At 39.2% G+C, this 144,179-nt stretch overlaps 3 protein-coding genes and 1 long non-coding RNA gene across 6 annotated transcripts in view; 2 read left to right on the top strand and 2 right to left on the bottom strand.

Moving 5' to 3' along the window:
• LOC122884341 (ankyrin repeat domain-containing protein 1-like) overlaps positions 1–1,046 on the top strand; it is an 11,218-nt gene extending 10,172 nt beyond the window's left edge. Inside the window, exon 9 of the mRNA XM_044214141.1 lies at positions 1–1,046. This exon is cut by the window's left edge and continues 1,237 nt beyond it. The gene's annotated coding sequence lies outside the window, so the exon portion shown is untranslated.
• A 3,363-nt stretch (positions 1,047–4,409) lies between these two features.
• Positions 4,410–10,662, bottom strand: LOC122884340 (mas-related G-protein coupled receptor member A8-like). Its single transcript, XM_044214140.1, has 5 exons — positions 9,959–10,662; positions 9,121–9,177; positions 8,092–8,307; positions 6,135–6,322; positions 4,410–6,039 (listed from the first exon to the last, which is right to left on the bottom strand). The coding sequence occupies exons 3-5, from the start codon at positions 8,290–8,292 to the stop codon at positions 5,583–5,585; spliced, it is 846 nt and encodes a 281-aa protein (XP_044070075.1). The 5' UTR covers positions 8,293–8,307; positions 9,121–9,177; positions 9,959–10,662; the 3' UTR covers positions 4,410–5,582.
• A 12,895-nt stretch (positions 10,663–23,557) lies between these two features.
• On the top strand, positions 23,558–78,137 carry LOC122884337 (kinesin-like protein KIF20B). 2 transcript variants are annotated; one of them, XM_044214138.1, is made up of 35 exons: positions 23,558–23,710; positions 24,867–24,975; positions 26,992–27,081; positions 27,261–27,383; positions 27,677–27,815; positions 28,625–28,809; positions 30,504–30,558; positions 30,834–31,040; positions 31,637–31,748; positions 32,542–32,613; positions 32,841–32,987; positions 33,654–33,816; positions 34,129–34,284; positions 34,435–34,560; positions 35,267–35,406; positions 35,497–35,617; positions 36,213–36,411; positions 37,241–37,425; positions 38,160–38,636; positions 38,952–40,159; positions 41,627–41,765; positions 42,551–42,673; positions 43,055–43,115; positions 43,727–43,852; positions 44,628–44,755; positions 45,264–45,419; positions 45,833–46,009; positions 49,486–49,611; positions 50,680–50,787; positions 52,046–52,255; positions 64,560–64,598; positions 70,580–70,654; positions 71,269–71,386; positions 74,968–75,113; positions 76,519–78,137. In XM_044214138.1, the coding sequence occupies exons 2-35, from the start codon at positions 24,868–24,870 to the stop codon at positions 76,597–76,599; spliced, it is 5,826 nt and encodes a 1,941-aa protein (XP_044070073.1). In that variant the 5' UTR covers positions 23,558–23,710; position 24,867; the 3' UTR covers positions 76,600–78,137. The 2 variants fall into 2 exon arrangements, with proteins under 2 accessions (XP_044070073.1, XP_044070074.1); XM_044214139.1 differs by lacking the exon at positions 64,560–64,598.
• On the bottom strand, positions 74,806–120,239 carry LOC122884338. 2 transcript variants are annotated; one of them, XR_006379866.1, is made up of 7 exons: positions 120,097–120,239; positions 119,790–119,893; positions 88,489–88,558; positions 86,949–87,074; positions 80,144–80,297; positions 75,591–75,695; positions 74,806–75,038 (listed from the first exon to the last, which is right to left on the bottom strand). It is a non-coding gene; the product is annotated as an uncharacterized LOC122884338 (long non-coding RNA). The 2 variants fall into 2 exon arrangements; XR_006379867.1 differs by lacking the exon at positions 75,591–75,695.
• Between the last annotated feature and the right edge of the window lie 23,940 nt (positions 120,240–144,179).

The following is a 144,179-nucleotide window of genomic DNA, read 5'->3' as shown; positions in this document are numbered from 1 at the left end:
TAATTTTTTTACTGTCAGATTTTAACCAATTATATAAACTTAGAATTTACTGATTTTAATTGACTAATTAATGGAAACAACTGGGAGATACTGCTTTAGGTTTTCCAGATGTACATCATGTGGTTCACACTTTCCTCGCAGTCCCATTGGCTCAACAGTCTGTCGATCAGTCAAGTTATTTATTTGTATACATATTCTCCAGCTCAGTGTGAAAAGTTAGAAGGGAGGAAGTAGGCCTCCTCTTGCTGGTAGATGATGTGTGTTGTTGTACTTAAACATTCAGATGAGTTTAACCAAGTTCTTTGGTCTTGTGCATTTTAAGATTGAGAGATGAGAGATGAGACAGGATGAATTAAGTTTTTGGATCAGAAAGAAAAATTTCTCCACTTACACTTCTTCTATTGATGTTGGTGATCTGCAGATTTACACTTCTACTATGTGCAAATACCTAGCCTGCAAAATGGACAACTACGTTAGACCTTGTCTCCTGCAGCGCCATGCATTTAAGTCGCATAATAAAATGTCTTTTACTAAATTTTTCAAATCCGTACTGCATTAATGTATACAGGGAAACTTACAGATGAGCAAGTCTTCTTGATATTCACACTTTTCCACATCAAGTCCCATCTCATTTATTTTGGCTCGTCTTGCTCTCGGTTGCAATACAACTTTTTCCTTTAAATTCAGAACATCATTTATCATTTTGAAAACTTGCTTCAGTTCATTATTTCCGCTGCCAAAAACAAGTCCAAAACCCTGCAACCCTGTGCATCTAATTTTCCTCAAACCCCAAGCATTGCTTAGGTATTTGTTAGTAGGTTTAGTCTAGACAACCTTTAGACCAAGTTCATCTTCATCAAGAGTGGGAGACAGAAGAAGCTGAAAAGTCACTGTTGGTTCAGAGGATGTTTGACATTGTGTTTGTGTGGATAAAACATGTCTTGCTATATGAATGGTAATCAGATTTATTTAGATTAGTCAAGATGTATGTACATTTTACCTTGTATTTATGGATTAATTGAATAAAACAGATTTTGAATTTTGAATCTGAAGCTGTGTTCTCACTGTGATCTGCAATAGTGATGGGAATTACGGCTCTTTGAAGGGAGTCGGATCTTATGCCTCGGTTCCTTTCCCAACTCTATAGAGACACATTACAGTATATTTCAGTTTAGAGAAAGATTGTGGTCTTGGTTTAATACAAAAAACATCTGCAGTGCACAAGACACCAAGTACTAGTCAGGACGCAAACCCTGGACTCCAGGATCAAGGCCCTGTGCTTTGTACATCCATCCCATCTCCCCCCCCCTGCTTAAGAGGAGTACGCTCAGGTAATCTAAACAACAGTTTTTGTTTCTCTTTGTTGGTTTGTGTTTTTAATTTTGGCTATATGTAGAAAAAAAATGACAAATGAATGAATGTTGTTGTTACTTTACTTTTGTGAGCAAGAAAGTTGGGATTAAGATAAGTAACCAGTAAGACAGGAAACATGATTGCTCCCTGACTTTTCAACAAAGCACAAAAAGATCACATCAGCAATGGCATGATCTCCTACTGAAGTTAAACATTTCCATTTAGTTCACTTGAGACAGCAAGTCTTCTTTAGAGCCCACCTCACTGTTACCACCGTGACCACATCTGGTGGTCTGGCTCAAATTCAGATTGAAATCAAATCTCAGTCAGATGTAAATGACATCTGCACAGTGGGCCTATAGATGTATTAAGAGAACTGAACACTGTGAACCAAGATGGTGCCCCATTCATTCCAATGAAAGTTGCTCACAGGGCGTCACACCAAAAGACTTCCTCTTGACTTCCCACACACATGAATAGCATATAATAATTTACTGATACGGCACTTCCAGACTTTTCAAATTTTATTAGACCTCATGGATCAGATTCTGATAATACAGTAATTTTGGGGTGTTTTTTTTTGTTTTTTTGAGCCAGTGTGCATCATGTGATCCAGCAATACCAACTGTGGCCACTATGCCAAAATCACCTGGCAGCCAGTGTTGTTCCTGTGGACTTGGTTTGGCCCATGGATGTATTAAGAAAGCTGGATACTGCGCCTCCATTCAGCCTTGTTGCCAATTCGCCTCAGTGGCCGCTCACTATGCTGTAACAGAAAAAAACATTTTCCCCATTGACCATCATTATAAAAGAGACATCAGTCAGACTTTTGACACCTCCAACTGCAATCAAGGGCCATTATCACTGTTTGTATTATGAATCTGCCTAGATTCATACCTTTGTAACCATACCTTTGCACACACATTAAATAATCTATATTTGTTACCTGTTACAAGCACATTTTGCAGATTACTAGACCTTGGTTACCTAGTGAAATCGTTATTTTAAATTGCTCCTTCACAAAAAGGAGACAAAACTTCCTTTTCCTTTTGCAAAGATTTGAAAAACTTGAAAGAGAAACTGAAAACAGGTGGAAGGGACTGCGGGAGAGTATAAATAATTAAAAATAAAGGGGCATGATGGGGAAAAAGGCAGTAGGAAAAGTAGAAGAGTAGAATGAGAAAGGATTAAGAGAATGTGAAACCTTAGCTTCACACAACTTATTTTTTCTTGCTGTTATTTTTATTTAGGCATCTCAGAGAGAAATCCAGTGGGTGATCTGTGCTTCTGTGATTGTGGGGGGCTTGATGGGTACATCACTCACCAACCTGAAAAATAGTATCATAATGACGGTGTTCCTTCACTGCCAACTTTTGTTCTCCTACCTGGCTTCTGTGCTCTTCCTCAAAGGCTTGCTTTCTAAGGAGTGGGGTGTGTTTATAAGGTGAAAGCCCAGCACTCACCACATCCACTGGTGGCACCAAATGATAGAATGAGCAGAAGGAAAAGTATGATAAAAAAAAAAAATCTCAAGATACCTTAGAGCCAATGATTAGCACTACATATTAAATGTTCTGCCTGCAGTTATCATGTTAATAATAAAATAACACAAAATCATTCATACTGTTGATATGCTTCTTCTTTACATATGACAGTTGTGGAATTGTTCTCATATTTATATATACATAACCTTAAATGACATTGGACCATTTAGCATGGCGTGGTGGATTTTTATGTTATGGTAATTGACAAATTTTTGCTTCCTGAAATTTTAAATGGCAGTGTACTGAAGAAAAATGAGAAAGTATGGATAGGGACCAAGGGGTGAGGTGTTGGGATTTTAGTTACTAATTAATACTTTTTTGTTATAATAATTGATACATTATTATATTATATATTTCTATTTCAGCCTCATACCTCATTTCACCTTGTTCTGCTTTGATCAAGTGGTAGACCTGGTACACAAAACACATTTGCAGACTTTGTTTTGCATGTATAAATACCAAGTATGATTGTTATGTTACCTTGTGTAAAATGTGAAATGTCACATTCTTTACATGTAACATTTCACCAGATCAAAATTACCACCTGCTCACCTGTTTCCAAGTTCCCAGCGCTGCAGTAAATATACTGGCCCATTTCAACTCATTTATCTTTTGTGTACAGATTGTGCACTCTTCCTTGCTGATGTTGATTCTAACATTATTTTGGAATAAATCAACATTTTAGCATGAAAATGTTCCAGGGACCTTAGTTACATGTTATCCCTATCTCTGTCTGTCCTCATGTCCTGTCTGTCTCTACTGTCTCCTGTCAATAAAGACTAAATCGGCCCCCAAAACACTAATGCAGGCTTAACTACATACAACTTCAACATAGAAGTTATTATGTTACGTTTAAAACTGACTGAAAAACAATGATTCATGTTCTCATTTTACTGAAACATCAGAAACTGAATCTTTAACTGGCTGTCACCTGTCTTGGGTTACATAACTCTGCCCTGCTGGGAGACGTTTCATCAACAATAAACACACAAAACTCTCTTTCATATATCAGCTGTCATCATTTCCTGGAAAAATGCAAACATCACTACAAACACCTCTCAGTGGATTAATGTCGAGTCAGAACAATATAGACAGAATAATAATAATAATAAGAAGAAGAAGAAGAAGAAGAAGAAGAAGAAGAATTTGTTAAAAAAAAAAAAATTCTATGTCAGCATGTTCTAGATAAATGGACTCCATTCCTGAAATGTCTAAACAGGGGTACTACTCTATTATTTATTGATTCTATACTTAATTTTGCATGCTCTATCATGTTTTCTTCTTTCATTCTTTCTTAACCTTATTTTAATACATTTTAAATACTCTTTTCTTTGCATGCTTTTTTATTTTTCATCTATTTTCTCAATGTTTTTTGTTGCTGTCAGAAATATCAGATATGACACACTGGCCAATCACTGCAGTACACAATTTTTCAATTGTCAGTTTGTAGAAACATGATGTAAATAATGCGCACAAACTAACAGAAAAACAGAAATAAGGCTTGTTTTTTGGTTTTCTTGTTTATTACATTTCCCATTTCAAGATGAAACTAACAAAACAGGGTTTTCATTTTCCTTTGGTAAAGATTACAAAAAATGAAAAATCTAAATTCTGACCCCTCATTTAGTTTTTCGTTTGCCAGATTGAATGGATTAATTGATGATCGGATGATACACGGACCGTGGTGCGAAAGGAAAAGTCAGGAGATAAACAACATCAGTAAGTTGCATCCTCTGGGGACCATTCATGGCAACGTTTCTTGATTACTTTTAAATAAAATTCCCAAATAATGTTGTACAAATTGCTGTGACAAACTTGATGACTACTTTGTTTTTCTTCGAGTTGTAACTAAATGGTGCCATTAACCTCAAGAGAAGGCTGGAATGGAAACATGTAAACTGTATGTTTATAGAGTCCAGTCAGCTTCATTGAAATTTTAATTATGGAATAAATTATTCCTGTAAATGTATTGGTCATTACAACACTTCGTCCCAGCCCCCTCACACCTCGCCCCCAATCCAGATCAAGATCCTTTACGGTTAGACAGACTGTACGACAGACACAGGACACAGTCTCAGTTATAATGTACATACCAGAGTATTAGTATGTCATACAAGGAAAAGTAAAGGAAATTATTATTTACAAGGAAAAGTAAATAACTAAATTCAAATGTATATGAGAGACCAAAATTGAAACAAGTCTTAAAGACTTGTTAAGATGCTCTCCCTGTGTTAAACATACAAAAAACAGTCAAAATTAAGATTTAGGAATATGACAGCAAGGCGGCTATAATGAGCTCAGTTAATCAAAAAATAATATCTGGTTTGCTTCTGTGATTAAAGGATAATAATGATAGACACCGACTTACAGCTAACACACTAATAAAATCATATTTTGTTTACATTTGTTGAAGCCGTCACAGTGAACCAGAACAAGTTTACCAAAACATTTCCCAGCAACCAGTTCTCCCACAGCAGAGTCAAACCAAAGCTTCCTTTTATCTACAGCTAGGTGTCTTACTGGAAATCATATCAGTAGATGGCAGAATCCGTCTGTCTCCATCCTTTCTATTTTCCCACATTTCTCCTCCTGTTTTCTCCCCTTCCTCTCTCTCCCTCTTTCTCTGCCTGCATGAAGCTGACTGTAAATGTTGTCATCATTCATGCTGTTGATATGCTGACATCATTACTGTCCATTCTGGTCTATGGTCCCTTTCCTCATGAAAACATACAGAACTAAGTCTGCAAGAGGACTCAACTTATCAAACATGACAAACAGGTTACTGAAGTTATCGTTATCTCTTGCTCCCTTTGACAGGAACCCAATGATGGTGGGCAGGAACAGCAGCGTGTAAGTAAGCAGCACCAGGACCAAAGTTCTCACAATTCGTCGTTTTTCGTCAGAGGGGACACGGCTGGGAGACAGGGCTTTGAGGGTCCCACCCAGGAAGAATATGAACAGTGGGAAGGGAAGGAGGAGGAGGACGGAGGAGGAGATTTCTAAGACTCTATCAGTATTATCCAAGAAAAAGACAATGAGGAGAAAGACAAGAGGAAGGACCCAGACCACCACACAGACCACCACAGAGGTCTTGATGCTTCGTCTGCAGCGGTACCACAGTGGGCAGGCGATGACCAAATACCTGTAATACAAGACAGACACATAGTCTTTGAGAAGCTTCAGAGTTATATAGTAATACAATGGGCAGACACACAGACTGGATGGACAGATAGTTACCTTTCCAAGGCGACACACGCCATGAAGTAAACACTGGTATTCAGACAATGGATGTGAATATAAGAGAAGATATTTGGTGTCTTCCAATCCTCAGGTTCTGCCATCTCACCGATCATGCAGCAGAACTTAATGATGTCAGAAACGTGAAGGTTGATGGCGTAGATCGGAACAACATGATCGTTTCGCACCTGCAGGAAAACATTGGTCAAAGTAAACCAGCAGTTGTAAACGGTCTGAACTCCACCTCCTCCCAAACCCAAACCTGTCATCTGGCTCTGCCAGTGGACCAAGGGTTTTGGTTTGTGTTCACTAAACCTGAATGTGAACTTGACCAATGGGGCTTTATAGGCATTGGAAACACACGCTAACAATGCCAAAGCAAGTGTGAAATAAAAACATGTACATAAACAGAAGAAATGTGCTATTAAAATATATACAGATAAGTAAGATAAGATAATAATAATAATAATAAAAATTGTAGACTTGCAGTTAAAAAATACAAATACAAATAAGTGAAAACTATATGAACACCATGACAGTTTTTTTAAAGAATGTGTGTGTTTGTGTTTGTGCGTGTGTGTGTTTCATGTTCTTACAACCCGGTGGGGACTTAAACCTGAATGCACACTAACCCATGGAGACTTGTGTCATCGTGGGGACAAAAACTGAGGTCCCCATGGATGGAGACTGCTTCTTGAGGGTTAAGACTTGGTTTTAGGGTTCAGGTTACAATTAGGTTAGGGTTAGGGTTAGGCATTTAGTTGTGATGGTTAAGGTTAGGGTTAGGGGCTAGGGAAAGCATTATGTCAACAACTGTCCCCCACAGGGATAATGAAACAAACGCGTGTGTGTGTGTGTGTCTGGCACCTTAAGACATACTGAGCAGCAGGTAGTTAGTCTCAGGACCAGCTGACATAGGGGCTCAGCTCTTGGGTTTGGAGGGCTTTGCAATGGAGGGGGTCTCGGGGGCTGGATTTAAGGTGATCAAAAATGGGAGCGCTCTCTTTTGAATGTTAATTATCATTATCTGCCTAATTCTGCTCTACATGCATTTGTTGGAGTTTTTCTGTGCACGTGTAAAATGTATCTGCAGAATTCTGCATGTAAAGATTCTGTTGGATGTTTGTCCCAACGGGTACAGCTATGATGACTGAGGGGACCCCATACTACACTACCATACAGCGCAATGGGCTGGATGACACTGTCAAATATTATAAGCCAAATTTTAATTGGAATTTGGAAATTATAACATTTTCTCTTAATTGCATTTAGAGCTCTTCCAGTTCTTACGTTTCCACTATGTCCAGCTGTTGCTGCAGTCCTTGTTCAGTAGGAGACAGTAGAACAAGGTCATCAGCATAAAACAGAGACTTCCCCTCTCTATCTAGGAGGGAGAGGCCAGGAGCAGCACACTGATCCCACTATACAACAAGTTCACTATATACACATTAAATAAAGTCGGACTTAAATTGCAGCCCTGATGAACACCTCTTCTCTGGCTGAAGGATTCAGGTTCAGGTCTCCAATTTTTACCTCTCTCTCTCTCTCCACCGATTTCAGAGTCTTGTGTATTATTATATCACTTTATCTCTTTTTCTTTTACAAAGAACATGTTACTTCCTAATGTATTAATAATTATGCTTATTGTAAAATTATAGTATCATCATTTTATCAGTGATATTTTGAATAATAGCCTTCCAGTTTTTCTCATGTGGAGTTGGTCCATGAGGAAAGTAAATATTTTATAATCAAGATCACTCCTTTTTTTCTGACCTTGGTGATGACAAAATTTCACACATTTTTGCCGTTAACCATTTAAGAGAAGGCTGGAATGGAGGCACACATGTAAACTGCAAGTGTTTAGGTTCCAGTCAGCTTCATTTCAATTTTAATTATGGAATAAATGATTCCTGTAAATGTATTGGTCATTACAACCTCTCAGTCATAATGTACATACCAGAGAATAAAGAGCATGGATGGCCACGAAGATCAAAGGAAGACCGATACTAATGATTATGCATATCGCCACATGCATGATGAAGTAAACTTTTTTGTTAGAATCATCATTCTTGGGCTCATCATGATCATAGTGGGAGGTGATGTTGCTGTGATGATAGCTTTTGTACTGTGAGGTGATGTTAATGTAGAAATCCTCCATTCTTCAGAGTGAAACCTGTTGTTGGAGAGATCAGGTTATTAAAAGGGAGCAGGTTTTTTAAAATCTACCTAACATTGTTCAGTGGTATCACTAAAGTTGTGAGGTGCAAGTTCACACAAATGCAGTAAAACTATTGTAAACCCCCAATCAGATCAGATCAGAAAATGTTCTGTTCAGCTTCTATTGTCGATCCTCAACATTTGTTACATTACCTGCCAATAATATGTAATCAAATAATTGAGTTTCAGATAGTACAAGTTCTGCTGACGTATGACGTCTTCAAATGTTAATTTGAATATTGTCCACTGGTAACAGTAATCAGCGAGGTTCGGCCCCCAGGAACACTCCACTCTGGCGGGGCCTGTCATTTTTCAAACCTAATTCTTGTCTCATTTGTGGTCTGATAAACAGTAAATTCATCAAATTCAATTCAGTCATTACACTTAAGTTGTTTTTTGTACAGTAATCAGTGAGGCCCTGCTGCCTTCTCGCCTTCCTGAATATTGTCCACTGTACAGCAGGGTACGACTTTGAAAATTATATGTCAGACAGCTTTTCCATTTTCATTTTAATATAGTCATAGAATGCCCATACAAGTATGTAAAAATGAAAATGTAAATTGGATTATTTCATTTTCATTTTAATTCAAACAACACATACATATATGGAAAATTATAATGCTATTGTGGAATTACATTTTCCTTTTCACATTTACATAATCATTTTAATATGAGCCATAGTTTGCAGTTATTTTATCTTTTTAATAATCTCTACATATAAGAAAAAATAATATGACAAAATGTACCTTTGAAAGCTGCAAGACCTTACCTGAACGAGTTGCCTACACTTGTCTGATGGTTTGTCCTCTGCATCCACACAGCCTACCTTGGGACAGAGGGGAGAGGGTAATGGAGGGTAGAGCGGTGTCTCCTGAAGTGAGTGACTGACACTGTGTGCCAGAAACAAAGTCTATGCCAGGGCGGGGTAATGAAGAGAGTCACAATCACCTCAACCCAAGAATGTCAGGTGCAATTCACAGGTAAAGAAGCTTGTAATGACATGAAAAGTGGTCAGGAAACGGCATGTTGAACAGAAATATGACTTGGGTGTAGAATCTGTGTGTGATCAGACCAGAGACAAGCTGCTGCATGCCGTGTGTTACTCTCAAAAACACATTGTGTGTATCCTTGAATTCTAACAAATGTATTAAGTGCATTTCCTTCCTTGTAAAGCATTTGCAAAGCCAATTTTCCAAGTATTCTAAGCATCTTTACATCCATGTTTAGTAGCAAGCAGTCTTCTTCTGCCTTTGCTGGCACATTGCAGCATGTCTTGGTGTGTTGCCACCACTTGATTAGTGACATAGTGTGTCACCATTGGCAGAATTCTTTAATTTATGTCACTATAAACTGCATTTAATGCTCAGAAAAAAAAATCTTTGTTTTACTGCTGCAAACATACATTTACTGCAAGAGGCAAGATCTGTGTTGTTTCCTTTAATGTGGAACCGTTTTGTATTTTTCACATTTGCCTTTCCCTAATCTTTATAATTACTGTACATGTGCACAACCAGTCATTCATTCAGTGACAGCTAGAGAGAAAGCCACTCAACTAGTCCATCATGGTTGTTAACATCCCAGGAGTGATAGCGATGGTGTTTTTCCACCTGCTAGTCCATGGGACCGGTATCTGGGCTTCCTTTAAGTCCAAAAGGGAACAGAAGAAAAGTGCAGCCAACAGAATAGAGATGGCCCTGCTGGCAAACAGAAGGTACACTAAGGGTTGAAACTTGAACAAAACAGTGCAACTCTGATTTGTTTGTGGATTTTAAGTTAAAAAAATTCTAAACTGAGATGTAAATTGTAGCTTCGAGATGGCACTGCACAGAGTTCTCAGTGACACAAAATTCCTGGCATGTCAATGCACTGATATGATGTGTTTGATAGGTGCAACTATGAGTGTGAACAAAAGATTTTTGGCCACTTGGACAAATTGGAAGCAAGGCTGACTCTGCCACAACATATGTAGCTCTATTAATACATCCATGGGGGAGGATGGGATTTAAAAAACTTGAAGCTGAAGAGATGTGTTTGTGATATGTATGCCCCTTATCTGTGCAGTGGATCTGTTCATCATGATGAACTCATACTCCTTGGAAATCACTCTTCCATGCTCCCTGGATCGGTAAACTGGAAGAAAACATGGCCTGGAGGGCAATAGATTATTTCTTATTTTGGTAAGGTGAAGAAACAACGTGGTATTTGTCAAGTGCATACTTCTCTATATGTTATTTGTCCTTTTTAGTAATGCTATTTTATATTTTATCATCTTAACATGAAATTAAACCTCATCATTTTGCCCAGAGTGCACACACACACTTGTTATTTTTCTCTATCCAATTCTACCCTTACATGTGTGAATAGATTATACATTCCATGTGGGATTTATATGGTCAAAATTCCCGATTGAGCTGTTCTAACATATACGTTTGTTTATGGAGGCACTGTGGAACCTGGGATTTCAAGCCTACCACCAGAGGACTTTGTCTGCTTCTTCCTCATCCACAGCTCAGCTCACATGCTTTGTCGCTGCTTTTTGTATCTTCGTATTCGAGATACCTTCCATATTGATTAGGGCAGTGGCAGCATCCACAGGTATCAGGACTTTATACATATTATACGCATTAACTGACTTTTGGCTGTGCTGTCTTTAAGCTTGATATTTTGACTGCCTCCAAGTGGTCATAAATTAATTAATACACTGAGTTAAATCAGACACAACCGCAGCAAAATAGTAGATTATATTGTTTACTTTACCATTATTTGAAGAGGTGCACGCAACGGCCTTTCGTTCGTTCAGGAAGAGAACTGAAGTCCTGCTTTCTATCAGTGGCTCATTTCATAAGCTGCTTGGCTCCCGACTGGCTAGTTGAAAAGGAAACTGCGCGGTACACCATATAGGTGTACAAAAGTCTGTAGTCTGCAGGTCTTGAGGAGTTCTAGTGCATATGTGCTGGGCTCAAGACTACAGGGCTGAAGACTACAAGTTTGGAAATGAAAGAAATCAGGGGTGTGAAGTTAGAAAGAAGTGAGCTTACCAGACCTCTGTAGCCCACTCCTCATCTGTGCTTGAGGCTAGAGGCTTGAGGCTACATTATCAAATCAAATCAACTTTATTTATAAAGCACATTTCCAAACAACCAGAGTTGACCAAAGTACTGTACAATAATTTAACATAGAAAGAATAAAATCACATAACGTGGTAGCATAAAGACTCTATCACCTACACAAAATAAATTGGTAAAGGAGAATTTTTGCCGCATTCTGCACCAGCTGCAATCAGGACAAGGATTCCCAAATATAGAGCGTACAATACTTCAGAAGAAATTAACACACCCCAGTCTCTGACTCGTCTGTCCACCATGGAGTTGCATTGTGGGTAATGGAGGTACCAGGTTTAGACAAGAAAGAACAATGCATCTCTGGTTGATTTTTGATCATTTGTCTTTTAACACTGTCCATCAAACATCAAAACTCCAACACCTCACGAGTTAACCAACACTGTTCTGTGGTATGTAAAGCCACTCACATTAAATTCCATACCGTGACACGTGTATAACTGGCAAAGTAGCATAGTTTCACAACAGTTCCCTGGTTTTTACAAATTTGGAACCAGTTCTTATTTAAAAGATTTCAATACCCACTCCCATAATATTGGACTGATACTGAACATCAAATCACTGTATGCCTACTTTTTACTAATATTTTTCATGATAACTGTACCATTGAAAACTGTCCACAACGAGTTCTGTGGATTATCCTGAGTAACCGGGATATTGTTTCTTTAAAAATCAGTTTTGAGGCAGCATTTTCCTAATGTAATGTTTTTGAACCACAAACCAAATTACATTCACCTCCACAAGTCACAAGTGTCAGAGGCAGATATCTAAAAAAAGAAACCTCTGTGTGTTGGACACATTGTGTCTGGTTTAACAGATCTGTTTCAGAACACACCCCTGTTAGCAAACTGGCAAATACTGTATTATTACTACTTTAATTTTCCCTTACTGAATTTAAGATCCTGCAGTCATTTAAAATATGTCCATGACTGTCGTAGTCAGCCACCATGCCCGTCCGACCCCTGCGTTCTCCTGTGTGCTCTTCTCTCCTTGTGTTTCTTGTGTGTCCTTTGTTCGTTTCAAAGGTGTGTGTGTGTGTGTGTGTGTGTGTGTGTGTGTGTGTGTGTGTGTCTTCTGGTCTGGCTCCCTGGTCTCCTGCCTGCTACTCATCAGTCTCCACAGCATAAATACCTGGCTCTACCACACTACCAGTGCCAGATTGTCTCCGTACACTTGTACGACGTAATGGCGCCACTCTTGACCAAGCTAAGTATTGTTGTAGTTATTTCTAGTTGCCTCGTTTTGTGACACTTTGGTTTGCTTCTGTCTCAGAACAACCCTCGCTGGTGATCGCAGTCACGGTCTCCTCCTGGATCTATACCAACCCGTTTGCCTGTCTCATCTGCCATGCTACCCCTGCCAGCTGTCTCCCCAGCTCCGCTAGCTACACCTCACGAGCAACTGCCTCTCGGATCCGGTCTACTCCACTCTACGGATCCGCTGCCTGTCCGGGTCTACACATCGCCCTACACAAGCCGGGCACACCTCCCCAGTTTCCGTTCCTGGATCTTTGCAGTCCGCCCAGGACTGGGCTTACCGCTTCCTCTGAGGTTACAGAAGACGGCGCCGGGTCTACCACTCTGGAGAAGTGCTATCTCCAGTTATCTCTTACTATTAAAATAAATCCTGACTTTACCACTAAACAATCTCGTTGTGTTCTGCATTCTTGGGTTCTCGGATCGTGCACTACGACAATGACATGGCTTAGGTGGGCCTTTTACCATAGAAAGAGGTGATGCAGACTGAAATAACTTGTAGCACTATAAGAATGGTGCAGTAGTAGTGCATACCGACCAAATAACTAGTTATCAGCAATGCCAAACAGTCTACAACAGTCACCCCTCTGTTAGTAGACAACACGTTGAAGTTGATGACAACATTAAATATCTAAACATACATACATGAGTGAAGATTTGGACCAAAATTTGAGTTTTGCTGAAAAAGTTTAATTTTTGCCATCTAGCAGCATGGCTCTAGGGATTGCAATGTTGGTCTGTTGGTCCACCACTTTGCTCCAGACTGAAATATCTCAACAACTTTTGGATGGATTTTAGACATTCATGGTCCCGAGAGGATGAATCCTACTGACTTTGCTGATCCCCTGACTTTTCATCTAGCGCCACCATGAGGTTGATATTTGTGGTTCAGGTTGAATTGTGTTGACGACTATTTGTATTGCCATGAAATTTGCTACACACATTCAAAGTATAAATTCTAATTACTTTGTTGATCTAACTTTTCCTCTAGCTCCACCAGCAGGTCAAAATGCAAGGATTGGTGGGATGTGGGATCTACAGTTGGTTTTGGTTAACAGCCTAGCTGCAGCGTTTTGCATATAAAGCCGTTATAGTTTAACCTAACCAGATACAATGTAGGTATAAAGCCTGATTTAGAGCTGAGTGATTGATCTTAGAGGGTTAGAGAATGGTGGCCTAAAAACATCATTTAACATTCATTTTGGCATAGGAATTCTCACCAAACTTTTAGCACATTTCAACTTTTATAAGTTACTTATTCTTATCTTATTTTCTAATATAATGGACAATTATGTTGTATTGTATTGTTAATCCAAGATTATCTGTAAAAATACAATTTTTGTCTTTTGGATGACTGGCCCTTTAAATACTTTCTATTTTGTGCTCATTTAGGCGTCACAAAGAGGTTGCTGTTTACCTGTTCTTCTTCCTCTTTACTTTCTTATTCAGGCATCAGACAAAGAGATTCAGTGGGTGATTTGTGCTTCTGTGGTGGTAGTTGCTTGGCTGCTACATCACTCACCAACCAGAAAAACAGCATCCTAATGTTGTGGTATCTTGGCACCAAAGTGGCCTACATCTTAATCTTCCCTTATCTCGTCTGCGTCCTCTTCTTCAATATCTCCAATGGCTGTTATGGGCTGGCTGGTGGGATTGGTGTTAAGACTGTTGGGTGAGAGTCCTCCACTTCCCAGGATGCACTCTTGAGGATGGTGTTTATGTCCACTACTCTCCGGTTAAGACCATCTCCATGCTGACTGCCTTTGCTGCCATCTTGCTGTTCTCCCACCTGGTTTCTGTGCTTTTCAGCAAAGACCTGCTTCCTGAGAAGTGGGATGTGTTCAAAGTGAAAGCCCAGTATTAACCACAACCACTGGCAACAACAGATGGTGCAAAAGAAGATAAGAATGTGAACCTTTTTAAAATGACTAAACAAGAGGCCTCAAATCCAGCTAGAGGGTGAACAGTTTAGAAATGTAGCCTTCCCCCATCTATTACTGTATCTAGGTTTCTGCCCTGTGAGTAACTGGAATGCTTGTGGGGGGGTTGAAATGTTAGTGTCATGACTTTATTTTTCAGACTCATCACTAATGCAAGTAGGAAAATTTCAAAGAGACTATTCAAGGAAGTCCCTCCTTTACTCTGTATTAGGTGTATGGGGATTGAAATTATACTTATCATATTCTTTTGTCTTTGCTGTCACAGATTATGAAGAGTGTGTGAAGAATGTGTTTAAAACAAAAAATGTGTCACTGTCCTCATTTTTTTACACTGTATTTTGTATGACCTTGCACCAACACTTTATATGAGCTACAGTACATGCTATTTGCATTGAGTGATAAATTAAAAGGCAAGATGCCATGTTTTATGGCTGTGCAACTAATATTATTTGTATTATAGGGATATAATCAATGTATATTTAAACAATGAGGCAAAATTATTTCTAGATTTAAGGCATGTTGCCACTCAAAATATCCCTGCAGTCAAGGTCATTTTTTAATATATACAGTATTTTGGCCACTAGATGGACGCCCAAGACTACTAATTTATCCATTGATGCCAGATCAACAATATGTTGCTATGTAACTCCTGTTTAATTATTTGTATGGTTACTACTTTCTCATAATTATCATTTGCAAGTGTGTGTTGTGTAATTGGATATGACATAACAATGATATTGATATTAACACCTCATTTAATTTTGTGGATAATGGGACACTTTAACTTGCCTTTTTATTATCCTTCTAAAAATTAATCCCAGTAATCATCCCAGAACTCCATCATGTGACAACAAACAACCCTGGAGTGAAATGTTATGTAACCGCCAAACCCCAATTCAAAGTCTAAACTCGGTCACTTTACAAGAAGGATATGGGAAGTGAGGACACAAGGCATCCCATAGGAAGCAGAAGCACTCAACTGAAGCCACAGAGTACTTTTCTGCCTCGGATTAACATTGTGTTTTTGTTGTTACTGTAATTTTCACATTTTCCTAAACATTTATAAGCTAGGACTTGTAAAACATGTCATAATTTGGAGCTCCAGTCTTATCTCAGTTTAAGGTACAGTGTGTTGCCTTTGCTTGACAAGTTACACATTTCTTTTACCTCTGTAACTTTCCATCTGCCAGGCTCCAAAGAGAACCAAGAGCATATTGAATAGTGAAGAGACCTATCCAGAAAGTTTTATTTGCATTGTATATACAAGCCTAATTCATCTTTCACAACTATCACACAGAACAGCAACCGACATATGAATGCAGAAAATATGATGAAGTGAGAAGAGAAACAATGTCCTCATTGTGGCAGTTGAGATGGTAACTTGGTTAGTCCTGGAGTGTCTACTGCTCCAAAAGCTACTCCGTTAAAAGGTCAGAAGCTATATGTGATCAAATGAGATCACATTGTTGTATCTGCGAGATGTAGTGATTAGCACCCAAGGATCATTTTTGATCCACCCCTCTGTAACTTTCCACTCACGCCTTGGATAGCAAAGTAAAAGATGAGAGAAGAAGAAGAGGCAGCAAGTACAGGGAAGACAAGGAAGAAATAGAGGAGAAACTTTCCATTGTTTTTATATTCTGTTACTCTCATGCTAAATGTTGCCTCAAGGTCTGCAAAAAGTGCTCTTTATTTTAGAAATCCTGCTTTATTTTCAATAACTATGTTCTCAGTAGAGACAGAAACCATGTCATAACATATCACAGCAAACAGCTGCCTGGATGAACAGGCTAATAAAGAATATCTATTTCAAAATGGTTAAAATAGTAAATTAGCATTAAAGTCTGCCCTAAACTAAGAGGTTTATCTTGGTTGATAAGGACAACACTGGGGATGATTGGTCATTATATAAGCTTTTGCCATTTTTCCCCACTTGTGTATGTTATGTGTTTATATATATATATATAAAATATTATTCTTGTACAGTGTTAGAGGAGGAATTGGAAGGACTAGAGGGGAAGAAAGACTATGGCCAATAAAGCTGATAAAACATAACATTGCCCTCATTAAAATAGAAGTGATTGCAGAATTTGAAGCCTGAAAAGACAAACAAAAAGCACATAGCTTAAAAGCACAGATGAACAGAACAAAACAGAATAGAATCAAAAAATATATCGATAAAACCGAGAAAATACAAACAACAAAGATAAAGTTGCCCTATAAAATCATAAATGCAAAGGCCTGAAAGCCTCAGGATGTTCTTGTATATGTTGGCTATGAAGACAGAAGCTACAGAAAGCAAAGTAGAGTCAGCGTAACTAGCGTGGCTGTAGACTTTTGGCCTTTTTTAAAGATTATCCTAAAGAGGGATGCCTGTAACTAGTTTAAGAGCTGTTTTAATAGACATAAATCAACATATCAGGGTAGGGACATACACTCATACTTATTACTTACTAAGGGTGTGTGTCGCAGGGATCCATTTTGGGCACTCTCCAATTTACTATTAACGTCAAATTCATATTTATGCAGATGACACTGTTTTATATTGTGTTGCTGATTCTGTCTATTTAGCCATTTAGAAATTACAATTGTATTATGATTTTGCAAATACAACAGGTTTAATATTGAGGGGATCACAGAACACAAATATTGTGGCATCTGTGATGTGAAGTAACTAGCACTTCACCTGTGTGAGGCGCTGTTAGGTAAGCTACCTGCTGAATGACCTATAATAATGAGATATAATAAGCATTCAGACAACAGTCGAGTCGAAACACACAGTGCTCTCTGTCTGAATTCATGTGCACTCATTATTATTGTTCCATAACAATATATGACAGCAACTGGCTTAAATAATGAAGAGGATTGTTGAAGCAGTTTTCCTCAATGTTGTGGACTATGAGGATTCTTTTGTAGACTGTTATCTCCACTCTCACCATTCCACTTTTATGTCAATTTCAGGAGATGTTTACAACACTCAGCACTTCATTTTATATGGTAATTACACAACCTGGTTTTTAAAACCCACTGTTTACCATGTAAATCAAAAAAGGCCACCTTGGTCTATGCCTGAAACACTCTGAGCAAGTCATGCAAAGTGAAGATGTGGGTGTTTCTTAGTTTCTGTTACTCAATGCTTTGGTATTTACAGGTCTTGTTCTTTCATGAACACTGGTGCATAAAATACTGAGAATTTACCGTGTTTTCTGCATGTTCAGCTGAACTTAGATGTGTTGGAAATGTTTTCGGTAATGCTGTTTCAGATAACTATTAATCTAGTTAGCTTCTTACTGCAGCTTTGAATTTGAGATTTTCCATATTAAAATGTACTAAATGTACACCGATGATTGCTTGATTTGTTGATTACTGGTTTAAAGGTACCTGAGGGGAAATTCTTGCCCCTCCACAACAAGATCAGAGACCAACCAACATGGTCCAGTGCCTTAAAATTGAAAGTTAGTTGGTCAATTTAGTGTGGCATCCCCATAGAGTAAATGTGACAACATTTCTGCCTGCTATTAGCGCTGAAGCATCCATTCAAATGAAAGTGAAAATACCTTAAACTACAGACATACTGTTTCAGATAATAGCCTCTGCCTACAACCTGTCTGATTCCTTAGTACCAATGAGAAACAATCCACTATTTAAATATTTATTTTGTTCATCATCATTCTGAAGATATCTTTCAAGACTGGAGTGAATTGCATTTGATATAGGCCGTATTGTTGCTTCCTTATGAAGAAAAAGAAATCATCAATCATTATCCAGGTCTTGTTGTTTTGCACTGTACTGAGAGGTATTTCTAATATTTTGTCCACCCCAGTTATATCAGTGAGATTTGACTAGTGTACCTGTCATTCCTTCCACACTCATTGCATTGTGCATGTGCGTTTAAGTACCCGTCAAGTCAGCTGGAAGACTACCTGCGCCTGGTTTGTGGTGTTGATTTAACACTAATTTATTTGAGAATATGCACAATGTACACATAATATCAACTGAAAATAATTAAGGTATTAAAACTAGATTTTATCCAGTCAGTTATACAGCCTTGATTATGAGACAGAATTTTAGAACTCTGGAGTTATCCTGACAGCAACATTGTGCTTGCTGTCGTGGGGATCCTGAGGGAAACAGTAGGATTCCCTTGTTGTTTACCCTGTTAGAGTCAGGTGCCTCTGCTGGCAGCATCATGTTGTATAGAGTGATGGCTTGTTCTTACCACATGTTGAAGAAGCTGAGCAGCTGTTACATGATTTATCAACTCACTTGAGAAGTTAAAGACCCTCACGTGACAATAACGTGTGAACCACCCAAAAGAGATCAAAATACCTCCAGCTCCACCAGTCAGAAGAACGGAAAAAGCTTCTCGATGAGTGGCAATGAGCGTTCATCAGCAAATATTGTCGAGTTCCCACCCCTTATGACTAAAGGCTGGCAGTTCTTAGCTCCTGTGTGCAGAATTCCACGAGTGCCAAAATCAACCAATACATTGTGAAATAATTTGTCCCCAAAGAGCAATTGATTGTGCAGCACTGAAACAAAAGTACAAGATAAAAAGATAAGGCACATAAACACAACATATAAGTCAAAAGTAAAAACAAGTTTAAACACATAGTTCATATGTTAAAACAGTTTAGTAACTCCATCATTAAAACTTCTAGGTCCGGCAGCTTTTAGAATGAAAGAGACCCAACTCTTAAAAAAGGCTTGTTATACAGTATATACTCTACAAAAATTACAGAGTTAGTTATGTTGTCTTTTAACCTAGGTGAAAGTCTGCTAGCAAATGCCACTTCAAACACTAACTGTATATGCTGTTTAACTCAAGTTGGTCTCAAGAGTCTTAGTGCAGTTTTTCACAGTTTTCAGCAACATATTTATAAAAATGTAAAAATTTCAGTAATAATTTGGGTTTGGTATTTTTAGTGAGAAATAGAATGTATAATGATTTTTTATCTTAATTGTGCAAGAAAACTCAATTAATTATTGTTTGTGAAAACCCTCATGCTTCTGTCTTTCTATGGTTTTTAAACTCTGGTTTAGAACACTAAACAACCTCAAGTGTAACCTTGTTTTCACATTTCTCATTCCTACTAATAACCTACAACCATTTATTAAGAACTCTGTGCAGTGCTTTCATCCTAATGCTACAGCTTAGTGCATCAAGCACGCCTTAAGGACATAAAAGCCTGGATGACCTGCAAATTTCTGATCTTAAACTCAGACAAAACCAAAGTTAGTGTACTTGTCCCCAAACACCTCCGAGACACGTTATCTAAAGATATAGTTACTCTAGATGGCATTGCCCTGGCCTCCAGCACCACCGTAAGGAATCTCAAAGTTATCTTTGATCAGGATTTAACTCCCACTTAAAACAAACTTCAAGGGCTGCCTTTTTTCACTTACATAACATTGCAAAAATCAGGCACATCCTGTCTCAAAAAGATGCAGAAAAACTAGTCCATGCATTTGTTACTTCTAGGCTGGACTATTGCAATTCCTTATTATCAGGTTGCCTGAATAAGTCACTTAAGACTCTCTGGTTGATCCAGAATGCACATGTACTGACAAGAACTAGGAAAAGAGATCATATTTCTCCAATATTAGCTTCTCTGCACTGGCTCCCTGTAAAATCCAGAATAGAATTTAAAATCCTTCTCCTCACCTACAAATCTCTTAATGGTCAGGCACCATCGTATCTTAAAGAGCTCATAATACCTTATTACCTGACTAGAACACTGCGCTCCCAGAATGCAGGGTTACTTGTGGTTCCTAGAGTCTCCCAAAGTAGAATGGGAGCCAGAGCCTTCAGTTATCAAACTCCTCTCCTGTGGAATCAGGTCCCAGTTTGGGTTCGGGAGGCAGACACCATCTCCACATTTAAGAGTAAGCTTAAGACTTGACTCTTTGATAAAGCTTATAGTTAGGGCTGGCTCAGGTCAGCCCTGGTACTTCTGCCTCCGGAGCTGCAGAATCTGGATCTATGATTGCGGGCCATGTACTGTCCCTATGTTCCTGCTCAACACCCGCTGCTACAATTATTATTATTAGTCTTATTATTAGGGGTTCAAGCACCCTTCTATGTTTGTGTCGGTTTATTATTATTATATTATTTGTTGTCTGCCACTTTGGCTCAAATTCCTGTGAGCTGGAATGAGCTAGAAACACGAAACTTGGCCCAATAACTGGAAATGATGTGCATGTGCTTCCACAGAAATATGAGCCCAATCGGCCACATGGTGGCGCTGTAATAAAGGCCCAAAAATGCAATTTTGAACAGGCCACGCCCCTCACATCATAAGTCTGAAGTCTGCTCTACAAAAACGTCTCTTCAGGACCACTAAAGTCCTCCTGACTAGATTTTCCACAATTTTGAATTTTTTGAAAAACACATTTTTGACATCTCCTTCTAAACCGTAGGTACATTTTCGGTGGATCATCATTGGACGAACCTTATCAAAAGTTGTATAAAGCTTGTTGATATCTTATTTAGTTTTCAAGATATTGACCAATTAACTTCAAAAGGGGAGTGGCTCAGTATATAAATAGACCAAAGTCAACAACCGTTGGGCCAATCATCACAAAACTTACAGGATATGTCCATATAAAGTACCTGAAACATACCCTGACAGTTTCATTCAAATCGACTACAAGGGCAAAAAATATGCGTGGTATAATACGAATCAGACTATGAATCAGAAATTGTTTGTTTTCTTCATTCTATTTGTGAAAATGCAAAAAAGGGAGATTTCACTGTTTTTTTCTCATCTAGGCCACATTTGACCAGGTCCAGATCAAAACCTTTAAACTTCTAACGGTCTGTGTTGGCTTGAACCCCGAACCCAACACGGTCGCGGCAGATGGCCGCCCACCCAGAGCCTGGTGGTATTTTGGAAAAGATGGATAACATTCCTGAAGAGAAACAGGAGAAACAAAAACCTCCTCCACATTAAAGATACATTGATGCCCTCTGGTGAAAATAGCTGGTTTCAGGTTTAGCTGGTTTCAAGCCTGCCCGAGATGTCGTGCATGCATTTCATCATGCATCTTGAGCATCTTGAACGTTGAACAAGACTTACTGCTTGCTGCTGTTAGTTCTATTACACTTAAATATATATTTATCTTTGGCAATTTTTATATGATTTGAATGTAGAAAACTAACATACAACACTTTGTTTTATGTTGTCTGATGTTTTGTCGGTTTTTAAACCCAGGTCCTTGGAGAAACAATACCATTTCATCTTTAGTTTTTCATAGCTGGAATGGTAAATAAGCTTAAACTTAAAATTAAAATGACAAGACATTTGTTGCATTCCCTCAGTGGCTTTTATTACATTAGAGCAATGAATTATCTGCAATAACATCTTCTCAATGTCCATAACACAAAATTGCAATTTGTCCAATAGGCCTACAAAATTCTACACAGAGTTCATCTCACCCAATATGAACTACACAAAATGGGACTCACTGACAACGAAACATGTGCACATGAAACACTCTCGATGACTACGTTGACTGTAAGTCGCAGCATTCCAGTCTACCCGTCTGTGAAATCAGTTGAACCACCACTGAAATATGAACAACCCATACAGGTCGCCATAACAATCACTAAAAAAACCAATCTATTCAGTTGGAAAGATAGATGTAACCTCTCAACATCCCAGTGGCACTTTCAGATGTTGAGCCCTGTTTATCAAACCACTTGCCGACACACAGAAACACATCCCCACCACGTTAATAACCTCCCCCTGCTGCCGGTGAGTGCACACCCCCCCACAGACTTCAGCTGTGGAATAGACAGCCCTCAAGCCCCACCAGGACCCACATACTGCAGTAGCTGCCATTTCTAAACAACTCTTCTTGCCTGTACGTACCCTGGAGATGGCCCTTCCAGACACTCCAGTGTTTAGGAAAATTAGGAAAAAGTAGGAATAATGTTTTGTTATTGTCTATCACATCATCATTGCTAGGCCTATATTATACTTTGCTCTCCCCCCCCCCCCCTCCCATACAAATAGGCTACAATCATACACATAAACACGTGTGTCATATTTAACAGATTTTCCCTGAAATATTCGGTTATTACACCAATTTAAATCATGGTAACTGCATGATGTTATTATTATTATAACTATTTTGACTATACTTTCATCTTTGTTTGTTTTGTTTTATATATGCATTATGTGAAGTTCTGTACGTCACCCTGTTTTTCTTTCTCTGTCTTTGTGTATCTGTATCTGTAAAGTCTGTCCAGCACCTGTTGTGTAGATTTTTTTTTTGAATAATGCATTAGAATTTTTTCAATTAAAATAAACAATAGGCCTAAGCATTTATGTGCCTGTCCTCCTTTTTAATTAAGTCATGTAAATGTAAATGGATTGTACTTGTATAGCCTTTCTACTAGTCTATTACTCAAACTACTTCATCAAACAGGTCTGTTAAATTCAAACTTTTTACAGTTAGACCATTAACAGTAATTCTTTAGATTTTGAGTAGCCTAATTATTTAATTCAAACTAAATTATTCAAGTAATCAAGAAGTAGGTGAGGGAAGCGTTTTGGAGGGGTGGGTGTGAATCACAATATTAGCAGCTGAAGCTGAAACGAGGGTGTTCCTTGCATGCCTTGAGGCATCCTAGAACATGTAACGTTAGTGGTCTATCGTACTGCCTGCTCAGGGCCGAATTTGAGCCGTAAAGTCCGCCCATAATTAATCCTATCGGTTTAGTCATGCCTAAAATCTGCCTATTAGCTGGTTGTTGCTTAATCTTATCATTATAGTTTTATCTCACCCTCATGCTAAACAAAATCAGTTACCGTAAACACACCATTGCCACTGGACCTTTTGTAGGAGATCATCTGATTTCCAACCAACAAAGGAACTACTGAACGCAGCACAGAAAGTACACATGCGCAGTTTCTGCTTGAATCCGATTGGTCCGTTTCAAACTCAGACCGCGGCTGTGTTGTTTTGTTTAGCGTTAGTTAGCACACAAAAGAATATTCTTCGGTCACTGTACTTAATGTTCCAAATATAACTATCAGGTAAGTATTTTTGTTGAGTATACCAGTTGGAGTGTCATCGTTGAGTTCTTTTCAGAAAACTAAACGGACATTTGCTAAACTATGTTACAATTATCAGTTGACAGGTGCGGCTGCTAGTCAGCTGAAAATGTTCAGCTAGATGGTTAGCTAGCTTGACCAAGAGACGCGTAGTGAACATAATTTGAAACGATTCAAATTTACAACTGCTTTATATATCGACTGAAACAGATAACGTTAACAAAACGTCAGTAAAAGGAACACTTGGCTTTCGCTGAATAACAACACCCACACCACCTTGCGACACTTGTGAACCAACTGTTGGTTAACAAAGCTGAGTTTAAGAGTTGCTTGGTGCATAACGGTAAGCTCCTGACGATTTGTATAATGGTCGATCTTCTTCTTTTCCTTTCGGCTGTTCCCTTTCAGGGGTCGCCACAGCGAATCATGTGCCTCCATCTAACCCTGTCCTCTGCATCCTCTTCACTCACACCCAAAAGCTTCATGTCCTCTCTCACTACATACATAAATCTCCTCTCTGGTCTTCCTCTAGACCTCCTGCCTGGCAGCTCCAACCTCAGCATCCTTCTACCAATATATTCACAGTCTCTCCTCTGAACATGTCCAAACCACCTCAATCTGGCCTCTCTGACTTTATCTCCGAAACATCTAACACGAGCTGTCCCTCTGATGTCCTCGTTCCTGATCCTGTCCGTCCTCGTCACTCCCAAAGAGAACCTCAGCATCTTAAGCTCTGCTGCCTCCAGCTCTGCCTCTTGTCTTTTCTTCAGCGCCGCTGTCTCTAAGCTGTACAACATCGCTGGTCTCACCTCCGTCTCGAACACCTTTCCTTTCATTCTTGCTGATACTCTTTTGTCACACAACACACCTGACACTTTTCTCCACCCGTTCCAACCTGCTTGCACTCGCCTCTTCACCTCTTTTCCACGGTCTCCATTGCTCTGAACCGTTGAGCCAGTGCAATACAAAATGCCAGCTTTTTGAAGGGCGTGGCGTAATTTACTGTCCATATGAAGCTAAACCTACCTATTTTTTTGTCTTTGGTGTAAGGCAAAGTTAGTTCAAGTGAGGTGACTTGACCTTTAGCCTTTTTGATACTGTTTTGGTTTACTCTTTTGTCCTTGTTTATTTGTTGCAGGATGATGGAATCATGCCTGAACAACAAGGCTGACAGATGGGAACAGGTAGAGGTCCACGATTTGAAGAGAGATCTCTCATCAGAATTTAGCACCTTACCAGACTCACAGGTAAACCTGGTATACCATCAATACTTTTGTCCACAATAGTTATAATGCTATCACCATACACGTGACTATGGGCAGAATATACCTATCATATGCTGAAATATCTTAATAAAGCATAAACACTCTATTTACTGCATTATAAAGTTTTACAGCACATGTAATATAATAATAATAATAAAACTTTATTTATAGAGCACTTATCAAAACAAAGTACAAAGTGCTTCACAACAAGAAAAATAAAATAACACAGTGAATGACGAAATATAAAGAAATAAAACACATGAAATACAGAAAAGCAATAAAATAAACAGTAAAATAAACAGCCAGTTCACGTAAAATCAGGATATGCTTTCAGATAAAAATGTGTTTTGAGACGAGATTTAAACGAAGACACTGACTCAGACAACCTAATTTCTTCGGGCAAGTTGTTCCAGATCCTCGGGGCCCTGATAGCAAAAGCTCTGTCCCCTTTAGTTTTCATCCTGGACTCAGGAACAGACAGGAGACCCCTGCCCGAAGATCTCAAACTACGTGAAGGTTCATAAGGGATTACAAGGTCTAAAATATAATCTGGGGCCAGGCCATGAAGAGCCTTAAAAGTAATCAACAAGATCTTAAAATCAATCCTAAAACCAACAGGGAGCCAGTGTAAAGAGGCTAAAACAGGTGTTATGTGGTCATACTTCACACCTGTATCATCATTTAAGTATAACGCAGCTGTAAACGGGCAAATATCTTTACTCCAGGATTCAGAAATCAACTCCCGAGTTCAAATGACTGCAATGAAGCAAGAAAACACCTCTGCTCCAGTATTGCAACAGGCTATTGTGATATTGGTGTCAGTGTCTTGATAATATATTTTTCAAGTGACCGTTTCACAACATATAGCAACTTATTTTGTCCCACTTCCCACTTGCAGTTTTTGCCTGACTAACAGTGAAGAACACTATACTAAATTAACTATCAAAGTCAGTTTTACTTTTGTGTTGCTTTTCCAACAATCAGATGGTTTTGAGAGGATAACTACATAAAACTAGTGAAATAACAATTTGCCCTACAGCCATGCAGTTTCCCCCATATGTATATATTATTTTGCTTCTCACAGACTTCTGTGTTAGTACAGTGTTTTTGTGGTGATTAATATAGTCAGGTGCCCATATGTACATTGAAAAGTTTCAAAGACATAAAAAGTTTCCCTTCTTAATGCACTTCCAATGAAAGTGATGGGGGACAAAATCCACAGTCCTTGTTCTGTATAAAGATACATTCCAAAGTTTATCTAGAGCTAATATGAGTCATCATCAGTCTGATTTAATCAAATCAAGTGAATGTCTTCCAAAGTTAGTCTTTTTAGTACAAAATCCCACTTTGTGTTTCACGGACAGTGCTGAGCTGCAGTGGAGGAAAGTAGAAAGAAAATAGAATTTTGTACTAAAAAGACTTTGGAAGATCTGCACCCAGACTGCCGACGCCTCATTAACTTCAGATACACTTTGGAATATATTTTTGTAGAGTATGAGGACTAAGTATTTTGTCCCCCATCACTTACTTTGAAAGTGCATTACAGGAGGGACGATTACAGCAAGGAATACCTGTTCCTATGTTCATATGGGCACCTGACATGGACTGAAAAAATTGTGAACCTTTTCTTTAAATTATAGGCCACAGTGGCCTCAAGCGTCTTCCAACATGCACAAGGTGTAAGGCAATGAAAGCTAGTCCACAATTTGGATGAGCCAAATTGACAATCGTTTGCTTTCAGTCGAGAACTGGAAAGCCAGGCCACATCCACACAATTTTGAAATCACTGCTTTTTTGTAATATGGGATTTTCAGATCATTTTCTAACTTTTGAACACCCAACTGATGGTTGCTTGTTATGTTTTCTAGAAATTGATATCATATCTTACTAAACTGTTTTTCACATCTAATCCAGATGTGAGGTTCAACCTAATGCCAAAAAATGTTGTCTTTCACCATCCTCTTGACGTTTTTGATCAAACCCTGATTTGTTTTGCAGCATTCCAGCATCGAGGAGAGAGAACACCTTCAGGTCTACCTTCGTATCCGACCCTTCACCTCAGCAGAGAGCGAGAATGGAGAGTCGCAGGTGAAATAAAGAAAAATAAAATACATTAATATGCAGGGAGTTGATGAGAAATTAATACCAGTGTGCTTGGTAGCTGCTTGGTTTTCTGGTTGTCAAATCTATGTTTATTGTATTTACTCAGTAAATAGAAAGAGAAATAATTTTTGTCTTGTCTGTCTCCCTTTTTTTGTTTTTAACAGGACTGTGTTACCATCGAGCCCCCCGACACAGTTCTGCTGAAGCCTCCCAGTTTGTCACTCTCCGCAAGGCTTAGCACTGACAAATCCCTTCCACAGACTGGGCAGCGCTTCCAGTTCTCTCAGGTTGGTGTTTCCCAAGCGGCAGGCTGGCTCCAAAAGCGAGTCAATCCCCATAAGCCCCTATGTAAAAATTTCCATCTTCATGGCAGAAATAAACAGCCTGTTTATTCTATTATATTCTATTATTCTATTATTTATTCTAAGACTTATGTATTGTTATATATTGTTCTGAATATATCGTCACCTGTATACGATCCATTTGGCTCTCCCTCCATTCATTGTTGAACCTAATAACAGCATCACGGGCTAGAGAGTTTCTACACTTTATTGATAAGCTTTTTTCCTTCCTTCAATAGGTGTATGGTCCTGAGAAAACACAGAGAGAGCTGTTTGAAGGCACAGTAAAGGATTTGGTGAAAGATGTTCTCGAAGGGGGGAACTCTGTGGTTTTCACTTACGGAGTCACCAACGCTGGGAAGACCTTCACATTCTTAGGTCTGTTCCACTCTCTCATACATTTAAATGAAATTAAAAATGTATTTAAAAATAAATAAAATAAATGGATACAGTTTGGAATGTAGTCCTTCGCGGGAGGAAGTGCTTTTTAGATCAGATACAGGACAACTCTTTTTCAGCAGTTCTCTGCAGCTTTTTGCCACCACACCCTATATGACAGATCTCATGTTTGTGTCTGATCAGTGTAAGAGCCACATGGAGTTACCTTCAGTATTAATACATTCAGTTCAGCTCAAGTAAGGTGTAGTAAAAGCATCATTTAACTTAGGTTCTGTTCGTGCCACATACCTAGCTCGACCTGGCTAGCTGTCAGGAGGTCTCTGCCTGATGTCTAAATAATACACAGTAGGAGCAGATGAAATAGTGAGTGGACTCAGAATTTCTTCCCTGCCTGTGCTGAAACTGATTATTAAAGTTGATCTGTGTGCTCTACTTAGTTGAAGCATCTGGTAGCGACAGTGCATAGCTTTTAAAAAAAAAAAAATTCATAATGATGACAGACTTGCAAGTGGTGATGTTCTTTTTCTATTTTTGCACAGTAGTTATTCATTTTTAAATTGTGTTGTTCTTGTGCAACTGTAGGCCTTAATCTTAAAAAACAAAGTACATGTCTAACAGTGAGCCCGTACCAGCTGCTGACTGCCCCTGCGTTATCATTGCTCTGATCATAATGCATGCATGCACTTGTGTCTAAGGAAGAAATTACTCTATTGTATTTCAGACATATTTCTGTCTTGAGATTTTAATGACAGTATAAGTGCCCTAACGATATGCTCTTGTCACTCCAGGTCCAGATGCTGATGCTGGTATCCTGCCCAGGTCTTTCGATGTAATTTTCAGCAGTATTGATGGACACGTTTTCCCTGGGATGAGCATCAAACCTCACCGCAGCCGAGAGTTCACAAGGCTCACCAGGGAGCAGCAGGCTGAAGAAGCGGTGTTCAAGAGAAACCTCTTCAGACAACTTAAAGAGGTAACCTGTCTGTCTGTCTGTGGTGCTTTATTCTCCCCCTACAGCTGTGATTTGCTAGTACTATTGAAAGGAAAAATATCTTTGGGTGGAGGCAAATCTATTTTAAATTAACATTGGCTCCCCATCAAATTTAGCCTTTCTTTGATAATTCCTAAAAATGGTCACCTTTCACATTAACACTTAAAGTTTAGAGGGTTCAGTATTTTATAAAATCACAAATGTTATTTTTGAAACTTTTAATTTTAAATAATCTCAGAACAGATCGCTTTCACTGTCATTGGCCCATCGACAAAATAGGCGAGATGCTAAAGCGACTGCATTTAGTCTCTGGGGGCAACAGCCAATGTTTCAGGGCTTCCAGTGTAGCCTGCGGATATTCGGATAACGTACAGTGGTGTGCAAAAGTGTTTGCCCCCTTCCTGATTTCTTATTTTTTTTGCATGTTTGTCACACTTAAATGTTTCAGATCATCAAACAAATTTAAATATTAGTCAAAGATAACACAAGTAAACACAAAATGCAGTTTTTAAATGAAGGTTGTTATTAAGGGAAAACAGAATCCAAACCTACATGGCCCTGTGTGAAAAAGTGATTGCCCCCTAAACCTGAAAACTGGTTGGGCCACCCTTAGCAGCAACAACTGCAATGAAGCATTTGCGATAACTTGCAATGAGTCTTTTACAGCGCTGTGGAGATATTTGGCCCACTCATCTTTGCAGAATTGTTGTAATTCAGCCACATCGGAGGGTTTTCGAGCATGAACTGCCTTTTTAAGGTCATGCCACAGCATCTCAATAGGATTCAGGTCAGGACAACAAACGGAAATCAGAACACTTCTGATACCAAAATCTTGTTCCTTGCCTACAGATTCTGCATTCGTATGCAGATATCTGTTTATAGAGATTAGCTTGAAACAAACTAGTTTGTACAATGTGTGTTACCACATCTAAAGGTAAAAGGGTTTCAACCTGTTCTGAATGGCCACGCTCAAAGGCGGGTCAAAAAGCCTGCTATCATGACCTCCCCCTGGCTGCATCTCACCTCCTCCCTGATCTTTTTCCAAGAACTCTGTCTTTTGCACATCTTTGTCACCTCGAAGTGATGAATCTCATAAATGGGGATAAGGGTGCTCCTTGGTGTTCATGGTGTTGCAACATGAAAATTGACAGAAGTAGTTGTGTAAAGAATGGGGGTGTAAAGAAGAGAGCTTGAGAAGAAAGTTCAAATCCTGCCTTACTTTTACACCTCCACACACCTGACTGATTTATTGGCATGACTGTCAGATTATTTGTTTTGGAAAGTCACAAAATGTTTCGAATGCAGCCCCCTCATTTCAGTGAAGGTGTGGGAGTAGGGGGATTCAGGCACTGTTAGAAAATCTGACAAACACCTTTAGAGCTCTAAAAGGTCAGGTAGCTACCTACACTTATTATTTACTACATAATTTATGTCATGTCATAGTAGGCCTGTAATTTTTTGTCATCCTTTGTCTAAGGCTAGTGGAGGAAAAGTGGACCCCCCTCCCCAACATAAACTATTAATGCCTTAGTCATTTTTAGTAATTACTTTTGTGAAGCACTTTGTGACATTGCTCTAAAAAAGTGTAATATAAATCAACTTGTATATAAATAAGTTGGAATACAAGTATCATTGATGCATTTTTAACATTTTCATCTTTACTCTTTGTCTTTTAGTGTGAGAAAAGCAATGCCAGCCTGTTGAACTCGACCAATAAGACTCTCCTTGAAGGCAAGATTTACATTTGTCTTTTAATCTATTGTCTGATAATTAGTTAATGGTAGTTATTTTTATTTTTTTGCACTGTAGCTGGAAGTATGACACTGAAACCACCTGTGCACTGTGATAATGTTTTACTAATTCTGATTGACAGCACTGTCTGTCCTTGTTTATATTTCCAAAATGTACTGTTTAACCCCAGGGAAGGAATGCATTTTTAAAATTTACATCCCGTGTTACTGCATTTACTACAGGGCAATGATTTTAAAAGTTTGTCTCTGTTGCAGGCTCCTCCATGCTGCAGACGACTGTAGCAGCAGAGGACAAAATCAGCCTGGAGGTGGAAACGCTCACTAAGTTCTCTGTTTGGGTTTCTTTCTGTGAAATCTACAATGAAAACATTCACGACCTCCTGGAGGTGGTACCCAGCGGGGCCTTGAGGAGGACTGCACTACGCCTGTCACAGGACGTCAAGGGCAACACCTTTGTCAAAGGTATTGGGGGGGGGGGGGCACATACCATAATAGAAAGGGTTGTTTTATATTAAAATAGTGCAAAGATTTAGGCAAATATTTGAACTGTGGCAAAATAACTCTGTTGCACCTTTTCCTCCTGAATTTCGGGCGTTTTCCATTTGAGCTTTTCTTTTATAAGCAAATTTACAGCTTTCCTTGGGTCAGATATTTGTAAGTGTGTTAAAATAAGTTTTTATCCTGCCAAATCTTCATTAAAGCACTATGAAGCTAGATTTTGGTTCTACCTATTTCCAAAAGTTAAACCTCAAAGATTTGTGTGTGTGTTTGTGTTTGTATTTAGACATCCTTGAAGTGCTTTGCTTTGAAAATGAGTGACATTCTTTGCAGCTCTTGTTTAAAATGAGTGAAATGTCTCCAGACTCTATATTTATGGGTATACTTCTTATCCTAATGAACCCTCTACATTTTCTTAAAAGAAATTAATTTGGGCCCTTTCCTACGGAATGTTTATGAATGAGCAGCCATGTTGCTCAACATGTTGGGGCGAACGTCCAAACTAATATTTCAGAAATTCTTTAACTCTTCCTATTGTGCCGTTGTGCTTTTGTATTTAGATCTGCGTTGGGTTCAGGTAAATAGTGCGGAAGAGGCTTACAAGGTGATGAAGCTGGGCAAGAAGAACCAGAGCTTCTCCTCCACCCGGCTCAACCAGCTGTCCAGCAGGAGGTGAGTACGATAGCCAGCAGCATTTACAGATATTCAGTTTGTTATTTCAAACAGCAACTTAACACTGAGTGCAAAAGTCAAATAAGCATTCATTCCTAGATCACCAACTTTACCTGCAACTATAAGGAATCATTGGTATGTTATGTGGAGTACAATTGTTAAAGATATTGTAACTTGACAATATTCCTCTTGCACAGGCCTCATGCAAGAACATTTTATATTCTTATCCCAAATCTCATACTTTTTTCTGAGGTTTGCTCGTATGAAAGTGTTCAACAAACTCTCTTAACTGCACAAATTTTACTACAAATTCAAAAAGCATTATAATCCTTAAATCAAACATGTTTTCCCCCCCTGCTGGAAAGGCAGACTAGCCTGTGCTGCTGCTCTTCTCTTCTTTTTTTTTAAACTGCCCCTCCTTTGCCAATCTCATCTCACCTCTTATTCTATCACTTTTCTCTGCACTTGCTCAATTCATTTCAGTTAAATTTTATTTATATTGCGCCAATTCCTAACAGAAGTTATCTCAATGCACTTGTCCTGTAGAGCAGGTCTAGACCGTACTGTTTTTAATATTATTTACAGAGACCCAACAATTCCAATTGTGGTTGTAGTCTCACATAAAAAGTTAAGCTGAATAAGTCTGAGCTGAGTCTCAGAAGCATTTCTTTGGCCACTTTACAACTGTGTTGTATGCATTTTATTTCTCTATGTTTTTGTTCTTATTTCTGTTTATTCCATTTTAATACATAGTTACTGAAATGTATGTTCGTTTTTCTTTCTCTTTCTGTAGTCACAGTATTTTCTCCATTCGCATATTGAGGATTGAGGATATCGGGACTCTGAGGGTCCATGCAGTCAGCGAGTGAGTAAAACTTTAGATTTCACTGGCATATACTGTATAGACATGGTTTTGGGTGTGTAACTGTATGGTTGGGAAACAAGGCAGCATTGGAAAAAGTGCGCATGTGTGCAAAATAAAATCTTCGAAAAGTTTAGTGAAGCATGAAGTGTTGAACGTGTGTGTACAGAATCTGCCGTTTGTATAAGACTTCTCATGCCCTTTATGTGGATAAATGTGTTTGTGATCAGGTTGTGTCTGTGTGACCTGGCTGGCTCGGAGCGATGCGCCAAGACCCAGAATCAAGGAGAGCGTCTGAAAGAAGCTGGAAACATCAACACTTCACTGCTCATCCTGGGAAAATGCATCAACGCCCTACGACACAATCAGCAAGCCAAGTGAGATCATTACTTGTCCGTCATTCTCTTTATATCTTCAGTTGATTTTGAATCAAAAGACTTTACATAATATGAAACAGTCACTCATAGTGTTGAAATCGCAGAGAGTTAACACCCAACTCTGAAACTCTGTAGAGCTTTTTTATCCTCCTTTTTAGCACACTGTTTTGGTTTGCTGTATGGTTGTATTATGGCTCTCCTCAACCGCCATAGGCAGCTGTTTTCAGCAACAAAACACAGATAAACCCACTGTACACAACCTATCGAGCAACAAAACAGCTGACAGATGAAGTTTGCAACTAGCTGGGGAAGAAAGTTGAAATGTAGCAGCTAAAAAGCCAGATATTTTTCTTAGTAGTTGGTGGAGTTGATGAATGTAAGTCCAATATTCACTGTCTGCTGGATCTATAAATAGGAAACGCTTTGCTAATACGTTTGCCATAACAACTTAATAATCTGGTGATATGTGGTGGCTGTGTGTCTGTCAGTTTCTTTTGTTGTTTTTCTACCACCTAGTGGCCAAAATGTATTAATGCAGCTTTAAATCGTTGAGAGAAAATTTGCCACAAGTTATGTTTCATTTCAACTTCAAGAGTGTAGCAGCACAAACAGTTGAAAGCACATATATCAATGCCAACTAAGCTGTTTGTCTGTTCCCTCCCTCAGGCTGCTACAGCATGTTCCCTTCAGGGAAAGCAAGCTGACCCACTACCTGCAGGGCTTTTTCTGTGGTCGAGGTAAAGCCTGTATGATCGTCAACATCAACCAGTGTGCCTCCATGTACGATGAGACTCTCAACGTCCTCAAATTCTCTGCTGTTGCACAGAAGGTGCATGCACATTTTCATTTTGCTTTGCTCTCTGAGCTGCAATTTACTTAAAGTCCTCCATCTTTATTTTTTGCTAGACTGTGCAATACGACCAAAGTTACATTAGTCCAGTACATTTGTACATATATCACTATTATCCATATACAGTATGTCATGGGAATTACCAAACTGCAACATCCATATCAGATTTAGAAACTGACCAAAATTCATAAATGCTCTAAAATAAATATTTTGAAAAATCAAGACACTGCAGTATTAATGGTTATATTATTAATTTGTTGGTTTTTTTTTTTTGCTTTTGTCTGTTTCCAGGTTGTGGTTCTGTCCACCAGGCCCCTTCCAATCATGTCCCAGAGGTCCGCCGCCAGTGAGATATCTTTCATCATCAACAATGCTGAGAGGAAGGCTCTTCGGGGCAGCGGGAGGAGCACCCTGGCTGGCTGGGATAGTAGCCTGGAGGATGTACAGGTGGGGTGACTTCAGGAGGTTTCTGCTCATGCTTTCCTTTATTACAGTTTATACAATATTTTACTGCTGCAATCAATATGAATCTTACTTTACTTGGCTTGAATTATCACTAGATAAATCTTCATCATGTTATTAAAATCTTTTGTCCAGGAGGATGAGGATGATGAGTATGAGGAAGAAAAGAGCCTGATGGAGGACACAATGGATCAGACCGGCAATGAAGAGGACGGCGATGAAAATGATGATAAAATTCTTATTGGTAAAAGGACGCACCAGGTAAGTACCTTACCATTTTAATTTCATAAAGTGCTATTAATAAAGATGTTGCCACTAATTGCTTAAAATCTCATTAAAGAAGATAAGCAGATATTAAAAACTAGCACAGAGAGTAAGATCATTGGTGAAACATCAGGGAGGTAAGAATGAATTTAGGGAAAATAAATAAATGGAAACTATTGACGGGTCTTAAGAGTGGTAAGGCAGATTGATTTGTAACCCAAAGTAATTAAATGACTTTTCATTCAGGACTTTAGGAGAAGCCATACTGTTTTTACTAAACTTTATTTTATACTGTTCCTTATTTTATACAGCCTTGCCCCCTCACTTAGGAAAGGTGTAAAAGAAAAAAATGACTCTTACTCTTTCTACTCTTTTCTACCTGGTAATTTTCTGTGACTCACAAGGTCGAGTTTGTCTGAAAAATGAGCACTTGTCTCCATCTTACTGCTCATTGCAGGATGATCAGTCAAACAGTGTAGATACAGTGTTGAATTCCATGTTTTCATTTTTTTTTAAGTTTAAGTTTCTGCCAGTGCTGCATTTTTTTGTTGCCTGTTCATATATAGATAGATTTAATCATCTTGTTTTTTAATAAACAGGGCATGTACTGAATATATTCAGTAGTATTACTGAAAGACCACAACTTTTTCAATTTTAAAACTCTTTATTGTTGTGTGTTGCTGTTTTGTGTCCCGTTCCTCAGATCCAGGCGGCGCTGTTGAAACAGCTGCAGGTGCAGCTGAAGAAGGAGCGAGCGGAGAGCCTGCTCATGGAGGCGCGAGTCAGAGAGGAAATCAGCAGAGAGTTCTCAGAGCTCTTCTCTGAGATGCAGAATGACTACAAGTGAGAATTTTGTTGTTTTTTTATATATGTGTCCAGGAAAGTTTTGAGTCTAATATTTAAGTAATACAAATGCATGTGTGTTTGATTTAGTGACCGCCTGGCGAGGGAGAGAGAAATGTTGGAGGAGCGAGCAGAAAGGAGACTGGAGATCTTCAAGAACCTCATTGACAAAATGGCCACCGCTGGACCCAGTCCAGACGCACAAGCCATGGTAACACAATCCCTCTTTTCCTTGGATCACACTCCATGTATTGTGTGTTTTGTTTACTTATTGGCTGGTAAAAAGTTATGCATGCTAAAAGAGATTTTTGATAGCAAAGATTTAATGATTAAAACAGCAACTATGCAGAGGCTGTATTTGATACCTATCACACTGCATCTTAGTGACAAGATTCTTGTGCTACACTCACACTTCACACACACACAGTTCTCAGTAACAGAGTTACCTTAACTATTGAGTTTGACCTGTCTTTGACCTGCTTCCGCCTACTGTTTGTCATTGAAATAATAATGTTATCTGTTGGAAAAACTTTATTTGCTGTGAGAGCAAAGGGAATTGCAAGGCATTTCATAAAAGGACAGACAAGTTACATGATCTCTTTTTGACATCCTATGTTAATTACCCAAGGAGGAATTTGTATGGAGCTACTCAAGCAGGTATGCGTTAATTATCTTTTTCCAGGACACTCTGACAGGTGTGGTTGAACTGCCCCAGGGCACCTGGGGCACCTGGGGCTGTTCTGATTGTGGGGATGTGCTCACTAATCTCCCTGACTAATTTATCTGATGTTTCCTTCCTCCTGCAGGACAAATCTCTGGACTCCTACTCCTCTGAATTGGCAGGCATAAAGAAGGCCGCTGAGGCTGCTCATAAATGTCTGTGTTCAGGCCGAACGGGGGCTCAGGGAGACGGGAGAGACGCTGGAGAGGAGCTGGAGAGGAAGGTGTTGGAACTGAATGAGCACCAGTGGAAAGTCCAAGAGCAGATGGCTCACAAACACAATGGTAAAAACTGTCTTAATCTGTCAGATGTTGGATGCATATGGAGGAGGGAAATACAAACTGAGATGTGCTACTTCAGTTATAGTTTGTGGGGTCTAGAGGACTGATGCATAGATAAATGTAAATATTCCAACCATCCAACAGCATGAGTTCATGACCTCCATGGGTGTTTTCTATTAGACCCAGCACACATTGGAGGATCAGTTCACCCATATCACAATTATCGTCAGAAAAATTTAGATTTCTTCATTAGTTCAAAAGATGACTGTTGACATTGCGGTCTGTGGATAATCCAGAGTTACAGAGACTGTTTCTGGAAAGACACTCTGCAGTTGAAGTTTTCAAATGTGAATTTTCAGTGTTTTTGAACACCACAAATGAAATTCTATTCACCACATAGATCTCAAAACCTCATCAAATAAAACCAGAACTATTTGCATGGCTTGGTACCAGTAATGGTATGGGGGAAATAGGTTATTTTGTAACCTATTTGTGAACCGACTTAAAGGCATTGGTTATCCTCAAACCATGAAGGCTATGCATAATGTTTCAATGAGACAGCCGAATGAAAGAAGGCATGTGACTGTTTGCCTGTCACTGACAACAGCAACACATTTTACATAGAAATGTCATGTTTTATAATAGAGATGTCAATAATGCAACAACCTTCATACCAGTATTATAAGCTATCTCTTTGATGGTGTATTTTTAAACTGGTAAATGGCTTTCTGTGATTTGTTTCAAAATTGACAGTTGGATACCAGTGTGTCACCTCTGCTGGCCTACTTCTCACATCCTGTTGTATTTCTTCATTGTCTGTGTTATTTCCTAGGCGAAGCCAGTGGAGTAGAGGATGAGGAGAAAAGGAGGCTTCTCTTTCAGCTCCAGGAGAAGTCATCAGAGGTTACCTGGCTGGAGAAACAAGTGGGAGACCTGCAGAGCGTGGCAGAGCTGGGCTCACAAAGTTGCGCCTTGCTGGTTGAGGAGGAGCGTTCACGTGAGAGAGAACGGCTGCAGGTAAGAACCCTGGGCAAAGGAGGACATAACCAGGAGGAGGTCCTGAATGCCCAGAAAGAGAAGAGGGGATGTCATCAGTATCCTGATAACCCCAGTTGTCAATGCTCATTGAGCTCAGCTGGCCCTCTCTTTCTCAGTATTAGGTTTTGTGGCTTGTTTTATTTGGAGAAATATGTATTAATTGCCAAAAATGGCATTAGCAGCTAATGCACCATATTTCAATTTTATTCAGAACCAGCCACAAAGCCTTTCCATGACTTTTGAACTCTTTAAATGAACAGAATTTTGTTCATTCACCCAGTCACCAGGAATCAGTCAACTGATTACCGATTTCACAAGGAAAACAAGAAATTACCAAAAAAACATTATCATTTCAAATTAAGCACCTCTCAGCAGCTGATCCTCCACTCTAGGAAGTTAGTGTCCATGCTTTGTTTTGTTTTTTTAATTGTGCTTAAATTAGTTTTTACACGCAAAGTATGAAATCCTATCACTAATATACTTTAGGAAATGGTCGACAGTAATGTAGGGTATATGATTTATTATGTCATTTACAGTTAATGAGTTAAAACATGCAAAACCTTTATGGGTGGTCCTTTTTAAAATAACATACTTTAGTCCACTACAAGACTTGTTCATCTCTGTTTTCAGTGACACTCTCCGAACCCTGGTTAAGTTTATTCAATGCTGTTTAAACATTAAAATAGGAATTAATCAATACTCCTATAACCTAGGAGGCATTGGCTGCCCTCGAGAAGGAGAAGAGAGCCAGAGAAGATGCCCTCGCTGCTTTGGAGTACCAGACTATGGGAAAAGAGGAGGCACTGGCATCCTTAGAGGAGGAGAGGAAAGCAAGGGAGGAGGCCCTTGCCACACTAAGGGAACTGAAGCAAAGCAAAGAGGAGATGCTAGCATGCCTTAAAGAAGAGAGAAAAGACAACGAGAAAGCCATGGCAGCCCTTGAAACCGAGAGGAGAGCCAAGGAGGATGCCATTGCAGCCCATTCAGAAGAGAAGCAAAGCAGAGAGGATGTACTTGCTGCTCTTGGTGAAGAGAGGAGTGGCAAAGAGGAGGCTCAGTCTGTTCTGGAGGTGGAGAGAAAGGAGATCAGCAGGCTGGTTGAGGAGAGAGAAAAGAGGCAACAGGAAGGTGATGCACTTCGCCAAGAAGTCAGAGAGCTGACTGCCAAACTGGAAGCTGCAGTTCACCAGGTGGGCATGATTTTAACCTTTTGGTAACATTAAACTGTAAATCCAGCACCCAACAAAAGGGGGCATATATCTGTTATCAGCATACAAATTTCTATGATTCATGAAACAATGATACTTATTTCACGGAATGGTGATTTTTCCAGAAAATGTATTGAGAGAGGTCTGATATTTGAGTTCTTTTCAGGACCTGACATAAGCTTTTGAGTTTTGTCTGCCAGAAAGTTGTTTAGCATGTGTCTTGGAATAACAGTTATTTATGTTTCATTAAATGGTCACAAGACTAAAAGAAAGTGATATTTTTGGAAATTACCACAGGTGACCAGCAAGACGGAGAGAGCTGAACAAGCGTTAGTCCAACTACAAACTGCTCAGGCACAACTGGACGAACACTCCAAGGAGATTCAGGAGAAAACGTCCCAGATCCACACCCTGACGCAAGAAGTTCAAAGCCTGAAACAGGAACTGCAGACTTCAGCAGTATCATCTGGTGGTGTCAATGATCAGCTGAGAGAGGAAGTATCAGAGCTTAGGAAGAATGTGACTGAGGAAAAGGAGAAAAATGAGTGCAAGCACAGACAAATGCTGGAGCTGGAGCACAAGCTAGCACAGGCAAAAGAACAGTTGGCACACCAACAGCTGATCTCCGACCAGCAGCTGGAACAGTTTACCGAGAAGCTGAATCAACAAGAAGCTGCTTCAAAACAGCAAGTTGAAGAGCTGAGAAAGAAGCTTCAGGAGCAAGAAGAGATATTGCAGCAACCACTGGATGAGCTCACATCCAAGCTCGAATACCAAGAACATGCTTCCAAAGAAGAAGTAGAACAGCTGAAAGCAAAACTTGAGGAACAAACACGGGTTTCGGGAAAGCAGATAGAGGAGCTCAATGAGAAGCTCAGAGAACAAGAAGTGATATCACAACAGCAGTTGGAAGAGTTAAAACACAAAATGAGTGAACAAAACGAAACCTCCCGCAAACTTTTAGATGATCTCAAGCAAAATCTCAGTGATCAGGAGCAAACTGCAGAGCTGCTCAAGGTCGAACTAGAAGAAGCTAGGTTTAAAGGTTCAAGCAGTTCCTGTACCTCTGCTGCTGAGGAAGATCTCAAGAGATTGAACGCTGATCTCCAAACTGAGATCGCAACCCTGAGGGCAAAGGTTTCCAACAAGGAAAAAACAAGAGAGTCTCCCAGCAGAACTGAAGCTCAGCTAGCCTCTTCAGAGATGGAGAGAATGCTAAATGAAAAGGACAGACAGATGGAGGAGAAGCTAGCAGAGTCGGAGAAAGCGTCTGCAGAGAGAGAGGCAGAGCTGCAGAAAAAGCTGCTGGAAAAGGAGGCACAGGTAACATCCCTACAGAAGAGCCTGCAGGAGGCGCAGGAGCGGCGGGAGGAGGAGGAGAGCCAGGCGGTTCAGGAGGCTCGGCACAGGGAGGTGGAAAGGCGCAGGGAGCTGCTGGCTGTGGCGCATGAGGCCATCGCTCAGAAGGACGCAGAGCTGGAAAAGAAAGCAGAGGAGATCAGCAGGTAAACGGTCATTTCCTTTATACATCAGGGTGGGAAATTACATCTTCAAAGTTCTTGTAAAGGCTGGACCCTATTTACAATTAGATGTCTTATTAGAAAACTTCCATTTTACTTTAAATACTTTACTGGCTCTACTTTGTACTGTAAAACCTAGTAGAGCCTTTCACACTACACTTAGCTCAGGGTTACAGCTCTGTCAGCCCCAGCCTAACAGCCATCTTTGTGATTGGAAGTCATTTTGGACTGCAATACCTCTGGTGCACTCTTGGTCACAGAGCCAGTGTATTTATCTTAAATATTCTTAAATATAAAATGCAGATTATTTGCTTCCACTGTTTTTGTTTAACCTAGGTACAAACTTCCAAATAAATAAATACTTAAATAAATTAAAATATAATAATAGGAAAAGAAGTGCTTCCCTGTGTGACACAAGGAATAAACATTGTTTCTTCACCCAAAGTATATTCTCCTGTCTCAGATCCCTCATATTGCAGTCATTCTTCAAGATAATGGGAGACATTCAATTCCCTTAGTATTTTTAATGCTAGGTTGCTGTTTTCCTTCCTAAATGGCAGAGGGTATGAAAAGAGAACTTGCATCTGTTAGTTTTGGCTAATGATTGTCTGAGGCGGGAACCAGAGGGTGGGTGCTTGAACTCTAAGTGCAGGAGCTGGGTACTGTCAGATATAAAGGATTCTGCCTACTTTAACAACTGTTTGTTGCACAGTTCAGATAGATTTTTCTGCTGAGTGCTAATAATTTTGCTACTGACTTTCATCACCCTTGTTAATGAGTTTTTATGTTTGAGGTTGAAGGATGCATACCAGCAGATTGATTAAAAAGTGAAAACTGACTCAATAAAAGATTTATAAAACAATGTCATCCGGGATCTGTCAACCTGGAACTTGGCTAGGCTCCTCAGACTTTCTTCCTCTGGCTTTTCTTACTCAGCATATCTGTATTCCTATCAAAGGTCATCTTATTATCAATTATGATGCCCAAATACTTTGAGACTACACTCAACAATCTCAACATCTTGTCCGTTAATTACAGTGTGTGCAGGATTTGGCTGGTGACGTCTGAAATCAGTGCACACGTCGTTGGTTTTTGTCACATTCAATTCTAAAAGGGCTTCTTTACACCAGTTAAAAAAATATTACTCTCACTCTCTGAGTTCTGTTAATGAGGAAGTCCAAAATCCAGCCGACAATGTTAGTCCAACCCAAAACTCTGAGCTTCTGCACCAGCAGATGGGGCTGTATGATGTTGAAAGCAGATGAAAAGTCCACAAACAACAATCTAGCATGGTTTTACCAGCCTCTTAAGTGCTTGTATATGAAGTTGAGGAGAGTTATAGTAGCGTCCTGCACTCCCGGTTTGTTCAATATGCAAATTGTAGAGGATGACAATGTACGATCCTGTCTTTTTTTTAAAGCAGTTCATTGTTATCTTGTCTTACTTTCCCAGACTAAAAGAAAATGCCAAGCAGGACTCGGACAAAGTCAAGAGCCTCAGCCTCGACCTTCAGAGGAAAGAGGACAACACTTCAGACCTAAGAGAGAAACTAGCCGACTACAAGAAGCAGATCCAGCAGGTCCAGAAGGAGGTACACACGTAATCTTTTTTTTTTTTTTTAAACCCTAACCACAATCCTCTTTAAAGATATTTATCTTTTTGAGCTTGCAGCATGGTTTCTGAGGTGGTGTCTACACTAAGGTTATTACATTTCAAACTGCATCTTTTCTATGTTTCGGCCTTTTAGCCAAAATCAGCTAGCATTTTCCAAAAGCAGTGCATTTCAAAAAAGCTTAAATTCCAGAGTGTATATATCCAAAAGCACAAACCAGGCACACATCTGTATTGGTGTTGATGCTGTCAGATGACTTTATGGACATACATTTACAATTACATTTTATGCTTCAGAGACACAGGTTTCTCTGGCAAAAATAGACCCAGTATGTAAAGATAGGGGAGCAGAGACAAGAGCCGTTGCGCACGGCACAATCTGGTCTCACGCCCAGTGGACATTGCTAAACCAGCTATAATGGCAGTGGATTGTCTCCAGAAGTCGCGATGGAGCCAAAACATGGTACATCTGCACATGCCGGGCATTGTGGGTTATTTAAAGCACTTACATGGTTTAAACTGTGGTGCAGTCTTCAAATTTTCAGGCTTTCTTAAAAATACTCTATGGTCCAGAAAAAGAGTAATGTTCAGTGTTTAGTTGAAAGTGTAGTTAATGTGCAAGTTGAAGAAAGTTAAATTAAGGAAAACTTGAAAACAGAAATCTCCATCACTTGATACTAATTGGATATAAATAGCAGACACCTTGAATTACTGTTATCTATAATATTGTGCAAACTGTTGTTTACGTCTTTTTCTTCCTTGAAGATCTCAGCCATGAGAGAAGAGGAAAAGGTTTTGAGGCAGAAGGTGGCTGACATTGAGAAAGCCAAGAAGCAGCTTCAGTTTGACCTCGCCAACAGAGACAGAACCATCCAGCAACTCAGAATGGTAAGATAATCTGTCTTTCACTTTTCCATTTAAGAAGCAGAGTAGTAGTAGTAATTTCTGGCACAACTTCACCTTCTTCCAAGGTGCATGGAGAAGAAAAGTCTGAAGAGGTCAAAACACTTGTAGTATAAAGAACAACTGTATTGTAAAGTTTTTCTTTACACAAGTGTTGCTGAAGTTTTGGCCTCTCACACTTTTCCATTTTCCAGACCAAATCTCTGAAGGCTTTAGCTCTGTTTGCCCTGCAAGAGCAGCACCCTCTTCCAGTTGTGTGTCCAAGCAATCCAACGATTTCTCTTTGACCTCCTCCATACTGGAATATTGATATGCTGTCTTTATGCTCTCCTCCTCTCTTCATCGCCTCCTTCATTCCTCCTTTAGGAACAATCATCTCATGCCAAGTCTGACCAGACACTCCAGCTCTACCAGAAGGCCTGTAAAGGTAAATGTGTGTCTCTGTGTGCCTCATTAGAGGGAAAGAATTTTGTCAGGTTTATAGAAAAAGACCTGCCTTTGAAATCAGCATGGTCATCAGCATCGCCATAACTAATGATTATTGTCATTATCGATCTATTGATCCATCTGTTATTTTTTCTGATTAATCATTTGGTCTAAAATATTGTAAGAAAAAAGTAAAAAAATCGCTTGCTTGTTTTGTCTGACCAACAGAAACCAAAGGATATTAAATTTACAATCGTATAAAACAGAAAAGCAGCAAATCATCACATTTGAAAACTTGAATTCATATTTATCAACTGAAAACTTGATTGAAGACTTTGCCCAATTGGCCCATTCGTGTTTTAGCATTCATAGTTACAAGTCGTCAAGCATGTCTGTCCTGTGCTCAAACTGAATCTCCAGAGTGTCTTTTCTGTTGAAAAGTGCTTGAGTAAAACACTGAACACGCTGTGCGGCTGACCTTTGTGCAACATGTTTATGGAAAGGCAGTGAAAAGAGAATTCCTTTTTTAATGGTAGTCTGCTGTGTGGGGGCCATGGTAGCGTTCTGCGTGTAAACATGTACCTGGATGGGTGTGTTTTTGTTGATTTGTAGACCTTGAAGCCAAGGAGCGTGTGATGGAGGACATGCGTTTGGCTCTAACGGAGCAGGAGGAGACGCAGGAGCAGATGGAGCAGGCCTTGGAGGAGAAACTTAACCTCATCCAGGAGCTCTCCAGCGGTAAGACAAAAGATCTAAAAAAAAATCAAAGAAAGAACATGAAAAGGAAACCGACATTGTGACAGGAATGTGGATTTCATTGTTTTGAATTAAAAAGGTGTTTGGCCCATGGACAGCTTAGTCTAATCCTCTTATCGTTGGGAACTGCAAAGAAACTTATTTACTTATTTTCTGACAGCAACAAGACATTTTAATCGGATACCAAAGTCAGGTCAGTAAGTCAACCAGTGTTGGGTTGCTATGAGGACAGAAACACACAGGATGCAGAGTGTGAAGTATGGCAAACCACAAGAAGATGCACACATGAAAGCAGATGCAATAAAACACAGATAACTTTATTTGGTCCTTATTTCATTGTGTTTACTGACTAAAACAGTAAAAAAAAAAACAGATAAAAAGGAAACACACACAGAAGTGAGATGTCAGGCTCAAAGGCCACACCAGGCCAACTGCCATAGCTTCCAGTACTGGTGGACTCTCTTCCACCACACAGGGTTATTATCTCTAATTTGGAGGCTGGGCTGTTTTGAGAATGTCTTTTTAAAGCAATAACTTCCCAAGGCACAAAACAATTGGTTGAAATTTTGCATCTATAAAAAACTATAAATAGGAAGATTGACAGTATAAATGGAGATGTAGTCTGTCACTTGAGCAAACACAATAAATCTATATTTGGTCCTACTTATCTTGACCTGGAGACTTGTAGAGTGAAGAGAAAGTTATTCTGTCAGTTCTATGAATGTAAGTATTAATTCTCTGGTTTTAACGATTTCAGAGGTGGAGAAATTGAAAGGGATGTTGTTGCAGCAGAATCGTGGAAACAACACTCACCGTCAAGTCGACAGCCCAGATGACCTCAAACTGGCCAAGCAGGAAGCTGCCCAAGTTCAGGAAAGCTTGAAGGTAATGAAGGGAAGTTATTTTCTGTTAAATTAGATGGTAGGACCAGAAATGTGTAATAATTTGACAATAGATAATTAGTTAATTCCTGTTGAAAATTTGATAGGTCAAGAATATTTTACTGACATTTGTCTGTGAAGATTCTCAGTCATCCACAAAGTTGGTGCAACAGTATTTGTACGTCCCTCGTTTGCATTCCTCCCTTGCAGTATGTAAAGTAGATGCTCCAACAAAAAATGTCAGTGTGTAGACCAGCTTTTTTCAACAAGGAATTACAGTAAACGGGTCACATAGATGTGCTCAGGTTCTTTAATAAGAACTAGTAAGACTGATGTCTGTAGTCAGATCAGGGTAGCTTGTCTTATGTTTCTACTTGACGTAGGCAATTGTAGGTACCACTTTTTTTTTTTATATATATATATAGGCATTTTATTAGGCATTTCAGCTCAACAGATTCCAGATTCTTAACAGAATTCCAGATTCTTTAAAAAAAAATTTAAATTGTGTACAGCTGTGTACAGAGAAACACCAGGCAGAACGCAAAAAGTGGCTGGAGGAGAAGCTGTCCCTGATCGGCCAAGCTAAAGAGGCGGAGGACAAGAGGAACCAGGAAATGAGGAAGTTTGCCGAAGACAGAGAACGCTACGCTCGGCAGCAGAGCCAGTTGGTAAGACGAGGATGATATGCAAACATGCTAAGCACTAGCTGAAACATGTAATGATGCCACTGTGTTAGCATTAATCTCAAAGCACAGCTGAGCCAAAGTACACCTTCAGCTAAAAGGTGTTGAGCTTAGACTGATGAAAGTTGAACCAAGTCTGACAATGTCAAGCTGAGCCTGACAAGCTGAGTGTGAGATGTCCAAAATGGCCACCATACAGAGGACAAGAAAATCAAAATTCTCATTTTAAATTTAACCAACTGATTTGGTTTTAATGATCGTTTCAGCCCCACTGGTTTCCTATAGGGCTCTAATATTCTTGTTTCTCTTTCTGTATCTTTTTCTCACTAACAGACATACAGTACAAAACCTGTATTTTCCACTACATGTTTTGCATGTATATTTTTCCTCTTTGACAGGAGTCCTTGTCGTCCCAGCTGGCTGAGAAGGAGAAGACCATGGAGAAGTGGAGGAAGGAGAGAGACACTCTGGTAGCAGCTTTGGAGGTCCAGCTACAGAAGCTTCTCTCCAGCCAAGCAGAGAAAGACAAACTCATCCAACAGCTACGCCAAAATAACACACAGCCACCACAAGAGGTCAGTATGACATAATGATGACAACACACTAAAGATGTAAACTGTCAGAACTGGCTGCTTCTTACATTAAAGACACTGACCATCAGAATTTTGGTGAAACATCTTAAAATGTTAGATCTGCTTCAGTTAAAGGGGAGATGGAGATGAGAGGAAGGCGGTTTAAGACAAAAGTGATCTATTTGAGAAATGAATGCGCATGATATATGGTGATATTTGCAGTACTAGTGGCTCACATCTTAGTCGGATAACATCCCTCTAGAGTATGAAGTCCCTAGGCTCTTAATGGATTATTCAACCTTCAGTAACAAAAGCTAAAAAAAGCAGCTGCTCTCCTCTGTTGGAAACGTCCTATGTTTCACCTCCTGTAGGCACTCCAATCAGTGATGTCAGAGCAATTGTCAAGGCAAAAAACCTGCTGCGACGTTATTGATCAGGGTTTAGCTAGAGGTGAAACTTTACTGAAAGTACGAACCTGTAGAGTGCACCGCATCAACTGTTTTCTTCCCCGTTTCAGTCACTGTTGATTTACCCTTTAGATAGGATTTATTGGGAGATCAATAAAGGGAGGGAGGAAATGGCAGCATTGGAACCCAGTTTGTAACAAAATTCGACAGATAGTTAAATAAGGATTCCTTGCGATTACTGTCTTTACTAAGTGGTTTCTGTAATGTTACACAGCAGAAGAGTGCATTTGGTGCAGAGGTTCGTTCAGTTTTGTCACACTTTTGAGCAGCTTATCAAGCTTGGGGTCACTAGTCATTAGTCTTGCTTTCCTTTCTCCTTCCTCTCTGGTAAATTGCAGGAGGTTTTGTAGGTGAACCAGCATTGTTACCATCGAGCCATATAACTGTTCCACATACACTACCGCTTAAAAGTTTGGAGTCACCTGATATATTGATGTTTTTCTTCTTTCCTTCAGTAATGGCTATTTTAACATAGATTAAAAAAACGGTGTAATTATTCACCAAATGTGTTATTTACATTTGAAAGAGTTTTAGAATAATTAAATGATTAAAACTTCCCTTTAGTCGATGTCCCCACAGTGTTGCATGACAGGGGAGAATACTTTTACTACCCAAATACTTTTCGATTTTTTATTTGTTTTCCAGTCCAGAAAAGCGTAAGTGACCCTAGATCATTTTGAACCACAACTGTGCAACTGGGCTCTAAATATTTTGGGAACCTGTTTTTCTTTGGGCCCTCTGCAGTCTACTCGGTGGTTAGATTGAATAGGTTTAAACTGTGATTTGTCAGTCCATTGTATATTCAGCTGCTGTTCCGTGATCCAATTCCAATAGTGCTAACCGTACTAATTCTATTTTGAAGTTTTAAGAATAGCTTTGCTAAAGCAACACGCCTGTTAATTCCAGCTTGTTTTAGGCATTATTGTGCACTTGACACTGAAACAGGAACATGTTCCTATTTAAATCTGCACAGATTTTGATGCTAAGTTTCCAGTTTCTTTTACCAATGACTGCTGTTCCTCAGAGGTATCTTTCTTTCTGCCCTTTCACCTGTCAGTCTGGTTAAACCATTGTACAGCGTTTTGTTCCCCATGTACAAAACATTATTTTTTTTTTGCAAACCCTCCATACAAAATAACATCTATGTGTAAAGAGGACTTTGTACAACCTAAAAGTATGAAAGACCATTAAAAAATATAGTAATATATAGAGTATTCCTCTCAGCCATCTGACTGTACAAAATCAAGCTTTTGTGGCAGGTGACCCCAAACTTTTGAGCGGTAGTGTATGTTACATTTCAGTATTTTGCACTTTGCTCTCTCACATTTTGTCCTCACCAAGCTTTTGTGTGGTTTTCAAAATAACATCATTTTTTTCATTGTGACCAGACAGCTTCCCCCGAGATAACTACAGAAGAGACAGTGTGAAGGGCAGGCTGTAATGATTCACCAAATCAGCTTGATGCTTGGCTCGGTGTCTGATATGGCTGTATTGATTTAAAAAAATTTGCATCAGGCAAAATTTGGGAGAGAATTACAGCAACTTTTATACAGGCAGAGTACAAAACCTGCCACAGCAGGGAAATATCCAAACTGCAGTACTAATCATTTAAGGATTATTGAAAGCATTGACTTTTTTTTTTTTGTTTTTGTTTTTTGTGTTATCAACAAATAAGATTTCAAATAGGATGCTGTCATGGTGTTCAAAATTCAATCTAAATTTGAAGGAGATTTTTGAACTGGATTTATGCACAAAGAATCCTTTTTGCAGCCATTGTTGGCTACTTTCCATATGTGTATTGGACTGGAATTGTAAATGAGGGACTTGTAAACGCCTTTTAATATGATGCAGTTAAATACAGAAACATCAGTATCTATGAGGACTGGGTGATGAACTTTAATACTTGGCACTGATTGCACTCAGTCAGAATCTCAGTCTTGGTTGTACACATTTAATTAATGATCTATTTTTAGTGTTGAGACACAAACTGAAAGATTTTGGCAAAAAAAAAAGGTTAATATTCAGCAAAGTAAATTACTGGGGGGGGGAAAGTGAACATTGAATACAACTGAACATTAAACAAAACTAAACATTATAAGCTTCATATAATGGAATTTACTGCAGGACTGTTGTATTGCTTTGCATTAGATTGCCAACTCAGTGTATTATCCCAGCATCACAGGTTCAAGGCCAGAAGGTAATGTGTGATGAAAAGCATGTACTCTGAATTGACCAAACCCATGTCCACATCTGAGGAGGGTTAACCTTAGTGCTTAGACACTTTTGGAAACCTTTCAAAGTTTGATAGCAACTACGGCGGAATTGTCATTTTTCATACATTTAAAGACATTTCTGGTTTCATTTCAATTCATTTTAGCCATACGTCACTTGATCTTGTTGTCTGTCTAAACTCAGATGAGGAGATAAGATGAGGGTTAGGGACCACAGTCATGGTGCATTGGAAGCAATTCCATCATGTGTTTCACATACAGTTCAATCTTTCCAGAATTTTCCACTGATTGTGTTGTTTTGTACATTTTCCTGGGGGTTTTGGTCGTGCCTATATAGGTTTCCATGCTCGCTCAAAAATGTTCTGTAGCTTTATTTTTGTTTCTCCCTGAATATGAGCTGTGCATCTTCTATCATGAATGGCCATCATAAATCTCAGCTTTGTGAAGGAAAGGTTGTATTTGATTTCAATATGTTTGTATATCCAATATGCAATAGAATATGTTAAGGAATAGCTAGTACCTTGTCCTTAATTTTGAGATGAAAATTTCTTTTAATTTTGTTGTTTACCGGTAAATAACGGTTATGTAGCCAGCTTCCTAGTCCAAAAACAATCCTTTGAGATTCCTCACTATTGCTTGCTTATTTGAATTATAGTTGTTTTTAATCTTATTTTCTCTTGCAATGGTTCTAAGCTCTGGATAACATTTTTGGTGAAAAGCATAAAATCAAAGGGGGTGGGGACAGAAAACACCTTCAGTGTCCATGAACTTCCTGTTACAGAGTAGTGATGGTGGTGTCCGCGTAGCAGAGCTGCAGGCTGCCCTGTCTGAGAGGGACGCAGAGATCCTACGACTGAAGGAAGAGCTCAGGGCCTCAACAGTCAAACAGGGGGACACGGTCATGCAGGTCAGTCTCAAAGGAATATCCCTTTTTAGTATCAGATAACCACCCCTGCTTGCTTGAAAGGGGGCTTGCTAAAGATGTGTGGTTTCATCCTTCACAAAGAATAACAGCAGTTGTCATCTCACATTATTTATCATTGGTTATTTCTCTTAAAATATTTTCATGATGGATCAATATATTGCAGGTTCAAAGGAGTTTGCACACCCACTCTCGAACTGTTTTTTTTTTTTAAGCACACCTGAGCTTAAAAGCTCGTTTCTTTTATATAGAAATCTATCAAAACTGGGGAAGCTTCTCAAACCACTCCTGCATCATAATGAATTTCTCTGGTGTCCTTCCAAATAGTCACTATGTTCCAAACAATGTCAAAGATATACTAAACAATTATTGGTTATTTTTGGTTTTACATGAAAAAGTTGCAAAGATGGCAGACAGCAGGATAGATTTGCTCTCTTTCATATTAAGATCTTTTATTATCGATGTTTATTTTTCATTTGTGCTGAGGTCCGGAGTTCAGAGCACACAGTATAGAGATAAGAGCCTGGCGGGGTAGATGTTTGCTTTTGGTTGTTTGCTTAGTGTTTTAGCCTGTTTTCATTTTCTTTAAAGCTTTTATCAAAAACCATTTGTGAGGCTGAATTACACAGTGGCAATGAGACTGAGAAATAATGTGAATATAATAAAAGAGAGGAACAGAATTCATGGATTAGACTCAAAGTTGCATGTCAGTGACACGGAAAATGTCTTTGCCTGCTGAGCTATAACTTTCTTACATTATTTATTCATAGATTGTCGTCAGGTGTTCTCCATCTTCAAAATGAACAAAAATGTGGACAGCAGTCTACAAACTGTTGTGATTTGGATCCTTTTTAAATTTCTTGTTTTTAGCTTGAGTACGTCTTAACGACAAGGTACAACAAGGATTGCTTATCTTTCACTGTATGTTGACATTGCTAGTCTTAACCTTTTTGATGTGTGGTGGATTTAACAGCATAATGCATTAATTTTATCGACATGTTTTGGATGTATTATACTTCTAATCATGATTTATGTTATATTTGCCTGTGACAGACTAAAAGCAGTGACAGTCCTGCTACATTGGTTGGGAAACCCCAGTGTGAGACCATTAACAGGAAGTCGGGAGGAAGGAGGGATACCAGAGCATCAGTCAGCAGTCAGGTAAGCTTGTGAGACGACAAAAATATATTTGTAAAACATTGTGGAAAAACTGATTGATTCATGAAGTATACTACAGACCCATCTTCTTAAGTCTAAAATTACAACAGCTAGGGTTAGGCGATGTCTACCGAACTGGCATATGACGATGTCCACAATGAAACATCGCAATGGCTTTTAAATCACAATGTTACGATGGTAGAGAGCTCAGTGGTCGATGGATGGATCGTCCATGCCAACTCTAACAACAATACAACATTGAGATTGGATTAGAGTCATTCCATGAGTGCTTAAAATCACTTTACAGAAATGTTGGCCGACGATTTGAGTGGCATCACACTGCTTTGTTTACATATATTTCTTCAAAATTGTCAAACAGTCAGCTTGCTACACAATTTCCACTGCTAAAAGGGAAAAAGCTAACATCCTATTTAAAGTGATGCTTCAGATTGTCGACATGAGGTGGTTTGAGGTAGTCACTGGTCAAGACATTTTGGTCTGTATATTATCTCAGTTTACTAATCATGTGGGGGGGGAGATATCACAGTGAGCCAGCAGTAACGTTCCAAACCTGATATTCTAACAATCACGCTCACTTCACGCAGCGATTGACCAGGTGTGCAGAGGTGAGAGTCTTCAGCTTTAACATCTTAAGCTCTTAAGCTCTGTTTTGTTTCCTTTTTTTTTCTTCCACACAACTACCTAAGTCGCTTTGGGTTTGTAGATGCGTGTGCAACACCGTGAATGCTGGCCTGAAGTGTGTGCCGTTATCCCCATTTGTAGACAGGCTTTTCACCCCGTCTTTTAGTGAGGCCATTCAGGTGCCTTTTAGATGTGGTCAGACGAACTGTTTTGCCTTAAGAGGCTAATGAAGGCACCAAGCAACTTTGCATATCTGCTGTATTGTCAACAAGTCAAGAATTCTATAGCACCCACTAAATTACTTTGTTTGCTGTATTTTCTTGTCCTGAAGACAAACTTTTTCCCACACTTAATTATGTGAAGGCTATGTGTCTTGGATTTTACTGTGCAGGATCTCAATTATATTTATTTATTTAACATACCTTTACAAGACACACAGTTACATAAGCTTTTAGAGTTTGCCAGTGAACAGTTACACAAGTGTTGATATTTTGGTGACTGACCTCGACACCTTGTAGTAACAGACAGACCAGCCTCTATCCTCAGACCTAGACACACATTTCTCTCTTGAAGGACCACGATGTGACCCTTAATCTTAAAATCATGTGTGGTCCCACAGGGCTCAGCTGGCTGTCCATCAGTGCTAGACTCCTCTGAGATTTCCACAGAGAACGGCAGGACGAGCCGCTTCCCCCGGCCAGAGCTGGAGATCTCCTTCAGCCCTCTGCAGCCAAACCGCATGGCTCTGCGACGGCAGGGAGAGGAGAACGCTGTCACCGTCAAAATCACCCGCTCAGCACGCAAGAGGAAGAGTGGAGAGATGGAGAAGGTAGGAGCCATTCAAACAAAAAGCATCTTGTCCACGCATTCACCGGGTGTTGAAACATTTTTCATATCCAAACTAAGAGATAATTGAAAATTATTAATTAGCAAATTCATCAGTGTGGTGGATTAAGTTTTGAATTTATTGAACATTCTCATGTCATTTTCCCTTCATGGATATATTTCCTACTATATGTGTCAAAATGATCAAAAAATTATCCCACTGTATAAACTTATATATGTACACGATGTTTTCCTCTAGGTTCCTCAAAAAGAGATTCTCTCTAGATAACTAAAAAACAACTGTGCAGCATGAGCCCCAGAGATGGGCTTTTTCAGTTATTTTCAGAGAAGATAGTTCATTTTTCACACACGTTTTTGTAGAGAAAATGTCACTGTGAAACCTTTCCCTCAGCCGCCATCAATCCAGCACCGGTAGTGCAGAATTGTCTTAACAGTTACTTCTGAGAATGGAGCAACAGTAAATAGCAAACTCAAACAGTTGTGATCTGTAATAAGTTTGATATTTTCCATGAATTTGTTCGCACTAGTTTTGAAATAACACAATGGTATATGAACTGCAGGTATTAGAAATGTATGCATTGGGGTTGTACGTGATCGCAAGATCTTCCGCTTTAAATCCCTTATGATCCTCATTTCTTGTGATTTTCTCCTTTCTATTTTGCTGTTCCCCTCTGTATGTTGTATATGTAATGGAACACAACTAAGCTTATAGAGTTAAAAATAGGACTACATGATTCTGGTCAAAATGAGAAGTGTTGAGAAATGTCAGAATTGAGATCACCATTTTCTCCCATAATTTATAGGGACACCTTTTTTTTTCTTTTTTTTTTTAAACAGACAGCTCATGCAACTGCATGACACACTAAATTCAAGAACAATTAACTAAGTGTGTTGTCTCCTCTATAGAACACTTGAAAAATGGTTTCCTGTGTGTGTGTTTTAAAAAATAGAAAACTGTTACTAATACACAGCTCACCTGTAGCCAGATGTAACCATTGCCCCAAAACACACCTAGTCCAGTTAAGACAGGTGACTGCTTTTACAATGTTTGATCTGTTGTTAGCAAACCATTTTTTCCACCTCCAAACCCCAGCAATTAAGAACCTGCTTCAGTCCTGAAGTCCTGCGTGATCATCAAGGGAAACAGTCTGTAGACTCTGACACATTTCTGCCTTAACTCCTGCTCGACACTTATTTGTCAGTGTGTAACAGTAGAGCAGTTAGCACAACATGAAGAACAGTTGTGGGAAGGCCTTGAGTTTAGCATTTGTCCAGCCACACGTTAATCCATTGTTCTGGTTCCACACAGCAGACAACTTTTTTACAGCGTTTTCGTCAGAGCTGGGGGTGGATACATTTATTTGTTTCCTCCTCACCGCGACTGACACATTTTTGTTGTTCCTAAAAAGCTGCTTCTTTCACCGCATTTTACTCTCCCATGTTTATTTAGGCCTACATGAGTGTCCTGCCTCTCTCTCCCTGTACACAGTTTGTCACATGGAGCAATGCACACTTGTCATTTATCGATGCAGCTTACAGAGAAATTAGGTTTCAAAGGTTTCTGTAGAAAGGCACAATCACAAAATATGTCACACATAATAAAATGTGTACAATAGAAAATGCATCCAATTTTAGCTAGTGCACAAGCACTTAAAAAAATTAGAGAAACATTTCAGTATTTTTCTTTGTAACTATTGGCCAGAAGCTCAACAAATGCAGTTTGTATATTGTGTAGGCAATGTGTGACTAGTACAAGTAACAAGGACAATAAGCCAATCCCATATGTGCCATTTGGCAACAGATTACAGTCTTGGTCCTGTGAACGGGCTGTTCTGTGAAACCAATTGCAAGTCACACATTGTTTCAAAAAGTAATCCCAGACCAGACCAAAGAGGGTCCATGGAAACGAGACCAGACTGTGAGACTTGTATGGAAAAGTGAAGCTGCACTAGAAGGGCGAACAGGCTAAAGGTTGTTTTCTGGACACCGTCTCACTGGAATTAGATTAAATGCAGCGGAGGAGCTGCACTAATGTTCATTTGTTTGTTTCGACTAATGCAAGGGAAGTAGGCTAATGCCTCTGTGATATTTTGCTCCCAAAGGCATGTGACACATGCAAATGGTAATTCGCACACAATTCGGAGAGAAACATGAATTTTACCATAGAAAGCCTATGTAATGTATACTATTATACAAATGTGTACAAAAAAGAAGGGAATGCACAAACCCATGTACAATATTGTAGAACACACACTCAGTATGCTTTATACACTTAAACTGACACTATTTGCAGCACAATTACAGTACATACAGTATATGATGAAGTTATTTATTATTGTCACGTATACTCACATGGATTTGCAAGACACCATGAATTAATATAAACCAGATCCAGAAAGCAGCACATACATTTTTTCCAAATATAAAGACAACCAATGCATGGCATTTTCATAATCAGTTTTTAAGACTGTTTATGTCTATATCGAAATTTGTACATTTTTGATAAAACATATCAGTAATACTGTATAATTATAACTTAACATAAAGACTAATGAAATAGTCCATCCAGGCGTAGTTAGCTAACTTGAATATACCAAAGTTAAAGGTGGGGTATGCAATTCTAACCCAATACAGTCAACAGTCTATAATCTTTTTGTCAAATTCAACGAACATCTCCTCACAGCCATGGCTCTGTAAATGGAAAATAAACAAAGAGGCGTACACCGGGCCACACAACACTATTCCAGCCATGATTTGTGTGTCAGGTAACGTTAAACGACTTGCCCATGGACATTTAGCTTACTAGTTTGCCAAGATCTGCTGCTGTTGTTGTGATGTTAGCTATAGCAGCAGGAGAGTTGTGAGCATCACTGTCTGGAGCTGCTGTGCTGGCTCTGGGAAACCGTCTCGTCCTTTCTGGCTGTTAGCTTCGCAGCAGCAACTGTAGCGACAGTTTGCTAACCCACAACCTAGCTAACGTTAGTAACATTGCTTGCTGTGTCATTGTTCGCTCTATATCATGGTATTTGTCATGGTATTGGATTTCTCCAGAATCGCATACCACACCTTCTAATTAACCGGCTTGAACCACTTTTTCGTTACATTAGGTAGGCCCACGCAACAGTTTTAGAACAAGCTATTTAAAATAAATCTGTGTCATTTCAATTTTCGAATATTTTGACACCAGAATATTTCACGGTTTTGTTGAATCATTTTCATCAGAATTTACACTCTTACAGTAATTCATCATAGATAGAAAAGAAAATGTGACTTCTACTAGATCAGACAGCTCACATGATCTGGTTTCCCTCCTGAATATATTTCCATCTGCCATCTGAAGAAAATCAGTTAATTGTGCAACTAGATCTTTGGCCTCTAAATAAACAAGATGTAATATATTATTGAAGGCCATATTTTTTTATATATGCATATATAATAATTAATATTATATTTTCATGCTATTATTGTTAGTAGTGCTAACATTAAACCAGAAGTTATTCCAGTAGATATAAAGCATACAGTATAGATAGTAAAAACACTCACATGCATGTACCATCCACATATGGGTGAGAGAAAACAATCTCATTAATCAAACAAACCACTTACAAGGAGAAACACACACAAATTTATACACATTCCCCCCAGAGAACACATTGAAGCATCCCGCTCAGGGGAACACAAGGTCGGGTACAGTTCAGTTGTCACATCACTGTTCCACTGTCACTGTCTGCAAAGGTTTACACTGGTTCCAGCTTGTACGACTCCTCTGTTTCAGAAATCACTCACCATTTTCCTTGTCTTTTTCTCTCTATGGCAAACACATACTGAAAATACATCAGGTCTGCATTTGGAAAAATAAGAATTTTGTTGACAGATGTCAAGTATAAGATCATTTTACAGATTAATTTCTACTCATTTCTACTTATTGGCTTTATTAATTCAGAATGTTAAATTTCAGAATATATGAAAAACGAGGTATCTCCTACTGCCTCTTTCATTTTGTCCTAGATTGTGGATATAGTACATGATCAGTCTATGTAGTCAATATAGCTACATTGAAGCATTCTCGCTTGCACAGTAATATTATATATCATCATTATTGCAATTTTACAATGTTGGCTCCTTGTTGCTCATTTTGTAAACACTGCATTTCCCTTGTTTCCGCATAATCCCAAGTATGCTTGGGAGGTCCTGATATATTCTGAGTGCTTAGGTATGACAATGCGTTATACCGTTAATTCATACTTACACATGCTCAGTGTTTAAGTTTACTACTGATAGCAAGTCCAATACGAGCCATATTGAAGTAGCCATTGTTGTGCATGGCAAACCAGAATAACGAAATGATGTAAAGATAACATCAAAAAGACAAATAAAGGAAACTGTTTTATTTGATAGTCATGGTTGAGATGAACTTTGATGTCAAGTGGTGACTGGATAAATGCTGCAATCTACAGGCATGGGGTATTCATTTCATGAACAATGGTGCAAACTTAGAAACAAGTTTTTGTCTTGCATATTTCGTTCTTATGTGATATCATCACAAGAAGCACTCAAAATGCATCTTAAATGCAGTAACATTTCTGTATGTGCTACAACATACTGTGGCATTCATTTTTGCATAGTTGTAAAATAAAATATCATTATTAATATTAATAATGTGATGATGATGATTTCAACCACATTGCATTTCTTATCAAACGCACTGTAATGTGTAAGTCCTATTGTAGAATTAGGCATTTCTTATCAAACTAAATTAATTTCGTGGTTACGGTGCCATCCCATCTTAGTCCTGGTTGGCTGATATAAATCATTTTGACAACTTGCCACTGGCAATTTTGATGTAAGTCCTACTTTTTGTTAGGGGAATTTGGAATCACAATGTATGTAGGCTTTTAAGTTAATTGAATACAGCTGAGTCTGTTAAATTTATTTTGAAAATGTTAAATTCACTGACATGAAATGTTTAAATGTCATCACATCGTAGGGGAAAATCTGGCACACATTTAATATGGCATGACCTCCATTCTCCAGCAGTCAGCTAATCTTGTCTTGGTATTTTTGTAACTGAAAGTAACCAGAATTGTAATTACTGACTTTATGTAAATGTTCTTGAGACCCAGTTTTCCCAGATGCATCTTGACACTGCAGTCATCTCATTCCATGGAAAGCGAACCTCGCTGAATAAAAGATGATCGTTTTGAGATGGCACCAAGAGGAAAGCTATTTAGAAATTGACTGAAGAAACTTCATGATGCAGCAACTTAAAACATGTTGCTAACTTAAGTGTTTTTGATTAACAGTTTGAAAAGTAGAGGTAAAAGAAAATAAGTCTTCACACAACTAGGGCAGAGTATCATTTGAAGTTTTGCAATACTAGTGCAGAGGAGATACCAGAGTTTCCACTAAGACAATATTTTTATTTGATACCTTACTTTAAAAAATAACCAAAAAAAATTCAAAACCCTTTTTTTTTTTTCATTTGTCTAAACACAAGCAGCTGTAAACGAACTTTGTCTAAATAAAATCTGTCTAAAATCTAAATAAAATAAAAGTCTAAAATCGGCAAAACTGTGATTTACATCTATAAAAGTCCGATTTATAGAATAAGTAAAACAACATGGCTAAACATTCAATGCCCTGACTTTTTTCGAATCTTGTGGCTACGACTATGGTTGGTACAAAGAAAGTATTGAGGTTAGTATTGAGTTGATATTTGCATGCCAAACCTACAGTTGCAAAGAATGTTCACATGTGTAAGTTTGACTACCCTTTTCTTGAGTTTAGCAATAGGTATTTTGGTTTAAGGTGGTACTGAAGAGAAATTAGGAATGTTAAGAAATCGAATCAGTCTACCTTGTAATGCAATGAGGAATATGGTCCCTGTTACTGGAACGTAGGAAAATGATAAAAAGTACAGTAATTAAAACTATTTTCTGTGACAAACCTGTAATTGGTTTTGTTTTCCAGAATTTTGACAGCTCATATCTACCTGAAACTGTACATCTTCCCACTTAAATATTTTAAAACTGTTAGTAGTGAGAACTGTGAAGATGTGTTTGCAATGTGCCTACATGCTCTGACAAAAGCTCATTAGCTGAAACATATTAGGCCACGTTCACATAACAAGTACTCCCCCCAATGTAACTAGGCTCATTTGACTCAGTCTCCTTGTACCCTGCTGGTATGACAAGATTTTCTCTTTTGATACCAGCAGTGGGAGTATTTTTTACAGGGGTGAAAGCTCTGCAATGAAACCCCAAAGTAATTCCACTAATGAGTGCTGTTCTGCTGACTGGCCTGGGTTCAAGACAGAGAACTGGAACAGAAACGGGAGGGAGGTGTAATGAAAAGCCCACAAAAAGATGTAGGTGTTTGTGTTGGGGAGCGGTTCTACAGCACATCCAAAGTGATGTGACGTTACATCAGATTTTATTCTGGGGATCTGGGGCACTTCAGTCAACATTTATGAACATGAACACATTCCTTTTAAAAGGGCAGTAGAAAGGGAAGATGGGAGACCCAGACAACTTCTCTGTGGGTATAAAGATATGTTTTGATGTCCATAACTGCATGACATAAAAATAATTACATAAAAATCCTTTCCATGTTAAAGCCCAAATGTTTGTGCTTCAAGTGAGTCTCCAGTGGAATTAAAGGAAAACCTAAAATTTGGATTGCCATTCCTGCACCTTTTTTTTTAAATCACAGAAACAATCATTTCTGCTTCATAGAGATGGTCTATCTTTTTTTCTTTTGTACATTTAGTTCTCCTCCTATTAATGCTACTGCAATTACCCAATTTCCATTGGAAAGCAATGGAGTTAACTTCATCTGAACATAAGAGAAAAATTATATAGGGGGTTTGAAGTGTGAAGGGCCCAAGGGTCATGAGAGTGTCATCACATCACTGACCCTGTCAGCCTTCATACAATAGCAGGCCAAAAAAGGAGGCTGAAATCTCTTTTTGTACCCAACAACAGCAAAAGGGAGAGAATAAGGTATAGAGAATACAAAGGGGAAGGTGAGGTTTAAACCAAGAGAGAAATGAGCCAAAATAAATTGAGGAAAAGAGTGCAGAGGGAAGTGGAGGCAGCACAGAAAGAATAAATTGAGCGAGATTGGTTGAGGGTTACGGGGGGAAATGGCAGCCGGGGAGGAAAGACAGATGGAGAAAGACAGCGGAGGGAATACAGCAGTGGAGTGGAGAGAAGGGTTGGAGGAAAAGAGGGGAAGATAAAAGTGGCAGGCAAGCAGAGTTGAAGCAAAGACTGGGGGGGTGTTGGATGGCAAGATGAAAGAGGAGGGATTGTGGGTAGGGTCGTTTGATAGGAGCAGAGAGAATAAAAAGCAATGGAGGAGGGTAAAAAGAGAGCAGAAGAAGCTGACATGGCGGTGACAGTTGCTGCTGAGAGAGTTTAGATCTGAGCAGAGTCCAGCTGCGCAGCCTAGACTTTATATACACATCCATTGACACATCTCATTCATACTCTCGCTTTATCACAGTCAGATTTTGAAATGAAGATGTGTATACTTACTGTACCACCAGAAAGCCACCGACTTGTCTTATTGTCAGTAGACAAGATACCCTATAAGGATTAACTCTCAGACACATGGTGCAATGTGTTAAAGTTACCTTACCATTAAGAAGAAAGACACAGGATTGTACTGATAAACTTGCACCTTACTGCTCAGTCACACATTTATACTCTTTAAAGTGACATTGCCTATAGATATTGCACTATAGAAAACCTTACAAAATCTAAAGTCTGTAGATGTGTATACATGTAATGACACAAATAGACAACATAACACCAGAAATATCAGAATCAGAAATACTTTATTGATCCCTGAGAGGAAACTCTTTCGAGGGGAAACTCTTTACCACACAGTTTAAAGTGACACAGCCCATACACGGAAATTTACTGTCCCCATCCACACAGCATGTAATTAATTGATCACAGCTAATTCTCACTGTCCCTCTCCTACTCCAGTTACACAGCCTGTAATAGAGGCTTTGTTGTTCCATAACAAAACTTCTACCATTCATGGTAGAACTTCTGAGTCATCCTCATGGAGGCACATTGGAAAAATAAAGGCGTGGAAATAACTACTAAATATATACTTTAACAGCCAGGCAAGACAAAAAGACTATTTTGGTGGGTTAAGATTTACCCAAGGAGGTCTTGTGTTTGGAAATTTTACTTGCGTCACCAGTTGTGGTGGAGAGTTATGAGTTATCCTAAGCCTTTGGCAAAATCACTCTGGGTTAAGTGTTCACTGTAAAATAAGAGCATGACTATAAGTTACAAAATCGACATTTAACTGTCTGATTTTGGAAAAGAACATTCATGAAATTTGCATGTAGTCCTAGGATATTTTTAGAGCCCCTTTAATGGTCCAGTGTGTAGGATGTAGTGGTTTCTAGTGATGAAATTGCAGTTTGCAAGCATTTGAATACCGCTCGCATCACCCTCCCCTTCCAAGTGTGTATGAGATACTAGGTGACCGCAAAACACGTGAACGGCCCTATCTAAAGCCAGTGTTTGTCCGTTCTGGGCTACTGTAGAACATGCCGGTGCAACATGGTGACCTCCGTGGCAGGGGACCCGCTCCCTCTGTAGATAAAAACGGCTTATTCTAAGGTAACGAAAACACGATTCTTATTTCCAGGTGATTATACACTAATGAAAACATACTTATAAATATTTTATTCAGTTCCTACCAATAGATCCTCCTCTTCCTGTTACACAATAATATTTTTAGCCTAGAATCAAGTGACTCAAGTGTAATGTGAAATGGTCGCTCGTTCTGCAGTGACCCTGATGAATGACTCCAGTGTATGCTGCTTGCCTAGCACCAAATGGCAGGCAGATAAAGTTTGAGGCTTGCTGGTAAAGAAAGTAACATCTAACAGCTAAATAGTCAAATACTTTTCTCAGAAGTTGGTGGAGACCAAACCAGTGCTAAAAGGAGAGTGAATGTTGGACTTAGATTAATCATATGGACACAAACATGACTCCAAATGAATGATAATGTGACTTTCAATCTGCAGGATGTGTAATTAGTCAATTGTTAGCAGGTTAGCAAATACAACTTCATATGATAATCGTGTATCAGGGCTGTGTGATGGCAATTTGTTATGAAGACTCTCTGCCCCCTAGCTTAATGCAACTTTAAGATTCACCGAATTTGCACACTATAACTAATATTGTGTTGCTGGTGGAAGACCCTTGAGTTTCTTGAAATACAGTTGCTTCAGGGTTAGAGACGTGCAGTATGTTCGGCAGAGGGCATTTTAGATCATCTGAAATTGACCTGTGAAGCACATCTCTGTGTCATCCATTCACTCAATCTCTCTCTCTGCGGGTCTGTCTGCCAGCAGGATCTTGGCCTATCCTTGATCCAGCCGAGAGTCAGCAGGAGCACAGGCAGAGCGCAGGTTCACCACTGATTAATGGGCCAACACTTAATAGGACCTCACAGAGGTCAGGGAGAGAGTGAGAGTCAGATCATGGACAGGCAGACACAGACAAACAGTGAGATCCTCAGAGCTTTCATCCAGAATTGCAGATTTCCATTTTTTCAAGTCAGTCAACTGAAAACAACAACCCATCCATCTTGCTCGATTTTGCTCTTTAGCTCTTCATTAATTGGATAGAGTGGGTGAATATTTAGAGAATATAACACATTAAATAAACTAATGTTGTTACAGAGCTCAAATGGATTTTCTTCAGTACCTTTGACTAAGCACTTAAACGTGGGATTTTTGGTTTTGTTTGCTGCTGAATCAGTGATTGATAGATTATCGGAGTATAAGTTCATTAGTATGAGACCATATGGGCTTGACATCACACAACATCATCAGTAAAGGCTTTCATCTGAGATCTGCACATTCTCGACCTCCTTATTTAGGAAAGTGAATTTGTAGGAGAGTTCTCTTCAATTTTCAGCAGGCTTGTGTGGAATGGTTGAATAGGGCAAACATCCTTCAACTGAAGTACCTGGATTCAAGCATGCCTCCTCACTCTGTCCACTTACACTAAATCAGTTTGAGTTTAACTGTTCACAAAGATAATTAAGTTCTTGTGGTTTTGGGGTCACAGTTCAGTGTATTTTCAGTAAAGTTGGCAATACAAAGAAATTAAAAAGATGAACATTGATTGTCATTTATCCTGAAAAATGTAGTTGTAGGCCAGTGTATGTTAAATTTCTAGAGCAGCTGGCAAGTTATACAGTATGTACGGCCTACATGTAGTCGTAGACTGAAAATGAGTTCTACATCTGTGTATTGATTGATGTCACTGAGGGGGTTCCAGGGAGTCCAAATGTTGTTGTTACACATGATGGAATGAACAGTGGAAAAGTAATGGTATGAAGATTGGAAGATTAAGGGTTGTTTCACACAAATGACAAAAAAAGTTTAGTCCTCTGTTTGTCAAACTAGCAAAGCAGTGTAAACAGGAGTGTGTACTGTCTACCTGGAGTTTTAGAATGAATGGGTGTTTTCAGTTTCATGAGGCATAAATGGTAACACATTGTGGCTACACAGATAATACTTGTTATGACAAAATCATTGTTGGTTTTATTATAGAAGTTACCAGCCTTACCCTTTAACCTCTTGAAAGTTTTTCAGGTTGTTGTTAGTGGTGGTGTTGTATTGCTTCCATTGTATCCACCCCAAGGGAACCATATACCAAAAAATAAACCAAAACTACATTTTCAGCACAAATACTCCTTTAAGCACTAATGGAGCATACTTGAAAAAGTCTTGTGGCCTCAAAAGACACAAACCTTAATGCTCCCAGAAGCCACGTCAGCACTTCTTTAACACATCTTTAACAGTGCTTCCATTTTGATTATATAAGTGTTATCATCTCTCAGTGTGTTCCCCATCACACTTAAATAGCTGTGTTTTGTACCTTCCTTGCAGAAGGCAGCAGGGTGTACGTGTATATACACACATACATACACACAAAATGACAAAAAGGGATGTAAACACATACTGTAGGCACATACATATTAATGTCCTCCCTCTGTGATTACAAAATTTACCCTCTCTGAACAACACAAAATGTATGCAAGTAATATGCCTCCAAACACACGAGGGAGCTTATTGATTTGAACATTTAACATTAATGCAGCAGGGAGTAGTGGGCCACTTGGGGGTCAACAGAGCTTGATGAAGAGACTCTGCACCCCATGGTGGCACCAGTGGCACTTTATATCCAATCCCATCAGGACCTGAACTATATAAACTTTTAATGCTTCCTTTGAAATGACATGAAACATTAAACCATGTCAGTGCTTCCGTCTCGTTAATGTCTGAATAGGTCACGACAAACTCAAAATCTAACTAAAAGGATATGAGTTGTTACTTGCTGTGCAAAGAGTGCTGGTAACAAATAAACTACAGATATTATCAAGCAGGCAGCCATAATACATGGATAACGTGTGGGCTCTAGTCAAACTCCATTCACTAGAAAAACAAGACTTTGTACGGGAAACCGATCTTAAAGTAATAGTTCAACATTTTGTAAAATACCCTTATTCGCTTACTTTTCAGTAGTTAGATTAGAAGATCAATACCACTGTCACATCCGTTTGGTAAATATGACGCTAAAGCCAGCAGCCAGTTACCTTAGCTTAGTGTAAAGACAACCACAACCACACATACAGATATTAAGATGCAGGTAGTCTCTTGCTTCTCATCAACCTGTAGCTTTCAGGCGTGTTTAGCATTGAGCGTGTCATTGAACGTACTCTGCTCAGATTGGGCAGTTATTTTCTGACATTGTCACTACACTAGTGCACGACATAGTCCATTTTCAAGTGATGTTTTTCTTATTCAAGTCTCGGTTATATCATAGAGAATTGGAAAGCTTTTGACTGGGACAGTCAACTTTTCTTTCATTTTGTTTGAAGCGCCTTTAAGCAGTAGAGTGGAGGAGAAAGCAAGTATGTGCTTCACTTCTCGGGGGGAATCAAAAAAAGCACCTGGGCGCCATTTGAGTCTTTGAGTCTCAGTGGGTGGTGCTGGTATCCTGTTGCTCTCAAACAATTCCACTCACCAATTTAATCATCGCTCTAAATCAGTGCTCAGCCTTTATTAGACTTTCTGTCAACAATATAAATAGCAACAGTTCTCACTCACTCAATGTTTTTAATTTGTGGTTTTGCAAGTTAGTACTTTAAAGTTTTGCAAAGTGTTCTGATCTAGAGTAATTAGTTCATTCTTAAACTGTAGAATGACTTGTTTTTAACCATGTTCTTTTTGTTTTTTAAAGTCTCATATTTTCAGGAGGAGTAAACGACGGACACAGGAGGTACCTTTTTTTTTTTTTTTTTTTACCAAGCACCTTCCAAACTCACAAACAAACATTCATCGTCACAGTCATCACATTCTTCATCATCATTTACCACCTTAGTATAGTTTTCACTTCTGGGCCAAATAATGCAGTGCTACCAAATGGCTTATCATGAACATGTTACACCATTTGGTTAAGAACTTTATACAGCAAGTTCCAATATGGTGGCAGCAAAAGTGTAAATGTTAACAGAATGATTCTGACCAGAAGGCTGCTGGCCTGAATTCCCAACTTTCCTCACAATTCCTGGAAAGGTTTGTTTGAAAACCTTCTTTCTCTCAAGAGAGACTGAGTGGTTGTCCTTTCACAGTTTTTCACCTCCAGTTTCTTCATTGGCTCTGGCCAACAGTAGATGCAGGAATGAATAACAGTAAGGATATGATGCAGAAAAGTGCATATGTTCATCCAACCTTCCCTGAATCAGTAAAGATCTGAGAATAGATGGCGTAACTGTCTTGCTCTCTCTCCTGAGCTTTACAGTAGGGAGAGTGAGGCTACGTAATCCGATTATAGCCAATAATCAGAGTAAGACATCACGGCAATGAGGGTGTTTCCATGGGTTGCTTGTTGGAGCGTTCCATTAATTTACTCATTTCCATGCTACATAGGAAAGTCTGACTAATACCTGAAGACGCCTCCTTCACATTATGTGGCAATGTCACAGATTCCCTCCATTATTCGTTGTCGTTTAGCAGCTAAATTGCTGTGTTCTAAAAAATGGTTAAAAACTGATACTTGGTCATAGTTGGATAAGATGTTTACAGGTTAAAATGCCCTTCAGTCATGCAGCTAAATTAGGAGTACTCTACATATCTTACTCTGATCAAACAGCATTAACATTTAATCAGTGTGTGGTTTTTACATGTGCGCCACCTTGCTGGTATTTCTGCCTTGATCACATGATGATTTGATTGTTGGTGTGCATGGAAATGTAGCCACTCATGGCAGAGCTTGTGTCTTAAGTCGTCCGTCGATATCCTGTGTAAGCAGCTTTTCGTTCTCTATTTGCACCATGTTGACTAGAGAGTATTTTGGAAAGAAATGTAAGTAGAGCTTTGGTCTGCTTTGTTGCCACAGACTCTTGACGTCGTTGGGGGAGTAAAATCTAGCTGTAGCCTGTTTCTTCCTCCGACAGGGACAGAGGTTGAGCCACAGGGTAGTACTCCTGGAAATTGTTGGGATTCAGTTCCTTGTTCAAGGACACTTGAGCGGATAACTCGGGGTCGAAGTGTAAAATGATTATTACAGGGTCGCTTGTATGACCGTAGGCCCACATTACTCCCAGGTGAGCGTGGAGTTGCTACTGGAATTACTTCTTACTGTTCCAATGCACTTACAAAAATTGTCCTTACCAATTACAACCAAATAAAATGTAAAAAGATGAGACTGCACAGTCCAAGCTGAACACATTTAAACCATAAAAACATTAACTATCCCTATCTCACTTTGTATCATAAGGTTTTCAAAAGCTGATGATTATTATGTTCCTCCCTCTGTCTATCAGAGGGTTTTCTATGAAAGCTCTTGCTCAGACTCGCAGCTTTTATGCTCAAATTATTCAAGGAAACCATCTCGGCTTCTGCTTCATGACATTGTTGATCTTTGCATAATCATTTTCATCAAATAGGGGAGATGAGTGTTCTTCTGTTCCATGCTGGAGTTAGTGTTAAGTGCTTATTTTCTAATATTTGGACCCCATTTCCTGGAAATCATGTGGGCCTGATGCACTGGTGGGTCAGTACAATCTGCCAGTATTGGTTTATCACAGATGTGTCAGCACTAGAATTTATGCTTGCAAATTCATAAGCTGCATTTTTATCTATTCATCGTTTGTTCTTAATTCAAGTTTCATATCATCTGTTTTATTTATCTTTTTCTTATTAATTATAATTTAATAATCCCTACTTTTCAGTTTGCTACTGCTTGTTACATGAGAAGAAGTGTTCCCCTTCCTGCTTCATGCTGTTAAAACATTTTTAAATGCAAAATAGAGGATTGTAGTGGAATAATTTAAATGTAATTGCTACCTCTTAAATCGAGTGCTTGTATTTCATAGACACCCAGGCAGGGAGTTGCATGGTAAAGTGGATTCTTATCTGATAGGTTTGACATCTGCAAGCAGTGAGCCAGTGATACAGCAGCTGATTTCATCAGCCATACAGACGAGGAGTGTTGGCAGACTGAAACATGCAAACTGGCTCAACATGAACACACGAGCAAATAAACTGCTTCACCTTTTACTCTGTGCACAATATGGTTTTCTCTTCCGTCTTCCTCCATTTTGCTCTCTCATTTTTCTATCTCTCTTCTTCTGTCTCTGTCCTTTAACCTCTTAGTCATTCCTGCAACTCTCCATCCTCCTCTCTCCGTCTCTCACGATGCCTCGTCTCTGCCAGCCAGCCATGTCTGTCTGCTCAGCAGATGATTTCTTGATGATTTATTGACGATGGTGTGGCTTTTCTTTAAAAGGCAGACATCGCCGCTGTCCCAGAAAATCTTTATCAGAATTTTTAGCTTTTATGTTTTTGGTGTTAGTTTTGTGGCCCTGTCAACAGAAGTGCTGTGCACCGTGGAGTCGATCTGTCATACACACTGATATACTGTACTGTAGAACTGTTCTTTTCCTACAGTACAACTTGTAGTCTCTTTCTTCTCTCTTCTCACAGCCTGTATTCTAGTCCTCCAAATCAAAGGGAGTGTATTTAGACAAGTCAGTCATCAAAGTTCTTAAAGAAATGCCTATATACCTTATATACCTTGCCTTATTGGCTGCATGAATGCAACAGCAACATGTTGGATTTGGCCATGTGTGTATAGGGCTGGGTATTGTTTGACATTTGTGGTACTTACTTTAGTCCAATGTATCGGGCGATATTAGCTTACTGCAGTGAGGAGACGGGTAGGCCGAGGAAAGTCATATCCGGGGTCATCCTCCCAAAGTTAGAAGGAAAGTGGTGAAAACTGCCTACAGCTACAAGTGAAGAGGTATGCCATGCTCACATGGATGTATAAAGAGAACTGGACTTCACGGCATATTCCTGACTTCCGTGTTACAAGAGAAAAGGTCCGTGTTGCAACCGTCCCCCTGACGCTCGGAACATCTCTTTTAGAAACAGCGTTTCCATTACAAAAATCCAGTGTTGTTTGGACTAGTGCTAATATCAAAACAATACCTTTTTTGATACCTTGCTTGAGGAATATGAAATGTTTTTGTTATATTAAAAAAGAAGCCCACACTACTTTTGCAATAGCTAAGATTTGAGGAGAGGGTATGTCTATGTATTTTATTTTTTAATTGAATGACTACACAAAGTATATTTATACTGTACATATATTTCAACAAATACAATTTTTTTCTGATTTTGGTTAAATGAAACATTGGGGAATTAGTATCCGTTATTCTTCAAAATCTAGCAACAAACCATCTTCTTGCAGCAAATCTCTGCCTCTCACTATCTTCTATGAATCTTTCTTTGTCTTGATTCACATTATCTCATGTCTCATTTACTTTCTTCACACACTCTCTATCTCTCTCTCTCACACTCACACGTTTCATCTTGTTTACTTTCTCCACACACTCTAATTACGGTTTATCGCTATCGCTTATCAGTACTCATCTGTATCTTTCCACTTCTTTCCTGCATTTTCTTCCTCACACTCTCACTCTCTCTCTCTCACACACACACACACACACACACACACACACACACACTCCAGCTCAATTATGTACTTTCTTCACATTTTTTATCTCTACTTCCATACTTCTCTCTCTGTTTTGTTTCCTTCTTCCATCCTTACTCAGATTATTTTTAAAAACATCCACTGAGTCACTGACGACTCCACGTTTTGACCTTTTTTCTGCTTTTCAAAGTGGAGCATGTTTACGGCGTCCACCATGCCCACTCCTCTGCGCAGCCGGTTAGCCACCCTCTCAGGTCAGCCTCATCCCCAACGGCTAGTTGTGAGTCACAATCGCTTCATTTGCAAGAGCACCAAAGTATGTCCAGGGATTTCTTGGACTGAAACTGATGCAGGAATATACTGACAAATCAGTCTGTTGGTTTTATTAAGTTGATGCAGTTTTTATAAATTATTACATACATATTTTTGCCTCTTTTCTCCCAATTTGGAAAGGCCAGTTCCACTCTGGTCTTGTTCACTGCTGACTCCCACTGTTGGCCTGGGTAAGATGTAGAGAGGAGTTCCCATGCAGGCGTCTTATGCAACATGTATGCCAATTGCTAATGTAGCAATATGGACATGATCCCTCACTGGCTTCCAAACTTTGTTACAATGACAATCGTGTTTGTTGGAACACACAGAGCTAGGAGCACTGCTGCAGAAAAATTAACCCAGGGCTCAATGGGGCAACTGTGGCTTAGCGGTAGAGCAGGTCGTCCACCAATCCCATTTTACATGTCGAAGTGTCCTTGGGCAAGACACTGAACCCCAAATTGCTCCTGAGGGCTATGCCCTCGGTGTGTGAGTGTGTGTGAATGGGGTGAATTTTTTCTTGATTTTCAATTTGACCAGCTAGTAAGCGAAGCTCAAGAATCAGTAGAAAACCTAAAACGGGCAAAAAGAGGCACAGATGCCAAAGATTTAACCACATTTGAATCTTGTGTCTAGAAATGGTCTGCTCGTGTGAGTAGCACATTAAGTGGGAGTGTAAATGTTTTTTGGAAAGTCTCCCAGTTCATCTTTACATTGTCAGTTAGGGTTATTTTGTGTAACTTGAGGAGGAGAAGAAAACTAAATTAACTCAGTTTCATTTGAGGCTGTCCTACAAAAACATCAGGAAATTTGAAGGTTGAATAATTTCTAAGGGTACTGAATGTTCATGCGTTAAATGAAATCACAGTAGAGGTTTACTGAAAAGACAGTGGTTGCCATCAAAAGGTTCACATTGCAACACAAAACTCAAACCTTTCAGCTACTTGCCAAATCATTATTTGTACTTTACGATGACCTGAAATGGAATAAAGTGTACAGTTCTTCAATAGTCCCTTTGTATAGGTGGAAAACATTTTAGCAAGAGCAGACCAGTACCATGTGAAACTGACAAATCAGAAACAATCTGGGAATTTTAACCTGTGAACTGAAGATGTCTCAAGGTGAAAAATGTAAAGGTCCAAATTTATCATTTTTATGCAATCATATGCCTTACTCATACGCCATCATGTCATTCAACCCATCACCTCTCAAACAGTAGACTAAGGAGAAAAATGTCAGGTGCTTCACTTGATGAAAAAATACCTGCAGGTGAGCTGGTTCTCCATGCATGGGGTATTAAAAAAACTGTTACTTTCTTCCTGAAAGCCAAAGGCTTCCTTCTAAAATTGTATTGTCCAGGAACTGAAGAAAACCTCAGACACTCATGTTTGTTTTCTTTGTTTGCTTTGTTTAGTCTTAATGAAAGGTTTTCTACAAATGGTTGACAATGCTTGTCATTGACATCAGAATCTTTTTCGAAAGTGAACTGAAGATTAATTGGGTGTTTCTGCGACACCCGCACAATATACTTTGACTGGTAGCAGTTTAGCGTGTCAACTCTTCGAGCCCCTCTGGCAGGTAAATAACCCTAAATTGGAGCTTGTTTTCTCTCATTGAAAATTATTTCGGCCGGTAAAGTGGTAAAAGAGGAATTGGCCGACCACTGAGGCCGTTGCACAAGGTGTCTGAATGTTTTTCTCCTAATGTCTACCATGTATTAATGACTGGCCCCATCTCGTCCAAACTGTCCTGTCATTATGAAACATTTTGTGGTTGTTTTTTGTAGCTCCTGCCTCTTTCTAACCTCTCTGCTCGTCTGCCTCTTACTAATCCTCTGGTACAGATGACTCAGTACACACTTGGTTTGTGTGTGCTTGTGTCTTTGTTTGTTTGTATGGCTTCATTTTGTATGTGCTTGTGCTTTTCCCTCCTGTGTGTTTTGATAGGAAGAGGTGGAGGCAGAGAACAGAAGGAACACGCGGACCAAATTGACGCCAAAGCTGACCCCACACCAAGAGGAGGTGACAACCAGACAGAAACACACATGCATGCATAACCGTGAACATGTGCTCTGATACATCCTATACATGAATTTACAATAAATAATTCGTAGTTAACACCTCAATGTAGAAAAACCTGCTTTTGGAGAATAATAAATCATCATACAGTAGGTCACTGCAAATGTGAAGTCATCATATTCTTACATAAGGATGTCACATTTGTTTTGCATGAGGTATTGTGTTTTCGTAGGTTTGGCTGTCGTTCTGATTCATAATATTTAATTTGCTAACTTAATTGCTTAGATATAGGTTTGCACAAGTCAACGTTACTATGGTGAACACAACAAATGTCCTCTGCTTTGTAAAACAGTACAGTAGCAGTAGTTTAAAAGTTGAACCAACCACCACCAAACAAATAGATGTTTACAAGGAACGTTTGGGGAAAGAATTTTCATTCATCTTAGTTTTCATTTCACGATGAGTGAATGATTTGATTAAACTGGACTACCTCACCAGTCATGTTTTTGGTATGCTTGTACTGTAAGCCACATGGAGCTTTTGTCTTTTTTTCCCCAGCTAAATATACACTGTACATGCTGACAGACTAACCACTGTTCACTGTCGTTTGTGATCAGATTTCTTCACCAGCGGGTCGCCATGACTCCCAGAGCAGCATCCGCAGCAGAAAGGAAGGAACACTGCAGAAGATCGGAGACTTCCTGCAGAGCTCTCCCACACTGCTTGGCACTAAAGGTTAGTGTGTTAGTGTGTGACTCTTTACTGTGGGAGATATTTAACTTTAATCTGGAGAATTATCCAGATTATCCAATTATTACTTAGATTGAGAGTTGTAGAGGTTAATTATTTTAAACAAAGAGGAGGTTAAATATGATGAAGCAGCAAAGTGAAACATCGGTGGAAGGTTGAAACAGAACAAATACAACTCGAGCTGATGACATTTCAGAGCTGCACAAACTTGTCTATTTCTATAGTAAATACACATTTCATTAAATTTATTCATATTTAGCATTAAAAGTAAGAACATAACACATCAAACTAAGGAAACAATCTTTATTTGTAGAGCACTTTTTACACAAGACACCAGATTAAAAACCAACAATCAAAAGCAAATGGAAAAGCCTAGAGCTAAATAAGACATTAAACTTCTAACGTAGACTCACTGTGTTCTGGACACTGAGTACAGTAAAAGTCCCATTAAGATATCAATGCACGAAAAGATAAACCTGATTGGCTTATCTGTGTCTGGGGGCAGGTCTTACACGCATACTAAAGTTTGGTTGACACATTTTGGGCCAATTGTTTAAGAGAAAGTTTAAAAATCAGTCATTAGACACGGTGCCCGGATTACCATGACGGCTCACAGTAATCCGCACATGGCTCACATTCACGTCAGACAACGCGCCTCTGTAAATATTCTATGAGACCTAAAAAATGTTTCTGTCATTTTGTTTGTGGGTGATTATGTTTTAAAATCGGTACTTTGCGGATGTATGTCTCCCCACCATGTATAGGTGCACATTGGAAACTTGCATTGAAAGAGGCAGGAAACAAGGATGACACATGATATATACGTATATTGCCCATTGCCTCAAAGTATTTATTTATAGAATTTGGGGGGAAAGGTCAAGTGTCTGGAATACAGTGCCGTCTATGTAAGATTTAAAAAAAAATCTCAAACCAAAATCCAGTAAAATAAAATGTTAGAAATAAAAAAACAAGTATGAATCAGAAAAGGCTCTCCAATAAAAATGTTTATAATACTGAAAAATTACTAAGGCGAAAAGACAATTGAAAACTCCTGTTTTCCTCTGGTAGACAATAACCTGACACACCAGATGGTTTGTTACATAGAACCATCTGAGAAGTCATCCTTGGAAACAGTTTGGAAAAGGGCAGGCCCTTTCAAAAATACTTGGCAGGTGATTGGATGAACCATCTGTCTATCGCGGGCTAATTTAAACCAATCAGATCAACGAACCATATGCCGTAGTAGGAGAGCCGAAGCCAGTCGGGAGAAGAGCGAAAACATCTTTTCCATCGAGAAAAGCCTTCAGTGCCGTTCTTTGCTCTTCTTTCAGTGAAGAAATACTCATTACTACATTTCTGATCTAACTAATGCTATAGCAGCAATAGTTTATTATTAACATTATCTATGCTAACCTCTTTAGGAGCCGCCGTTGTTGTTTTCGAATGAATAGTCACTTAGCTTCTTGCTGTTGTCACACCTAAACCACGCCCACAGCTGCCAGTAGTTCTTCATAGGACGCTGATTGGTCCGAACCACTGTGGTTCGTGGCAAGTGAGATCTCGTGAATCCACCTGCCTCGCAATTCTCTCTTGTGACGAGGCCCCCTCGTCTCCACCCTTCCTTGCCGGGGAGGTTGAGGTAAAGAGTCCCAGACTCTAGCCGTGCGCGGTCTTAACCTGCTGCTGTTCATCACGCAGTCCAAATAAGTATTGACGTCAAACTTTTATGTATAGCATCTGTAAGTATCAGAGTCAGTTTGCCATTACATTGTTTTCCAGGCAAACTGTTCTTAAATATCTTCAACTTTTTGGTGCTATACACAGTCACACCACCTGTCAATGTCACACTTAGGTCAAACAGCCCCAGGCACTGTGAGTTGTTTTGCCTGACTCCTAGGGGTTTTTACTGCAGTGAAGGTAAGAACCCAGTGTTAGCTGTTGTCTGTGGAACAACCAAAAGGTCAGTGTCTTCCTAAAGACAGGCTGGCGATATTCTACCTTTTTCTGCTTGTCATCCAATGAAAAGACCAAAACACACAATGATCCTACTAACAAGTATCTGTGGATCCACAGCCTGACGTATCCTATTCCTGTTCCATAGAGCATGTTCCTGCATTACAATGAACCCACACTGTAGTCTATTTTGACTCACTCTCACATACACGATCGTGCTGCTCCAAAACACTCACTAGAGCATGTTAAAGATGTTTGTTGATTTTGGTCTTTTCATGGGATTTGTTGACAATAAAAATATCCTTAAAAAGGCACTTGTCAGGCACTAGCAACTTGTGAGGACCAGTAACAACCTAAAGTCTATTTTAAAACCAACAGGCACCCAATAAAGTAACATTAAAGCAAGTGTAATGCATGCTTCCAATCTTGGTGAGCACAAGAGCTGCTGCATTTTAAATTATCTGCAATTTATCTAAAGGCATCGTGGAAAAATAACAAAACGTGAGCATGGCAATCAAGCCTGTTAATGATGAAAGTCTGCATCAGTCTATCAGTAGCTGCCCTTGACAGAAATTGTTTTACTGATGCAATATTCCTGAGATACTAAAAATCAGTTTGGGTGATATTTAAAATGAGCTTCAATATTAAGATCATGATCAAAAAGAATGCCCAGGTTACTTGCTTGTGGCTTTTCATAACCAATCAACCCACACACACACACACCAAAGCTTGCTTATATATACACAGAGTATCCTCCAGCTGCATTCTGATGCATTGTATTCATTCACCTCCAGTCACTTACTCCAGGAGGCAATCACATGGCCCAGATGGGTTTTTAGAGTTTTAAAATTTCACAGTTTTACACAGCGTAGGACACACAAGGACAAACCTTCGAGTCCCGCCGGAGTCGTTTGGCAAAGGATAACGCAGGTTTGACAAAGAAACCGGGCAAGGGCAGCGAGCTTGGGACACTAATGATGGCTTAGAGGAGAAAGTTAAGACAGGGAACATACTGGAATCAACGAGAGCCATCTCTGTGTTTTATCCTCGGGGACCGACAGTTTCACTCGGCCAATTAATTGTCGCCCCGGGGTTCCAACACAAGGGTGCTGACGTCTGCTGCCATCTGATCCTCCCTCCATCTCTCTCTCTTTCTGCTGCTCGATCCTTCACCTCTCACCTTCACTCTTTTTTTGTTTTTGTTTTTAACATGGACAGTAAATTACAACTATGACAGTGTTGGCTTTACAGACACTAGAAATTGTAAGAAATATAATTGATTAAAGGATTAAACAAATTTTTTTTGTATTAGCAATTCCCCTGAAAAGACCAAAACCAACAATGAATTTATCCTGCTAACAAGTACTGTCTGTGGATCAGAGCCTGCCAGTCTACTCAGTGATGGTCTTACTTGTTAGTAACAAACAGTAATTATACCAATGCCATAAATCTACTCTTAAATGATTTATTCATAGTAAAATTGATACAAAGAGCACATTTAACATCAAATGGTTCATCAACATAAAATTAAGCAATCAATTAAAAGATCTAAGTCTATCTAAAGTATCTATTCAGCCTGTTCCTGTTGTCTAAACTTGTGTCCCTGTCTGTAGCCAAGAAGATGATGAGTCTGGTGAGCAGTCGGGGTGATGCAGACTCAGCAGCCTCCTCTTCCTCCCTCAGTCTGAGAGCCAAGAAGAACAAAAGGAAACTCTACAGGCCTGAAATCTCCTCCCCCATGGACATTCCCTCACACCCAGTAAGTGTCATTATACATAAGCTCATAATAACAACACGTACAGTCATCACACAGGCTGCGTTTGATGCACATATCTACAGCAGTATGGTATGGAAACTGTCAACTTCAGCCAGACCAATTTTTTTGATCAGATAGTTTCTGATTTAAATCAAAAGTTTGCCAATATTAGACTATTTTATTTACGCAAAGTTCTTATCTGGCTGCTTGTGTTTAGACAACATTTGAGAAGTTTCACTAATTTTGCTTTTTGGGGGTTAAAGGGGATCGTAGAAAAAAGTTCTTGTTCCTCAAAATAACGTATCAATAAAAGTAGTTATTTGGTATTGGTACGAAAGTATTTTATTCGCACTATCAAAACATTTCAAACAATGCCAAGCCCCAGTCAAGAATCACCCAAACAGGTTTAGTCTCAAAGATATCCCTCATCTACCCAGCTCCTCATTGTTCGTACATGGTGTTTGATATTGTTACACTTACTGATACACTTGGGCCAAATTCAGCTGTCTTACTGGACAGTTCAAGCAACAAAACAAGTCAGACGTGACCTTAACATCTCAAGGCTTGTCACCTACGATGAACTTCCTGCAATTAGAGACAAGAAACTAGTGAGCAACACACAGTCAGTTCAACCAAATGTCTAAAAACTATTTGCCATTTAGCAGAAGTAGTACCTCACTGGTAATTATACAGACTAACTGGGACATTGTTTTTGGAAAGAGACTTTTTACTTTTTAAATTTTTTCAGTGCTTTGAGCAGCACAAACAAATCCCATTTGCATCCATTGTCTTACTGTGAGTGTGTCAATGTAGCTTCGTTATTCTAAAGCAACTTGGACACTTTTTGTTTTGTATCTGTAATATTTGAGGCAAGGGACATGCAAAAGAGGAATCTACAATAGTGATATTCACTTCCACAGCTGGTCATGACCAAACCTCCTGGCCTAGCACTGACTCTTTTTGACGTACTGTGTCACTATGGAGCTGAAAATGTCTCCCTAATGTGCACAAGGTTTTTCAGCCTTAGAGCTCTTTCTTGCCCTGCTCGTCAATCCCATCCCACAGCACAATCAGAAGTGATTCACCGACATCCCACAGAAAATTATTTGGGGCGAGCGTCTCCTCATGCTGCACTGTGTTCACTGGTGGATATCTCTACTGTAAGTTTTAGCAAAAGCAAGTTGCTTTCAACTTTGTTTATGTAGGCAACATCAGAGGTCAGTGGGATGGGGGGGGGGGTTTGTGACCCAGTTTACAAACCATACAAGCACTTGGATCAGTTCATGGCATTGGCCAATCGACTAAGTACTCAATCGTTAAAAGATGGTGTCTGCCCCTCTAAATTACAATCCTTCAGTTAGACACAAATACACATTTAAACAATTTGTTTTTTCTTTTCTTGTTTTAGATCATCAGCAGAGAGCCAGAGGAGAAAGACAGCGACCATCAGATCATTAAGAGGCGCCTTCGCTCCAGGATGGCTAAATAATTAGCCTCCATTGAGTACTGTACCCCCACCTTTTTTTGCTTAATACTATCTTAACGAATGAAGGGAGCATTTAGATGCTTACAAGCACGGATCATTTTTCTGCCACAATGGCTGGGAAGTCCCAAAACGTAGAAACAAATCTTCTAAGTACTCTTATTTAATATGAAATCTGTTAATATAAAAGCTATTCAAATAGATTTTTAGAGTAAAGTCACTCATATACAGCTGGCTACATTGCAAGGTGGCAGTAAAAGGAATACTTATTACTTTATTCCCTTATTTACTTTTCTGCCCAGAGTTAGATGAAAAGATCGATACCACTTACTGCATGTCTGTGTTCAGTACGGAGCTAAAGCCAGGAGGCAATTAGCTAAAGATTGGAAGCAGGGGGAAACAGCTAGCCTGGCTCTGTCCAAAGTTCAAAATACACCTCCCAGCCCCTCTAAAGCTCACTAACATGTTGTATTTTTGTTTGTTTATTCCAAACAGAAATATACAACAACAGTTTATCCATCCGCCAAGAACTTGTATGCAGCATCTGAGCCAGGCTAGCACTTTCCCCCTGCCTAACTCTGCAAGAGAGCAAATAAGCATGTTTCCCAAAATGCTGAACTGATATATAATCTAATCAACTTTTGGCTGGCAGAAAGTATAGATTTCTCACTCTGCTTTTTTCCCCCACATTTACCACCAAATGACTCCAGAGTCGCTGCATATATTTTAAGTAGTAAGCACTCTAAATGTGTATATCTTTTCAGTAGACATTCTAGACAAAATATGCTGACTTTTTTTTCTCTTTACTTTGATGTGCAATTTTTAATTGAAATTTGTTGGTTGGTTTTGTATTATTGGTATTGTTTATTTTTACTTTGAGTAAGCTACAACAGTTAAAAGTTTTGTGTAATTTTTCAAACCTCTACAATGTTATCCAGTTTGTGAAAGGCAGGTGCAACAGAAAGTTTTTTTTTTTTTTATCTTATAGTGAACCACCAACTTACTGATATCTTTTCTGAAAGTGATAACAAAGCTGCTGAAAATGTCTCACATTATTCTAAGCAACTTTTTTTTTTCTGTCTGCACTTTATCTCTTTCCTCGAACAAATTTAAGAAAAGGAACAAAATGTGAAACTAAGGCTAGATAATGCAGGATCAAATTAACAATGGTTCTAACTGTGTTACTCAAACACCTTCAAGCTGTCTTCTAGTTATAGTTTAGGGTTTTTTCTCTAACTGCTGAAAGCTATGACTTTAGGACGGGTGATGTTCTCTTTCGGTCACTATATTCTGTACTAGATGAAGGACTGCTGAGTATTTTTCTTTTGTACAGTAAAATTTAGTTAAGGTTGTCTGAGCTTAAAAAAGTTTTTCATTCCAAATGTTTCTTTCCTGAATTGTGCACTTTTCTATATTTTCACCCTTTTTGAAAAACCCACTACATACGTTTCTGTCACATCATGTTTATTCTCCCGTTTTGTACCTACGTTCTATAGGTCGTATCAGTCATTTACCAATTAAAAATAAAACATTTACTTCTCAAATATGGAAATCTGCTGTTTTTCTTTGGGTGTTTTACTGCTGGTCAAAGAAAATTAGCTCTGAAAAATGCTGTTGTAATATTACTATTATGACCTTTTTCTATCCTAAATATTAGAATATGATAATGAAAACAGTCCACCTGCTTGTGTTGCAGGTGGACTGTTCCCGAGTTGCGGTGGTGTGTGGGCACGAGTATTGAAGTTGGCTGAGTGCCTTTCCTTGAACAAAGAGAAAGAAGTGATGTACTTAATAAATAATTGTTGACCAGAGAGGTCACCATCCTAGACTACAGGACAATTATAAAACAAAAATAAAAATCACATTTCCAATGGCGTTACACCCCTTCTAGAGTAGAGCTGGTGGCTGTGCCTGTACCTATCGCCGTCACAGAGAGGGGGGAGACGCGATATCGTTTAAATAAGGTGATAATGGCACACATTTTCTCCTGGAAGACATTCATAGTGCTCAGTTGTTCATATGAAGAGTGACTGAAGAACTAAAAAAATAAAACAAAGAGCTGATGGTATCATCAGCTCTGCAGCCATATGTCTGTCTTGTGTGCAAAGGTAACATTTTGGCCTGAAGGTGGCGCTAAAGGAGCGTTGAGTTCAAAAATGAAAAGGCTTACATCCTCTGGGAAGTATGAACGCCTGCAGACAGACTACGGCAAAAAATGTATACTGTACATTCATCCACAATCTCAATTTAAAGTTTGAAAATGATTGAGTTAGAGGGAAGGTCAGGAGAGGCTGGGGACATTTCCCGATCCTCTGGGGACCTGACATTTTCTGGACAGCAGTTGTCTTTCACTGTACGGACCCACCGAGCAACAATGCCGCTCCAAAGACAGAATTAATGGGAAAAGTTCAGCTTGTATCATCTGAATCAGAAGCTGCTTTTCCCTCTTTTCTTTTCTATTGTGTCTAGAGATGCACTGATTGTGAAATTCTGGGCCAGTACCAATGTTTAAAATAACAATTTGGCAGATTGCCGATGTTTTATTTTGTTATTTATTCCCCCTTTTGTGCCAGGGAAACAAAGACATCTTCATTATTAAAAAATAACTGAACTGTTTTAAAGTCATTCAGCCCTTCTTTACACTGATGATTGCACACGATAACTGTCAAGATGCCCGACATGTATATTTATTCAGCGCTAAATGTGGAGGGGAGGTTAGCTGTGAAATAAGTGTGGAAGTGTTGCTCACATGCACACACGTCTAAATGTGTTTCTGGGTGGGTTTTTTTTCATATCTGCTGTTGCTAACGTCAGTGATGTTCAGGCCATTTGTCCGAACACTGACAAAGTGTTACTAACTCACACTGTTACCCTGTCACCCAGCAGTCAGGTGGTAAGGGCGCAGATTATCTGTGGGTTTGTTTTTGTGTGTTTTGAAAGGCTCTGCACCCACAGGCTCTTATTTTGTAGAGTGGAGCATTTTCCCAAAAGTGGGAGGCTCAAGCAGCAGGCTTTGATGGTCAAGTGAGCGTCCGAACCCAATTTAATTTTCTTTCTCAGTCTTGAAATCTTTCCTTGCCATTATTATTTTTGTTTTTTTTGGAGACCTCTGCACCATCAGTGTCTTCAGTTCAGCTAGCCACTTTTTCATCTGTCAATCAACAATAAAGATGCTCAGGTTTGTGTTTCCCCCAACAACAAACATGGAGGCAGCGGTCGAAAAATTGGTTGTTGTTATAATTTAATAATTAACTAATATCTTTTCTTCTTTTATGGAAACAATGTTCACTGTGAACAAAGCCTAATGGAGCTATATTTAAAGAAGAATCCTTTAACAAGCCCTGATCTCCAAATATGCTGAATGTGCGCAAACACAAGCACAACGGATTGAAGGGACAAGGGCACCAGTGTTATAATTGCTGCGTATTTCAGCTTTAAATAATAAGTAAATACATTTGATACTATATTGTATATTGTGCATTGGCAGTCTGAACACACCTATTTTCACTGAAGTTGGGAACACAGATGTAGTGCTGATGATGTCACCTACCAGTTTCTGAAGGGAGGTTGTGAAGCCTGGACTCTGGGCTCACCATGGACCACCATCTTTATCACTTAACAGAGCCAGAAAATCCAAATGGAAGCAAACAGGAGTGGACCGCAGGTGAGACCAGCAAGTGGCGAGCAGCACGCAATGAGGAAGGCTGAGAAAAGAAAAAAAATAAATAAATGTACAGCACACAGGTATTAAAGGAACATTCTATTATAATACAACCTGGATCTTATCCTCGTAGTTTGGGCCATCATTCCTAACAGTTCTGACAATATTTCCTTCACCTGCAGGTAGTTGCTGAGACCTGAGCAGAAATCACTAAAACAGAGACCAACAGTGATCAGATGATCACACAGGTTGTCGAAAGTGCAGTTTATCGATATTATCTAAAGCAATTTCCTAACCTTTTTGACGGCGTAAAATGAAGCAGTGTCTGCTTGAGACACATTACACCATATGTATGATCTGTGAGCAGCTCCAGCAAAGACTGTTCTCCAGGGATTTCTCTTGTGAACCTCTTAAATTATTTCATTTGAATAATTATTAGAGGCTTGAAAAAGGTAAAAACAAAGACAAAAATAAAATATTAGAGAAAAATATCATAAAGAAATAATATAAATGTGTGTAGCACAATATTTTTCTTAACTGACTATGCGTAATTTTAGGTACTCACAAGTACCAAGCAATCTGAACACACGTAAAACAGTTTTACAAATGCACACATCACAACCTGGATACAAATTTATATTTTACATACAGATTTTTCACTTCAACTTCACAGAGCTGATCATTTTTGCTTTTGAAAAGCTCCTCCATAAAAATTTCTCTCCATAGGTGGGGGCCGCAACTCAGATTTGTTTTGCAACCCTTCAGGGACTAACCCCTATGCTGAGAATCACTGCTCTAAAGCACCTGTACTTATTTGGAAAAGAAATGAAATGTGAAACTCTAAAATTATTACCTAAACTGTCCGTGGTGACTATGGCTAAAGCTATAGAAATAAGGCCGCTATACGTCTCATCAGATCAGGTATGATGTCAACCGTTTCTATACTACATCAATCAATCAAAAACTTTATTTATACACATGATCGCTTCATTTGACAGCTCATCAGGAGGAGCGACAAGTGTTGGAACGTGAAATGATCCGACGGAGCAGGAGGAAGGTGTCACACACTGCAGCTGTAACATTAAACAGCAGAGTCACGAAAGCACTTTTGGATCAAACTGTAAGCGAGACATCAAGCGCAGACCAGATTATGGAGCCTGTCAGGGGGGAAAGCAGGGACTTATTTGCTTGTGGTCTGCCTGATGGGTAAATTGTGATTATTATGGTATGAATATGTGGTTTTGAAATGGCTGCAGTCTGCATTTTTCTGCCATTGTGTCACATTAGTGCTGTCAGAAACCCTCCATGCAGCAGAGTGCAGACTCTATATGCGTGTCAGAAAGACTTTAATCCAAAAACATCATTAGGAGGAAGCCTCATAATCACCGTACCATAGAAAGCGAGAAAATGACAGCCACAGAGTAAATGGGGAGAAAAAAAAAAAAAGAGGTGGTGGGAAAGAAATCCGAACGAACCTGATGACAGAGAGCTTACAGAACAAAGAATAAATGAAACAAGAGGATGAGCGTGAGCAAGGATGGCAGCGAAGGTGAGAATTCAAATAAGGACACATCCATCTGCAACTCTAGCTTTTTTTCTTATTTTCTTCCAGCTCAGGAACGTTCTCAGAGAACGGAGAGAAAGGAAAAGCAGTCATGTGTTCTGTGAATGATGGAGAGGCTGCCATGATCCAATTTTAGCAATCACTTCCCACACAGCTGGGCCCTTTGTACTGTCTGAACAGCCCTGCCTTCCTGTTCGCAATCCACACAGACGTGTGTGTGTGTGTGTGTGTGTGTGTGTGTGTGTGTGTGTGTGTGTGTTCTAGTGTACGTTTCACTTATAACTTTTTAACAAATTAGTTCATTACTCAGAGCTTTACCTATATATAAAAAAAGTAAAGATAAAAACAAAAGTACAAAAGGCAAATTAGGTATGTGTGTTTATGTTCTTCTGTCCTTGCGAGGTCCCATTTGGGAGTTTTAGACTAAGGTCATTTTCAGCGGTCGGCTAACCAAAGCTAATTTAGGGATTAAAACTTGAGTTCAGGGTTTAGACTGGGCTTAACTGTATATCCAGATGTGTCAACCTGGGTCTTATTCTCATTTGTTTCTTCATTCTGACTATTGGGCATGATAACATTTTACTCGCCACTTTGGTTGGAGCGATTTGCAAAAGGCGGACTTTTGCAAAAACAACAATGATCGGAAAAGGAACACAAGCCTCCTACAACTTAAATGTGTAAGAAATCATCTCAAAAACTTGTCTTTGAGTCTGACCGAATATAAAACACAGAAAGTCCACTGGAAATCCTTGTGCCTGTTGTAGCGAACTGTATAGCATAGTGGATCTACCTCTGAGTAGAGACCATCTTGGGTCAAAACCTTTGGACGTGTTCCTCAAAGGCCCAGTGGAATACTGCCGAAAATGACCTTAAGTAGAGATTGTTTTGTCCACTGCTCTACCCAAAACTGACAGCCATTATTTATTTATTTTTTAAGAGAGACCCAATTCAAAATACAGCCAACCTGAACAGACCCAAATAAAGAGAGAACACAGACTGGCAGGAGCATGATGCTCCACTGTAGAGCTGGACGGATTAGAACATTTATCTGTTACTGCTATTTAGATCAAAAAACACATTCTCTGCTTTCAGCTTCTCCAATTTGAAGATTTCAGCTTTTTCTGTCATAAATGATAGTAAACGCAATCTCTTTGGGTTTTGGACTGTTGTTTGGACAAAACGAGCAATTTAAAGACATCTTGAACTCTGGGAATATAATATAATGTAGCCATAACTGAAGGGAGTCTGAAGACTCAACGAAAGTAGCCTAATTTTTCTCCTGTTGTGGTTATGAGGCACCACGTGATCAGTGCTCACACTGGTTTGTTAACAGTGGTGTGAGGCTGTGGCTCGCTTTCTATTTATGTGCCTGCGAAAGGAGTAGTGGCAAATATGAGAAGGTGGTTCGTGTTTGATTCCAAATTGCAAAAATAAAATGACCTGGTACACACTGTGGTGTTTTCCTCAACTGCCACTATAGAGGGAGACTCTATGCAGTTTGCTACAGCAGCTGTCGGGATTTCCAGACTACGTTCTGTGTTAGGTGATTTCTGGTAGATTACGATTTTTGGAAAACTGTAGAGATTTGGGAAATGTGCAAGCCTTCTACAATCTAGCAGATGAGTAAACCATCATGATGAATGACAATCAGAGAATACCACCCCGATTGACATATATGAAAACAGAGAATTAACTGATTGACTGGAAAAATAGCAACCCTTTTTCTGCCGAATTAGCGGGTCCTCTCCTTTCCCTTTTGTATTTGTTCGTCATTTGTAAAACCAGGATTTGAATTTACTTTATATGATCCACAACTATGCCATATTTTGAGACTTTTGTGTGTTTGTGGTCTATAAACCTACAATATGTAAATTTGGTTCAAGTTTAGGTTTGAGTTTAAAGTCAAGCTTAAAGTTTGATCGTGGCTTTGCCTATTTTCCATGTCCTGCTCTAAACATTTGACATCTTCCTCGGAAGAATCCTCTTTTAGTAGTGATGTGTTTTAAGTTTCGGGTTTGTCTGCTACCATGAGCAGTGAGAACCACTGTGGCTGGAAAGAGACAGAAAATCCACATCTTGCCCACACCAAAGCACAGAGCACAAAATATGAGACTGCAGGGTAATTATTTGTACTGTTAGATTTTCTATTATAAAACCTTTTAAATACGCTCAGCATGGTGACTCATTCATGTGCTCCTCTTGTTCTTCCCAGTCAAACTCTTAATTATCCGTCTTTGAAACATGAGGTGGAATTTGCATGTGGAATAATTTTCTGCTGATTTAATAAATGTTTAAATTATGTTCAATTTAATGTGCTTTGAAGTTTGTCACCTCTTTTCTAAAGGTGACCTGTAAGAGGAAGGAAGAAGGCAGTTCTTTGCTTAGATGCACAATGTCGGTGAAATTACAGTTTGAATACCGCTCGCTTCACCCTCCCCTTCCAAGCGTGTAGGAGTAACTACAGTGGCCGTGAAAAACGTTAAAGGCCCTATCTAAAGCCAGTGTTTGTCCGTTCTGGGCTACTGTAGAAACATGGTGGTGCAACATGGCGACCTCCGTGGAAGGGGACCCGCTCCCTCTGTAGATAAAAACGGCTTATTCTAAGGTAACGAAAACACAACGATTCTTATTTTCGATTGATTATACACTAATGAAAACATAGCTATGAATATTATATTCCATTTCTGCCAAAAGCTCCTCCTAAATGTTACACACCGGACTTTTAAAAGAATAGTTCCACATTTTAGGAAATACGCTTATTTGCTTTCTTGAGCTAGATGAGAAGATTGATACCACTCTCGTATCTGTATGGTAAATATAAAGCTACAGCTAGCAGTTGGTTTGCTTAGCTTAGCACAAAGACTGTAAACAAAGGGAAACAGCTGAACTATTTCTTGGCCCAGTGTAATGACTTCATGGAGCCCTGTCGCCACCGGAAACCACTGCTACCAGGCAAGAAGTAGTCCGACACATAGCCCCCCTTAAAAGCACAATGTCTCGTTTTTATACTTTGGTTTTTTCAGAGATTCAACAAACAAGATATAATGAGTTAATTAGGAATCTTTAGAAGGGCTGGTAAGTGGCTTTTGTTACCTTTGGACAGAACCAGACTAGCTGTTTCCCCTTTTTGGGTCTTTATGCTAAGCTAACTGGCTGACTAGAAGAACATTAAGGAGAAACTCAAAGGATCATTGCATTTTTACTTCAAATAGAGACTTTACAGCTGGCAGCTTTGAAACCCATGCTGCTGTGTTCTAGAAATATGGATGTGTTTTTTTGTTCATTTTGTGTATAGCAGTGTACACCATACTGGTTTGTTTTTCATGTTTTATCTCAAACTGCAGACTGTTTCATCTAACATTGGTGCTGAAAATCTTAAAGCAAAACATCAGTTTTTGGATTAATTTCCCTTCTTCCAGACAGACATTTGTTTCAGTTAATCTCTATGAAAATGAATTTGCAGAGATTTGAACATTTCTGTAAAAAGATAATCCATTACCAAATGAAACTATTGTCATGTATATTTTCTATTTATGGGCATTAAGGACTGTTTACAACTGATGATTCCTCAATTATTTCAATTAATTAGCTGCTTGTAGAGTCAATCTGCATCTTAGAGAAAATATTTGTACAACTTTAAATCCAACCTGCTCAAATTTTGTCCATCTGGCACCAAATTTGATTAAAACAAAGCATTCAGGTTGTATAAACAACACACACACACACAATGCACAGGTGCTTGAACACACACACCAGCATGGATGTACTAAAAGATCCAGACAAACAGACAAAGCTCCCATCTGGACCAAATTGCCCCAAAAACTCAATGTCCTGCAAATACCTTTTATCTCCAGACAGAGACGTTAACCCCCTGTGAGGGAAACTGGATTCACACAGCAGCAGTAACAGGACAGAGCCAGAAAAAACAGAACATGAATATGAAAGTAGCTTTAAGGGAGCTTGAGGGTGTTCACATCCACATTGGGCAAGCAATGTAGGACTCATAGCCCTTCTTATACACAGTTCCCCCCTTCCAATTACAGTCTGATAATCAGACTACTTGCCATTTCAAAATCACTTCATTATTCGGTCAGACATCATGTTTATTTGTCCATTTTCTTGTTGGGAGGAGGTGTTATTTTCCCCTCACCAATCAGTAGTACTTGACGTGTCCATCTCTGCGTTATTTTCAGTCAACACAAACAGGTAACGTTTGTCATGTTGCTTCAAGAAATATGATGATTTAAAAGCAACTCTGCAAGTAGACATACCCCAACCTGTACAGGCGGAACGATGCGTCATCCACACGCCATTTTCTAGCTCTGGCAAAGGACTGTGATGTCACCATTCTGAAAACCAACTGACAAAGCTCTGATTGGCTGGCGATTTTCTAACCAGACCAATATGCTTTGCTGAGCTGATGTGGACAGCAAGTCAGAGGTCTGGAACCAGGCTAGCATCAGGCACGACAGTTTGTACATTTACACGACACTATGTACACATAATCTGACACAGTGACCATCTGGAAATAAATGTCATAAATGTCATGTAGTCTCATCTGAAGGCCCTGATGCAGATTCGGATTTGTTAAGCGGTCCGAACCTGAACAACCTGGACAAACAAAAACCACAGTACAGGAGAAAACGCACCGGGTTTGAACGCACCGTCTGTGTGGGCAGCCTGAGTGGGACTGAACAGCCTCCTCCAGCAGTCTGTGTCTGTGCTCTCCTAATGGGCTGCACGACTGCAGAGATGGACTTAGAGGTGCTTGACAATTCCATTAGAACCCAATTATTTTTGACATTTTTTAAAAAACAATGTCAGAGGTTTGACTCAAACGCTTCCCTCACTGGAAAGTTACCAGCTGTCATTCAAGTAGTCACCCCAAAACGATAGATCTTTCTCTCTACTAAAAATCTAATTGTGCCATCAATCACATAGCAGTATGTGTCACTGCTTTATTCATCATCATCAACAGATAGACATTTTACGTAAAGCACCCTCCACTACAGTCCACATGCAGTTATCATGGGTGACATGTCTTTTTTTCATGCATCCATCATTTTTGTCAGAAAAAGTTTCACTTCTTGTCAGACCGGGAGATCTCCTCCATTCAAGTAACAAACTTACAATTCTGCATTATTTATGCTCTCAGATGGTAAAATTGGAGGCAAGAGCCCAATGTAGAATAGCAGTCAATCCAGATGGTTGCGTCTCTTCCACCACACAGACCTGGATTTTGGCTGCACTGAATGGCTGGCAGAGAGAGAGAGAGAGAGAGAGAGAGAGAGAGAGAGAGAGAGAGAGAGAGAGAGAGAGAGAGAGAGAGAGAGAGAGAGCGCCAGTCAAATCTAGAGTATAGACAAACCAGCCACATTTAAATGGTTTATTGATGAAACAACTGTGGGTGTCCACATGCATCTTTTAGTGTGTGTGTGTGTGTGTGTGTGTGTGCACAATTAACATATTTAAAATCCTTGAGAGCTGACATACAACCAGGCCACACTAAATTGGTTTATTGATAAAGAATCAGCGTGTGTGCGTGTTATTCAATTTTTCAAATCTGTAAGAGGAGATTAAACTGGTTTATTACTGTGTGTGTATGCACGTGCACAAGTGCATGTGTGTTATTGTTCATTTGGAATCCCATTAAATCTGTTTTTGTTTTTCTATCTACTGTATGTGCTTGAATATGGACATGGACAGTAAGAGTTGACCTTACAATGTCCACTTCTATGGAATGCCATTTTAGTCAATATTACATAAATAAATACATAAATATGCCTATGAATTTAATAAATATGGCTATGAGTCAATATAGTTCAATAAATAAATAAATAGTTATGTGGCATTATGAAATAAAGGTCCAATGAGATAAATTAAAGTAGTCCTTTGAAAAACATCCTATTTATTTATTAATTTAACTATATTGACTCATTTATTTATTTCATGGGCATATTTATGTATTTATTTATTTAATATTGACTAAAATGGCATTCCCTGCAGCTTTCTTCATGTGACAATTGTAATAGTTGATTTCAGTCCTGGTTGATTTGGCAACCCCTGTGGTTACCGTGGTAACAGCAAGTGCAGTTGAATACTACAGCTACTTTGCCAGAAATAGAACAGAAGAGCAAATAGTGCATCTGTTTACAGTGGAGCCAAACAAACATATGTTGTTTTAAAGAAGAAGTCCGTGTCCTGATGTACAAAAAAATTTTGGTTACCGCGTTCTTATCCTCGTCCAACCTTTTATTGTGTTTTCTGCTTGCATAAGCCATGCCTCTTTTGTGGAAACTACTTGAAACAAACTGCAGCCAACTACCAACACTTGACACTATAGCATCTCATAATAATAAACCATCTGTCTTAACTGTGAGTCCATATTAAGCTCAGATTCACCTTTTCCAAATATTGGCCAGACAGATGTGGCTGGTAAACTGTGGCTGGGAAAGTTCAAACACCACGATCAACAACTGAACCATGCACAGGCACGATTAGAGGTCATAAAAGGTCAGAATGTTCCCACACAAATCCAACCTGAAACCCAAACATGAAACCTAAACCTTCGGGGTTGGGTTGCATACCTAAACTTGAACCCTATTCACACTTTGACCTCGGGATCACATGTAATTTACAGGATAAATAATTAATTTAAGAACTCACTTACCGATTTAAGTCGATGGATGATCTCGAATTTACACCCCAAATCATTTCCACTGCAGTCTTTTAGTCTTGGCCTGACATAGGAAGAAAACATTCTGTAAAACAAAGGACTCCTTGTGAAAAAAAACATCTCATTGCTGCATTACCATGCAGGGCTGGTAATGCAGGTAACCTACTTACTTACTGTAGAGATTGAAGATTAAGAATGCAAAGGACCCCTTAAATGACCACAGGAGGGCTCCTGGTTAAAACTACGGATGTTTTAGGAGTATATTAAAGTGTGCACATGTCTGAAATGTCTTCAAAATGTAGAAAACTTTCTTAATTTGATTATCCACATTCCAACAATGACCTTCAGGTAATGGTACTGAGAAAATGCATGTGACACTCGAATTCTTTTCATTTCTGACTGCTGTGAAGTTTGTCTATCTGTGTTAATCAGCTAATGGAGTACTTGGAGCCCGTGGGCCTTTCTCAATCAGCGTTCTTGTCTGTACTTGTGTCAACAGAAAGTTTTTTACAATTTTCGTATGCTATTTCATCAATAAATTCACTTGAGAATTTTTGCGGCGAGAAATCAACTGTGTAGATTTCGAATATTGACAGTTTTATGAAAATTGCTCCAAAGTTTTCGGAGTTGAGAAGCTCCACAAGCTAGACAGCCAGCCGGCCACGCTCACAGACCCCTCTTGCCCCACAGTCGCACAGACCACTGCAGCCAACGCAGCAGACGCCTTCAGCAGCAGTGGTGGATATCTCCTATTTTTGTACCGCTGTTATTCCGTCATTACATTTTCACTTGAATCAAGGGACATTTGATGAAACCAGGGCGCTTATTGAATGGTGAGCCGCCAACGAGACCTTCTTCACAATTCTATTATTAAATTATCTAATTTATTATTATAAATAGACATTACATTGTTAGTGTACAGTTGTGGAGTTTAGGTTTAGGGTAGGCTATTGCGTGATGTACTGGGTGACGAAGCCTGGCTGTTATTTCGGAGCCCTGCACGCAGCCTCTGTGCTGGGGGTATGGCCCAATACCCCCAAGAACACATCGCCTCAAACTGTCAACAGCTTTCTGGGTGCTCGTGATCTTGCGAGTTCATAATTCCAAGAACGACTAGCAAGAGAGTTCTCCCTTCTTTGAATTCTTGGGATTGAGAAACGCAGTGTGAAGGTCTGTCAGTCTGAACCTGATTTGAACTGGTAAAACAGGTAGTCGAATTCAGCTGAACTGAATCGACTTTAGTACTTGAGGGCAGAAGACAAAGAGAGCCTCTGTCACTTTCCATTTTCCCCCTGGCTTCACCCTGGCTTCACCCCCCCCCACCCTCAGAGCTCTTCCCCAGAAAGCCTCCCCATCACTCAATCCAATATTCACCAGAAGTGCTCCAATGCTGGGAGGAAGGCGCGTGTACGTACACTTTACTTAAAATGTGCATTCCGAGCTTGTTCCTGCAGCTTTTACCGGCCTACCTGAAATCAAACTCGGTCGCTTGAGGTCAGAAAAACATCAGTAAAAAGTCATCTGATTGTCATCACATTGTACTGTTAGTCCCTACAGCTTTAAGGATTAGAAGTGAACAGGGTCACTCTGAAACCTTTGTCAGACTGACGTTATCATCCTGGTGGAATTATAAAAAGGTCCCTTGTATTTGGAAACTGACTCTTTATAGGTGTAACTGTACATGCAGAGAACACTGAGCTCATTCTACACTCAGAGATGTAGTTTCAGTTCTTTTAAAATAAACTTTCTTGGCATGAATGTCTAAGTATCAATATTGCAAAAACATTTCAGTTCATCTCAAGGTGATTAGTTAATTAGACAGAAAATAGAAGAACTTATTAATCCATGTAAAAAGAAAAGAGTCCTTAGAAAAGTTAATAAAAGCTGTTAACAGAAGATCTGAGGCAGAACAAATTAAAGACATTAAACTGCAGAAGTCTGGGTAATGACTTGCAATATGTTCCTATTATCTTAAGTCGATTCATTTATTTCAGTTACTGTGGAATTCTTTAAATTTGTTCATAAGTTTGTCACATGCCGAGGAAAAACTTTCTAGCAAAACACAGACGGTTAGTTTCCCCTTCATTGTCTCTGAAAGTATAAGAAGAGAAAAAAACTCCCCAGAATATTTTAAAATGTCAAAATCCAGGCTGCTATTTGCAGCATTCAGTTCTAAGTGTTGACACCATCTGACAGTCAGACTGAATTTTTGACGTCTCGCTCCATCTTACGGTTTCAAACGCTTGATCACAAGATCTTAATTATACGGATAAATCTAGTAACGTACAGTATGTCCAGTGTGTTGCATCGACAATCAGCGCGCTGCAAATTTGACTAACCAGAATATTTGGCTGCTTAAACGGTTTGTGTTTTTCTGCCTCACTGTGAAAATGGAACAGTGGAAAATTGAAACTGACTGTAAATGTCTATAAGAATTTCATTACATGTTCAGTGCATAGTGAATACACTGATGAATGTGTTTTGTTTTTATTTATATACCATGTAGAGACAAGCTGAGAAAACCAGGTGGACGTGCTGATGTGGGACTTTCACACAGTATCTCACTGTCCGTAGAACATCAAACATTTGTTTAAATACATTTTTAAACTGAATTATTCATATTTTCAGTGATTTTTGATGTAAATAATTCCAGTTTTATTTCTTATATTTTGTCTTACATTTACATCTCCTGCCCTTGTGTGTACAAATAGTGAAACAATACTGCTGTTCTATAATAATATTCTGAGTGATTATGACTAAAGATCTGTACATTTATACATTTTTTTTCATGAATTTTGGGTTCCTGGAAGCTTTATAGTTTAAAAAGATGCCATGCATGGGGTGATGACAGTTTAAAAAATGAATGCATAGAAAGTCTGCAAAAATGAACCAAAATCCACCTGGACTCCAGAGGGTTAAAGGATGATCTACATATTTAAAGCCATTCACTACACTGCACACATTTGTTGTAGTTTTTCTTGTAACAGAGCAAAAATCAACCTTGAAACTTGCCTGAGTAAAGTAATCCATCGCAGTAAACATCATGTCCAAATTAATTGTTGTCAAGGTTACTTCACCATTGTGTGCATTGCATGTGAAAAATCCGCAGATCTTGAGGTGCATTTAAGTACGACTGGGATGCTCAGACATGTGGGACTAACGATCAGACCGCCATAAAGCGTTGCATTTGTGTGCAGCTGAACCAAAAACAAATCCAGAAGAGACAAATGATAGCTGTGATAAGAAAACATGAATGTCGTGACAAATATGACGTGGATTCGTCTGCTTCTCTCTTTAAACAAAGTTGCTTTTGTTTTACTGGCTACAATGTACACAATTCATTTTTGCAACTTGGAAGCCCTCCTCTGCTCTCATTAAGGATGACTGATGATGGCTGCCCCGCTGAATTTATGGGAGGTTTTACTTTCTGCCATGGCAGACTGACAGTAATATTGTGCAACAAAGTTAATGTGAGATGCTCTGTATAAAACCAGGCCTGTAGTCGAGGTCACCTTCAGCTCCAGTTTACTTTGAGTCAATCCTGAGACACCGCAAACTAAATTCTATTCAAGACCAACCCATGCCGAGCTGTTGTGGTCCTGCGTGTTATCAGGGCCAACTGCAGCCAACCTGTAACGACACCTGTGCTTTAAAGTGTAGTTTCACGTCTGCGTTCCTCTTCATTCTTTCAGATATCAACCTTATTTCACTGTTACAGATCACTTTCAGCCGTATCAGAGATGTGATAAGTTACTGCTGATGCAAACCGAACATTTCCTGCTGCTACATTTTCCATAAAAGAACCTGCGGGATGCTTTTATTGTGAAACAGCTATCAGAAATGTAATGTTTTTACCATTGAGTTAGAGAAAGTTCGTTAGCAGTGTTATGCTTCAATAAAAACAGGTCCACATTACAAGATATGAACATGTTGGGCGCTATTTAATCAGCAGAGCAGTTTTAAAATATTGCAGGGAGGAATAGTACAATTAGAAACAACACGAGGTGTTAGATGAATAGTCCCTGTTGAGAAATGGCACAGGTGTACACAGGAATAAAGATCCAAGCCCCCTGCCTCTGGACCAACCCGGCGCTCATCCCAAAATATCTGCTAGTATTTTAACAGATTTCCATGGCGCCCATCAAAATCCAAAATACCACTCTACATCCAAAATACCACTCGCAGATTTCTTGCTGCAAGCGTTTGACATGCCTGTACCTTCACCCACTGATGACCACAATGCTTCAGGGCAGCCATGATGTCGTTTCACTCTACATGACCTCCATTCCCATCAGCTTTCATCCAGAAAGAGTATCCATCATACTCCAGGGAGCCGGAGAGGGGTACGACGGTGAGGAGAAACGGCGATGACCGGGGGAAATGTTGGAGCAGACAGACAGACACACACACACACACTCATGCAAGTTTGATGCCGTTAGTAAAACTGTAAAATAAATTATGATTTCTCAAATGCCATTGATTTGACCTCATGTCAGGTTTTAACTGATTCGTAACCAGCTATATGATGAAATACATCGACACATTTATGGTGATTTACCACCATCATGGATCGAGTCCTGACCCGAGAGTCACTCAGCAATCATCACTTTGTCTTTAATTTGTCATATGGTTTGTTTTGGAAAGTACAGGTAAAGCTCAAATAATAGACAGTACAAAAAAACAGGATGTGTTTGTGGTTCATCCTTTTTTCTAAATCTATAGATCTTTCATTTTTGTAAATACTCAACATTATTGCCGATGTTTTTTCTTCAATACACTTTACCTATGATTATGACACATATGATTATGACAAATATATTATTCACTCCCCTGAGTGCCCAGTTAAAGCCCAACACACCTGCAGAGCAGCCGGCCCACACTAAACTCCTAACAGCCAAGTCAAACGAGCCTCGTGTTTTACCTGTAAGACTCCCATTTTAATGCCTTTGTTCATCATCTATGATGCGAAAACATCAGGTTTCCACACAGTCAAAGAAATAAAAGGTGTGCGTTATAAAATCCACCTCGTAGCATCTCTCCTGCCGAGCTTCTGACGGCGCTGTCAGCCAAAGAGTCAATCACGCTAAACAGTAGAGGAGGTTGTTCCAGCGTCCGTCCAACTTCTCAGCTCAGGTGCTGAATGTTAGCGATCGTTGGAGCGACGAACACAAACCCAGAATTGCTGCAGTGTTTGTGATTTATTGCTGTTGTATCATCTAATGAGGCGTAAAATATCTTTAAGTGGGGTTTCCCTATACATTAGGTCAAGCTCTCTGCTTGTTTCTTTTATTTATTTTCCTTGGGAAGTTGACTGTTTTCATGCAACATCCAGCTTCACAATCGGAATCAGAAATACTTTATTGATCCCCGAGGGGAAAAACACAATGAAATAAATAAAAAAATGAACGCACATGGGAGCACAGGGGAAGTACAGCTTCTTTCCATTGTCTGCTGTTGAACTCCATCGGAGTAATTTTGGGTTCTATACACGCTCGACAAAACCTTTGTCCTTTGGAAAAACAAATGTTAATGTAATTCAGTGCACTCAATCTCTGCAATTTCATTTGCTCTTTAACCCTGACCCCTTTTTTTCCTGTCTCTGACCTTGAACAGTGCAGGCTACTGGTGTGAATTAAAAGGTGTCAAACACAGGTTCGACTGCATTAGTGGGTGAGTACATCAGCAGAGAGTGGTGTAACGCACATACAAGGTGCTGGTTCGCCCTACATCATCATGATTGTGAGGCGGTGGGGGAAAAACCAACAGTAAACCACACCGTATAGTCGTGATCAAACAGAGATAAACATGCACAGATACACATACGTTAGACAGGTCCCTTTTGAATTATTTGCCAGAAAATGGTTCCTACCCAGTGGTTGAAAAGATGATAAAATCCTTTCTGGGAGGAAGTGAAACTAATATATAAACAAGACAAGTCTAGAGCCCCGCTAGTAGCCTCCTCAAGCTACAATGTTCATTGCACCAACAGTGATGATTTCTCTTTTCTCATGCTGGTTCAGTCGACACAAGATTTGTCTTTCCAGATGGTCACTGTGTCAGATCAGGTGATCACGGTACCTGCAACTGCTGCTTTAAATTCTGTTGCAGAGAGACTACAGCATCCTGACCAGCAGCAGCCTGCAGTCTTTCATGACCTGCATAACATCCAAAGGCGACTATGGCTTTCGCTTCACAGTATATTTGTGCATTGAAAAGTACTCGTGCTCTTATTGGCCAGCATCATGGAGCACAAGCCTTGCTTCTAATTTATTTTAACTTGTGTGAATAGCTTTGAAAACTCATACCTGTATAAACGTCCTAAATGGATTTTAATTCATTCTCTTTTGTGGCATGAGACAGCTGTTTTTCATTAGCAAGGAGCGCACCATCCATCGATGAGTTTAAATGATTTATTAACAAAAACAAAAGGTTATGAGCGAAGCTGGAATATGAGAGCGAAAGAGGAGGAGATGGGTTTGATGGCTACTTGGGAATGCCGGATGTGGCGTGATTGAGGTGCGGTCCTGCTCCTCAAACTCTGCAGCACAGGGCCCTTGTTAAAAACAACATTTGGAGCTATTTAGCAAAGTGCTACACTCACAGTAGGAATGCATGTACCGACTATTTTCAGTATCAATTAATCTACTGATTATTTTTGAACTCGTCGATTTATCATTTGGTCGGTAAAATGTCCGAGAGCCCAAATGTCTTTCACTGTCTTGGTTTATTTTTGACCAAAACTCAAAACCCAAAACATAAATACATTTACGATGAAAAACACACAAAAAACAGCAAATCGTTATATTTGAGAAGCTGGGGAAAAAAAAAAAAAAGCGTATTTGGGATTTTAGCTTGTTAAATGACAAATGATTGATCCAGGAAGTTTTTATGTCAGCAAACAAACTGAAAGGACTGAGGTGCTGAAACGATTGAAGTGTATTAGTTCAGGATGGAGTTTTACAGAAGACCTATGGAATATCTTGTGCTTTCTGAGTTTTGAGAAAAGCTGTAGTAATAATACTGGAAACTGAAACTTGATTAAAATATATTCAAGCATGTATTATTCATTTCATTTGAGCTTCATTTATCCAGGTTAGCTCCCTTGAGATCGCAAATTTCTTTTCCAGTAGAGAACAGGCCGAACCAGCACTTTCCGCCTAAAGTCACAGTGTAGAGCAAAGAAGTGAGAGAAGGAGAGTGCTGGGACAATCGACAAATAATCATCATCATATATTAATACATTTCAACACTTCTTCTGATAATAAACAGGCAGTTTAAGCTTGGATGATCATTGGTTGACAGAAAAGTTCACAAACAGCTCAGTATGTTCAATTCAGTATGGGATAATAACTGATAGGTGCTAATCCATTATTCAGATCTTGATAGTCAGAACAGTTTTGGAAAATGGGAGCATTTTGTCCAGTTGTCACTTCTTCAAAGGTCTGTTTGAAAAAGTTAGGGTAAGGTTTATAATTGTATTCACTACATTATTGGGATTCACACATCGTGGGGACTCATATCCCATCTGGGGTCAATTAGCCAGTCTCCACAATCTTAAGTATTGAATTTGGGGTTCAGACTCCAACCCATCGGCTGCAACTGAAGACGCAAATCTTTAAAACACGCTCACAAATATGTAGAGATCACAATGGAGGTCTGTGGTGCAGAGGAATAAGATTTATCAGGCTAACACACAATACTTGTTAGTCGGATCAATCCATGGTTGGTTTGGGTCTGCACATGGGATTTGTTGGGGATAAAAAAAATTAAAAAAACTAACAGAATACTGCACCCCTTTTCCGTTAACACTAGGGTACAGGAACAGATTAATCAATAATTAAAACAAATCAGCAGTCTTTAAAAAGTTAATAAAACTAAATAAAAAGTTAATTTAATTTCCTCGTTACTTTGTGTTTTGCTGCATGAATGAACTGTGCAGGATATGAAACGTAATGTTATTAGACAGTATTATGTCAGTGCTGCAGCACTTTAGCTCATTCTGCTAAACTTTAAACCTCTTTAGCGCCGGTGGTTGCTCCTCCGTAGAGCCTGGTTTCATAATGCAGATATTTTTCATTTCCTCTGTGTTCTGCTCTGCTGCTACTGATGACTGTTTCCCCATGCATGTTTATTCACACACGTACATTTCTACTTAGTAGCGGAGTACAAAAAATTGTGTTTTGTGTGAATGTTTATAAAACCCCCATTTGCACTTGTCTTATTTATCGCCTATTCCTCTTTGATTTATCCCATTACCACCTGCTCATGCTGCTGTTGCGGTTATTGCCCAATTTCCCCTCAAGATGACTACAGCAAATTTAGTCTATTGATATTTTCCAGTAGCTTCATCTTGTATAATCCTAATAAACTGCTCTGAGCTCTCTTATACGGTTTTCAGTTTGTCACTCCCAGAGGCCTCAGGATTTACGGATGGAGTGTGTGTTTGTGTGTGCATCCTTATCTGGCTGTCTTTGTATAAATCATTCGTGCTTGTGGTCTGTGCCCTTGAAGAAAAGTGCTCCAGATCCATTACAAAGATGATTTCCGATACGCCCAACACAGCGGAGAGTTTAAGATCTACATGAGTTTTTATTAACGGCATCCCCAGTATGGATACATTCTGGTAAACTTAGAGAGACCTTCACAAACTCAATCACAGCTGGATTCTATCCTTGCTAATGTGTCCTTGAGTAAGACACCGTCCCCCTGAGAGGACATATGAAGATTACAGCTACAATGTCAATTCAGGGAAGAAAATACAGTACATCTTAGGTCACAATGTAAGACAGGTTCTGTCTGTGCCTGCTGCTGGATTTACAGCTTAAAACTGTTGGGAAACATAATGCAGCAGGAATATGTCACGCAGCTGACAAAGGCCTTCAGTCTTTGAGTTAAAACTCCTTTTTGTCCTATTTTCTTACATATTGTCTGTCTTTTAAGGTCAGCCTCAAATAGATGATAGAATGAAGTGAACAAGTAATTTAAGGCTTTCATTTTCAAGTTTCTTTCATTTTTTCATTCCTGAGCCGGCAGAATTTATTTCAGCGCAGATGATTGGAAATTGCAGGATTATATTCTGCATTCTGCACAGTGCCGACACTTTCAGGGTTACAAAGTACCTTTCCCAGTGGATTTACACAGTAGCATGAATGCTAAAAATGCATTCATGTTACTCGATGGAGGCACCTGGGATCAAAGTGGCCATCAAATGGCAGATTTTATGTTCATTTACATTCACAGAGGGCAGGATTTGTACAGCCTGCAGGGATGAAGCAGTAATGAAATCCAGATTCAAGACAGTACTGAACTCAAGAAAAAGGTTAAGTCCATTATTTGTGCAATAAAAAATATTAAGATCCTTTTTAATAAGGTGCCATCTGTATATAATGTCTATAGTACCACTTGTAAAATATTTTCATAATATTGCTCTATCCTGCATTCATGCACACACTTTATATCCTGCACTTCTGGTTCGACCTAAACTGTACTTTGTTGCCTTGTACATGTGTAATGACAATAAAGTTGAATCTAATCTAAAAAAAAAAACATCCCCTCCATATCTTTCAAATATTTAAACTACAAGCAGAAACTGATGATACAATCTGAGTAGAATCCATGTACAGAGTATTCATGTTTATTTAAAGGTTTGTGGTATGACTGGGCATTAAATATGATCGTTTATCAACTTTTAGCTGAATCATATTGTAACGATATGATCTTATGTTAACGTTCTAGAAATGTCTGTCGTCCAAATTAATGATTTTTTAATGCGAGCTGTAAGTGAAAACTAACAAAATAAGGTAGTGAAGATTTTGGATTTACATATATGAGTTTAGTCTTCGGCAATGCATAGGAGTGGAACACAATTCATTGCTTTGAACTTCATATTTTATGTATGATTTTTATATACTATTTCCATATTATGATATATATCCAAATATTTCCTTAAAATCATGATTTAAAACCACATTGCCCAGCCCTAGTTTGCAGTAGATTTTTATTTTATTATCTGAAGCACCTCACGGAGCCACCTTGCAATGTAACCCCCAAATTCCCATTTAGCAGGCTGCATTCTCCACAAGCAGGAGTTATTAGCTGTAAACTGGCCTTTGTTTTCATTTACCATTAGTGCGGTCATCACTGTGAAGAAATAACACAAATGCAGGTATTTCTGCTGTCACTCTAGGACCAATAACTCTTTCAATGTGCATATTGGCATGCGATAATTAAGAAAGACTAAAATGAAATCTGCCCTTTAATACAGAAATGGACCGTCATATTGCTGCACTGGTGTCACCTAGCCTTAATTCTAACTGTGGTGGTAATAAAGTGAGTTGGACTGGTGACTCATAATTGGGTGACTGAGGATAAATTCTCAGTAGGAGTGTTTGTATAGTTTCATTATGCATTTACTGTGCTGTAGAATTATTTGAATTGTTCTATATTGTCACCTCAATAATAGTCTTACTTTTCGTTTGAAGACTAAGGACAAAGGCATGCAAAATGTTCCTGCTACAGAGCTTCTGAATGACAAAGTGTTCGTACTTGCTGTGATCATATCAGAAAAAGGAGTTATTATTACTTCTAAAACTTAATGATAGAATAAAATGACCCAGTTATTCCACCTAAACCTTCATAATCCTGCTATGCTGTGGTGATGTTCTATGTAAGTGTGCTGCTTCACATTAATGAGTGTCCTTGTTAAGTTTATCTGCTCTAAGCGCAAAACTGAAGGAGAAAGTTCTCCGATCATTACAGCAGCTCCTTTAGGTCCGCTCTAGGATCTCCTAAAAATCTAGGGCTTATCACAAACGCAAGCATTTTTGTGAATACTATTGTGATGCGTCATTTTCTGGTAATGATGAATGACATTCCTCATTAAAAGACCTCAAAAAATGACCCCAACAACAGCTCGACACTCCTTCCATCTTATTTATTGAAGCAAAAGCAGCTAATTTCACCCTGAATTGCACACAATATTCAATGCCTAGCGTATTTATTTTTAGTGCCCGCCTGGCTGCTGCTTTGTTCATGTGTTTGAAAGATGGAACACAATCAGACCTAATGTTTTATCCAGACATTACTCTTCAGGGTATCAGGGGATGAGTTAGAAATCATTCACTTTGATTTCTCTTGGGGGGGAAAAGTTTGAGTTGGAATCACAAAGCCGCAGGATTCATGCCATCGTCACATTGTCCAAACTTCTGGCAACTCGTCTTCTCTGGGCCTCGGGGTGTTTTCCAAAGGGCAGGTGGCTTCTACAGCAGGGATGTCACAGCCATTCTCACGCTTTTGGATACTGAAGGCAGCAGGGACTGTTTGCCACATGCTGCATGATGACATCCACAATGCAAAAGTTGATTTCTTCTCCACTGCATGTTTTATTTATTTGTTCATAGTTGTTTTGGTGCTCTAGTAACTTTGCACACTTATAAAAGAGGGCTCTTATTCCCCCTGTCCTCTGTACAAGTGTAAATTAACTGAATTATTGAATGAAAACTCAAATGTCAACCCACCGTTTGTGTGTAACTACATACAGGAGTTTGCAGGAGGTGAAAAGAGACTAAATGTAGTTTTTACATTTTTTTGTTATTGTGCTAGAAAAGTTTTAAGTGTCCCTGCTGTAAAAGCTATTATGCCATTACATTATGACACAACTGTGGGACACTGTGGTTTCCCTGTCTACTGAAATGATAGAAAGAACAATGATTTTTTCCGCTGCAAATGCTTCTGTGTTTACTATAGATACAGTATCTTTGTCCCCTCTGGGCCCAGTAGCTGTGATTTTGTTTTGCTTTAGAATAACGGATAGCCGAGGTTTAAATTGCAGCTGCAACAGAAATCTCCAAGCAGCCGTCACAAAATCACAAAAGAGAATTGACTGCATACAAACACGCACAAGAGACCTAAAGAACATGGCATATCCATGGCTGGATTAGCCTTTTAGACCAGCCCCAGGGCAAAAATGTGTTGTTGGACCCCTTATTGACCACCCCCAAACTACCACCCTGTGTGCAATGTGTATGTATCCTGACAGCGCCAAGTTTCCATTATGCTCAGCACACCACACAGACTTTACATGGCTGCTTTGTTATATGGCTGGAGATGCAGGACCCATTCAGTTATGCTTGGGGTAGTACTAACTATAGCCCCATGTTTCTTAAATAATAAAGGTATTAAAACTAGATTTTGACACAGGGTCCCTCTACAAGATGGACCAAAGGCTTCTCAAATTAACAATTTCCCTAAAATATTTGCAAATAATCAAATTATGAAGACCAACTGATATTTATAATCCAGCCTTGGTAATACCAAATAACAGAAGTAAGAGAAAGACTTGTCTTTCGTCCTCTACTCCAAACGAACACTTGAATTAGACGTTGAGAAGAATCAGTTAAGTTAACCTAACAAACTGTCAGCTAACCAACTAGAAATCCAACTAGAAAGGGCAACACACAACAGCGGTGGATGACATGCACCAAACCGCCCACACCCATTGTGTTATATGCAAGCCTGCACACCTGCAGGGTCAACTTGAAAGGGCACGCCACTGTTCTATTTCCTAGCTTTGACGCCCATCAGCTCTCAAGAAATACAGCACTTTCTGTACCTTGCTGACTTCTTCTCAAATGACATGCTGCTCTGCTGCGTGGCCAGTGTGTGTTGTAGTTAAGCTGTTAAACATGGCAACACTAGCTTACAGCCTTCAAGAAAAGCAGAGGCAATGGACATGTCAATAATTTCTTAATATGATCAAGTTACTCATTTAAAGACACAGAAAAGACGAAGCCTTGATACTGGTGGCACAGGTTCCACTTGTTAGTAACTTCTTCCAATACTAACACACTGGAGAAGTGTTTATTAAAGAGGAAAGGTGTGAGCTGCTGCCAGCTGGCCTGCACAGACTCTCACAGTTCTCACCACCACAATGATGCAATCACCGTTTCACTGTTTAAAAATGGGGTTTTAAACCAACATGGCAGCGAGTCAACAAAAACACATATTTCCTCTGGTCTGTAAAAAGATGTGATATTGGCTTGCTGCTATAATATGTGCATGTGTCAGTGTATGAATGCTGCAGCTGCCTGGATTAATGAAGTCTACTCTGGCCAGACCGCTGAATCTAATGAAAAGGTATAAAGTTTTCCCATATATCCAGCCTAATGTTCACTATATTCCACTTTGGACAGTAAATGCAGGCCATTGCTGCCATACAAATGGCTGTTAATGCGGAGATGACTTTTCAAACCTATGAACCTGTTCAGCTAAATCACAGTGAAATAATAACTTGAGCCATGAAAAAGGCACCTAGGAAAAAGTTTTAAAAATTAAGAAATTGCTTTTCTTCCTCTTTGATGCCCTGTAATTTGAAAATCATAGTATTGGGTTTGAACAGGTTCCAAAAGTGGAATGCAGAAATACATCTAAACACATTTCAGTTCAATGGAGGATGGAGAAGTCGTTGAAAATGTTTTGGGTACTTGAGCAACAGGACGAATTATTTATATCAAGTACATTTTTTAATCAAATAGTAATTTCAAGGGCCATTAATAAACAACAGTGACTTAATTGTTGCACGAAAGGTTAGAGACACCAGAAATTAAGCCTGGCCTCCTCACAGTTCAAGGAATTAGGAAATCAATTCAATAGAAATGTGTGCCTCATGCAGAACAAGTTGTATTGAGACATTACACTGATTTCATTATTCTCAGAGACCAGGCTGAATTTAAATCAGGATATCTGAGGGACGCTGTATTTAACCACTAGGCCTTTCTGACAAATAAAAGGTAACTGAATTCGACATTATTTACTGGTTGTTAGAGAATACAAATGGAAGACGAATATCTGCCAAAATTGGGGCTTAATGACATTTGCCTGATTTGAAAAACGAGTTGGTGGGAATAATAATACTTCACTATAGTTATAGAAACAAAGGTTTCTTAAAATGATCTAAACATGAAATCAGATATCTTTGCCACATTCAAAACTCCCAACAAGCCCTCCAACATGTTGCCTTCAGAAGGCACTGACAAACAACATGTTTTGTTGCTTAAGTTAGAGGGCAGAACATTTTCTGCTCAGACATCGGCAGGATTACTCAGTCTGTCAGTGCAAGGATGACCTACATGATTGTTTGGATCTTTCCACTGCTATGATTAAGGACTGGTTAGGTTTATGCACACAAACTTGGTTAGAAAGTGACTTAGACAAAGCAAGTGACTGTTTAAAGTCCCGAAATTGGGATTTCGATGCAATTGCATGTTTGATTTTGAAAAGTTTGCATAAAAAGGGTGAAACCTGCCTTTATAATGGGTTCACACCTATTATACCTTACAGTATATTGTCATGTAATGCAGGAAAACAAAGCCCAAATTGCCTAATATGGTTATCGAGCATGGAGATGTTGTCAGGCGCAGCTTGTGTGACTAGAACATCTTGTAGAAATTCTCCGTACACTACACACCAAAGAGGATGGAACTTTGTCGCATTGATTTATACACAGAAAGCCCTTGACACTATGAATAATACACTATACACAAACTTTTGAATATAAGTGTCAAATTGCTCTGCAACCCACCAGTAGAGGGCGATAGAGGGAACACCTCCCAGGTATTCCACAGGTTCTTCAGAAGTCAACACATTTTCTAAATTATACAAAGACACACAAGGGCACATTTCCCTTGAGAATCAGAATGAGGATTAGAGCTAATGTGGATAAAGAATAAAATCTTGCTGAGGGAACAGAGACTTCCTTGTGAGTCATTTGACTAGGATGGAAAGAAAAAAAAAACATTTCAGGGCAATTATCTCTGTCTGAGCAATTACTGCTTTTTCTCTTTGTAGTCCATAGTCTCTGATCCTGCGAGATGTAATTTGTTGCTCTCTAACCCGAGCTTTAAGGATGAGTTGGTTTCCAAAGCTCAGCAATCAGTCTGTCTTACTGTATCTGAGCCTCAGATCTCTAAACTAACCAACAACTCATTAATTAGCACATGTGAACAGGATGAATACATTAGTGGCTGCAGTCTCTCCAGACGTGCTTATCAGTGGCATGCAATGTCACACACACATACACACACACACAGACAAACACACAGTGCATCATTAATTAGATGCATCCATACAAACCAAATGCATACACACCTACATATGCATTGTCACGAATGTTATAATGCATGTTTAGACAAGAGCATGTAATTATGCATGTGATGATCCATAAAAGAGACACACACACAGAGCGGAAAGACGGTCTTTGTTAATGAGGCGATGGGGGCTTTCAATTTGCATTCCCTCTTTGTTTTCTCGATGTAACTTCTAATTAATCATGTTACCACAAATGAATCATTTGCCTTTCTTGAACAGCCACTGCAAGCCAAACTGCTAAAGCTGTGAAGTACAGACCATTTTCTGTCTTAAAAACTGAGCTATTTCTGGGTTGTAGCATGCTTTTATTTTTAAGGCAGCTGGATTGTTCTTATAGATCAGAGAATGCGCTTTAATAAGACTGTACATAAAATAGGACTAAAAGAGAGTGACATGAAATGGGACTGGAGATTCAGCTATTTATGAAAGAAGTATTACGATACTTTACAAAAGCGGAAATACTTACAAGTCTGCAAAAAATGTATCATCAGCAAATACTAATAAGTATCAAAAGCAATAGCTGTATGGAACCTCATTCAATAAAAAAAAAAAAAAAAAAAAAAAAAAAAAAAAAAAAATCGATTCTATAGGTAAAAAATGGGACCGTTTTCAGGCTCTTACTCCAGTGCACTGTGTGCCAAACTGTTCACTAATGTCTTTAGTCCACTGAAATGCAAAATGAAACATAACTGGCAGTTAACTGGTATATCATATTTTATATGCTCAATACAACAAGGTGTCATATTTTACAGCATATCCCCCCAAAAACAAATCACATATTATATTTAACATTTTAATATTGTGGCTGGTCAGGGTGGAGCAAATTTTTCATGTTGCTAACATTACTGTTGGTTAGTTTCATTGTGATGTTGGGATGGATCATACCAATGACTAAACCATTATTTGGCATCTGCTCAGATATCTGCCCGGCACATGTACAGGAGGAGATTCTATGTTGTTGCAGTTTCAAAAGGTTGCACAGTGATCATATACCACTGAATCCACCTTTAAAGACCATTTCACCCTCAACAATAACCTTTTTCAAACATATCTCCCATGATACGTCTTTTCAGCACTGTTACATCATTGAAACAGTTTTTAACCCAAGTGCCAGCAGGAAGCTAATGTTCACAAGGTCAAAATCCGTCATCCATATTCTGGCCAACGAGCTACTAAAATGGCTCCATATTTCTTCCTTTCTGTTGGAAGCGACTCTTGGCTGCAGCGCTCATATATTCTCCCCAGAAATCAATAGTTAAGGCTGGCTCTGCTCGACAACTTTCTTCTCCTCTCTCGTCTGAGATATGAGGCCTAGCGGTCAAACGTCAGCTCCGCTCTCGCTTGGTGGACGACTCCAAGCGTGAATTCAATAAACTTGAGTCAAGTCGGATCTCTTCAGTTCGTTCTTTTTGCCCCTCTTTCTTTGCCCTGCTTCTTCCCCTCTTATCTCCCTCTGAAGGAAGCACTGAGGGAGTAAACGTCCGTGGGGACTAAAACTCAAGTCAAATCACATCCTATTCCAGTGACTTTTCACAAGGGGTTTGTCTCAACGTGAGGATGGAACTTTATTCTCTCTACAAGTCCTTTCAATCCTTGTGGCTAGTTAAAGTCAGGCTATGCTCCTGTATTATCAATTACAAGTTTCAGGACCTGGTCCTGGTTGTACTGTAATTTGAATGTGGGAGACCGGAGGATGAAAGTGGGATAGCCCCATTGGGATAATGCCTCAAACTCTTCATTTCCATTCAGCCCACACAGTTCATAACATCCCTTAGGGTTGCAGTGTTGAGAGGATCCATCTGGCTGTAGTCCACATAAACCCCCAATTCTGTAGGTTTTACAGGTCCAATGAGATTCAGATATTCACATATACTGTTGCTCCAGATTTGAATGATGTTCCTTATAATGTTTTATAACATGGCACTAAAAGTGGTATTAAATGAATGTGGGGACTAATTCCTCACAATATCAGACTCTGGTTAGCAGAGTTCAAATGAGAGGCTGCTAATTGGAGGCTTTTCAGTTCAGATGCTGCGAGTGGCCTGAGGTTTAGTGACGGCAGCGGATCAGATGTGATCCATTCCCTTAAGTTAGTTTACAATTGCCTGCAACAAATTTGTGGTTTCTTTCCTCCTGTAACCTCAGTATGACACCCACTTTTTAAAAACAACTTTTTTGTTGGCCCTGAACTAAGCCTCTGAGGTGGTGAAAGACAAACTGATTTCTGACAAAGTCGCCTACTAACCCCCCAGCAAACTCTTTTGATCAAATGCTTTAGGATGTAGATGGTTAAGGACAGGGTTAGGTGGTACGGTAAGGGTTTTAGAGTCTTTCAACTCCAGTAAAAGAGACGGAATTTACATCCAGCCTGGGAGGCTCAACTCAGGACAAAAAGAGTCCTCAGAATCCTCAAACCAAAGGTTCCTTCCACGCCATGCACTGGCCCCAACAAGCTCCACCAATCAAATGTGAAGAAACCTAAACCACAAACTTTTGTTACACAACCTGCCCTAAAGCTCTTATCCAAGCTTAGTAGAACTGCGTGATACACTTCTGGGGCTGGAACACAGTTGAGTGTGACAACACTCAGCTGACTATGTGGGTTATGACGGTAACATCAGTGTTTCAAAAGCTGACAGTTCAACATTATTCTGGCTGTACTGTTGTAACTGTGATGGCAGACACTAAATACAGTGCATCTGGAAAGTATTCACAGCGCTTCACTTTTTCCACATTTTGGAAAAAATTAAAAATAAAAAACGACAAAAATCACAAAATCACAAGTATTCACAGCCTGTGCTCAATACTTTGTTGAAGCACCTTTGGCACCACCTTCCCTGTAGGGATGGTACTGGAAGCGCGGTGCCTGGTTTCCTCCAGACATGACGCTTGCCATTCAGGCCAAAGAGTTCAATCTTTGTTTCATCAGACCAGAGAATTTTGTTTCTCATGGTCAGAGAGTCCTTCAGGTGCCTTTTGGCAAACTCCAGGCGGGCTGTTATGTGCCTTTTACTGAGGAGTGGCCTCCGTCTGGCCACTCCACCATACAGGCCTGATTGGTGGAGTGGTGCAGAATGGTTATTCTTCTGGAAGGTTCTCCTCTCTCCACAGAGAAACGCTGGTCACCTCCCTGACTAAGGCCCTTCTCCCCCCAATCACTCTGTTTGGCCGGGCAGCCAGCTCTAGGAAGAGTCCTGGTGGTTCCAAACTTCTTTCATTTACAGATGATGGAGGCCACTGTACACATTGGGACCTTCAATGCTGCAGATATTTTTCTGTACCCTTCCCCAGGTTTGTGCCTCGATACAATCCTGTCTCAGAGGTCTACAGACAATTCCTTGGACTTCATGGCTTGGTTTGTGCTCTGACATGCACTGTTAACTGTGGGACCTTTATATAGACAGGTGTGTGCCTTTCCAAATCATGTCCAATCAACTGAATTTTACAACAAGTTGTAATACAAGTTGTGAATACTTACGTACATGTGATTTTTTCATTTTTAATAAATTTGCAAAGATTTCAAACAAACTTCTTTCACGTTGTCATTATGGGGTATTGTTTGCAGAATTTTGAGGAAAAATAATGAATTTAATCCATTTTGGAATAAGGCTGAAACATAATATGTGGAAATAGTGAAACGCTGTGAATACTTCCCTGATGCACTGTAAATCTACCACCAGCATATCATTCACTTTTACTACCAGTCCAGTGATGTGTAGTAAAGCAAAAGTGTACTCTTGTTAAAAATGGTTTAACTGTATATTTTTTATTTCATTTTTTTCCCCTCAGGAAATGCTTCACACATCTGCTTATCTTTTTCATTTACTTTTTTTTTTTTTTTTTAAACACATGCCATTTGTTAATTAAAATGGTAGTTAGAACATCTTATGCCTTTGATAGGAACAAAACAGAACACTGTCCTTCTGCAAGGTATAATTTCAAAAGGGAAATTATTTGATATCTACTGAGGGCAAGCACAGTTTCAAGATAGGCAGGGTTAGCTAGTCGCCCCAAATCCCACTGGATTGGATACATGTATGTATATGTCTCTGAATGCAGGGTGAAAAATATTTCAATATTTTCCAGGAATAAGATGGACTCTGGTATTTAAATACTAAATCCTGTTTTTGTTGAAAAATAATTTACATGTGCTATGAGATGGTAGAACAATTAATTCAGGGACACAGGACGTATTTCAATTAACCCACACCCACATAAAACAAAACCCACCACAGTCATCTCCACAATAGGACTAAAGTCTGCCAAAAGCAATATTTTTCACAGTAAAAAAGCACAACACTTTGATGTAATGTTTGACAATATGTAGAAGCTAAATGTGACTTTTGTGTCTAGTTTTAGGTTGCGGAGGGATGTTTGAATTTGTCCTGATCTCTCAAATATTTAACAGACTTGTGCTTAAAAAGAATCAGTATTTATCCAATATGATTATACAACAGGAAATATTATAAATGAAATTCACAGAGGCATTGTCATTTACATACAGCACCACCACACACTGTGACTCATATTAGAGAGACGACAGGACCTCATTTGTCCTGCATGTATTCCTTCTTTGAGTGCCTGAGGAGTGAGTGGGTGAATCCACCTTAAAATTTACATGAACAAATGAATTCTGGATGGTGACGGAGGAAAAAGAAAATGGCCTAAGAAAGAAAAGGGGAAACTTTTGAATTTGGCCACGGGAGACCATCATGACACTTTGATAAATGTCTTCTGCTCACAGAGGCACTAAGACTCGGAGACAGAGGAATGATCCCAAGCAAGTTCTCAGCCTCAGGGCTCAGACCCACCAGGCAGCCGCAAGAAGATGTTAGAGGGGCAATATGATACATATGATCTGAATGAAATTTGTCTTGTTTCTAGGATTTGTGACAAATGCCTGTTCTGCTTTAATGAAATAATACAAATTTGTAGCCACCAGCTGTTCCAATATACTATGAATATTTGCAGAGGTCTGTGGTAATTAATCAAGCAAAATAGCAAGACAATAGGAGATACAAATCTAATGTTGGTTTCATATTTCCCCACAGCGTGTTTATGGATCTGTGAGGCATTCAGGTTGAGCATCACTGGCCCCATGCTCAGTTCGCTGGGGAACAAAAAAGACAGACCTATAATAAGTCTATTTCAGATACAACATGTCCCTGATGGTGATGAAAGGATGTTTCATTCTGTTTCTGGGTCTCACCTTATCTCTGAATCACATGCATGCACACTTTCTGTTCAAACCATTTCTGGGCTGATGCACTCATTCATGTTTGTCTAAATTACTTGTGTGGTGTTTATGCTGTGCTGGCTCCCAGACAGCAATGAATAAAAAAGGAATGATGAGACAGAGTGAGGGAGACCGGAAGAGAGAGAATTACATGCCATAGCATTGTAATTACAAGGTTCCAGCTGGGTTTAGTGTAGTTTTGAGATAATGAGCATTGAAGTTTTCACCTCCCATAGACCAACACGGGTAGAAACTTTTTAATTAATGGCTTTTACCCCCTGGAAAAAAACTATTTCAAAATCTATCCTCAGACATGTTTGAAAGTGTTTATAGAGAAGTATACTGGAAGTGCGCAAAACACTACAAAAAAACCCCCCAGTAAATTATTATCCTGTGTCCAGAACTATTATTTTTTATGCTATAATTCGTCAATGTCAATATGAAACATTAATCTTGCTCATTTCAATTGATTTCACTTGAAACAAGCCAATACAACCTCTTAAGCCTTCAAACAAAGAAAATACTTAAGACAGTTTCACTTTTATCATGCAAATGTCCCGAAACAAGCTTACAACTTTGTCTGGAGAAAAAAAGTCAAGTGGATTTCTGATGAGCAACATTATCTGCAAGTGCAGTAAGATGATTTCATTATAAAACAACAAGTAAAATAAACCTGCCATAATTCTTACAGTCCTTTCCCAACTTTGTCATTTTCTGCATGGTGATAACTCAAGCAGCACTGGCACTAAAGAACAGAAATAGCAATAACACTGAATAGAAACAGAAACAGCGTGGGGTGGTTGTTCCTAAAAGGTCAGTTTCTGAGCCGACCTCTATGTTTCTTGCAGCTTCCATAACAATTAGTTTGAGTTTTGTTATTTGCAAAATGGTATGCATTTTGGTCTGCCCTCCTACCTTGCCCTTGAAAAATGAGTTTCAGTTGTGACAGTGAAAGTAAGGTCATTACGGAAAATAAGGTCATTACATAATACATATTCCCTTTGTGTGTGAACACCAAGCTTTTCAGTGCTATCAGTTTAGACAGACCTGACAATAGAATTCAGTTTTAGATACTTAATGTTGCTTTAAACCTGAAATCTGTTACTTTTTTCCTAAAACTACAGCAAAGATAAAGCCGCATCTCCCTTCATTGTTGTTTGTATTCAGCTCACCAGCAGAGTGAAAAGCCATTGACTGAACAGGTAACATGTATGGGTGTGCCATATCATATTTTTCACGATATGCGATGATAATTTTTAATATGATCAAAAAATAATTCATACCGCGATATTACTTTTTGACATAATGACGTCATACCATTCGGCACAGTAAGCATGGCTGAAAGCAAAAGTAACATTGCTACCAGCTCCACGGTGGAGGGGTTAGTTCCAAAAAGGGGAGCGCCTTCAGTAGTGTGGAAGTGGTTTGGTCACAAAAGATAAGCTGTACAACAAACTATGGCAACTTGTAAGAAGTGCAAGATGACTAACAACAAAAAGGGGGCAATACAACAAACTTATTTCACCACCTCAAGCAGAAGCACCCGATCGAGTACGAGGAGAGACAAAAAATCCTGGAAGGAGAGCTCAGCTATTGTGAGTATTTTGTCATATCATCAAGAATGTCATTATCACAGAAATACCCTGAAATATCGTGATATTATTTTAGGCCATATCGCCCATCCCTAACTAACACACACACACACACACACACACACCTGAAAAAACCTCTGTGTTTCTGGGTCAGCGGTAAGGAATGTGCCAACGTGTGTGATGTAGCGAGGAGGAGGAGGTCAGGAGCAGTGCTCCGCGTGGACGGATGGATGATTCCCTTTGTTTGTACAAATATGCTTGGATGTTACTAGCCCACAGAAAGACAATCCGCTGATGTATGAACCAATGAGATGATCCAACTGCGACCAAACTGCTATTCCTGAGCTGACTTATCCTTACACAAGGGAAAAACTGCGTAAAACACTAAATGTACATAGACTGCGTAGAGCAATGCATGTTACCCTTAGATGCAAGCAAAGCTCTCTCACTTCCACAAAAACGAGCCAAAATAGCAATGAGAGTGACTGCAGAGCAAGAGGAGCTCAGCTGTTCCAATTCATATAGTTTAGTAAAAACATATAAAACACAATATTTTCAGTAAAAATATCTTCTATTGCTTAGTTGAATATTAAGGTTTGACCAAATGTGAATGTGATTACTTGTCCTACACATGACAACAAAATTAGACATGTGTTTCCCATGAAGCCAATATTACAAGAAAATAAATTTAGAGCAAGATAACCAATATTTAAGACAACCCTCTGAAAAGAGACCTGATTTGCAATTAGCCACTAGGAACCCCCCTCAAACAGCACCAACACCACCACCAGGGGAAATATGCTAAAGACCAATTCAGAGTATTCATATTTTTCTACTGAGCGCATCAATAACCTAAAGCATTATGCATGTGCCATAGCTCAACTACTGTTGGGGTTACTTTGGGGTCCTATTTTTTCCCAATTTTTGGATTGGAAGTAAACTTTTACTGAGCTCCTCTCCGAGCAGAGAGCTTGTGGCTGCTTCTCCTCACACTGGTTTGCTGGCAGACTGTTGATCTGTTGATGAGAACATTCTGTTAACTGCTTTTTTTGTGGCAGCAGAAAGGCTCGATGGCAGGGTATCAAGAGGTTCATGCAAACAGTTTAACCCAAATTAGACCTGGACCAGACTGAGGCCAGCAGCCTGGTTAACCCATACATCATCTTTGACCCCTCTCTTTTTCCATCCTCCTCATCAGGCCTCGACCCAACAAGTCGAGGACCGTCATGGTGGACCCCAAGCGTCTGCAACACCACGTTTTGACCCAGACTGACCCTCCAACATTGGCCCCAGATGCTGCATCATCGCACCCTAGAGCGATCGGCTGGAGTCTCCGCTCAGTTTGTCCTGTTTTTGTTCTCCAAGGGAGCTCAGCTGTGGAGCAGTCTGCTGTACACTGATGCCTTATGGTGAAGTGGAACATGGACACTGAATGTTTTTCTCAGTTAGAATAAGAAATGCTCTCACAATATGGCAAACAAGTTCATTCAGTGCTTCTCATGATAATAAGTGAAGAATTCATTTACAAGAGATGCCATTAAAATGATATACTCATCTACCAGAGTCAGACTTTTTACATGTCAATTACATGTCACACCTACTCAAAAAGATAGTCATGTGACTTTACAAACCAGTTTATCACACCAGTCTGATGTAATGTTCAACACATTTCAGGAAAGCCCACCTGCTTAATTCTCATATTGATCTAGTCAAACTCTCCTCGTCGCTAAATCTTCAGGAAACTTCTGAGTCATCTTCTCTCTAAATCTGCTTCAAAATAACTGAAAGCCCCGTTTTCATAACACTACATGGTGCTTTCTATCTTTCTTTACGAACAATTAGCATTTACTGCAAGTTCATGCTTTCCTGCTGAACTATAACTACTAAAAATCCTCACATTGGTGCGCAGTATACATTTTTATCTTGTCTCCAGTGTCACATTTATAAAGATTCCGTTGTATGATTTTTTTTATCCAATTTATTTATTTTTTTATTATTTTACTTTGTGTCTGTTTTCATATCATTTGTAATGTACAATGATTGCTGTATGCAATTGTTGATCCCTGATTACTTTCTTTATATTTTTATTTTAAGTTGGGGTTATGTGTGTCATATATGTTAGTGTCGTTAGTTTTTAGTGCTGCTGCTATTTCAGGCAATACTATCTATTATGCTGTTTTGTTACTCATTTGTCTTCTTTATTGAGTCTTTTATGTTAATGTTGCACTAATAAAAAAACAAAAAAAGGTAAAATAGTGGTTCTGGTAGCCTACTGTAAGTAAATGGTACTTATATAGCGCCTTTCTAGTCTTCAGACCACTCAAAGCGCTTTACACTACATGCCATTCACACTCAGTAATTTGAGGTTTGGTCTCTCGTCCAAGGACACTTCGACATGTGGGCCGGGGGAAGCCGGAGATCGAACCGCCAACCTTCCTGCAACGTCCCCTATCAGCGCTATACTTTACAATATTCAATAAATGCAAAAAGAAAACTACCACCACCATCATCAAAACAGCAAATGAGGGAATATCTTTTGGAAGAGTAGAGTTCCACAGAGTTGGAGAATCTATGACGAAAATAACTTCAGCTGTTCTGGTGGCTTATGGTGGAACAACACCTTACCAAGACGCTATATGTTTCCTTTAATTTGTCTATCTGCATGCTACAAAGCATTGAATCAAAATTGTGTCAAAATCTACAAAAGGAACATTTTGGATCATTTGTCATTAAGCTGTCAGAATGTCTGTGCCTGCTGGAGGGAGGAATGTAACTGCATCCAGGTTAGAATCCGTTATGCGCAGCAGCAAACTCCACAAGCAATCTGTCAAAGCACTTGAACTGAAAACATACCCAGTCAGACTCGTGGCAAAAGAGACTCGTCTTCTTATGGGAACACCTGTCTATGAGACTATCCAGAAGACTGTGTCGGATTGTGTAATGAGAGAAATGTTGCTCATGTGTATAGAAGAGGCAGTCACCATCAGTCAGACAAAATCAAGCAAAATGCCAGTGAGTGTTGAGGACTGCTGTGTAAAAGGAAAGTGACTGTTAATGGATTTCTTTTCTCACTGAGTAATATGTATTCCCATTGCAACTTAAGTACAGTAGTAAATGATTACTTTTTCTGAGAAACGTCCAACACTGTTAGGTAGACCACTAGAACAACTAAGAAAACACAATGCAACGGGTTTGAAGCCACACTGCCTCCACCAGCAACAGGAAGTTCTAGCTCGTAAAGCTGCAGCCCCTGTAATAGTTTCTATCTGCTTATCCTGTTTGTTATCAGTTGAAACAGCAGATAAAAATGCAATGCTGTTCAGCAGCTAACATGGTGAGCCTATATATTTACCCTTCACAGCAGCACATAACAGAATGTAACAGAAACGGATGAAAACTGATCTTCTCTAATGGCAGAAATCCCAGATCAGGACTGCCGCCAAAATCAAACTCCTCTTTAGGCCAAATGATATCCAGCCACCAAATTTAACATGTCATGTTCAGGCTGCCGCCGGCTGGATACTCTATACTAAAATCAAATTTGGCATGTTTGCACATGAGAAAGTGTGGGTTTACAACTACAGTTGTTGCCGTGATGTGTGTGCAAGCTGGTCGGCCAATGAGCCAAAGTTGTTGATACTTTCACACACCCTCGTTCATTCCCTCCAATGTTCCCAGCTGACGCATTTGGCTGAAGTTTGGAGAGCTGAGCACATCTCTCCTATTCTTTAAGCTTTACCCTGGCTCCCAGTTAGGGTATGGAATATGTTGTAAAGTGTTGCTGCCAGTTTATGAATCAGTTGATGGTTTAGAGCAGGCCTATTCAATTGGCGGCCCGCGGGCCACATCCGGCCCAGAAGCAGCCTCCGAGTGGCCCAGCATACATAAATCTGATATATGACAAAATAAGTAAACTACATATATAGTGTATGGAAGCAGCTAGCGAGGGAGCCATCTCGCTTCCTTCTCATCTCTGCTGAGAGCTGCACATGTGCAGTACCGATCAGGCAGGATGTTTACGGATGTAGCGACACCGCCAATCATATCTTTCACAAATCAACGTTTTCTCATGTGAGTTCCGACCAGCATCGTAGCTTTTCAAAACATCTGTCTGACAGTCACAAGTAGGGAAGTGCTCTACTGAAAATATGTCTGTCAACCCTGAAATGTAAATCAGACAATGGAAACCATTGTCGCTGCCTGGACTGGCAAGTATTTGTTTATTTCACTGCCATCTCCAATCGCCTGCTATTTTGTATTACATTCATTTGCATTTGTTTAAAGTTTGTCAAAACTTTTAAAAAAGGTTTTAAATAGGCTGCTGAAAATGTCTGGCAGCAGTCAGTTTGTTGTGCCTCCAGTCGGAACCAAACGTGGTGAAGCTGTATTTAGTTACTGCTCACAGATGGAACCAACGTTTGTCACAATCTTAAATCCTCACGTTAACAACTTTAAAATCTAAATGAAAAAACTGCTGTTTTCCTGTGTCTTTGATTCATTTAATCTACAGAGCTTTTATTTTCTATATTAAATTTGGGGCAATTTATTATTGAAACTGTATTCATTGTCTAGTAGGTTACTTATTTTTACATTGTGTCCTTATTTACCATGCAAGCGGCATGGTGAATAAGGAAGGCAGTGTCGGCCTGTTGGTCGGTCCACCACTTTGGTCCAGACTGAAATTTCTCTACCACTATTGGATGGATTACCATGAAACTTTTCTACGATAGAACACTCCTGGACGAATGAGGGACTACACCGTCTTATGAAACTTTTGGTTTGGTTTTGACACTTACTGTAGCACAAAGCACTGCTGTGTGTGGCCTCACTAAGCCGCTAGCATGCCTATAGACTTTCAGTCTTGTTAATACAATGAAGCTGTAGTTGTTTATTAGGTTGTACTAATTAGTTGTAAAGCACTTTACCTCTGTGTGAGCAAGCAGCAAAGGTCAACACTGTCTTTAGCTGAAAATCTCTCTTTTCTTCCTGTTGACCACTTGGTTGGTTGTTCACTTCTTGTTTGGAGAGCCTATGAGTTGCAAACTGTCCTCATTCTCATTCACTCACACACTCCTCCTCCATCTGGAGAAGACACCATTAACACCTGACCTGGAGTTAACACCCTCAACCCCCACTACTACCCTCCCCACCACTCCTTTACCAGTGTCACTCTGAATAAAGTCACTCTTGCAGCTGTGCAGGAAATATCCACCACTATGGATATTGATAGATGCATTACTCAGCTGTTGAGTTACTGTAATTATGAGCAGTTTCACTGTAACTGGCAAAAATCCCCCCAAACAAAGAGCATATGCTAAAAAAACAGATGGTACATTTTGTTTTCATAATTTTGAAAAATATGACTAGACACTTTTTGTCGTGCTATTGCCATCCTCAATGCTATGATTTATTGATTTATTTTGGCAAAACAATAACTGTTTGAAACACACAAATCATACAGAGGGCGGTGTAGACATGAATTATGCTGCAGGAGTGGCTGCAGAAGTTTCATGGAAGTTTTGATACTCTTGTCATTAAGAACAAGATACTTATAAAATACCACTTAAAATCTGACAACTTCATTCAACCCTTCTCAGCCGTTTCCTCACTGTCACTTTTCACCACTATAACAGCAGGTGCGAGCAGCAAGTCTGTTTCTTTTTTCTGCACCTTTGCCACAGCTCATTATTTACAGATGAAAATGCTAATTTTGTGAGCTGAGAATTAACAATTGGTGTGAAATAAGCAACAACAAAAGACAAGTTAAAAAAAAAGCCAAACATCCCTGAAAGACAATGTGGAGAAACTTAATTAAAATAAATAAAAAATTCACTTTATGAATGTTAGATTAACATGACAGCAAAAGCAGAAAACCAAAAATAGATACCCATGCATGCTGAGACAGATGTTTTTGTTGCAGGAAGCCTTGACTCACAGTAAGTATCAATGTTTTTAAAAGAGATTTATTCATTTAGTTATTTTAAATCCTCTCCTATCTTCTGCTTGGCATGTCCAACAAAATGGGCTTTAGAGAGAGTATCATCCACACAGAGACTGCATTCAGAGGAGAGAAAAAAAGAATCGCCATGGCAACAGACGCAGGGTCACAAGTTCAGGTTCATCTGTTCTTTCTTAAAGATGTCTGTTACCCATGAGCAACTGTGCTCTTTCAGTTCCAGAGACTCACAGTGGGATCTTAGCACAACAACAACAACAACAACAACAACAGTCTACAGTCGTGATCAGACAGACATGAGCACTGTGTGACAACCGAGTTCTGGAGAAAAAGGTTTAACCTGGCTCAACTTCACAGCAACTCAACAATTCAGCATCATCCAGCAAGGCACTTTGTTGGCCAACGTTTATATACACTACTAATTTGCAACAGCAAAATGTAATGTTGATCAGCACAATGAGAGATTTTAATTAACATATCTGGCAAGTAAGGGTGCTCCGATCACGGGGTCTGATTTTTTTCCCCTCTCGCTCTTGTCAGCTCAAACCAACTCATTGGTCCATGACAAGGTATTTAGAAAACTAACTTCCAAATTTCTATTAAATTCTGTCCAAAATCATCTGATCCCAAAAACAAACTTCACATTTTAGCTCTACTAGCAAGGCTCTAAGAAGACCTAAACCATCAGTATATTATCTGTTCCATCCAACACTCTTGTATTGTTGAGTTTAATTAACACTGCAGCCTCGCACTAGGCTTTTAGTTTTGTTTTTATGAGTATAAAATTTGCAGCATAATTTCAACAGTAGTAGTGTCCTAAGAACAACCACGGGCCCAGGAAAAGAAAAACGAACATATGGCAATTACTGCAGACCTACTCATGAGTAAAAGGGTACATTTCTGCTTGCGAGTCAGAAACAATAATTGTAATTTAAACCTGCATAATTTTAAAACCACTATATCACACAAAAATACAGCAACATCACTTTTACATACCAATGCATTACTCTATATCACACCATTCTGAAACTGCACAGTACATGGATCAGTTTTAGAGTTGACATTCCTCATAACATCCAGAAATAAATTGATATCCCCCATAAATCTACCTTATTAATAATATGCCCATGATTAGACTTGAAAAAGTTACAACTTAACAGCTCACTTACTAACCCTGTTCGAACTGTATGCAGTCAGAGTCTCTCACAGAGTCTCTACTAGGCAAAAAGTAACTTTTATCTAACAGCTGAAGTCATTCGGAGCTGGTCATCAGTGAAAGCAGACTGCTCCAATCGAGAAGCTCACATATTTCACAACCCTGTGATCTAAAGTAATTTTTCTGAGACCCCAGAGACAATCACGCTCTCCTCCACAAAAGTTAACTGTGCTTAAAAATGTCAGTCAGGCTCAGCGTGTCAAGAGTGTGAATATGTGTGAGAGAGAACTGGACATTAAAAAACAACAACTGTGCCTCAGCCAGACACTTCACCCATCGGGTGCCGAAGGACTTAAAATGCAGGCAGATGAACCGAAATAGTGACAGAAGGAGCAACGGATGTGACAAATGTGCCCACACTAAGGCTGTCAATCAAGTGCCATTAACTGCAACATTAATTAAGATTAATTGCAATTACTCCCGTATTTCAGCACATATTGAAGTCTCCTGATACACCGCTTTTAAAAAGGTCCAGTGTGTAGGATTTAGTGGCATCTAGCAGTGAAATTGCAGTTTGCATCCATTTGAATACCGCTCGCCTCACCCTCCCCTTCCAAGCGTGTAGGAGAAACTACAGTGGCGCGCAAAAACCGCCTTTAACGGCCTTATCTAGAGCCGGTGTCTGGTTTGTCCATTCTGGGCTACTGTAGAAACATGACCTCCATGGAAGGGGACCCGCTGCCTGTGTACTGTAGATAAAAACGGCTTATTCTAAAAAAGGTAATGAAAACATAACGATTCTTATTTTTCCAGGTGATTATACACTAACAAAAACTAAAAAAATATTATGTTCCATTTCTGCCAATAGCCTCTCCTAAATGTTACACACTGGACCTTTAACTAAAACCTCTTCAGAATCACAGGTAGGAAGTAAGGCTGCAGTGTGTCTGTAGCTGCATCCCCCTTCGGGGACCGCATCCTTCAAATCCTGCATTTCTACACTGAATGCATCAAGTCGAGCTCACAAGGCCTGTCTCTCATTTCAGAGGCTCCTTCGAAATGCATCTGAGAAACTGTTTCCTTTTGCCAGAAGGAAACAAACCAAAGGGCATCGGTGTTTGTGTTCAGGTAGTAAATATATCACGTGAAAAAGACTAGTTAATTATACAGATATATTTACTACTTGCCTGATGTTCCCAACTGTATTTATTTGTCAGCTGTTTAAGTCAAATTTCTGCCATTAAACTTTCTGAGGGCCTGACTATGAGCTAATATGTTGCCATATGTGTAAAGCGCAGGCGGAAAACAACGATCAAACATGTACATTATTACAAATGTTAATATGAACTTGGTACCTTCTAGTAAAACAATTTACATATTACTCACAATGAATACATCATTATAATGATACAAGTACATATCACCATAATGAGGGTATCTTGTGTGTGCTTTCAATAATTTTTGGGTGACAATTAGTAGAAAGTTGTTTTTTTTGGTCTTTCTATATGATCTGTTGTTTAAGGGGAAAAAAACAACAAAATTGTCATTTAAGCAACTGCTCATTATGGATGGATTGGATTTCCCACAGCACTGAACACATCACAGAACAAAAAGTCATAGCTACAGAATTGCAGAGCAACCTGCTGCAAACACTTCACCAAATGTAGTACACACACACACACACACACACACACACACACACACACACATAAACAAATGCCACAGAAGAGGAGGGAACTGTATGCTGAATTCATTGAAAGCACACTTTTGCTTAAGCCTTTCTTGCTGATGGTTTCTCAGATGTCAGGTATTTGTTCAGAGTACATAGACAGTTATTGTATGTGGAAAAAACACCACATCTGCACCTCTAGAGGCCCAATGTAGAGATTCAAATGTTTGCCAAAAATAATAAGTGATAAACTCCTTCATTCAGCATAACACTGGCACATTTATTTATGTAGCCCACTTTGGATAGTTTACAAGAGTTATGATCCACTGTGGGACAGTCCCAGAGGGTTCCACTATACTTCACCATTTGCCAAATCAGCTGGTTCAGTGTTAAGCGTTTCCTTTTGTGCCGAAAAATACTGTTTGAAAACACTTCTGAATGAGAAATCTTATTTTATCCCTCATGCTACTGATCCTCTCCCCCCGACATTTAAAGTGTGGCTAGTGAATCCTGCTGGTGACACTTTTTTTTTTTCCACTCACAGAAAAACATTCAGGACAGCGACGCTTCCTCTTCCTGATCACCTGGACTCACGTGTCTTCAGTCTCAGGTGGATTTCTGCCAGCTCTGGCTCTCAGGAGTCTCTCTGTACACGGAGGACACACGTCTCAACACACTAGCTTGATCTCAAGTTGATAATTCACTTCATGTCACATTACTTTGTAGATATGTTCATACTGCTGTCATTTGCCAGCCCCTCCCCTCTCCACGTCTGCCGAACAGGTAGTTCACTCAGCACAAACACAGATAAACTGGATTCCAACCATCTTAAACAGTTAGCAAGCGTACCGTTCCGTGTTCAGTCAGTGTGTGCTCCTTCTTTCCTTCTTTCTTTCTTTCTTGCCTCCACTTCAGAACTCTACATTTCGGCATCTAACGACCTCAACCTCGTTATGATGCAGGTGTGGACTGAACCATGTGTCTTAACCGGGAGGGGGTGCAGGAAGGGCAGAGGACTTGTGATATTTATTACGGATGTAAAATTCAGTCTCTTAACACGTGTATTCTGCTGATATTACTGTAGTTTATTTACACAATCATTAAGATCATTTCTCCTACTGTAGGAAGGAGAATGTGAGGAAAAAAGAAGAGGTTTTGGGGTGAAAAAATAGATTTGTTGATCATTTTACAACACAAAACAAAAAAAATTATACACAGTAGATTAGTGAATATATAATAAGTCATAGAAATAAAAGTTATTTTACATGGTGGAGTGCTGAGGATGAATTAAGCAGTCTCACAGCCTGAGGGAGACGCTGCTCTGTAGTCTGGTGGTACGACAGCAGATACTTCTTTTTATATCTGCAGAAGGCAGCAGGGTGAACAGGCGGTGGCTGGGTGGGTGCTGTCCTTTAGTATCCTTCGGCCTCTGGGCAGACACCTCACCGATATCACTGATCAGCATCAGAATTAGCTTTATTGGCCACGTCTGTGTACACATATGGAAGGACTCAACAAGGACTCAACTAGATAAACAGTAAGCTACTATGTAGCTATATATATATATTTTTTTAAGGACAAAGTACAAAAACCAACCACAGTAACATTTGTTAACAGTAAGACAATTAGTGCAATGGTGCAAAGTGCAAATGGTGCTAAAATAAATATGATTAATGATGCTCGTAGGTTGGTACCAGTCATCTTCTGAGCGGTTTTAACCACCAGCTGTGGAGCCCTCCGGTCCTGGGCCGTGCACATCCCATGCCAGCTTGTGATGTTTCCAGTCAGGATGCTTTCTATTGCTCCTCTGTAAAAGTTAACAAGAACTTGGCACGGGAATTTTGCTTTCTTAAGTTTCCTCAAGAAATCCAGCCATTTCTGAGCTTTCTTGACCAGCGTGGAGATGTGAGAGGACCTAGTCAGGTTCTCTGTGATGCTGATTCCCAGAAACCTAAAACTGTTCACCTGCTCCACCTCAGCCCCACTGTGTGTGTCTCCCCCTCCTTTTTCCTAAAATCATCGATCAGCTCCTTGGTTTTGCTGACGTTGAGCAGTAGGTCGTTCTCTGTGCACCACTCTGCAAGATTGTTGATTTCCTCCCGATATGAAGCCTCATCGTTGTTTGAAATCCGGCCGATGATGATGGTGTCATCCACAAACTTCACAAGCGTTGTCATCCATGTTTGGGGCTGCAATCGACTGGAGGAGGTGTGACCGCCAATCCAAACTGTCTGGGGTCTGTTTGTGAGGAAGTGCAATATCCAATTACAGAGTGTGGTTCTCAAGCTCAGAGTTTCCAATCAGTTTCATGGGGGAAATTGTGTTGAATGCTGAGCTGAAATCAACAAACAGCATTCTGCTACATGTGTTGTTCTTCTCAAGGTGAAGACTGAGTGGAGGGCAGCTGTTGGTTCTGAGCGCAAACTGGTGAGGGTCCAGGCTGGCTGGGATGTTGTTCTTTATCTGCTGTAGAACCAGTTTCTCAAAAACCTTCAGCACTAGGGAACAGATAAACGTTTGTTTTTTTGAAACAATGGAAAGGTTTCTTTATGGTAGAAACATTTTGTAAGAGTCCAAGGTGCCATCGAGCAACATCCTACAGGCTTGATGAACTGAGAAAGAATGGTTTGAAGAAAGAATGAAATTTTTGAAGCTACTAATCATTCATTGTCTCAAAAATAGACCATCACAACTGAACCCAGCAGTCTGAAAGTATTCAGTTTATCACACAAGACTAACAAATCCCAACAACTCAGAAGCTGGAACCAGGGAATGTTTGGCACTGCTTGTAAAATGACCTAAACAATTAATCGACTTTCAAAATAGTTGCCAGTTGTTATTCTGTTGATTGAATAATCAATTATTGCATCAGCTCTAATTATTACAGTATAAAAAGATACGTGGGCAGTATTAAACATAGCTAGGTTGCATCATTTTAAAATATTCCAGACACATGCATGAAGTGTAAACTGTATAAAGGCTCTTTGTCCCTGCATGTCGAAAGGGAAATGGAAATTGGACTCCTGACCTCAGTATTTTTAAATGCCTGGCTATGGCACTGAATTTTTTCTATTTTAGTTATTGTCTGGACTTGTGCCATAATAATTTTGTTCTTCTTGAAAATGAGCCTTCCCCAGTGCTATCTTTTCCTGTCAGCTGAGCAGTACATATCACAGCTTCCTCTGCCTCAGCCCTGATAACTGCATATACAGGCAAGAGGGGCTGGTGTTCAGTGTGCAGCACTTCGGCTCAACTGACATGTGTGTAGTACCACTAGCGATAACTGATTATTTCTCGAAACACTGATTGTTGACACGACTTCAGTCTCTCAGTGTCGATGTGTCTTAAACCTCTCGTTAGAATCATTCAGCATTAAAAGAGCATCAAGTAATCTGACCTCTGTCAGCCTCCCGAAAGCCAGAAGCGTCAGCAGCTGGTGCAGAAATCACAGCAGATTGATAAACAACTCTGTCGGATACACTGAGCTCATTTCATGTTGTTGGGCAGTAAATCTGTACTTTCTCGACACTTTAACTATATGCTGTGACATTTTGCTCACATTTAATTTAAATCATTCAGTTTAAAACTTCAAAGAAGATGAAACAGACCCATCCCCATTGCAAACTGTCCAGTCAATCACCGACAAGCTATATGGCCAAAAGTATGTGGACACATATAGTACTTGTGTGTATTATTAGTCTGGGATTTTCTTGATTTGAGCTAAGTCCCTTAGTTCCAATAAAGAGAATTCTTAATGCTACAGCATACAATGATATTTTAGACTCTAAAAGTGTAGTTTTCAACTTTGCGTCAACATTTTGTGTTTTGTCCCTTTCCTGTTTCAACATGACAGTGTCCCCATGCACAAATCCAGCTCCGTAAAGAAATGGTTGTCCCCGTTTGGTGACAAAGAACTTGAGTGGCCTGCACAGAGCATGACATTTTTAATTTTCAGAAAACAAAACGTTATAATTAACAGTGTCAATCAAATCAATGAACAACCAGATAAAGTCAAACCATAATCAGGAAAGTATTAGAGGGAATGGAGAGGACGCTGAAGGAGAGATTGAGAAAGCGTAGCCTGTGACATGATGGAACCAGCCACAAAGAAGATGAAGATGGAAGGATGATGGATGTCATAAAGAAGCATGTAAATTGAAAACAGAGTGATCAGTTGTTGCTGCTGCTGTTAGAAGTTGATTGAAACATTTGAAACATTCTCATTTGAAGGCATGAATTACAGAATCACAAAGACGAGATCTGAATGATAAAATTAATTGTTTTTATTAAATCAATGTTGTGTTTTTGTTCTCTTGTTTTTGTGCTTCTCTGGTGCTCATATATGGATCATTTTATGTATACTTTAAATTGGCTCTCATAAAGCCCATTGGATATTTAATATACTCTCAGATCTTTTTATTAAATCACTTGACAATTGTATCAAGAAAGACAAAGAAACATGAAGGTTGAGAGAAGAGGTTTTGGAGTTTGTGTCAGATATCACAGAGTCATGTTTGACCCAGCTTTATGGCTAAATATTGGCTATAATATAATATTGGTTATTGAGGTCCAACATGAGAAAAGAGCAAATGCTGTAAATTCTTCAAATAAACCGTCGCTACAAACAAACAAAGGACTGTGCTCAACAAAGGTTCAAACACTGAGGGGGGTGAAATTACCGGTACTATAATGGCTTCTCTTCTCTTTCTGTTTCCATGAGATTTTCTGAATTGTGCTAAATGTAAAACTGTGAATTCACAGATGTAATGTAATTCCATCCAATTATCGAGGCGCTAATTAACGTGTCAGCATGGACAGATCGTTGCCTGCTCTATTTAGGTAAGTTAATATGCACCAGGAAAACATTATTTATCACAGTGTTGTCTTTTCACTGGGGCGCATTTGATGTAAGTTCATTTGTATGTTGCACACATATTCATTTAACAATTAAAAATATACATTTTCAATAAATTTGTATATATAAATATTCAAGTTGTGTGGCTATAGAAGGCTTGTCTGTCTTTTTCTGTCAAAACCTGTTTTTCCTTTAAAGTCCTAAATCCAAGTCAAATCTCAAGTCCTCATCTCAATTTTTGTGATTTAAGTGTGACTCAAGTTCAAGCCTTCAGTCTACTGTTCTGGTATTCACTCATGTAAATTCTGAGTGAGTCTCAGGCTCTTAATCTACTATGAAGTTTTAATCACCCACTAAACGTTTGTTTGGTGGTGCTAATGCATCTGTGTGTAGAAACAACTGATCCTCACTCCAGCTGTGCACACAGGATACAAACCAGGTTGCCACTGGGCAGAATGTCCTCGTGCACCTGGCCTCATGAATATGGAGTTTAAAGAGCAGTACAGCCCAGTTAAAGTCCAAAAGTAGAGGACCACTGTGACCACTCACACTGACAAATTTGCCCTATTTACAAAGCTAGACAGCATCCATTTACCTTAATGGACATCGAGAATGAAAGCCAATGAGCTCCTTTTACAGTGCATAAATTAAGACAAAAATGGCAAGACATAGAGAAGATGTCTGGATAATGGATAAAGAATAAGATACATAATAAAGTGTCTAAAGGCAGCTGGAGGTTGGAAACATAAAAGAAAAAATGCTTGTCTGTAGAAATATGATTACATCAATGTAAGAATTGAATTCATTCCATCCACTGTGACCAGCTCTGCTCCTTAAATGTTTGGGCAAAGTAAATGTTGAGCTCTTAGTGTTTCTTTCCGTTCTGAAGGCAGATCTGTGGTCACACTGTAAACCTTCAGTGCAGCGATGGACTGGCTATCTGGCATTTGGGCAAATCTCAGAAAGGCCGCTAATTGAACTGATTTAAAAAAAAAAAAAAAATTAACATTTCTGCTGATCCCCTTGTGGTTATGCAAAGCAATGGCAATAGTATAGTAGTATAAGAAGTACAAATACTGTAAGTACAAAGTGGACTGTCACAATCGGAGGTCTTAGAAACAGAAAGATCCTAATGAAGCTCGACTTTTGGATTTGCCAAAATTGAATATGATCCAGCTTTAACCAACTAAAAAAACTGAGATGAAGCAGACAGGTAACTTACTCAGTCGCAACATTGCAAAACTCAAAACTCAAAACATATACAGATTGCATAAGCCATTAATTTCCAAACAGTAACCAGAGAAAATGAAAAGATGCCAGCATGTGTGCCGGAGGCCGTCCACAGGGTGCGTCCCTCTGTCTCACTGGATTTAAACTGTTGTTTAGGGAAAGCATGCATGCAAGTCCAAGCTCTGATAGGTCCATTAAAAATAATCTGTAACTCCCTGCAGATATTGATGGATTTTTTCACCAAAAGCAAATTTGAACAAATATCTCTCATGATGTGTGAAATTTAAATTCCTCTTAGTATTGACCCTTTGAAGAGCTGACAGTGTGATTCCCCTGTAAGAGAAAAAAGAAAAGAGAGGCGCGGGGAGAACAGATTGGTAATTAACATTGCTGTCACAACAAGCCATTAGGACCCACACTTTAGAAACCAGCACTCCTCTGCAGAACAGAATATAAAACAACACTCATTATGTTTATAACGCTGAGTCAAATTTGATTTAGTCTTCTTTACATTTCTTCATTAATCCTCCCAAATTGGAGAGGTTTGGGTTTTATTGCTTGGCTGTGGGGCATGAAATGAGCCTAGCCACGAACCACTTTGGTTTGTCATTAACAGAAGGACAAGTAACGTCTCCAGAGAGACATTACTGCGTTTAGTATTGAGCCCAAAAGTATGCGTGAGCTAAATTTCTGTTACTTTTAAGAGGTCATGTGATGTTACTTTTTTTTTACTGCACATTACATAGATTCAAAGTAGTTGGAAACTCTGGAATACAATACAGCCCTTAAATAAAGATTCAATTTAGGAAAAATACATATAGACAATGAAATTAAGACATAAAATGTGCAAGTTACAATGTGCAACCATACGGATTAAATCAGCATGGTTACCAAACTGAAATACCCAGAACACTTAAGAATAAGGCTGGTGATATGCCTCTATTTTATGACTCTATCCCATATACCCTTCTGCTCACTAGAGCACCTAATGTGGATTAATCTGCCTCTGAAAATGAGTAATGTTGGCTAAAAAATAAGTGACCAGCTGTTTTAGGGAATCACTGAGTCTTTTTTAAAACTGAAATGTGAGCCATTTTTTAAAGATTTACATCTTAAGTAGGAACCAATGGGCTTGGGGCTGAGAGCCACAGACAGGGAAGGGAAGTCAGGAAGTATTAAGAAACCGATTAACACAACATTGGTTTTGGTCTCATAATGCCAGCCTTATTGTTTAAAGTCATAAGTCGCCACCACACTTTTTTTTTTTTTACATTTCCTGGACCAGTTTGAGTTGATGCTTCAAAAACCCCACAGTGTGGAAAAGCTACCCTGTCTCATACAAATTATGGTCATATGTAACTCATTTGCTCTGTCCAATAAGTTTTGGAGGAGACACAGTGCAGTGGAGGAGCTTTTGTTTTACATCTGGTTCGATTGTCTGCCATATATCAGGATAACTTTAGAAATTGTAGACAGATTTTAATTAAAACTGATACACAGCCCAAGGGAAAAGAGATTAGCTTTAGGTGTAGATCTGGAATTTTCTGAAGGATTTCTTTAATATTTTAGTGTTTTGTTTGTTCATGTGTCTGGGTCATTTCTACCATGGATTATTATACTGAAATAAAATGAAGTGATTGATGGATGCAGTGAGTGATTGATTTAATGGCTGCCAGGTATACTTACTGTATTACGGGCATTTGCTGTTGTCACATCATGTCACACTATGCTTCAGAGTTTTGATTTGAAGGGCTTTTGTAGCACAAGAAATTACAGACAAGCTTAAAGGAACTATTTACACAGCATGAATAGTCCCATAAATAGTGATTAGCAATAATTTGGAGATCATAGAGGATTCATATAAGTCTGTGCTTAAAATAGTCCAGCATCAGCCATCATTTTTTTCCCATTTCTTTTCCTTCTAGATGTGATTCCCATCTTCTCAACTGTCATAAAAAATTTAGACAGCAGCAGAAGACATGAAGGAAGCTTTAGTGTGAACTCATTTGCTACATTAGAAAATCACAAACTGTAAGATCTTGATGTCTTGAGGTCCACATTAACAATCGCCCTGAATAAGTCTGAAGTCGCTTTCACTTAGCATGAATGAAGTTGTAGCTGCTTACAGAAAGTAACACCAAACTCCTGAACCATTACTCTTTCCAAAAATAATCATGCTACTCTCCATATGACTGAGTGAGAGCAGAAATTTGTTCCATACCTCGTAGCTTCAGCCTCCATGCTCCACATGCTTCACAGGCTGATAATTTATTCCATGCATTTCCATCCAGCTCAGTGCAACTATTTCATGGTGGCTTCCGCTGCGCTGATGGACTCACACCTGCACGGCTTCCAGCTACTGCATGAAACACAACCTGAATACATATCATGGCAAAGAAAATATGGGTATGGAAGGTTGAATGTTTAGTTTGCTGCATATCCTTAGATTGATTAGGTCATACTGTGTCTCTATCATGTGATGTACCTCTGATTGTGGCTTAAAACTCAAAATGATTACGATTTTTTTCAGGATATTGTTTGAAATTTTCCTACTTAAAAAGCTGCAGGGCAATCAAAATGAAGCAATGCCACAGCGCTATTGGAAATGTTTTATATTTCTTTAGTAGTTGGGGATGTAAACTGAGCCGTAGGGCAGTTTCTGGTGATGATGACGAGAGCGATGGGCTTAATTGTGTGGACCACAGGGCGGGACTAAAGACACTGAAAACAGCCCCAGAGCTCAGAGAGTCTAAGAACCTTTGAAAAGCAGTTTAAAGGATTGTTTGACTCTTGAAAAACATACCAAATTTATTTTAGTCTCATTGGATTGAGACATTATTCTCTGTTGTGAAAGAGAAAACACAACAAAGATAATGATCCTGTGCTGAACCCAGGGCATCATGGTCTCACGGTTTTTCACCTTAGCTTCATCCAGGTTTTGAACCTGTTGCCAGAACTTGGGTTTTCTGGTTTCAATAAGTGTCAAAGATGGTGACAAAACCTGTGGGGCATGTCACCGCTACATCCATGTTGTCATTTAGAGGCCGCTGATGCCTTGCTCCAGGGGTTCTGGTTGTTCAGGACTTAAATTTCATATTTACACATTTGTCTGTTGCATATTCTTGTAAATGGAGGCATCTTGCAGTGTTGAATCATGGACCGTGCCCAAAATCACTCACTCCCTCATTAAACGCTCCATCGACACTCAGTAGTTTACTCAGTGAGCAGTAGATTTCACTCATCAATCATCATAATATTGTATCATCACTAACAGGTGGTAGTGTTGTAGGCTGTCATTTCTATATCTTTAATATGTGACACATTAAGAAGAAGAAGAAAAATTACTTTTTTTTACTTTTTGGGAAATTCTCTCTTTTCTCTCCATTTTTTACAGTTACACACACGGGCCCGAAATACAAACATGAACACACACAGGGCCATGGGCATACAGTTAGGGGTTCAGTGCCTTGCTCAAGGGCGCCTCGGCAGTGCCCAGGAGGTGAACTAGAACCTCTCCAGCTACCAGTCCACACTCCATACTGTGGTCCATGGCATTGTGGGATTGTTAGTGTACATGCCATGGAAGGTGTGCATTTATTGTAGAGGACACTACACTGTGTATACATTTCACACTCACACTCAGGACAGTGAATATAGTATGCAGTGCATCCTTGGTGACATAGTGACTACTCACAAGGCTAGTTGATAAACTACTGCTGGCAAGCAACCACTAACATGCTAGCAGGCTGGGAACATGCTAGCACAATTCAGTCACAATTGCTCTTGTTATATGTTATATGGCTTGTTACTGTCAGTTAGCACTGACTGATGTTTAAAATGTTGGCAATTGCTCTGCGGGCATTTAGACCAAACTCCCTCTTTTGTTTCTCTCTGTCTTTCCGTCTCTCTCTTTCTCTCAGGCTAAATCAAATGGACATCAGGATTGCTGGATAATGACTCCAACCAGGGGAGGCTGAGTCTGTTTTCTCATCAACTAGAATCTAAATTTCAAATGTAAAAGCAGTTAAGTTTTTGTCTATTTAAGTCTTTGTGTGAGTTTTATTTAGTGACTCACTTTGGATACTTGCTCATGTTGTTTTGTTTCAGACTTTTTATGTAAAAGGCTCCTTCTTGTTTTCTGTGCGTGTTTTTGTGGTAGTTTTGGTGTTGACACTTCCTGGTTTATTTTGTAGTAGTCTCCTTCCCTTGTGTGTCTTGTGTTTTTACTTCCTGTCTGTGTTTTCCCTCCAGTTTTGATTGTTGGTCCTCCCTTGATTATTGGCACCTGTGTCTTGTTATCTCACCTCCCCTAGGGTATTTAGTCTTGGTCTTTTCTTTGTTCAGTGTTGGATCATTGTTGTACACATGGTGTTGTTCCTTTCCTTGTCTGTGAGTTTATCTTGGATTCTTTGTTCTCCGGTGGACCTTGTTTGGATTTTGGATTTTGTCTGATCATTACCTGTCTGCTCACCTCTGCCTGTTCTTGCCTGCATTCCACCCAACAATAAACACGGTAGTCATCCGGTTACTTCACCCTGAGACCGCTTCCTTGTCATCTGCTTTTGGGTCCACATACTTCTCTATTTAGCACCTCGCCTCACGACAGTTTTAGGTTTCTGCCACTAACGTGAAAACTATATACAGCAGATAGGTAAACACAGAATGTAAATACATTGGCTATTGCTGAAAGAAACAATGGGTTTGGTTTCATGGGGCAGCTGTGGCTCAGGAGGTAGAGCACTGAACAACAAATTTGTTCCAGGTGGTTGGGCCAGCACCTTGCATGGTAGCTCGCTGCCATCGGTGTGTGTGTGAATGAGAGACAAATTGTAAAGCGCTTTGGATAAAATCGCTATATAAATGCAGCCTTGTATATGATAAATAAGATTTATAACTTTAAGTAAAAACTACAATAAAGAAGAACAAAATGGAGACTTTTAGGGATAGCAATACACATGCCATTTAATCTTTTTTACTCTGCTTTAGTCAAGAATGTAACGAGGTTCTTCAAACTATAGATATGTGTCCACATGCATCCTTACAGTAGCTGTATTTGGGTAAAAAACTATATTCATATCGACTGCTTGCATTTACCAACTGTGTGGCTCAGCTCTTTATTACAATGATTACTTTCTTCATATAGCACAAAAAAAGTTGCTTCATATTAAAACATAGTGCAGTAACACAATAAAGATAGAAAAGAGAGATTTAAAAAATTAGAAACGTGCCATTGGTAACTTTGCACTTTGATGGCCCCAAAATGGCAGTAAGAAATACATTTAAGTACCAAAATTCCTTGAATGTTATATTGATAATCTACACATGATAGTTAACTAACTCAAACTGACACTAAAATTTTATTTGAGCAAAGGAGGTAGATCTCTTGTTTCTCTCTTAGTGGAGATGGGATTCTCTTCTCCAGTGAAGCCACAATGATTTAGCTTGATTTCTGCAGCATTAACATTGTGCTGAGGGACTTTACAGTAAAGAACTATCCAGCTGAGAGAAACTGGCAGCGTCACGGATATGCTGATGAGAACAAATGTCCCTGTGAAAATAAACTCAATGAAGTAAAGTGGTAAAAAGATAATGACTTGGGTGTAGACGAGTGTTAATTATCCATCTGCTCTCCCTTTTTTCTCTCACACTCATTCCTGTTCGTTATTCTACACTTCTTTTCTTTTGCCACTTCACTCTTTCATTCACTCCCTCATTATTCTGCTGGAGCGATATCATAGCATCTCATCCCCTCCTCTGCGGCCTTCCCTCTCCTGTTGCTGGGATTATTTTGGGATGACAGGAAGCTCAATGGGATGGTGGGGGTTTGGGCTCAGAGTCCAGCTGAGAATTAGAAAGAGAAGAAGAGGACGAGGACAGGGAGGAGAGAAGGAGGATGAGGAGGCGGGGATGGACTGGATAATGAAATTGATGCCATGAGAAGAGGATGCAGTAGGCCTAATGGGATGATCAGTGATCTAAAGGAAAAAGAGGACAAGCTAATGATGAGAAATGGTGTTAATGTAATGTGGATGGAAGGGGAGGAGACAATAGACCTTCTGTTGTTTCAGTGTAGTGTTTTGCTCTCTGGTCTTTATTTCTTTAAGTCTCTCACATTGACACTAAATCAGTAAGTCTTATTCTGTATTTTTCTTTTCTTTTTATATATTTTATAATATATTTTACTTTTATTTTTTAACAGAAGTTATCTCATTGCTCATTTGCTATAGAGCAGGTCTAGACTGTACTCTTTATAATATTATTTACAGAGACCCAACAATTCCCACTAAGAGCAAGCACTTTAGCGACAGTGGCAAGGAAAAACTTCCTTTTAAGAGGCAGAAACCTCGAGCAGAACCAGACACAGGGTGGGCGACCATCTGCCACTGCCGGTCTTGACATGAATAATTTTCCAGAAAGAAATGTTCATAAAAATAACAAATCAAAAAACAATAAATAACAAACATAGTAAGAAACATGTGCATTAAAACCTCACCGCTGAGGTACAAGCAGCTAGCAGCTAGAAAGTACATGCGATTGGCAACCTCATCAAATTTAGTAGGGCAGCACGGTTTTCATTCAAATGTCTTTGGGATCTGGTTTCATCCCAGACCCCAACATGCTGCTCCTCCCTACATCCTGTCAAACGGTCCATTTGTAACATACTCAGTGACACACTTTGATTGTTGACGAAATGAATTTAGTCTTCAAAATGTAAATGTAATTTTTAGATGACATAAACAAATACTGGTGTCTCATTTTTGGTTGACTGATTACTGTTTAACAGGAAGGAGCAAATATGTGTGTGTGTGTGTGTGTGTGTGTGTGTGTGTGTGTGTGTGTGTGTGTGTGTGTGTGTGTGTGTGTGTGTGTGGGAAGTACATGGCCAGGCTCTCGGTTCACAGCAGTATGTGTGTCACTGTGATGCTGCTAAGAGATTATGTGAGCCCACACAAAGCAGACTGCCCACTGTGTTAACACACACACACACACACACACACACACACGCTCACAAATACAAAGAGTATGTTTTTTTAGTGTTTCGTGTGTGAGAGAACAATGCAGCTGTGGGCTTGAGAGGAATGACTCTAGCATCACTCAAGAAAATACTTTGTTGTTGTGTGTGTGTGTGTGTGTGTGTGCGTGTGGATGTGTGTATGTGATGTTCCTCCTGCTGACACAAAATGACAAACAGCAGTTCACTGACCGGATGGCACCATACTTGTCAATGAGTACATTAAGGCGGGCGTTTCTACACGGACATTGTCCCTCAGATAATGAAGCAATCCATATCAGCATGTTCAGGGTATAAACATGGCAGGTGAATCCATCAGCCTGTTATTTGGATTTTGTTGGTTCAAACAAGAAATATCAGTGAAAAAAGGAAGGCTGAGTGTTTGACAAAGATTAATTAACGTACTGATGAAAGACGACATTTGGGTAGAATCGTAGTGAAGTGGAGCAAACTCAAAAACACACTGTGCCTTAATGCATTATTAGTGCTTCAGTTGATTCTTGAATTGTTGGACAAACCCAAAGGATGCTCCCTCTCAATCATAGTTCAGCTTCTGAATCAAATCAACATCAAATCAAATTCAAATAAATCATTCAAATCATTCCGTACAACATTATTGGGACTTTCTTGCAAACCAACCCAATGGTGTATTTGATGTCTACAAGGGACACCAAAGAACAAGAAGCAAGACACTTGAAAATTCAATTTAATAAATCACACACTACCGGTTGATAACATCCAAATTCTCATCAAGTCCTTTAGATGTTATGCCTGCCAGATTTCTGAAGGAGGTTTTCAATAGTGTTGGTCCCACTATTTTATCCCACTATTTATTGTGTTACCTTCTGCCTTAAGCACACAGTAGTGTACCCACTCATCAAGAAACCTGGCCCCCACCCTCTTGATTTAAACATTTTAGACCCACCTCATTAAAGTAACATCAGCTGGAGACTGTTTGATTTTAATTCTTCTTGATCTCAGCTCAGCATTTGACAGCTGATCATTCTATTCTACTGGAGCGCCTTGAAAAAGTGGATTGGCATCAGGGACACTGCCCTAGACCGGTTCAAATGTTCAAACCTTTTCAGTAGTGATCGATCATGCTTCTTTCATTTAATACCATTGTTACGCACGGATGACATGCAAATGTATGTCCCAACTTAGCTCAGTTATCTTGTTTGGGAGAAATAAAGTGCTAGATGTCCCCAAACTTTCTCCAACTAAATGAAAATGTAAAAAAAAGAAGTAGTTTGAAATAATTATCTTTGGTCCTTCAAAGTCCATCCCAATTTTACAAAAACATCTTGGTTTCCTGTCTACAAATGTCAAACATGCAGCCAGAAACCTGGGTGTAATATTTGCCGACCCCCTCATTTGAAAAACAAGTTATGAAAAACAAAAGTTGGGCAGTCATGTTTTTATCAAATGAGGAGAATCTCAAAAATCAGGCCTTTTCTCTCTCATTCCTAAATCTCAGTTCAAGATCAAAGGAGACTGGAGCTTTTGCTCAAGCCTGAGGCTTGCAGAATCAGTAACATGTTTTAAATCACTTCTCAAAACTTATCTTTTAAAAAAAGACTTAATGCTAGCCCACTGTTTTATTTACTTATGTACTTGTTTATTGATTTTCTTCATGTCTCTTCTTTTTTTAATATTATTATTATTATAGTTTTTATCTAAGATTATTGTTGGGTGTTTTATTCAGTATTGTTTTTGTTGTCTGATTTTATTTGCCTCACTGCAGTCCTGAAAGGTTTAAGGTTTTAATCCTGGTTCAACTTATAAAGAAAATGGGTAGAAAATGCAAATATGCAGCTAATTTTGCACCAAATTCCTGTTGATGTAAGTACAAATTTAAAGAGTGCTTTGATTTCAAATGTTTGTGAAATGTGATTTTCCCCTAGATTTTTGTATTAATTTCCATTGTCCTCCATTTCTTATTATTCAAAATAAAAAATAAAAATACGACTTACATAGTCAGGTTAGTTAGTTTGTTAATTGGTAATGGATGAATAAATAAGTCACTGACATTTACAATTTGATTATTCTTTTGGCCCCACTTCCTTTCATGTCGCTAATGCCAGGTGTCCAAGTTGGCCGAGCTTCAACGAACTCTGTCTAATGAGGTCTAACTCAGGTAATTTATTTCTGCCTGCAGAGCCGCTCTGCTGCTTCGGAGAAATGTTTGTTCAACTATACATCGCCTGATGTCAAGGGTCTGAAGAGGAGAGCTGGGGCTGAATGCTGTTAAAATGTACATTTTGGAGTGGCTGCCAAAATTATTAGCAACCACTATTAACTTATTTATTTCAAATATAATTTGAATTTGAATGATTAACAACAACAAGCTTGAGTGAATACAAACTCCAAAGGGAGAAGAATCGACCAATCTGCCCCAATAGAAAGTGAATCCAGGTGCAATTTGACTTTTACATGTGCCAGTTTAATGTGTTTGTTTATGTGTGTGTGTTGTATGACAAATTAGTCATCCGTCACCCTGTTCTCAAGTGCATCAGTGGCGCTCGCCAAGAGAAGTCAACAGACCTAAGCGCTTGTTTCCTGCAGAGAGGAGATCTGGCAGCGCCATCGTGATCCCGGCTGTGTTTTCTTGGCATGGTTTAGATCAGAGAAGAGCCTGCAGGCTTCCATTCCAACCAAACACTACACTGATTAACACACCTTTGGTTCAGCTGCTGTAGTGCTTTAAGGATAGGAAATGGTTGTCCAGTCGTGGTTTAGGGCCACTGAACACCTCAGAGAGCCATATAATAGTGCGACCAAATAGAAAGCAATTCGGAGTGATCATATTCATCCTGGGAAGCATCTCTATTCTGGCAGCGGGATGATGAGAATGAAAATGGTGTAATCCATGAAAGCATTGTACAAAATATCACTTCAGCAGTTGTGGGAAATATCACAGTCAGGCCTCAAAGGAAGATCTGTGTATTTCCCATCCTAACTAAACAAGCCCCCTGGATTAGCTATTGAAGCTAACTGCATAGGGATCTATTTACAGGGCAGTTTATCGGCTAACCAAACTAGCTGCCAATTCATCTGAAGAAATAACTAACATTTATTTCTTATTGTTTCATATATTGCTTGTTTCTATTTAAACAGAGGTAAACGACATATATGTACAATCAAGTGACAAAGCCTTCTAGAGGGCGTGGTAATTGTGATAGGTGCACAGGAGGAAGTCAGTTGACATTATTACAGTATACAGCAACAACATCCGCATGGGACTTTAATGAGGGAGACTGCTGTTTGTTTCCTGTTTCCAACCGACAGTCACTTTGTTTTTTTTGAAGTAAGACCACGATCTTTCCCTAACTTTAACCACGTGTTTATTATTGTAACCATGGCGACAAAGCATGGTTATGAGTACAATAATAAACACGTGGTTAACAAAGTTATTCTGTGTGAATGATGTGCTCAAGCTTTGCCTCTTGTGTGTTTGTGTGGTCTGTCCTCTTTCCAGGTCTCCATGGTGCAGAGGAGGTTGTGTGGCAGTCCCTCCTCTGTTGCTCTGCCTGAGGTTTCTTCCATTTTTTCCCCTGTTAAAGGTTTTTTCTGAGGGTCTAAGGACGGAGGGGGTTGTATGTTCTACAGATTGTAAAGCCCCTTGAGGCAAATCTGTGATTTGTGATATTGAGCTATATGAATAAAACTTAAAATAAATAACTATAATAAGTACTTATTTTAACCCAAACCATGATCTTCCCCTTAACCTCACCAAATTGTTTTTGTTTTTTTTGCCTAAAAGTAACCAAATATTATCTGTAGTGCTGTCACAACAGAAAACAAAGATTAATTTTTCCGCCTCCGTTCTTCCTCTCTACTCTACCTTTCGATTTAGCCGCTTGTCACCATTGGCATTTTTTGAATTTCCTGACAACGAATCTAAAAAAAACTTCTGCTTGCCCCAGTGTACATTGTTTGGCCAGACACAGGAATTAATAACAGAAGTCTTACAGTATTATCTTTATCTTATCTAATATTACCTAATATAATATTACCTTAATGTGACCTGTTGTGATTTGTAATTGTGGGCATTGTTAGATAACGTTTGCTGTTTGAAACTGCCATCTTGAAGGAGGGGTCCACTGATCCTGTGTGAATGAAACCTTGAATTCATGTGTAATTCTGTTCTGACTTGTTTGCACATTTTTTGTTTCTTCTGCTTTATTTATTTATTTCTTGCTGCTTCTATGAACAGCTGAGGCAGTTCAGTAATGTAGGATGGTTTTAAAGGAACTTCCAGCGCTGACTTCAGGTTTTGCTTTGGTAAATCAGGACATCAATCTTGACCTTTTAAAATAGCATCTGGCTTGCCAGTGACTTCACTGATCCTCACGCTCTAATAATATCAGGTAGCATTTTTACAGAACTGCCATCGAAATGCAAACTTCCTCTGCCTCCTCCCTGCAGAGCTGTGGAATAAAGACCAGGTGTACATTAATACCCTTAAATCCTTTCCATTTCATATCCACTCAGGTCCAGAGGACAAAAGAAAGTGTGACCTGTGTGATCTAGCTGAGGTTGAAATTGAAATGAATTTCACATTCAGTTGTCCATTTCACCATGCTCTTCCAGTTAAGCTGTTTCTGAAAATGGCTGCAGTTTCCCGGTCTGAATTATGTGAGTGAAGAATGCAGGCTGCAGTACTGTAGATGTTTACATACATGCTGATATTGGACTGTATATTATACAGTATGTGTTTCTGTTATTGTGTCCACCCCCCGTGTGCAAGCACGGGCTGGTCTCGCAGCTCTTGGTGTCTCAGCAGTGTTTGTTATTTTGGTAGTTTTACATGAATATCCTGATCAGGTCCCTGCAGGTGTGAACCCCCATGGTCTCCTGACTGGCACAGAGCTGGTGGTCGTCTGTTCCTCCCACCACAGAAACCCTCTGCTGGTCGTCCTGTTGGTCTCTGTTTGACTTCCTGTTTGGTTTTGTTTGTTCTTCCCACTCACAGGGCAACACACAGGGTTTCCATATAACTCGGACTGATTGGAAGCAAAACCTCATGAATCAGATGAGCCAGTGGGAGCAACAAGAACTATGCGTGCTGAGTTGCAGTTTCTTCAATAAAATACATTTTCAGTCATCTTGAGACACAACATTGCTTTTTTAAAGCCCATGAAAACTTGGTTTCCAAGTATTTTTCTATAACATTATGTAGTCATGACCAAAGAGACTCAAATTTAAAATAAACATCCTCAATTATTAAGAGTTCAACAGTCAAAAACTCCCACCAGCCCCAGTCACGTGTTCTTTAAAATAAGGTGAAGGGTGTATACAGAACAGGGATAATCATTATTAGTTATTTTTTCTGTCATTTCCCACCTTCAATTATGACTCATGCAAATACTGAAGAGCAACACTAGAATTTGCAATTAAAGTTATTTACAGGGGATCAGATTAGATTAGGGGTCAGTTGGAGGTTGCTGTTTGTCATTTTGGGAAATACGTTAATTTGTTTTCTGGCTAAGAGTTAGAAGATTGATACTAGCAAGTCTGGCTCTGTCACAAAGGTAACCGTTTGTGTAGCAGCAGCTCTAAAGGTCACTAATTAACATGTTGTATCTTGTTTGTTTAATCCATACAAAAATCAATTTGTAAAATTGACAGTTTTCTGTGCCAGACTATTTCTTGAAAGCAGTTGCCAGGCAACCAGCAGACTCCAGGAAGTTGCAGGTCCCAGTAACAAAATAGGTATCAATCTTCTCATCTAACTCTCGCCAGAAAACAAATTCTCTCAAACTTTTTACCACAAAGGACCACACGGTGTCTACATTAAAAATGTACTGGATTTGCCAAAATAGTAGAAATATCTTTGAATACAGTACGTCTATGACAAATACATCTCTAATGGCATACTTGACATTGTTGACTTAACTTCAGACACACATTGTATAGCTTTGTAAAATCTACATTACACAGGTTGGGATTGCCTGTCAGGGCTCTCTACAGTTCCACAGGTAAAGATGAAAATGGAGTGCTCACGCTTTTTCCAGGCACCTTTTTATATTCTTCCAGCATACTCTGAAGAAAACTCCCAGCGCTGTCTGAACTGCTGTCTGCTGCTCAGAGTTATAGCTATGTTCACAACATTTCAGCAGTTATGGGCAACCATTTTAAAATATTGGTGCTTACCCTCAAATCTCATATTCTCAGTCTTGCATAATGGATTAAGTAATGACACTTGGGTGTAATAACATCTCCGAATACATCTTTCATTTCTGTCAGGAACTCTTGAACAAGTACATTTAACAACAAAAGATTCTCTCTCTTCACCTTCGGAGCCATCACAGTCTCAGTAATCTCTCGACATAACAGCACACGGTGTGCCATTAGAAAAGGCAGCACTTCTGAGAAGCAGATCCAGTAACACCAACATTCTGCAGTCTTTCTGATAACTGCACTGGTTTGTTTGCCTTGTCATTTTGACCAATGCATATTTTTTGCAGTTCATGTATCTCTTTCGTTATGTGTTTCTCTGTATGAGCTTTGCTGATAACTAGTTTCATAACTAGTGGAATTACACCCTTTAATAAATCGTGCATTATGTCTGGTGGCAAAGCTTTTGTTACATCAAAATCATGCAATTCCTCAAAAAGGCGAAGGACTGTATGCACCATAAGTCATCAGTTAAATGACATGATAAATCCACCAATCATGTGAACTGATAAAGTTGCAAGAGCAACACAAACTGTGTTCTCAGTTTCATCAACAGCTACTGTAAAACCATCAGTAGCAAGTTTTTTAAGATCATCTAGCATAGGTTTTAAGATAACATTCAAACCACACTGTTTAACATATGAATAGCATACCAACAACGCTAAATGAATATGTCTCTGCTGAGATCTATACTTTTTGTCCAAATTGCCTACAGAAATAAAATTCACTCAGCTTGTGTTGGGTTCTTTTTGACCCCAAAGGATTTACTACTTCGAATTCTTCTAAAGATCTCCCAAATGCAGCCGCAGCGCATTTGGGTGATCTTTAGAAAAAATGGTGTTTGAAAATCTGTCTCTGGATTTTCTCAGACAGGATTTGATCCCAGATGTCCTCATGAGAACAGTCATTTTTCAGCACCTTATCAATGGGTACATATGAATAGGAGCGCACTGTATGTCCTACAGAGTGCCTTAACAACGGACAGGTTCTGTCATATTAAGCTTGGATTTACAATGGACTTTTATCATATATGGAGATCGCAAAGGCTTTGATGCCTCATCAAATAAATACATTTTTAAAAAAATCAGACTGGTTGACCTTTTTCAGCTCTGGACTTTCTGATATATTAAAACCACTTTTCTGCAGGTGGTAAGCTATATAAGCTATAAAAGCATCATAGTACAATGATACCTTGTGGTAAAACGTTGGTCATATGACTCACTTTCATGTGTCAAGGTTGATGGAGAATGGACTTTACTGAACCCAGGAGATGAAATGGACTTCCAGGCTGTGGACAGTAGTTTATATGTCACAGTTCAACATTGTTTAAAAATGAAATGAATAATAAATTCTGATAAGTCTGATTCTGTTTGTCTTGTGCATAAATAAAAATATATAAATAAATACTACTGTACCCTGTAAAAGCCAATTTTGCACTCAATTTTTGTACTGTAAAAAATAAAAATTATAAATTGTCACCAGAGGTACAAACCACAAGGGTACAATGAAGTACCCAATGTCAAGGGTACAACAGCTGTACCTTAGAGGGTACTGCCCGAGTGACAAGCTGTTGTACCCGTAAAAAGGTACAATTGTGTTTTATTTTCCTCGGTAATAGCAGGACTAACATTGTATACTGAAACTTCTTTCCAATCAACTTTCAGAATTTTTCCATAATTTAACTGAGGCTGTAAAAGGTAAGTTCAAAACAAAGATGCACAGTTTGGTGATAAATTAAGACGCATGTCTGCAGAAACCCATATTCACACACCAACTTTCTCATCACTGCGTGCTGCAGGAGGTGTGACATGCAACCGAGTTCACTGCAGCAGCTGTGAAGTAGCTGCCCTGTTCCAAAGACACACAGGGAGAGTTGGTGATGAAGACCGAAGTGAGGAGCAATATCCGGTGTGTTAAATTGTTATTTAACATTAACGAGACATTTGTCCCGAGACTGAAGAAAAGCTTCATCCTGATAAAACAAAACAAATATTTCTATGTAAATCCAACCGATTCCTTCCTGAACTCTTCTTAAAATTAATTCAATTTCTCACATTATCATTATAGAACTTGAGTGTTTTTAGCTAGCACTCGTTATCCTAAACTGAACTGCCTGTGAACATGAGTTTAGGATTTCAGTTTTGATTTATTTCAGTTTTATCTGTTTAAATTAATTTACAGTGAGAATAACTTTGTTAGAGCTGTCAGTGTGAAATGAATGCTTACTGCTGCTTCGGTCCAGTGCTTTTCCTGGCTGTAATTATCTATTTATTCAATTAGTCTTTCTGGGAACAGTGTCCTGGGGCCCACTCACTCTTCGAATGTATAATTATTGATGTATTAATTGGTGTTTTTCCTCACTATTTTCCTACAAGTCTAATTTTCTGCAAAAAATTAAGGGAGTGAAATTTCCCTGCTGATCTGATCTCAGAGTTCATTACCTGAGCCTTGATGACACAGCAGATAGAAACATACTGTAGAAAGAAGAGCACAACTTTAATCCTGTTTGTGCTGGTTAAGATTAAAAACACCAAAGCTTCTGATTAAAACAAATGCAAGAAAAAAAAAAAAAAAACAACAACACATGAAGGTGAAACAACCATAAAAATCAAATGAATAGAACAAAATGTAAAAACAAAAAAAAAAACACACACACACACACAACAGAATAACAGACATGAATACATATAATCCCATTTTACCTAATCTGATTTTTTTGACAGCAGTAAAAGATTGACTGTATCAGCACATGGTTTTATCCTGCATGAGTAAAATTTAAGAGCATATACCAGATGTTCAAGTGTGTTACAAGGTCGCTTTGGTAAAGCAATATTTTTCTGAAAGATCATAAAGCCACGAGCACATGTGAAGCTGTAGGCCTACTGACTGTCCTCACTTATCCTTGTTGTTCTTTACTATGGTACCAATAATTTTCTCCTGTACATTGCTTTACAAAAGTTATTTAATGGTTAGATTCTGTATAAGTTGAGCTTTCAGAGGCAACCTGGTTTGGACCAGTAATTTCCTGTGTTTAAAGGATAAGCCTAGTGATATTCTATGTTTCTTACGGTCAACAAATCCCATGAAAAAACCAAAACCAACAATGAATTGATCCTACTAACACGTGTTATCGGTGTATCCAAAGCCCGACATATCTTCAAGAGGTAATTATTTTAATTCTATGGTATACTGTACCCTGCTAGATGTAAACAATTCAAGGTAAATACTTCTTTAAAATCTGCACTTACTTTGGTAGGCCAATATTAATAGTCTCTTTATGGTAATTTCATTTTGTTTACTGAAGCTAAGCCACTTCTTTTTGATGAAGGCGCTCTGTGTGTGTGTGTGAGAGACACTTAAGTGTTTTTATATAAGTAACAAAGGGAAGACAGACCAAGGTATTAAATAAAAGAGTGTATAATTCCAGTAATACACTCGATTCCAGACCTGATGTCAACCTGCAGTAACCCTTACTGTATCAACAAGTAAAGTTTGTCAGCTGAAACAATTTGATTTAGCAGAGTTTCCTTGCGTTTTTCTCACTTCTGAACAGCCCAGTAAAGGATAAATGCAAAATAAATGAACAAATAAATCTGATCAAGTGCTGCAGCAGCTCTTTACCAAACAAAAAAGTAGTCCAACAAAGGTCGGAAGGACAACTACACACAGGTGAAACATAACTAAACACAGGTGCAACTAATCAGGATAGGGCCAACAATTAAAACTGGCGGGAAAAGCAAACAAAGACAGGAAGTAAAATTACACAAGACACATGAGGCAGAACACTTACAAAATAAAACAGGAAATAACAACTTACTTGATCAGAGTTTTTCTCTCCATATATGCTTTGGCACAACAAATGTATTTCACATCATACCAGTAAAGCAAATAAGACATTTTAGAATTATATTGCTCTGTTGTAAAAAACAAAACAAAACAAGTGTAGCCTTTTTCGTCATGCATTTTAGCTTTCATGAGGTGAGCAGCTAATTGATACAAAAAATACCTTTTTTAGCTTATTTCTAGTTCAGCAACAGCATTAGTTTCAACTTAATGACACAGAACAGTTCACCTTGAGATTTTATGCTACGGCAGAGGCCCGCCATCAGACTAAATGGATTTGTTCTTATTCCCTTCATTTAGTACATTTTTACAGGGTTTGGCGGTGCCTGTAATATGTAGAATCTTCGCTTAACAACTTCAAGAAAGTGGCACATATCTTCCATAGTTTTAGGTAACTAGATTTTGGAGTGCAAAATTTTAAATGGGAAGACTTCACTCTCACACCTTTCGTCTGCTCCTGCTTCCTCTTATGCTAAGCTACACCTCTGGCTTATTCCCTTCTGTGCTTTAAACTCTGCTGCTTTCATCCAATTTCAATCATCCAAATCATCCAATCAGTAAGCCAAGTATTTATCTGCATTTTGTCCCTTGTACATGGGATCCAATCAATAACATGCCAATCATCTCATCTGTTTTGTTACCCCCAGAGTATCTGCCATTCCAAGCCTTTTTTGTGTTCTTCATGCCATTGAGGGCCTGTATTTCTGCACTTATTTAACATGTTAATTTTTCTCTGTATTAGATGGATCCTGATTTTTTCCTGTGTGTTATCATTGACCCATTTGGGAAACCTTTTTTTTCCTCTCCCTGGTCCATGATATTAATATGCTCGTCCGTCCACCTCCTTCCCCACCACCAGAGGAAAGACTCCATTCGTAATCAGACGATGATGGGTGCGGAAATATTCTGCTTTCTTAAATTCCATGAGTTTTTCCCCCGTAATCAGCCATCCCGTGATAGAGTCCAAGCCAAAGTCTGCTCATAAATCAATACAATTTTAAACTCATAAACCATTCTCTCCTGATTTAAATTCCTCTTTAATACTGGCCTGATGAAGCCTTGTCAGTGCTTCTCTCAGTCTGTGATCATGTTGTTTGTCAGCCCCTCCTGTCTACATTACACATTACACCTTCCAGCCCATCTGAGAGCGATGACATCTGCCTTTGAAAATGTTCAGGTCTTGATGATTTTCTAAAAGGGAGAACATTAAAGTGGTGTCTGCCAAACGGGGTTAGAAAAGTGGCAAGCGCTCAGCTTTCTGGGACAGATAGTGTCTGCCAAAAAACCTGACCAGGCACCTCGCGAGTGAGCACCTTTGATCCATTCAGCTGCGCCAACAACTGTTCTGCTGAGTAATGTTCCCGACACATTTCACTTTGTTGCGTCTGCAGATAGGCTGTTGTTGCTGTAGGGCACTGGCACCACGTATACAATATAATCTTCTCTCCCTTTCTCTTTAGCCTTCACTTTTCTTCAGCTCGTCCTTTAGTTTTTAAGTGGAACGGGGATTCTTCTCGAAGCAGCTTTCTTGTAATTCCTCTTTGGTCCACCGACTGTTGCTTGCTCAGCCAATGCTGGTGATAGATTCTTTCCTTTGTCATTTCACCAAGCACATGTTAACAACATGGACCAATTTGTGATTTACAACACATTATAACACACTAGAGTGTAGTTTTTATTCTAAAAGTAAGAATATCCATTTATAAGATATTTATATTGGCTGATAATTTTACAGCTATAAAGACTTATTAACTATTTATAAACATGTAGAACTCATTCATTCACTGGCAGGTTTGCATTGTTACTGTTACT

This window comes from Siniperca chuatsi, linkage group LG11 (assembly GCF_020085105.1).
Source record: "Siniperca chuatsi isolate FFG_IHB_CAS linkage group LG11, ASM2008510v1, whole genome shotgun sequence".
Lineage (NCBI taxonomy): Eukaryota > Metazoa > Chordata > Actinopteri > Centrarchiformes > Sinipercidae > Siniperca > Siniperca chuatsi.
The sequence above is the reverse complement of the archived record's forward strand: the minus strand, read 5'-3'. Positions and strand labels throughout refer to the sequence as shown.

What these genes read in the sequence shown, in the direction of transcription:
- LOC122884337 (XM_044214138.1), top strand. Translation starts at nt 24,868, where the DNA reads ATGATGGAATCATGCCTGAACAACAAGGCTGACAGATGGGAACAGGTA. An exon ending in GAGATGCAGAATGACTACAA is followed by an intron (nt 35,407 to 35,496) that starts GTGAGAATTTTG and finishes TGTTTGATTTAG; the next exon opens with TGACCGCCTGGCGAGGGAGA. An exon ending in AAGTTCAGGAAAGCTTGAAG is followed by an intron (nt 44,756 to 45,263) that starts GTAATGAAGGGA and finishes AATTGTGTACAG; the next exon opens with CTGTGTACAGAGAAACACCA.
- LOC122884340 (XM_044214140.1), bottom strand. Translation starts at nt 8,292, where the DNA reads ATGGAGGATTTCTACATTAACATCACCTCACAGTACAAAAGCTATCAT. An exon ending in TCCATGCTCTTTATTCTCTG is followed by an intron (nt 6,323 to 8,091) that starts GTATGTACATTA and finishes GTTTTCCTGCAG; the next exon opens with GTGCGAAACGATCATGTTGT. An exon ending in GCGTGTGTCGCCTTGGAAAG is followed by an intron (nt 6,040 to 6,134) that starts GTAACTATCTGT and finishes CTTGTATTACAG; the next exon opens with GTATTTGGTCATCGCCTGCC.